General features: G+C 52.7%; 4 protein-coding genes and 1 long non-coding RNA gene across 10 annotated transcripts; 1 reads left to right on the forward strand and 4 right to left on the reverse strand.

The window, feature by feature from the left end:
• Positions 1-9,410: 9,410 nt before the first annotated feature.
• NCBP3 (nuclear cap binding subunit 3) lies at positions 9,411-40,246 on the reverse strand. 2 transcript variants are annotated; one of them, XM_045824169.1, is made up of 14 exons: positions 40,030-40,246; positions 37,927-37,992; positions 35,587-35,692; positions 26,711-26,836; positions 23,842-23,970; positions 23,538-23,614; positions 22,686-22,794; positions 19,825-19,924; positions 19,233-19,336; positions 17,178-17,469; positions 15,278-15,432; positions 11,468-11,623; positions 10,402-10,564; positions 9,411-9,940 (listed from the first exon to the last, which is right to left on the reverse strand). In XM_045824169.1, the coding sequence occupies exons 1-14, from the start codon at positions 40,210-40,212 to the stop codon at positions 9,832-9,834; spliced, it is 1,875 nt and encodes a 624-aa protein (XP_045680125.1). In that variant the 5' UTR covers positions 40,213-40,246; the 3' UTR covers positions 9,411-9,831. The 2 variants fall into 2 exon arrangements, with proteins under 2 accessions (XP_045680125.1, XP_045680123.1); XM_045824167.1 differs by having other exon boundaries at positions 9,411-10,564.
• Positions 40,247-46,980: 6,734 nt separating this feature from the next.
• LOC123809351 lies at positions 46,981-48,526 on the forward strand. The gene is made up of 3 exons (XR_006783991.1): positions 46,981-47,091; positions 48,069-48,245; positions 48,423-48,526. It is a non-coding gene; the product is annotated as an uncharacterized LOC123809351 (long non-coding RNA).
• Positions 48,527-49,647: 1,121 nt separating this feature from the next.
• Positions 49,648-77,345, reverse strand: CAMKK1 (calcium/calmodulin dependent protein kinase kinase 1). 4 transcript variants are annotated; one of them, XM_045824478.1, is made up of 17 exons: positions 77,212-77,340; positions 70,639-70,717; positions 69,963-70,365; positions 69,025-69,072; positions 68,494-68,547; positions 68,031-68,082; positions 67,640-67,773; positions 67,034-67,070; positions 66,221-66,242; positions 64,669-64,757; positions 61,296-61,495; positions 59,131-59,184; positions 58,349-58,422; positions 56,511-56,598; positions 56,202-56,330; positions 53,752-53,855; positions 49,648-51,674 (listed from the first exon to the last, which is right to left on the reverse strand). In XM_045824478.1, the coding sequence occupies exons 3-17, from the start codon at positions 70,326-70,328 to the stop codon at positions 51,602-51,604; spliced, it is 1,524 nt and encodes a 507-aa protein (XP_045680434.1). In that variant the 5' UTR covers positions 70,329-70,365; positions 70,639-70,717; positions 77,212-77,340; the 3' UTR covers positions 49,648-51,601. The 4 variants fall into 4 exon arrangements, with proteins under 4 accessions (XP_045680434.1, XP_045680432.1, XP_045680433.1 ...); XM_045824476.1 differs by having other exon boundaries at positions 70,630-70,717; XM_045824477.1 differs by lacking the exon at positions 70,639-70,717 and having other exon boundaries at positions 77,212-77,345.
• Positions 77,346-80,686: 3,341 nt separating this feature from the next.
• On the reverse strand, positions 80,687-97,239 carry P2RX1 (purinergic receptor P2X 1). The gene is made up of 13 exons (XM_045824671.1): positions 97,089-97,239; positions 96,370-96,751; positions 87,489-87,636; positions 87,133-87,204; positions 86,621-86,690; positions 86,292-86,388; positions 85,888-85,968; positions 85,510-85,651; positions 83,531-83,658; positions 82,996-83,086; positions 82,514-82,579; positions 82,046-82,147; positions 80,687-81,934 (listed from the first exon to the last, which is right to left on the reverse strand). The coding sequence occupies exons 2-13, from the start codon at positions 96,504-96,506 to the stop codon at positions 81,869-81,871; spliced, it is 1,200 nt and encodes a 399-aa protein (XP_045680627.1). The 5' UTR covers positions 96,507-96,751; positions 97,089-97,239; the 3' UTR covers positions 80,687-81,868.
• Positions 97,240-102,400: 5,161 nt separating this feature from the next.
• ATP2A3 (ATPase sarcoplasmic/endoplasmic reticulum Ca2+ transporting 3) lies at positions 102,401-136,754 on the reverse strand. Of its 2 annotated transcripts, none has more exons than XM_045824669.1 (21): positions 136,450-136,754; positions 126,663-126,680; positions 126,325-126,407; positions 124,824-124,928; positions 124,526-124,664; positions 124,171-124,251; positions 123,997-124,082; positions 122,022-122,486; positions 120,271-120,359; positions 119,976-120,078; positions 118,571-118,702; positions 118,064-118,189; positions 116,675-116,893; positions 116,228-116,563; positions 113,551-113,771; positions 112,441-112,643; positions 111,763-111,848; positions 108,054-108,187; positions 107,373-107,490; positions 106,751-106,868; positions 102,401-103,877 (listed from the first exon to the last, which is right to left on the reverse strand). In XM_045824669.1, the coding sequence occupies exons 1-21, from the start codon at positions 136,565-136,567 to the stop codon at positions 103,822-103,824; spliced, it is 3,036 nt and encodes a 1,011-aa protein (XP_045680625.1). In that variant the 5' UTR covers positions 136,568-136,754; the 3' UTR covers positions 102,401-103,821. The 2 variants fall into 2 exon arrangements, with proteins under 2 accessions (XP_045680625.1, XP_045680626.1); XM_045824670.1 differs by having other exon boundaries at positions 102,401-103,882; positions 136,450-136,753.
• Positions 136,755-139,764: the final 3,010 nt, after the last annotated feature.

Raw genomic sequence — 139,764 nt, forward strand, 5'->3', positions numbered from 1 at the left:
TGATGCCAGAACTGGTATGGAGCTCTGACCACCAGGACAATGGGAAGTACAATTCCCGTCATTCAGCACACTCCAACCCAGCCCAGTGTCCCAGAGGACACACCACAGCCTGCAGCCCCATTTCAGTGCTTGCCTCGCGATGTGCCAGATTTCCCCTGTGTGACCGAGCCTGTCACTGGAGGAGGTTTCTCTCGCCCCCGTGTCCCACAGAACTAGGCGATGCTCTCTCTCAGCTTGGTCCCACACGGCAGCCACCAGCCACAGGCGGCAACTGAGCCCTTGACATGTCACCAGTGCAACTGAAGAAGTGAAAGTTAAATTTTATTTAATTTTAAATAATTTACATTTAAAAAGGCAGGGAACTCTGTCTCTCTCATAGGAGTGTGCACACCTCCAGGGAGATACTCTGAAGTGTTAACATAAGTGTTAAGACGCAGGAGACCATGGCATTTACTTAAGTACTAGATGAAAATCAATTTTTTTTTCTCACATGAAAAGCTTGCTTGGCCAAAGTTTTGTAAAGACCGACGACACTTTTTTGCATTGGCTGCTTTGGTCTGATGAAATACCCACTAGTCAGACAGTTTCCTGATATTACAGGGCTGTTCATGGACACAGGTTACAGTTCACCATTTCCACACGACACACCACTGAACAGAGCAGCTCACTGAAAAGGCAAAGCTCCAGCCTGAGGATCTGCCTCAGAGATCACAGTGCAGCCGACCCCGAGCTGGCTCACCCTCATCACAGATGCAAGGCCCGGCCCGTCTCCCCCAACTCCAGTGCTCAGTGCCGCTTCCCGACCCTACACCTGTTCGGAGTGCCAGGGGCCCTTGGCAGAGCCACCGGGGGTTCCTTTCCCGCCACTGTCCCAGAGGGGGCAAGAGATTAGCCCTAAGCCACTGAGTAGATCAGCAGTAGGGTCAGGCTAGAACTCAGACTGTCACTTGCTCGACATTTCTGAGAAGCAGGACTTCACATGTGGAGTATGAACTTCAGGACACCCCAGGAGGCCAGGCACAGCTGACGGCTGGATGCTGGACCAGGCACCGGGCCATCTTCTGCATCTTTGGTGACATCTAGAATGAGGACTCGCCCTGCACCTATCTAAGAGGTATTTATCCACACTTGCTGGTGCCAGCATGGCAGACCCTGATCGTGAGCACACACAGGGGCCCTTGAACCCACCTGATAGAAACTGCTGTCCCCACAAACCCAAACTTAAGGTCCCAAGGGCTATGTACAGAGCTGGGCATTCAGCGAGTACATATGTATCCAAAAGGAATGTGAAAATGACTTCTTAACTAAATTTTACTTTAAACAACAGTTAAGGGGCCAACTCAGGGGACAGTCTATAGCAGGGGTGTCAAACTCATTTTCACCGGAGGCTGTATTGGCCTCGAGATTGCCTTCAAAGGGCCAAAATAATTTTAGAATTGTATAAAAGTAACTACTCCTTAACTGTTAAGGAGCTGAAATTACATTTGGCCCTTTAAAGGCAACCATGAGGCTGATGTGGCCCCCGGTGAAAATGAGTTTGACACCCTTGGCTACAGCAAAATGGACTGAGCTCTTCAAAAACATTAGTATCCTAAAAGACAAAGAAAAGCTAAAGAATTGTTACAGATTAAAGCAGAATAAATGCAGGGTGTGATACTGGATTGGATCTTAGACCAAAAAAATAAAAAAAATAAAATTGCTTTGAAAAACATTATTGGTTCAGCAAAATATAATGCCATTCCTGGGAATGACATCCCAGAAAGTCTCTGGTCATGGCCAGAAAGATGAGGTGAGTGGTACGATGTGGAAGTTCCACAAAGTGCATCAACTCTGGCTGGAATCATTTTCATTAAAGACAAGGGGGGCCCACATTAGTGGGACAGTTGTCAAAATTAAAACATGAACTACACATTAGAACCAACTACACTGATCAGATAAAACTAGGACAGTACTACTGTACTGATTAGATAAAACTATACATTTCTTGAATTTGATCATTATACTGTGGCCATTATGAGAAAATGCCCTTGTTCTTAGGAAATGCTCACTAAAATATTTAGGGAGTAAGGAACACGGCATACGTAAGTAACTCTCAAACAGTTTATGGTTCAGAGAGGGAGGGAAAGAATGAGTGATAAAATGTGGCAAAAAGTTCTCTATTTTACCCTTGAAACTGTTCTGTAATTTCAAAACAGAAGTGTTAAGTTACGGGCTGGAGGGGGCGTGCTCAGCACCCAGTGAGAGTGCAGCTGCCTGGCTCATCAGTGCGTGGGGCATCCTAGGCCCTGCCTCACAGCCTCGACTCAGGAGACGCCTCTAAGTACCCCTCGCCTTCTGGGTCCTGCGAGGGAATCGGGAAGAGTGAGGATGTTGCTGAGAGTAGAGACTAAAGAGGGAGCTTCAGCAGAGGTGGCGGAGGGGAGCTGAGGGAGGAGCACACTGGAGGGAGCACCAGGCTTGCGGCCAAGGGCCTTCCAGGCAAGCCCTCTCCTTGTCCTCACAGCCACCCCCAGGGTAATCCTGCTTTCATGAATGAGGATGATGGCTCCGAGAGAGGGGTTAAGTAATTTTTGCCCAGAGCTAGCAGGTGGCAGACTTGGGACTCGGGCAGGTCTATTTTCTCCAGAACCAGGACTCTGAACCACTCCAAACCCAGTGCCTTCAGACCCACAGATCTAAATCCCTCCCAGTTCATGAGCTATTAAAAAGCAGGGACCTCGGCCCCTGGCTGGCATAGCTCAGTGGATTGAGCATGGGCTGAGAACCAAAGTGTCGCAGGTTCGATTCCCAGCGAGGGTACATACCTGGGTTGCAGGCCATGACTCCCAGCAACCGCACATTGATGTTTCTCTCCCTATCTCCCTCCCTTCCCTCTCTAAAAAAAGAAATAAATAAAATCTTAAAAAAAAAAAAAGCAGGGACCTCATTCCACAAACATATACTGGGATCCTTGCATTACTGGGTGTCATGTATTGAATTGTGACCCCCAACCCCCAAATGAGTATGTTGAACCCACATGCCCCAATTTGACAATATTGGGGGTGGGCCTTAGGAGATATCTAAGGTCATAAAAGTAGGGCCCTAACCCAACAGGCTCAGAAGAGGAAGAAGAGGGAAGGCTATGTGAGGACCCAGTGAGAAGACAGCCATCTGCAAGCCAGGAAGAGGCCTAACCAGAACCCGACTAGGCTGACACCCTAATCTGGGCCTTCCAGCCTCTAGACTGTGAGAAAATAAATTTGCTGTTGAAGCCACCCAGTCTATGGTATTTTGCTATGATAGCTCAGGCTGACTAGTATAGTACATTGGGCTACCTCCTAAAAACTTTCCCAAATAAAACAATGAATGGTGCCTGTGCATGCTGGGGAAGGGGGCTTAGTGGGGAGGGAGCAAGGGAAAGGACCCTCCTGTCCTTTCGTGGTGAGGAGGCTGGGAGAGAGGCGGGGTATACTTGAGTCATGGAACCAGGGGTTCAAGGGTGTAGGCCTCTTGCTTGCCCTGCTTCCTTCCTGCCCAGCTTGCAATCCTGGGGCTCCTTGGGAAAGCACAGCACAGAGCCCAGAACTCACATTAACATAAAAGGACACCAGAGATCACCCCAGTGGGGCCCTTCACCTGAAAGACAGGGAAACTGATGTCCAGAGAAGTAAAGGGACTTGCTCCGTCTTTCCCATCTGTATGTGAGACAGAGTGAGCTCCCAGGGCTCCAGCCCCAGCCCCACCCTGTTTTGACCGTCCCCAAGAGGCACTCTCCCTGAGCTAAAAGTGCTGCACCCTGCTAACGGGCCCTCTGGGAACCCTTACCACCAACGAGAAGGGCTGCATCACAGGATTAAACATGACAACCCCAGGAAGGGACGGGAAGGCCATGTCTTCTTTCCTGCCAACGGTGTGGGCCTCTGGCCCTCACTAACCTGCACTGGTCTAGGGTGAGGGTGACTGTCTGAGGGAACACACGTCTTAGCGACTGAGGAATCTGGTCACCCAGGGAAGAACTCTAGAACTGCTTGAACAAAACCAAGTGAGAGCCCTGACCGGTGCGGCTGGGTTGGTGGGGTGTTGTCCCGCACAGCGAAGGTCACTGGTTCGGAGTCCTGTCAGGGGGTGTATGAGAGGCAGCCCACTGCGAGTTCTCTTTCACATGGATGTTCTCTCCCTCTCTTTCTGTCTCTAAAAATAAATAAAATCTTAAAAAAAAAAAAAAAAGAACCCCAGAGCAGGCTAGACTTTGGTGGATTGAGTATTACCCATACTCTGGAATTTTACTTCTATCACAGCAAAATCCCACTTCCATGTCTCACAACTATCTGAGACAGGCTTTGATCTGGCATTTCCCGAATTGCTTCTAGGAACGTCCAAGTTCTGTGAAATTTTCATAAATTTCATTTTTAAAAAATGCTACAAGTATTTTTCCTTCTAAGGTTTTATTTTATAAACGTGTAGGGACAGTTGCAGGTCACTGGTGGTTGGAGTACACAGCAACAATCTGCCCTGAAGCAAGTGCACTACGCTCAAGATTATAAAGAACATCCTGTCCTTTCAGTTGTTGCAAGAAAAAAAATGGCTTAACTTCTACTTCTTGTTCTACAAAGCTTAGAACTATATATTAAACTTATTTGTGCAGCAATTTATTAATCCGGGAGTCACGACTGCTGTTAACTTGCGTCCTAATCGCCTGCTAGCACTCCGCCAGTCTTAGGAACGCTCCAAGGGAGTGGGAATGCTGCTCCAGGCGGAGCCGCCGCCAGGAAGTGCTCCCTTTCTCTCCGCCCACTTGGGACAGCCGTGGCTTTCCTCACCAACAGGACCCCAACAGGACCAGAGGCTGAGAAGAGGCCCAGCAGTCTCTCTGTGGGCCTCCCGTCCACCTGCCCACTTCCTTTCCTGCTTTCCTGAGCAGATGCGTGCCTTCTCAGCTACATGATTCTCTGGCAAATTCTTTATAGAGCTGGGTAAGCTTCAGCTCAGATATGATCAGATCACGAAAACTTGGATTTTATCAAGGTCTAATAATTGAGATTTTTTCTTAGACAAGCAGAGTGCACGCACTTCTGAACAATCTTCCTCTTTCTGAATCTGGTGGTCTGACTAGAAGTAGACAGACCTGCAGATAAAGGGGCCAGAGCTGGGCCGGTTGCCACGGTTCATTCCTTTACCGAACACTCTGGCAGCACCACTTACCCTGGATGGGCGTGGTGGGAGGGCACAGACATAGGGGCATGAAGACACCTGCTCCTTAGGAGCTCACAGGCTAGCAGGGAAAACAGAAAAACAAGGGCTAGCCTGAAAGAGGACGGAGGGCACAGAGAATGGAGCTGCCCCTGCAGCTGGGGGCTTACACATCATCACTCATCTAGGGGGGACCTGTCAGGTGCCAGGCATGGTAGTAGGACTGGGGAAACCCAGGAGGGAGCCAGTCGTGGTCCCTGCTCTCACGGAGCTTACAGTCTAGCAAAAAGGCAAAAGAGGAACAGGGAATTATAATCCAATGTAAAGGTGTATTGGTTTGGGAGAGTACAGAGATTTGGTACCATGCACACACTTCACTTCAAGCATCATGGTATTGGTCTGGGAAAAAAGACAAGGAAAATGACTTTAAGTTGTCGGGCCCATTCCACCTGCCCCTGCACTCACTGAACAGACGGGCAGGGCCGAGGCCAGCTCAAGCCCCTGCTGCTCCTCTGGCCTGTCTCAGTTCTCAAGTGCCTCCTCTCACCTGTGTAGGGCTCTGACACCAAAAAAAAAAAAAGTATTACTTTTTTTAAAAGAATTTTTTAAAGATTTTATTTATTTATTTTTAGAGAGAAAGGAAGGAGGGAGAAAGGGAAAGAATTATCAATGTGTGGTTGCCTCTCACACACATCCTTCTGGGGACCTGGCCTGCAACCCAGGCATGTGCCTGACTGGGAATCAAACTGGCAACGCTTTGGCTCACAGGCCAGCACTCAATTCACGGGGCCACACCAGCCAGGGCAAAGTATTTCTTACAGAACATGGCCCTCACAACTGCAGACCAACCACTTTACCTGGTGCTCAACCAAAGAAACTGCGATCTGTTCCCACACAGGCAGGAAGGCGCTGCACTCCCGATGTTGGTCTCAATATGGCACCTGCCTCCGGGTGTCCAAGAGGAATTTTGATCACACTCAGTTTTTACCTTAGGCATGACTTTTTAACCGATCCCTGGAGTGAGCTGAGACTCCTACGTGCAGTACCGTGGGGCACAAACAGGGACCCATAACCTGGCTCTGGAAGTTGAAGACAACCTCATGGAGGGGTGTCTGAGTTCTTGAGGATGAGGGAAAAGAGAAGGCTAGGCAGGAGCCCGACAGGGCCGGGGGAGGGAACAGCGCTGCGCAGTCCAGAAGGCCGGGGAGATCGGATGAGCCGGGGGGAACAGTGAACAGAGGGCCAGGTGGAGGGTGTGGTGAACAGGAAAGGAGTACTGCCAGAGACTAGATCTTCACCAGCCTTGTGAGCTATCAAAGGAGTTTGAGATTTATTCCAAGGGCAATGGTGAAGCTTTTTTTAAAAAAATTTTTTCAATGTTTCCTGATTTGAGAAAGGGAAAGGGAGAGGAGGGAGAAAGAAACATTGCTATGAGAGAGAGGAACATCAATTGGTTGCCTCCCATATGTGCCCTGACCGGGGATCAGACCCACAGCCTTCCTGTATAGGAGACGACGCTCCAACAGAGCCGCACCAGCAAGGGTGGGCAATGGTGAACGAAACTCTGGAATGGTTTTAAGCAGAGAGATACAGGAATAATTTGCTTCAGAAAGTTCATCCCGAAGCACAAGAAAAAACAGCCAACATCATTAGTCACCAGGGAAATGCCAATCAAAACCACAGATAACAATTTACATCAGAAATTAGTCGTTCATGAGGATGCAGAAAAATTGGAACCCTTGTACATTGCTGGGGGAAATGAAAGATGATGCAACCACTTGGCAGAACAACCTGGTTCTTCAAAAAGTTAGAGAGAGAGTTACAACATGACCCAGCAATTCCACTCCTAGGTAAACAACCCAAGAGTGATGAAAACACATGTCCACGCAAAAACTGATACAGAAATGTTCACGGGAGCACTATTCATAACAGTCAAAAAGCAGAAACCACCCAAATGTGCATTACCAGGTAAATGGATAAACAAAATGTGGCACAGCCACACAACGGGAAGTTACTTAGCCAGGAAAGAAATGAAGTACTGATACACACTACAACACGGAGAGCCCTGAAACCATGTTCAGTGAAGGAGCCAGACACGAGTGGCCACCTTTTACATGGAGTGTGCAGGACAGGCAAATCCACAGACACAGAAATAGTGGCTGCCAGGGGGAAGAGGGAGTGAGGAATGACTACTAATGGGTGTAAGGTTTCTTTTTAGTGATGACAATGTTCTAAAGCTGATGGGGCGACGCTTGCTGTTTAAATGGGTGAACTGTATGTTATATAAATTGTATCTCAAGGAACTGCTAACAATAAGAGTTCATCCTGGCTACGGTGTGCAAAACAGGGAGGGAGAGATGAGGCAGAGACTAGTGAAGAGCCCACCCCAAGGATGGAGCAGGACAAGGCAGTGGCTGAACTAAGGGGAGGGGTTCGTGGGACTGGACTGGACTGGAGGAGGCCAGGGGAGGAGAGGTGACACCCTGTGGAGGGCTCCACAAGTTCCCATGGGTAGCTGACACCTCTCCCGAGGGGAAGAGTGGGAACCAGAAGTGAGGTATCTCATTATCATCAAGCAGCAAAAACATATTTAAACCCCTGTGTGTGCAAACACTAAGAGGAGTACAAAAAGTGCATGGCCCTGTTGCCCACACACACACACAGAGTGCCCAGTGTAAAGCCCACCGAGCTGCCTGCCTGGGGACAGTCCCAACTGCCCTGTCGTACTCCCAAACCCCAAAGAAAGGGCCTGAACATGCTGGGCATGCCTGAGATGCTGCAAAATCTGAGTGCCTGAGTGCAGACTGGACAGCAAGAGAGGTGAAGGCCAGCAACTTTCAAAAATCAACTTAAAGTCCTTAAAGAGACCTTTCTGGGCTCTGTGTGTTTATGAGAATTGCCAGGCTAGTAAAATGGGCATTTTTCTTGGTTAGATCAAAGACCCAGTTCTGACTACCACTGCCCTTCCAGAGTCTTCCCTGGTCTCCAGGAGGCGACTGCTGAGAGCTACAAGAGCATAGGACTGATGGGCCCCAATTACTACTGGGGAACCCAAAGGAGAGCCCAAGAGGGGACATTTTCTGAACTCTAAGGAGACGTTGTCAGTTGGGAACCTGACCACAAAGACTTCTGTCCTACCCAGAGACAGGTATAGGATGGGGTTAAGTCCCTGTCCACAGCCTCATGCACAGCCTCAGTTGTCTCCTTGACCTTTCCCCTACCTGCAACAGAAACCAGCGCTGGCCAGCTCACTGCAGCCATAACTGTGGCAAAGAGGCAAACACCACTAAACCCACAAACGCAGCCAGACGCTCTCGTACCAGCCCACTGATTTGCTAGCTGGAGAAACCAAGGCCCAGGCCCACACAGCAGAGCCAGGGACTGGCATGCAGGTCTCTGACTCTCAGGGCCTTAGAATTCTCACTCGACCAACTCCCCAAACCCACTCAAGAACTTGGCTCTCAGCGGCATGCTGCAAAGAGCAAGAGGAGCTGAGAAGACGCAGAAACCTTAGGTCTCAACTGTCGGAGACACCTAAACCATCTTTTTCCTAGAGTCTTATTAGGAAGCTAAAACATATCATGGTTATATGCTCTAATTTTTCTAAAAGAAGAGAAAAAAGTAGGTTAACCAACAAAATAGGGACAACAGAGTTTTTGCAGCTTTCAAGTCTCACAGCCCTTTACTTTATTAACATCGGTGTTCTGCGTTTAACCAACTACCCATGTGACCATTAGTTTAGCTCAGCCCCAGGTAAGGATCTCCAGAATCCAGGGCTGCACTGGAAACTGAAATGCTCCAGGCCTATGACAATTTATGACACCACCAAAGGGACAAAGGCTTTTCTATCTCTAACTCCCAAGTTCTAGTGAACTGAAGTGAAACACTATTTTTAAGTCTGCAGAGGAATGCAAATATTAAATGCTTCAAAATAAAAATCAGATAGGAAAACAAAATAATCTATTGCCTTTTTGTGGTTAAAATGATCCGAAAGGAGTTTAAAAATAAATGAACTAAAATTTCTGTAGCTATTATCTTATTTACCAGTTTTGAAGATGTCTTCAGGTGCCAGAACTTGGAGACAGAAAGAGGAACAATGCATTACTTCTAAAGTGATGATAAACAACAGAGCCCCATCTGGGATGGATGGATCTTTTCCTACAGTGGCCAAAAAGCAAGTTCAACTCTATGTACAACAGACTATACAAGTAGGATCATTTAAAAATAATGAGACTCCTCTCTTTGCCTTCTTCCAAAGTATATAATATATATTTAACAGCACATTAGACACCACTTGAGCTTCCCTTCTAGCCAACAGGAAGTATTTTCACATATAAAAATTAAAAATTATAACTTTTAAACCATTAATATTTTTAAACATAATACAAACTTAAAAATTGTTCAACATTACCCCATGACCCCACCCCTAGCACAAAAACAAAAACAAAAACAAAAAAACAACCCAAATCCAGAAGTCAATTTTTTGTTCCTAAAAATCCCACAGCACTGAACTTGATCTTCACTTCAAGCTGATTGCTAGCAAGCGGTCCCCAACAGAAATCCCCAGGGAGGAACGGAAGCACAATCAATGCGGAGTCTCTTATCTACCTGGGCAGCACTGGTGCACCTCTGAGGTCAGGTCCATGAGATTCGGCCCCCACACTAGGGTCCTGGAAGGGTGAACTGGCAGCTTCCCTCATCTTCCCCCTTGAAGGCTGTCCAATAAGCACCTGGGAATTGACTTTTCTTGGGAAAAGGGTGCTGGTAACAGCTGTCGGGGCCAAGGCAATAGTGAGAAGTTCAGTTCTCTGCTCTTTGGATGAACTGTGTAAAACATTTCTTTTAAAAGACACAATGTTAAAAATATTAAGAAAAACGTCTACAAAAATCTGGAGGGCTGCCTTCTTCTCAAAGGGTAAAGCTTGTGGGGTGGTAGGAAAAAAATTAAGGGCCCAGAACTATAACTCTGCAGCAAAAGACAGAGCCCTTCAGAACAGGTCACATTCTTAAGAAGTCCTGCTAAAGTAGCAAGAGCTGAGGGTGACTGCAGGAGTAAAAGCAGGAGGGGCACCGACTCCTGCAGGGGAGGTTCCTACTGTGCGCCCCACCCTGCACAATAATGTCAAGCTTTAGGGCAGCTGCCATCAGCCCCAAGGGCATCAGGATTCTGCCTCCGAACCAGAGCTGCTTTCCCGACTAACTTCAATCTGGAGAGATGGTAAATTATCTAGCCGACTCTTCTTTTGGCGAGATTGTTCTTTCTCCTTAATCAGAGCCCCCCACGCCCTCTGCAGCTCGGAGTCATCTTCCTCAGTGCCAGGAGCCCTATGATCCACTTTCTTCACATTCTTGTCTTTGGTCTTGGATGCAGATCCCAAGCGAGTCCATAAACTACCTGTTTGAATGAGAAGGCATTTCAGTTCTGGCAGTCAATGCTAAGAGCAGGGTAGTACTGAGGAAGCAGGGGTACTGTCAGCACCTGATGAGGAGAAAACCCTGGGCAGGGGAGGCCTGAGGCACCTGCAACCACATGTAGCCTTGGGCAGGTAATCTCATTTCCTGGCTGCAATCCCCTGCCTGCACACAGAGGGATCTGGACCCAAGGGGAGATCCTTACAGCTAGGGTACCCCACAACGCTAGGCACTTCGGAATCACTGGGGAGTCTGTTTATGCTACACCTGCCCCTCCCTGGTGAGACTCACCAGCCTTTGCACAGCTGCACTCTGCCAGGAGTGGGCTATCCCCAGATCATTCCCAGATATAACATTCTACAAACAGAGGGGCCTACAACACTGTAAACTCTTAGAGATTCTGCCCACCCTCCATTAATTTTAAAAATATACATTATCAATATCTAATAATAGATAAATATGTATTTAGAATTTCACAGTATGGTCACACTATAAGGCAATTAAGTTTTATTTATAAAGAATTTTTTTAAAAAGAAGAGTTTAACAATGTAGAAAAATGACAAAGATAAAATGCTATATGCAAAAGTAGGATATGTATATAAACAAAGACTAAGAACAGCATACATGAAACTAAAAACTATCTGTGCTAAACAGAAAGCACTAGGGTGAGTCTCTTGCTATTTTTTAAATTTTCCATACTATTATCATTAGTATCGTTGTCATCGTTGTTGTGGTTATTATTACAATGATTATATGGAAGAAGGAATGTAATTTATTTTTAGCATTTGCTATTTACTGCCTTCTGCTAACAAAGTATTTCCATGCTTTGCTCATTGTACCTGCCCTTACCCAGTTCCCATCACTGTCAGTTTTAAGTGTTACCAACCTGATTTCTTTTCCCGAGTATCAGAATAGAGGCCTTTAGTGTCTTGCCTGGGAACACCTAGCCTGCTATGTACATCAGAAAAGGGCTCTCTCCGAACGACAGGGTTACCAGCCTTTTCTGGAGAATGTGGTCTTTTTCCTAACCGCTGGCGTATATCTAGAAAAAGAAAAAAAATACTATTGTTACCAGGTGTGTGTGCTTTGCTAACTGTACTGTTACCCTGAGGTCACTATAGAACTTGGTCCAGATCTCCCCGAGTGAGGACAAAGGACATGACACATTCAAGCTTCTAAAAGCCTTCTCTCTCTGCAATCAGTCTGGATTTCTTAGGAAAATTCAGACATAGGGGCTCTCGGGGGGAGGTGGGGGGCAAGGGGAATCTCAGCTGACTGCTCCAGAAAGGAATTTCTGAGACAGAATCAACTGTCTTGTTTTTTTCTTTTTTAAGTAGAACCAAGCAGACCACGTAATTTACAAACATTTTAGCTAACAAGCAATATTGCAAATTGCTTGGTGGCAGAAGCCAGTCTTTGAACACACAAGAAGTTCTCAGCCCTGGCTGGCATAGCTCAGTGGATTGAGCACGGGCTGGGAACCAAAGTGTCCCAGGTTCGATTCACAGCCAGGGTACATTCCTGGGTTGCAGGCCATAACCCCCAGCAACCGCACATTGATTTCTCTCTGTCTCTCTCTCCCCCTCCCTTCCCTCCCTAAAAATAAATAAATAAAATCTTAAAAAAAAAAAAAAAAGAAGTTCTCAATAAACTTACTACACTTAACAACAAATGTAATGCACATGGTGAAAAACAAAGGCTCAAGGGAAGATACCCCAAATCCAATCTATTTTTCTTCTGACTGTGCACCCCCCACATCTGCTTGCCCTCCTGAGTTCCCTCTAACAACAACAACAATAAAACCACGTTTATCTACCAGCCAAGACATTGTACTGGAGCTCGTACCCATTTTGCTTACTCGCTCAGAGCTGCATCTCCAGCATCCCAGTCCCTCAGGCCCGGGCCCCCTGGCTTCTCTCCCTTTCCTCCCTCACATCTTGGTGCTGAGTCTTCTTCCTTCACAAGGTTTGACATTCTCATCCATTCTCGTCTCTGCAGTCCCTGACCTAGTTCAGGCCCTTGTTACTTGAACTCTATAAGCTCTTGAGCTCTATACCCCACCCCACTGTGCTCCCAAGTTATCTTTCTAAAATAGATATAGGGTCAGGTTACTTCCTCAAAAAACTACATTTGCCAACTGAGATCCTATTCTCTTCCCAAGGCCTCATTCTAAAGCCACTTTCTCTAAGACGCCTTCCACAATTCTGCTGGTAGATCTAGCCTCCCTCTGCTCCTACAGCACACTGCTTACAGAATGATCAGAGTACTCTGTCCACTCTGCTTTGGGTGGAATGATCTGAATGCGTGTACTTGTGTGTTTCTCCATCAGAGTTCTATGATGACTTTGCATTCCCTCCAAAGACTTCGAACATCCCTACCACCTAGCCCAGGGCCTGGCCCACAGCAGGCCTAATGGCCAAGTACTTGTTAGGTGGGCATCTAGTTCAAATTCTTAACCATTTCTACAACAGTTTAATTTCTATTATTTTTTAAAATATACTTTATTGATTATGCTATTATAGTTGAGCCAATTTTTCTCCTTTTGCTCTCCTCCATTCAGTTTCCCTATTCCCTCCAGCAACCCTCCCTCAGTTCAAGTCCATGGGTCACGCATGTAAGTTATTTGGCTTCTCCACTTCCTACACTATTCTTATCCTCTCTTGGTCTACTTTGTACTACCAATTTATGCTTAATCCCTGCACCATTTCCCCCATTCTCTCCCTTTCCCCTCCTGGCTGATAAAATGAAATCTGTATCTATGACTCTATTTCTGTTCTGATTGTTTGCTTAGTTTTTGTTTCTTTTTTTTTTTAAAGTTCAGTTGTTGATAGTTGTGAGTCTGTTGTCATTTTACTGTTCATAGTTTTGATCTTCTTTTTCTTAGATAAGTCCCTTTAACATTCCATATAATAAGGGCTTGGGGATGATGAACTCCTTTAACTTTACCTTATCTGGGTAGCATTTTATCTGCCCTTCCATTCTAAATGAAAGCTTTGCTGGATAGAGTAATATGGAATGTAGGTCCCTGCTTTTCATCACTTTGAATACTTCTTGCCAGCTCCTTCTAGCCTGCAAAGTTTCTTTTGAGAAATCAGCTGTCAGTCTTATGGGAAGTTCTTTGTAGGTAACTCTGCTTTTCTCTCGCTGCTTTTAAGATTCTCTCTTTATTTTTAACCTTTGGCATTTTAAATATGATGTGTCTTGGTGTATTCCTCTTTGGATCCAATTTGTTTGGAACTCTGCTTCTTGGACTTGTATGTCTATTTCCTTCACCAAATTAGGTAAGTTTTCTTTCATTATTTTTTCAAATGTTTTCAATCTTGTGATCTTTCTTTTCTCCTTCTGGCATCCCTATTATTCAGATGTTGGTATGTTTGGAGATATCCCAGAGGCTTCTTAGACTATCCTTATTTTTTAAAAAACTTTTTTTCTTCTTCCTGTTCTGATAGAACGCTTTTTTTCTTCCTTACATTCCAAATCTTTGATTTGATTGTCAGCTTCATCCCCTTCACTGTTGGTTCCCTGCAGATTTTTCTTTACTTCACTTAGTGCAACCTTCATTTCTGCCTGGGTCTTTTTTATGCTGTTACCATATTCAACACGTTCTTTGAGCATCCTGATAACCAGTCTTTTAAACTCTACATCTGATAGGAGCATTATCTCCATTTTGCTTAGTTCTTTTTCTGGAGTTTTGTTCTGTTCTTTCACTTGGGCCATATTTCTTTGTCTCCTTAATTTGGCAGCCTCCCTGTGTTTGTTTCTGTGTATTAGGTAGAGCAGCTTTGATTCTCTGTTTTAGTAACATGGCCTATTATAGAAAAGGCCCCTATAAATTGTGTGGGCCAGAGCCTTAAGTAATCACCAGAGTGAGGCAACCCGCTTTACCACTTCATGGCTCTGTGTGGAGGGAGGGCTTGGAGAGAGGACAATGCCAGTGCCTGGCTTCTGGAGGTTTGCCCAGGAGGAAGCTGTTTCCCGGCACTTGCCCTGTTTCCAGTCTCTTCACTTTCTCCCTGTATGTGACTGGTGCCCTTCCAGCTGTTACCCTGGTGCTGGACCCCAGAGTGGGTGGGTCTGAATAAGTCCTAAATCCGTGTGGGCCCTTTAAGAGGAGTCTCCTGAAAATCTGCCAGTTTCTTCCGCCAACCCAATCCCCACTGGTTTTTACAGCCAGAAGTTATGGGGATTTATCTTCCTGGCACTGGAACCCTGGGCTGTGTGGTCTGGCCTGGGGCTGGGATCACTTACTCCTGAGGTATCCCTCCCAATTTTTATCCACCCCTTGTGAATGTGGGACCACCCATTCCCCCACTTCCCCAGGCCACACCGCCCTTCCTACCTACCTGTCTGCACGAATGTGGCTTCTTTATATCCTTGGTTGTCAGATTTCTGATTTTCTGATGGTCCTGGGTGATATTCGTTTTGTGGTCTGGTTGTAATTTTTTTCTGTAGTTGTGCAAGGAGGTGAAGCATGTTTGCCTAGGCCACCATCTTGACTGGGAGTCTGTCTAATTTCTATTACTCTTACGGTTATTTTTCACGTCCTGAAGTCCAATGCTTAACTCAAAATTTAGAAGCAATGAACCAAAACAACTAAATAGGTCCACAAACAGCAACATTTTATCTAAAAACCTGTCCCTGCCCCAGTTTGCTTTGTGGAGCTCAAGGGAAGCCCAGAAACACAGCTGAACAATACCTGATTTAGTGCTGCTGCCCGATGGCCGTGGGCGTGTGTGCTGACGTTTTTCATCTAATAAATGCCGGACATCTGCAAATTTCTCAGGTGGTAATTTGTTACCGATTCGGTTTTTGATATTGCTTGTGGATACAGTATCTGCCCTCATGGAGTTCCTTAAAAAATAGGGCACAGTTAATCGACTTCAACTGTGGGACAATGCCCACATAATAATCTTATACTTTTGAGGAAACAATTTAAAAAACCCAATCTAAAATAGCCAATATTCATTCACACCATTAATTATTTGTTTACAAAAATCACGATCAGCCTATTGTAAAGAGAGCAGCCAGAGTGGGCAGGTTCCTGAGTTTTCCAGGGTGGCTTCTACACACGGTATCTGTAAAGCTATCACAGAGCACGTAACTGGGAGTCCCCTTACCCTGAGACACATGTTAAGGTAGAGGCCAGTAAAGGGCTTGAGGCCACTGCTCACCCAGGCTGTGATTTGGCTGGAGTGAAGACACAAGAGTCTACAACCCCATTCTTTAAAGAGTTGACTCCTCTGTCAGAGAGATCTGCTACCATTCTAGGGATCAGCATTATTTTGGCAGCATTTACCACTACAAAGTTCTGTGAAAACTGAAAATAAGTATGTCACAAAGCCATACAAACCAGCTTGAATGTTTTTTCCCCTTTCCCCAAATACACCGCCATGAACACTTAAAGAGAGCATCCCTAGATTCCCGTCCTTTGAGTTGTGCATATGCCAGCTGCCCTCAGGATTCTGCTCATCCCCACCAGTCATCACAAAAATGTACACTAACGTAACTATTTTTTTTGTCCATGAAATTAGCAAAAATTGGAAAGTGACAGTACCTAACACTGGTGAGTATATGAGTAATAGGTGGCAATGTGAGTGAATAAAATCTTTCTGGAGTGAAATTTAGCAATACCACATTAAAAAAAAATTTTTTTTAATCCTCACCCAAAGATATGTTCACTGATTTTAGAGAGAAAGAAAGGGGGAGAGAGGGAGGCATGGAGGGAAGAAGGAGGAGGGAAAGGGAGAGGAGGGGGTAGAGAGAGAGAAACTTTAAAGTGAGAGAAACATCAATTGGTTGCCTCCTATACATGCCCCAGTCAGGGATCAAACCTACAACCTAGGTATGTGCCCTGACCAGGGATGGAACCCACAACCTTTTGGTATACGAGACAATGTTCCAACCAACTGAGCCACTCGGCCAGGACAGCAATACCACATTTTAAAACATGTATATTTTTCATGTAGTCACTGGAATTCAAAGAATTTATCTATTAATGTAATAGTAAAAAAAGAGAAACCTAAATGTCTATAAATAAGAGATTAGGTTAAATCAGGGTTGTGAAACTCATTTTCACTGGGGGCCCCATCAGCCTCGCAGTTGCCTTCAAAGGGCTGAATGTAATTTTTAGAACTGTATAAATGTAACTACTCCTTAACAGTTAAGCGAGAGCTCAGTGCTGCCACCGGGTAGAATCGAGGAGGGCCAGATTCAGCCCTCGGACCTTGTGTTTGCCACCTGTGGGTTAAATAAACCATGATACTTTCAAATGATGGATTACATACAGTTGAAAAGATAGTAGATGTCTACAATATATTAAATGGAAAAAGCATACAGCAAAACGATATAAATAGCATAACTTCATTTTTGTACAAATATATCTATAACCTCTCCATGTGTTGTATATATGCATAAGACTAGCAGGAAGGTTATTCACTCAATTGCTAACAGTCCCTATCATAGAAGAGGATAATACAGGTGATTTTCACTTTTTACATTGTCTATAACAAGGATCTCTTCTTATATACTTTAAGGAAAAAATGAATAGTTTAACAAACTAAAAGCAAGCACTGATGAACATAAAAAAATAATTTTACCTTATATTTTTCAACTGAGATTCCACTTCATCAGCATACATAGTCATTTTCATGCTTTTCTTTGGTGAAGGAGTAGAAATCATTTTCAATTCTAGATCATAGTCCATTTCATCAGAGTCTGAGCTGCTGGCACTGGACCGCCTGGATGCGCTCCGCTCCCGGGTCTGCTTGAGAGCTGGGAGCTCCTCATGGTACTCCACCACCACCCTGTCATCTGCATCCATGTCCTGGTCTTCCTCTTCCTCCTCTTCCTCCTCCTCTTCAATGGGTTCCTCAGGGACATTCACTAGTCCTAAGGAATTTAACCAAAAAGACCATTAGGAAGAGTACTGACAAGTCTAATTTTCTATTCACTTCAATGACCTTTTTAAAAGAAGAGGTTCCCATGCCCAAAATTTTATTAAAGCATTATCTGTAACAGTGCCAATCTGGTTACCATTCTGATATCTACAACAGCAGAATGGCTAGGTAAAGTATGATCTAGCAGCCTATGGAAAATTATAAAATTATCTAAAATACAGTCAACTGTCATTCTTCATAGACTCTATATTCGCAAATCCACCCAACTTATTTCTAACTCGCAGTGCTTTCATGTGCAGAGTGGTAAAAAACCAGCCACCACACACGCACATTCCCAGCTGAGGTCACAGAAGGCCCTGCTCTGCCTCCTCGTTTCATCTCTCACACGGTATGTAAGTACCCTCTGTGCAGTCTACTGCATGCCATGTTTTCAACATTTCTGTGGCTTTTCTTGGCGAGTTCACTGTTCAGTAATGCCAAAGCCGTCCACTGTTCCTAAGTGCAAGGACAATGTGATGAACCTTAAGGGGAAAATGTGTGCATCAGGTAAGCTTTGTTCAGACATGAGTTAAAATGCTACTGACAGCCTGTGAATCCATGTTAGTAAATGTACTAAATATATGTGTTAAAATAAGGTGTCTTGAAACAGAAATAAACATCACATAAGGTTATATATTGGTCAGCTGACAAAAATGGTATGACTAGATCCTTCAATGATCCTGGTGACTTTACAGACCATAACCACCAGAAATAATGAAAACCAACTATAATTTTAAATTCATAAAAAACCGCTTAGAAATAGTTGAAGCAGATATAAAAGATATGTTCACAAAAATTATAATATTTATTATGAAAAGAAATGAATAGGAAAAACATAAAATGAAGTCAGTGTTACATTAGAGTCCTAGAATTAAGGGAAATCTTTCTAATTTTTTTAATATGAATATAAAGATTGCATGATAAAAGTATTTTAGTAACTGACACTGGAGAAGTGTAACCGTATAAGATGAAAATTTCAAATACACAATTTTTGATGTACACATTAACTAAAAAGGTATAGGCTTTACCTCTCCCTATTACAATGGTAAATGTATATGCATGTTATTCCATGTTTGTATGCTGACTTAACTAGTCCTATAAAGCATGTAGAAGATCCCACAGATTAGGTTCAAAATAAAAACAAATCTTTATAAAACATAATGAAAATAGTTCTTCTATAATAAGCATAGGAAAGAAGGAAGGGAGGAAAGGAGAGGGGAGGGGACGGGAGGGAAGAGAGGAGAAGAGAGGAGAAGAGAGGCGAAGACCCGAGTGATGACATCCCACTTTTTGGAGACATTTGTGTGCACAAGCCAATAAGCATAAAACACTATGCATAGCAGCCTATTTTCATTTTCAGATAAAGGAACAATAAAATCAGTTCATCTGATAAAATATTTTTTAAAGAACTTTTCATGCAGTTTTAGACATAAATAGTAGGAACAATTAGATTCTTAGTAATAGTTTTATTTTCATTTTCCCTATGTCACATTTGGACTTTTTTTGTTAGAACAGCTTTTATAAAATTGCTTGACCTCTTTGTATGGACAATTTAAAATTAACTGTGACTTGACTTACTTTCCTATATGTTGGCAGAGGGTGAGGGCAAGGAAGAGAGGATGATAAAGTTTGGAACCTTAAAAGACTGTATTAAGAATAAAAATATGATTTCGGGAGCCAAACATGTGTCTACCCAAGAGCTGAGCAGGCAACTACCGGAATGTCGGTGTTTATAGGACGTCAAGCCAACATCATCCCCAATCAGGGCTCTCTTCTTGATCACATCCCGCTGAATGCGACGGGAATGATATCTTCGCTTCCTGCAACATTGCCAAAATAAGCACAAAATCAAAGACCACCAGGAAGGACCTTGAAACCCACTGATTAATTTCAACTACACACTGACACAATGTCAGGTGTTGAGACAGAGACATCTGAAATAAAACTGAAACTCAGCATTCTCACACCATTTACCACAGTTAAGAATCTTACACTCGGCTCTCGCCAAGTAGTTCAGTTGGTTAAAGGGTTGTCCTGATATGCATACCAAGGTGGGTTTAATTCCCGGTCAGGGCACACACAAGAATCAACACACAAGAATGCATAAATAAGTAGAATAACAAATCGATGTTTCTCTCTCTCCCTTTCTCTCCCTCTCTAAAAAATCAGTACAAAAAGCAAAAGAATCTTGTACTCTTTCCTCTTGTCTTCCCTTTGAGTTCACACATGGTGTTGACATTGCACTGCAGAATACCCACTAAGGAATTAAGAAAAGTTTAACTATGTTATTTCACACTTCTGGACTCACCAAGAATTACTAAGAATTCCTTTCATGCCTCCGTAATTTGGATTCCCATATTTCATATAATATTGACTTCTTCTGGCTGCTCCAAGTTCCTTTTTGTCATCTAAAAATTAATTACAACAGTTACCTAGGATTTCTTGTGAGCGTGAAAACAATGAGGAATAGTTTAAAACAAACAAAAGACTTGTTTTCATAGCAGGGATCAGATCATCACATTCACTCCCTGTGCCCACTAAGTGCAAGGGGTGGAACAAAACAGATGAATGAGGTGAAGCTGCCGTTAAGGAGCTGACTTCATAGAGGAAATACTACTAGGAAAACCTAATAATACAATATACAAGGTTCTAAGAAGCATGAAAGAGCTTCGGTCATTACATGTGCTCAAGAATTAAAGAAGGCTTTTTAGGAGAGGAGGTATTTTCACTGCCACCTAAAAGGTGACCTTCATTTTGGAATGACAATACTCCAACAATACAGAATTGGATTTAAAGAAACAGACTATACATAATTCCATATATTTGATAAACCATTTTTTCCAGTTTATTATGATTTTCCCAAAATGTCTTAAAGAAAACAACATGATACCATATACCTAGAATATACTCAAATAACCACTCAAATGACTCAATGTAGAAAAGATCCCTGTGTTAAGTTAAAATACCAATTAGCCTTGGCTGAGTGGCTCAGCTGGTTGGAGCATCAACCTGCACAACAAAAGGCTTCGAGTTCAGTCCCCGGTCAGGACTCCTATGGGATGCAACCAATCAATGTTTCTTCTCACGTCAGTGTTTCTCTTTCTCCAAAACAAAATCAATAAGCATATCCTTGGGTGAGGACTTGTAAAAAAATGCCAATTAACAGGAAGGAAAGGCGGTCAGTGATGACACATACTTTTCATAATATAAAGGACTTTGACAGCTCCTTGGTCACTCACTGATGGCAGAGGAGGAGAAACCCCAATGTGAAGGTATCAGCGCTACGGGGAAACTTAGCAGCACAACTAGGATGTGCCCCTAGAAAAAGCATGCCCAAGGAGAAATGGCTGGTTCCAGAGCTGAGGAAGGGAAAACACAAATTGAGCCTGGAAAAACAAGATGTTTCGGCGTGCCATAAAGAAAGTGATCTAAGGATCATGGAGACGTGTCTAAAGCTCACCAGTGGAACAGGCTCCACTGGGCAAACCGAAGACAATTTGTGAGTCAAAACAATGATAGCAATGTATGATAACCCACTGAATAAACTCCACAACTCTAAACAGATATAAGTAAATAACTAAATGGATAAAAGGGAAAGGTATTCCTTACAGCAGACTGCCAACTAGTAAAGAAATGATGGAGTTAAAAAGTCAGTGGGTGCTTAAGCTACTGAGTGAAAGTTTGATGAGCAACAGACTACTTACATAATCAATCTCAAAGTATCTTCCCACAAATTTTGAAATTACAAATGAAAAAATATAAACTTTACAGTATAGAGAAACCTGGTAATCATCACCCAAAGCAAGTGATAAGTTAACCCCAGCAATGGGACAAATAAGTATCACGTGCCCCGATCTGGTGCACAGAAAACAACACAACATCACTTCTGTGGCAATGCCTAAATTGCCCAACCCAAATTTAATAAGGAAGAGACATGAGACGTGCCCACACTAAAGAGCACTCTATAAAATGATTAGCCTCACTGTTTAAAAAATGGTTCAGTCGAGGAAAACAAAGCAGAGGGGTGGTTCCAGATTCAGGGCGACTAAAGAGATATGGCATACTTCAATGCTGAGTCCTGAAGTGGATCCAGTTTAGTGGGGGAGAAGTATAAAGGAAAATCCAAATTTATTTGAAAACTATCATCATCATCAAGAAGTGCTACACACGCCACTCACAGTGTCAGATAGTTTTAATATACAGAGTAGGGGATTCTTGGAACAACTGATATAATCCTAATGTAGACTATAGATTGTGTAACAGTGTTGAATTACTGTTAAATTCCTGATTTTGATAACTTGTGCTGTGTATACGACAAGGTCCTCATTCTTCAGAAACACACTGAAGCATTCAAGAGTGAAGGACTGTCACCTCTAACCCACTCAAGAAACCATGTGTGTGTGTTTAACGTGCACCAAAAATCACCACGCATAAAAAGCCTTACAAATGATCAGAGACTTGATTTAATTCCTTAGAGAATGAGAGCTGGATGGTACTATGAGCAATGTCCAGGAGGATATTGCTGTGACACAGAAAAATATACAATTTTACTTTCCAGCAGTGATGACCTCCCGACAACAACACGCCTCTCACAAAGGATCTCCTTCATCCCTCTCCAGAGAGAAGAGGAAACACAAGAAGGGCCTGGTGCAGACGCCCATTCCTACTCCATGGGTGTGAAGTGCCCAGGATGCTGTAAAATCACCACCGTCTTTAGCCAGCACAAAGGGTAGTTTTGTGTGCTGGCTGCTCCGCCTACAGGACAAACCAGGCTGCAGAAGGAGGCAGCACTAAGAACGCCCTGAATCAAGTTGAGTAGGGAACCATCCCAATAAACACATTTTGGATACAAAATAAAATACACAATCTTAAAAGGTTTTCATAGTTCAGATGATAAATTGGCTCAAAAGCACACGGGTCAAACCAGCTTTAACAGGAACTAACTTACTTTAGCCAGAAATCAAAAAGGGTACAAATAGTTAATATTCATATTCAAAGTCAGAAATTACAACTCAGGCAGTCAGCCATCGTTTCATAAGCACAAAATATTATAGTCTGAAGGGACTTGGAGATTATTTGATCTAACTTCTGATTCAAAAGAGAAGGATGTCACTCAGTAATAAACCACTTTGAGTAAAAATAAAAATCAATACCAAATATTGTATTTACCTTTTGTAGCAAATCTCATGAATAACCTATTTCCTTTAGCAAGTTTGTTAGCTGGACGAAGATCGTTTCTTAGCAGAGACTCTTCTTCTACCTGAGATAATGTGTCCAACTTAAGAAAAAAAGAGTTATTTCAATATAAGCATTAAAGCCATTGTCGCCTTTACTCAGTAGCAAAGTTACCACAGGTTAAGAAAGCATTCTGCCTTTAACATTACTCATCGGCATCGTGGCACTAGTTCCTCTGTGGAATTTCTAAGTCAGAGGTGACCACCTTGTCAAAGAAACAATGGTCTCCACCATTCTCTATCCACTTACCCTTCTTAATTTTCTTCACCGCACTTATCACTTCCTGACATTACATATCTGTGTATCTGTGTACTGTCTGGCTCCCCCACTAGAATGTAGGCTCCAAGAGGGCAAAGACTTTGTTCTGCTTGACGCTATATCCCCAGCACCTAGAATTTGGTATATAGTAAGCACTCAATGCATATTTTTTAATTAATACACTTCAATTTTTCCAACAACAGTACATAATCCATCAGGAAACATGCCATCACTTGCTTTTTCTTAATTTTACTGACTAGATAACACTTCAAAATATTTCTCTATAAAACCATTTTATTTTATAGAAAGTGATTGCTGCTCTAAGTGAGTACTGTTCTAAGACCTCAAGATGAATCATTCATTCCAGTCACACAAACTTAAAGGCCAAGGCCTGGTGCACCCTCAAAAGGTCTAATGGTGAGAGCCAGAGGAAGAACACAACTTACTAAGTCGTTAAGCCTTAAATAAAAAGAGAGTGAGCAGTTTTTAACAGTAAAACCTTATATATATCTTTCCCTTCTGACTAACCTCTACATCGCTTGAGTTTTCATCTTCAACTTCCCCTTCTTCAGCCTCATCATCATCTGAACTGTCTTCCTGCTTGCCTAAAATGGAATGTGAGAGACGAGATGAACTTTAACGTAACTCCATCTCATACCACTTAAAAGTCCAGTTATTTTCTCCTTCTACTTACTGATGATCCAAAACATCACGGTCTATTTCAGAAATGACTGCTGAGGGGATGCTATGCAACTCTCTGCACAGAAACGCAAGCCGACTGAGTAAATAACAGGACTTTCAGCCCCAAAGTCCCTCCTTTGTGTTCAGTTACCTTTTTTGCTTTTCTCAGATGACTTATCCTCATTGGCATCCCTGCCTCTTATCTTATCCAGGTCTGGCAGAGAACTCATATTGATAAGGGCTCGTGTGGCTGTCATTTCATCCAGCCAAACCACATTGCCTAAAATAAAATGTAAAATAAAACACTGCATCACATCCGAATGGTTAAGTTTCTTGAGAACAGAAACTGCATCCTATTCATTGTTACAGCCTCGTCTAGGTACAAATTGATTATCAGTAAATGTACAGACCAACTAATGAAAAGAATAGAAAGTAGTAGTAAAAACTCTTTGATGAAATTAGTCTAGAGCTACATTCTGAAACTGAGTTCCACAAAATAATGGTCAAAGATTCCATGAAAAAACATTTGTATATTAAAAATGCCTGGCACACAGTGAGTGCTTTGTGTTAGTTCTTGATGAGGATGACAATGAAAATTATCAAATAAATTTGGATTATCCTCTATGCCACTGCCCCTACAGGGAAGCCCCATGATGCTGCTTATCATCCAGATGCGCTTCCGATGATGTCCCCACTGATGCTGGCATCATCATGGGACACACTACACAACGGGGGTGTAACAGACACTGGGCTCTGTAGCAACTAATCGAATCTTCTTCAAGGAAGAGAATTTAGCAAGAAAAAAGTTTTGAGAAGTCTTACATAAAAGAAACCCCTCGAACTATTTAAAATGGCATTTATATCTCAGTTTGGGAAATGAAGGTCTTAAGAATCTCACCTTTGTTACTGACATGCCATGTGGACTTGGGCAAACAATCTCCCTTCTGTTTCCCCGTTTCTGATGCACAATGTGAGATGGTTGGACTGGATATTTCTAAGGGTTGCTCTAATTATAATACCCCTTACCTAGTTTTAACGACTTAAACAAGCGGTTAACAAACTATGACCTGCAGGCTAAATCCAGCCCATCATCTGTCATTTATTTATTTGTTTATTTATATTTGCACCAGCTTTATTTAGGTTTAGTTACTGTACAATAAACCACATCCACTTCCTGTTTGTATAAATAAAGTTCTATGGAAAACAGGCTCATTCAATTACATATTGTCTACGGCTGCTTTCATGCAATTATGGCAGAGCTGAATAAATGTGACAGAGACTACATGACTTGCAAAGCCTAAAATATTTACCACCCAGTACTTTATTAAAAAAAGTTAGGTGACCCCTGGTTTGGATGATGTAAACTAAGGGAAAAGAAAAAAGGAGAGAAATCGTTCACTCAGTCATGTGTCTTCTTCTTTCAGTGAAAACACTGAATCAACATCTTCCAAAGAAAGCAGCCAGAAAAACCAGGCTGCTACATACAGAGCACAACCTAGTAGGTCAGCAAGCTGGCAGTAAGTAAAGCCAGACTAGAAGTGAGTCAAGGCAAAAAGCCAACCAACTGTGCTTCTGGATACAACTCCACATCAAGATGATGATGCTTCAGGGATTCCAGCCAGTTCCCCACACTGGAAGAATCACAGCACAGGCTCTCTGTTCCAGTCTCAGGCCCCATTCCCTTGTCTCTCTTAGATCAGAGACTTCCACACCCTATATAGGTAGGGACCACATCCTGGCCAGCAGGAAGCAGTTACTGAAGACCTACAGCCCTCCCTCATCCCTAAAAAATTTCAGAAGTGGAAGTCTCTGAAGGGGGAACAAGACAGGCTAGTAAGCCAGGACAACTGGAATAAAGAAACTGAAACAGGCAGTTAAATGGCCATGCAGTTTACAGCCATCTTCCCTAACCAAGGACACTTAAGTGTAAATGGTTTGCACTTCTCCTCCCCAATCAGAGGGTAAATAGCTTAAGTCACCCTCCTCAAGGAGATAGAGAGCAGAAAGCCAGTTAGTGTCATTCGTGCCAACCACATCCAAGGTCAGACATAGGCAGGAGAATAAATCTCATTTTGGCACATCAACATAAAGCTGACAAATATTCTATTGAAATCCTCCCATAAGACCTTTCCTAAACTCCTGTCCATTAATAAAACCCTCAAGACAAAGGGCCCAGAGCATACTCTCAATCTCCCTCTTCCTCTCAGGGAGCATGCTGCACCTTTCCCTCCCCTGCTTCTTCCCCACAGGGGCATCAGCTTTGCCTTTCCCTTTCCTAAGCTCCAAGGCCCTTCCTCTGTCTCTGTAGCTTGTTTCCTGAGCCCATACGGCCCAGCTGGCTCACTTGTACTACCCTTTGTAACTTTCTAAATAAACTCATAATTAAAAAAAAAAAAAGGCAAGAGGCCAGCAGAGTGGCCACCAGAGGTCAGGACAGACTTGCAGTGGAGAGGCAAGTTAAAAATTACAGTTGGTTCACAGGTTAAACAGCTCACAAGTTAGTGCAAGCAGGAGCAATTCCAGAAAACACAGTCCAAAACAAGCAGAGACGCGAGGTCTGGTACAGTGCCAGAGGGTTCTGACACATTTCCAGGTTAAAGACACTGAGGCAGAGCCAGCTCTCTGCATGACTGTATGGCAAGTTGCAATGACAAATCCTAAAGCCCTGAAAATGCAGTCCTCAGTCCAAGTCTATACGGCTGGATCCACCCCTTTGTTGGGGATTGTGGGGGTTAAAAGAGGCCTCAGTTGTGTACACCAGAATCAGATGCCAGCAACCAGCTTCCTAAGCCCTGGTCCCCACCCCTGAGCTGACTTGGAATACTCATGGGGTATAATCTGGTAAACTGATTAATGCATCTGGTTCTCATCAATGGGCATTTTTTTCCTCTCCTAAGCTAAGGCAGAGGTTAGGCATAAACAAGTAGTCTGGGCCATAACTGTTCACCATCTGAGATTGCAAGAACACTTTTAAATTAATAAACAAAAGTATATTCAACAGAAAAGTTGGCTGTACTTACAGGAGGTATCATCCAACCATTCGATGTGAGCCGGAGGATATTCTTTAAAATAGGAAAAGATATCCTGGGTACTCATTTCATCTACTCCGCAGATGTAGATGGTCTCCAGTCTCACTTTGGGGATTGCTAGGAAAGCAGGACACAGAAAAGATGACAAGATGTCCCCAACCACTACTGCACGTCTCACCAGTACCCCCTTGCACAGCTCAGATCACATGCACTTAGGAAAGGAATATGCCAAAATAGATGACATTTATTTCAAAAAAAAAAAAAGATACGACAGCAAGGTACGCACTATTTTAATTTTTATCACAGACCAAACAGCATTAAACAAATGACTTAATTCAGGGCAGGCACTTTGGCTGAGAATAAAATACACAATATCTCTCCCCCACTTAGCCTGCAGTAATTAAAGCAATACCAAATTCAGCAGTATGATTCATTAAACTTGACAAGCTGATTCTAAAACGTTTAAATGTGTATCAAAGAAAAATGTGCAACAGTTAAAAGACAACTTCTGAAAAAGAAGAGATGCTGCCCCTGCATATAAAGCAAAGAAGGAAACTAGAGTAAAATAATCCTACAAATAGCCCTGGCTGGTATAGCTCAGTGGATTGAGTGTGGATTGTAAACCAAAGGGTCGCCAGTTCAATTCCTAGTCAGAGCACTGTGGACCAGGTCCCCAGTGGGGGCCACGTGAAAGGCAACCACACACTGATGTTTCTCTCCCTCTTTTCCTCCCTCCCTTCCCCTTTCTCTAAAAATAAATAAGTAAAATCTTTAAAATAAAGATTATAGATTTTTTTTTAAATCCTACGAATAAGAAACTGACAGCTTGAAATAAAACTGGGCAAAAAACATAAGCAGGCAATTCACACAACAGGAAATACAATGAACATATGAAAAGATGGTTAATCTCACAATCAGGAAAATGCATATTAAAACAAGATACCCAGTTTTCAACTAGAATTTTAAAAAACTTATGTCTTTTATTATCAATTGTTGGTAGTGTGAAGGAAAAGAACCACTCCCTCTGCTGGTGGGAGTGTGAAATGGCACAGCCACTCTGAAGGACAAATTGGGAGTGTCTATTATAATATTACTTAGCACATGCCCTACGGGCATAAGTACTCCTCAGTACCTACTTTAAACACACATGGAAGCCTTGCTTGGTGTGGCCCAGTGAGGTGAGTGCCAACCTGTGAACTAAAGGGTCGCCGGTTTGATTCCCAGTCAGGGCACATGCCTGGGTTGTGGGCCACAGCTCCAGTTGGAGTTGTGTGAAAGGCAACTGATGATGGTGTTTCTCTCCCTCTCTTTCTCCCTCCCTTCTCCTCTCTCTAAATAAAATCTTTAAATACAAGTGGGTTCACACAGTAGCTCACACTAAGATGTTAGCTGCTATTACTGCTAATAACCCACTAGCTATCAGAATGATATGTTATAGTTTATCCATATTAAGTGAATTGTGGTTTATCCATATAATAGAATATTATTTAGTTAAATACCACGAAAAAATTCCAAGACAGAGTGAAAAAAAACTGTAAAAAAATACATACAATGTGATGACATTAAAGAAGTTACAACATAAATACCAACATGTATTTTCTCAGGGTATGTGTTTGGGTAAACAAATACCTAGAAAAAGGCCCAGTATGATTCGATCTACATCAAAGAGTCTTCCTCCCCAGAGTTTGCTACCTCTGGGGAGGAAGAAAGATTAAGGTTCTGGTCAAAAACAGAACCTTAGCCCTTCCACGGTTGTGTTAATTTCTTCTCAATACTCTAAGTATATTATCTCATCTAATTGTTTTAGTTATGAAATATGTAAACATATCAATACCAAAAATAAATTTAAAATACTTGTATATTCACCACTTAGCTTCATGCTTAATTTCTTTAAAAGATTCGAGGCAAATAAAACATTACATGTGAAGCTGGGGCCAGTGCAACCTCCCACATTCCTCTCTCCCTCCCTTCTCTGAAGTAACTCTGTCAAAAACTCAGTATCTGTTACATTATGTTTTCGTATCACGTATTAGTTTTATTTAAAAGAAATAAACTTAAAATGCATGTAAATACTTTCAGATGAAAAAAAATTTAAATAGTTGCTCTGTGATTTTGAAGAGTAAAAGGTTTAAGGGGAGCCCATGGGTGTGTCCAAAGTCAATCAGGTGATCCCTTCGTGCCTCCCAGGTTCCTGAGGATGGAGAGACCAAGACTTGTGACTCTCAGCAAGTCCTCAGGGACCAGCAGCGCTACAGGGAACAAAAGGCCCCATGAGATGGGTGTTCACAATGGACATCCAGAGTGGGAAACTGGGGTCAGACCAGTGGGCCTTCTCAGTTCTTCAAGCTCACAGCCACGAGCATGGATGAAAAAGATCCCAAGCAAAGAGATGGAACAAACAATGGGGAGAGCTCCTGGACATGATGGAGGGAAGAGAGCGAGGACCAGGGCAAAAATACCTTGTAGGAGACTTGTTGGCCTGATAACAAGGGTTTACTCAAAAAATGAGACAGGCAAAGAAAGGATAACACCAAAAGAAATGACAAAAATAAATATCAACAGCATCACAGCATTATTCTAACCTTACAACATTTTTTAAAATCCTCACCAGAGGACATGCTTATTGATTTTAGAGAGAGGGGAAGAGAGGGAGGAAGAGAAGGAAAGAAACACTAATCTGTTGCCTCTTGTACATGCCCTGACTGGGGACCAAACCCACAATTTAGGCATGTGCCCTGACCTGTGACCTTCTGATTTATTGAATGACACTCTAACCAACTGAGACACCCTGCCCAGGACTAACATTATAATATTTTTATTTAAAAAAAGAAAAAGATGCCCTGGCTAGTGTGGCTCAGTGGACTGAGCACTGGCCTGCAAACCAAAGAGGCGCTGGTTCAATTCCCAGTCAGGGCACATGCCTGGCCTGCAGGCCAGGTCCCCAGTAGGGGCATAAGAGAGGCAACCACATATTGATGTTTCTCTCTCCCTTTCTCTCTCCCTTCCCCTTTACCTAAAAATGGAAGGAAGGAAGGGAGGAAGGGAGGAAGAAAGGAAGGACACCCTAGAGTCAGGAAATAGCTTGAAAACAAAACAAAAAAAGAAGGTAAAACAAAACAAAAAAAAGAAGGTAAGTAATAAGACTTCTGGCCTCAGAGGTCTTTATTTAATGTAGAGAATGGTATATACATCTAGAAACAGGCCATGGAAAATCTTGTTCAAAGAGGTAGGTAGATACATAAGATTAAAGAAAAGAGCCACATCACTACAGAGATAAACTAGTCTCCATCAGCTGGAGGATAAGAAGCGTTCATTCTCAAAAGAGAACCAAACTGACAGTGGCGAGACACACATTAGTCAAGCTCAGAACCTCCACCAAAGGGGGAGGCTCAGTGCTTCCTCACCTTGCTGACAATGTCACTGCTTAAAATAAAACCCAGCAGGAGCCCACGTTTGTGCCCAATCAATGAGAAAGCACTAATTGCTGAGATGGCAGTACAGATGGATTAGAGAATGGGAACTGGACATTTACCGAGTGCTGACGACAAGTAATGTGGTGAGGGCATCATCTTGAATTTTTCTAACAGGAAAGAAGACAACGAATGACAGATAATAGGAAAACAGATTTCTAAAAATCCAGAGAAAAAGAAGCCAATGCTATGACCTCAAATTAGAATGATAAAAAAAATTGGAAGACACTAAATATAGTAACTCAGAGTATGAGAGGTGATCCCAAGGAAAGAAAAGGCAGCAAAGCTCGGGTGAGAACAGTCTGCCACAGAACATATATGGGAGACATATAAAGGGAAAACTGCTAGTGACAACGTAAAAGAAAGTAAGCAATGTAAGATTCTAACAGACTAATGCCCGGCTATATAAAGACATGGAAAATGCAGATGACAGACTGTCAAGTGAAAAGGAAAGGGAAAAACAAAAATCAAGTCCACACCCAGAAAAGGTTAGATGGAAATACAGAAAATGTTGACAATGACTAGATTTGGTGGTAGATTGTGGGCAACTTTTCTTCTTACTCTCCAAATTTTTTTGGTGGACATGAGTTGTTTATATAACATCTAATGAAGAAAAGGGTACAGTCCAGAGTACACAGGTTCATCAAAAATGCTGGTGGCTCGCCCTGGCCAGTGGCTCAGTGGGTTGAAGCACTGTCCCATGCACCAAAAAAGTTGCAGGTTCAATTCCTGGTCAGGGAACATACCTAGGTTATGGGTTTGATCCCTGGTTGGGGCATGTACAATCAATGTTTTTCTCACATCAATATTTCTCTTTTTCTCTCTCTCTGAAATCAGCAATAAAAAAAATGCTGATGGCATTTTAAAAAAAGTATTAGAACAACACTGCTTTGGGAAGATGATGCAGTAAAAAAGGCAGAACTGTTAATCTATTTCTATAATTGGCAGTAGAATAGCTATCATTAAGAAGAACTAAAATCTGCCCTGGCTGGTGTAGCTCAGTGGATTGAGTGCAGGCTGCTAACCAGCAGGTCACCAGTTTGATTCCCAGTCGGGGCATGTGCCTGGGTTGCAGGCCAGGTCCCTAGTGGGGGCCATGTGAGAGGTGGCCACACATTGATATTTCCCTCCCTTTCTTCCTCCCTCCCTTCCCCTCTCTCTAAAAATAAATAAATAAAACCTTAAAAAAAAAGAACTAAAATTCAAGACAAGTCACAAAAGCAAAAGAATTAGTTTTAATAAATTTAAGTCTACTAGTCCAGAATTACATCCCAATGCACTGACTGAATCATGCAGTTGTGGTTTCAGAATTAGGCAGTAATCTCCAAAGAGTCCCAGGAAAGGAGTGAAATACCTTAAAGCCTTGAGAAGGACTGATCCTGTACTGAATTTCATAAAAGAGGAAAAAAGAAATTCCCAAACAAGAGATTGAAAGATTAATGTCATTCTCAGAAATTTTTGAAAAGTAGGCTTATCAAATAATCTACGATGCCTTAAGAAACCAAGTTTTCCCAATAGAAAATGATGTGAGTTCTTCAAGAAGCAAGCCACACTAACCTCTTCTCTTTTTTCAACAGCACGACCAGGCCAAGAAACTCAAATAATACCATAGATGGAGTTCTGTCTTGAGGTCATTAAGACATGTAATCTAGCTCCTCATGACAATAAAATGAAATGTGGGCCTAATAATAAATTAAGACTTGTAACTCATACACCTATGTTTCATGGCATGAAACGGGATTACCCTGATCAATCTTTACCAACACCTGGGTGACAATGCAGAAGCCTGCCACACCACAGCACGGAACAGAGCTAAACTAGTGAAAGGTACAGTGAAGATGAAAATGAACATGACACACTGAAATGGAGTCCTGAAACTAACAAGATGTAGTCTGATGGGGTAAGCAGAAAAGTAATTTTTAAACAGGGCTTCAAGTACAGAACAAGAAAGGCTGCTTTGAGGGGTAGAATCCTTAGGGGGAAGACGTGCATGCTTTGGTTGACTAGAAGGTGAGTACAACACTGATGCGGCTAGGACAGAAACTGTGGTACAGCCCTGCCAAACTGTCCATGGATCCAACCACATCTGGAATCTACAACTCACTTTATGAAGGACATTTATGAAAAGAGTTTAGAAGAGAGATCAGAAAGTCAAGTCACATGAAGAAAGTCTAGGAAATGGGCTTACTGCCCAATCACCTGAGGAATTATTATGTGAATGAGGAAAGGACAACGTTGTTCTAAGGGTCACACAGTAACTAACAGAAATTACTAGAAAGCTATTTCTGTTCAACATGAGGAACATGTATTAACATGTATCCAAAACCAAAAACAACTGCTACGTAAACAGTTCTGCCATCACTAGGAAACGTTCAGGCAGAAGCCGAAAGACCACTGGGAACTTTGCCAAAAGGCCTGCAGGGCTGGGCAGGAGAATTCTGATGACCTTCAAGGTCCGTCCAACCATGAAAGCTTTGCTCTCGGGGATAAGGAAGCCAAAGCTGCTTGACACTGTGAGTGACTAAGGAGTAAGCAGCGAATCACTCTTGATGCTGAATGGTGAGTGCAGCATTTCCCACACTCTGTCCCTGAATGCTGGCAGAGAGATCAGGAGCACGGAGTTCAGTCAGACCAGCCTTCGAATCACAGCCTTGCTACTTACCTGGCTGTGGGACCTTGGACAAGTTTCTCGACCCCTCAGCCCCCTAGTTTCCCCATCAGCAAAACAGAAAAGATAATTACTTTCCCTTCATAGGACAGTTTCAAGAACCCTTCAAGGGTTCTTGAAAAGACAAGTTAACCACACAGCAGAGTGGAACGCAGTACCCATTATCAATGGCATCTTTTATTACTGCTGTTGATATTAGGAAGAAGAAATAACTTGACACCTAGCGTGGCTGAAGGAGTCAAGATGTTTATTCCAACGTCCCCATTCTCCCAAGAGGCTAGGCCACTTAGATAACCGCTTGGAAGATGGAAAATGCTATACAATGAAAATAAGTGACATCTATTGGGGCCTTACTGTGTACTAGACACCACTCTAAGAACCTAAGAACTGTAACACATTGTTAGACCCTTCCAACAACCCTGTGAGAACGACTGTTATCTGTCTCTCCACATGAGGAAACTGAGTTTCTTGAAGGCTAAATAACTTCCCCAAGCCACAAAGTAGAAAGAAACAGGTCAGGATTTGAACACAGGCAGTCAGGCTTCAGAACCCATGCTCTTCCCCACCACACCAGCAGTTCTTTTTCAGTCGTGACTGTACATTAGAACTACCTAGGGGCATATAAAATCACTATTTCTGGGGCCAAGCCAAACCCCTTGCCCACCTCCCATCCTAATTTAAACTGATCTGGTAGTGGCAGCAAGGTTCTCTAGAGTTCCAAAACACTATCATAGACCATCCTGGATGAAAAACAGCCTGTAACAAGCCACTGGTCCAGATGACATCTAGGCAGATCTATTGCTTTTTAGGAATATCTTTAGAACTATGAGATTAAGACTGCTTTTCAAAAAAAAATATTAAAATTTAGCCCCGACCGTTGTGGTTCAGTTGGTTGAGTACCATTCCACCAAGTGAAAAGTCACCGGTTTAGTCCCCAATCACAGCATGTATGAAAGGCAAGAAATCGATGTTTCTCACATCAATGTTTCTTTCCCCCTCCCTTCCCCTCTCTCTAAAAATAAATAAAATCTTTAAAAATAAAATAAAATAAATTAAAATTTAACCCCCAAAGCAATCCTATTCAGGTAGATATCATATTCCCATTGTACAGACAAGGAGACTGAGACCGAAAGTGGTTCAATAACTTGTCCACATTCACAAAGGAGCTGAGGCTAGATTCCAGGAGGACTTTAGCACCCAAAAGAGGTACAACAGAGGCAGGAAATTTGAGTGAGTGATTAGGGATGCTTCACGGAGGAAATGACATCTGAACAAGACAAAGCATGGGACAAGGAAAGACAAAATCGCAAACGAAAGGCATGCACTGCCACAACAAATGTTCACAGGACTAGAAGTAACCAGGTGTAGTGAAACCATGGTGCTTTCACGGTGAAGGTATGAGAGAGGCTTCAGAGCTCTGCTTGGGCCCAGAATGAGCAGGCACATGAATACTAAGAGGCATAGCTGTCCTTGGCCTTCACAGGGCTTTTCCTGAAACAAAAGCCCACTCAGGCAGATGCCTGGAAACCCAACCCGCAAGGGAAGCAAGGTCCTATTTCCAACTTGAACTCATGATGCAGGAAAAAGAGTAAAGCAGCATCCAGAGTTGAGCCCTGTATCCAAGCTACTCTATCCCCTGGGGTATCCTGAGGAGGTTTGGGCCTGTGCAATCGTATCACATATTGTTAGGCAATAGAGCAAAGTAGTTCAGAGCCAGGCTTGAGTCAGAAAAACCTAGGTTGAACTCCCAACTCCACATTTAGTAGCTATATAACCTTGGGCATTTATTAAACTTCTTTGAGCCTGTTTCTACTTCTTTGTAAAACAGGAATAAAAAATATATTCCTCATATGGTTGTTGTGAGAAATAAGAAACGAATATGCAATATGCCCATTAACACAGTGCCTACTAAGACAGCAAGTTCCCAAAAAAGAGTAGCTATTCTTTCATTCATTTAACATGTTTTTTTATCAATCAAGCAAGCCTATAGAAACTTACACAGCAGAACACAACCCTTTAATATGCATTCAGAGGTCTGCCTATTACACCCTTCACAAATACCAAAATTTGCAAACACAACAGAGGGAGGAGACCTTCTGTATTCACGAATTTAAATTAGTGTGGAATAATAAATATGGCTATGAACTCACTAAAAAGTACTAGTAATTTTCACTTTTATTCATAAATTCCTTCAGAACACTGGGGCGGATCACCCTGTATTATTCAGGGTGAGTTCTAGAATACAAAACACTTACCCTAACAAAACACAAAAATAAAAAAAAAATCATGAGCCTATATCAACAGAAGTATTGATGGCTTTCCCCCACCAATCCCAATATTGCTGAACTCCCCTGAAAGAAAGTCTCACTGTGATATACTTCCAATACATTTAAAGGCAAAGAAAAGTTAACCCTCCTATGAGAAAAGCAGAAAATAAGTAAGAGTCCATCGAAGCACAGGTTCTAATCTCAGCTCTGCCACTAACTGGGTGACTTTCTCTGGGCCTCCTCTAACAAGACAATCCCTTTTTTCCAGTTCTAACATCTGAGACACAGCTAATCCAACTTTAAATAGGCCACCTCAGAAATGGAGACTGCACAAATCCCTCCCCTTTGGGAGCATGTGGATGAAGACTGGACACACAAGGCAAGGCTGGAAGCGCAGGGCTATGGTTGGACAAAGTTACTGTCTGGGGAAATGTGAAAAAATTCCCCTCAGCCACCCTGTACCTTTCTTCATCATGTCTCGGTCCAAGGCTACATTTCTTTGGGCAAGATTCACTTCTGATCGAAAATGGAAGCGCTTGGCTCGCTGTTCTTTCTTTTCAATTGCTTCCTGGAAGGTACAGGAAAAGCCATTTTTCAATGAATACGGAAAGTTCAATCACAAACAACACAATGCATCAGTGACAACTCTAAAATAAATCAGAAGACATAAGCAACAATGTATCTAATAATTTTTGTAGAGACCTGGATTCAAAGTCAATGACTGGGAGGGTGTGCAACTGATGCTGCTCTAATTTGCAATGCTGCTCTAATTTGCAATAATCTCCATGATGATTCAATGCCTATCACTGTGTCTGGGGCAGAGCAGGAATTCAATGAGTATTAGTTGATTCAATGAGTAATAAATGATGCTTAATTCTCTGGCATTTCATTTATTATTAGCAGTCATGCTTCGAACAAATTACAACCAAACAATCTCAAATCCAAATTTTCCAGGTGCAGAAACTGAAGCACAAAAAAGTTAAAAGGCTTGCTGGAGGCACTTAAGCTAATAAGTGGGGGCAGAACTTCTGATCTCAGTGCTATTTCTAGGAGCCCCACTACCATCCCCATTCCATGCTGTCTGAGTGCATGGTAATCACACCTATCACACTCGTCCACATTACGTCTGCATGAGCAGTCCACTCCCTAAGGCTTTTTCCTGGTTTTAAAAATAACACTGAGGCAAAGAAACACTTTCCTCTATTCTAGGCTCGTGTCCATGGAATTGCCTGTTTTCATCTTTAAGTGACAAGAAGCACTGACGCTTCACTGAAAAACAAAATAATCAGCTTCACAAGTTTTTAACTAAGAGCTAAAATAAATGCAGATCCAACTGTGGGTTTCTGATAGCTCTTAGGAATCTTTCACTAATTACATATTGACTTTGCCACACTAATTGAAGGCCTGAGGACTACAGAAAACTTGTGGGGATCAGTAAAGCAGCAACTTGTCTGTTATTCCCCAATAGTGATGCTAATTTCACTGAAGTCTTCCCAGTGCAAACAACTAATCTACCTTCCCTTAGCAACAACTTAAGTACCAATTCTGAGACCACCACTCTTCCCCCACACATTTGTTTCATGTAATGGCAAGCTGTATAGGATTAAGAACAGGACAGTTTACTTCTTTTTAATTACAATAAGAAAACATCTTGTCCTGGCTGGTGTGGCTCAGTGGATGGACCACCCACCAGCTTGCAAACCAAAGGGCCACTAGTTCAATTCCTGATTCCCAGTCAAGGCACATGCCAGGGTTGTGGGCCAGGTCCCCAGCTGGGGGCGTGTGAGAGGCAAAGGATCAATGTTTCTCTCACACACTGATGTTTCTCTCCCTCTCTTTCTCCCTCCCTTCCCTTCTGTCTAAAAATAAATAAGTAGGGGAGTGGGCAGGGGAAGAATTAAAACCAATCAATCAATCAATAAAAATAAAAACTTAAAAAAATAAGACAGAAAGAAAACATCCTCACTTTATTTTCTTACCTGTCTAAAAGATCATTTCTTTCTTTTGGCCTTCAAGCCATCTATGACAGACTGAGACTTAGATAAAATGTAAATAGGTAAGCATGACATTTTTTATTTTTCCTTTTATACATCCAATATGGCAATATTATACTATTATTCAGAATTCATTCAAAATTCTGTTCCAGACTTAACTGTATACATTGAAGTCAGAAAGAATGCCTTTACTGGATATCACCAATTAAAGCGGCAAATACGCACTGACTGTAAGAAGGAAAATAATAGGTCTGGATCAGTGAGGAGGAGTTACAGTGAGGTTGGTAATCTAGTAACAGCAATCACTAGATAAAAGACAATACTCCCAGGTATTGAGAATAATTCCGCTGACTTGGTCTTCAAAGTTTAGGCGGCCACTCACAATCAGGAAATCCTATTTTTCTAAGCCTGCAACCAGTGAGGAATAAAGACATTTACTAAGGGCCTACTATGTGCCACGCACTTTTTATGTTTTGTTTCATTTAAAGTAGAAACAGCATATCATTTTTAAAGAACGGACACAGCATAAAAACAGCATTCCCAGTGCAGAGCCTTTCCTTGGATATGGTTTAAAAAAAGCACCTAGCTATAGGGATCTTACCTTGTGAACACAAGCACACACAAACACTGCCCGGATGTTTTCAGAATGCACAAAGGCATCATTGTATAAGATAAAATTTAAGTTAAATAAATTTTAATCCAACAATAAGAGAAAATAGAAGGAAAAGAATAATTACAGTTCTGCAAGTTCTAGGGACCAAGTTCACCCACTTATCAAAATGAATAAACAAATCATGGTCTATCTTACCTTGGAGGTGACATCAATTCCAGTGATGAAGCTGCCAGCCTTGTTTTCATATCTTCTGCTTGTGTCCTAACACAAGGGGGAAGGGTAAGAAATGCTGACAACCCCTGACAAAAAACTCATCCCGACCCTGACAACCCCTTATTATGAGAAAGCCCATCCCAGTGACACTGTGGTAGCAATCAGCCACTCTAAGGAGAAACTTTTCTAAATCAGAAAACCTTGTAATTCCATCTACCAAAGGTACCCATGTAAATGAAAATCTGAAGGCTTTTATCAAAAACATCCGAGATGAGCCCTGGCTGGTGTGGCTCAGTGGATTGAGTGCCAGCCTGCAAATCAAAGGGTTGCTGGTTCCATTCCCAGTCAGGGCACATGCCTGGGTTGCAGGCCAGGTCCCCCAGTGGGGGGCGTGGGAGAGGCAACCACACATTGATGTTTCTCTCCCTCTCTTTCTCCCTCTCTTCCCCACATCTTTAAAAAAAATAAATAAAAGAAAGAAAAACATCCAAGATGAGACACAGTCACTTATCTCCCCCACCCAAACTAGCCAAATGCATCATGCCAGGCCACCAGACTCACCTAGACCTACAGAAAACACAGCCCAGTGCACAGAAAAGAGGGTGGGATCCAGAAACCCAGGGCTGCAATGGCAGCTCTGACATTCACAGACGACACAACGCTTTACAGTTCCTTTGGCCTGTCTGGGCCTGGGTTTCCTCCATGGTGTCTGCCTCCTTCCCGACCTCTTTACTGCTCTCATATTTGGGCTATAGAACTTTGTTTCCCCAACCAACCAATCTTGTTGCATCTCAGAGCCTTTAGGCTTACTGCTGCCCCCTACTGGGAACACTGTACACGTTGGCTCCTTTTTGTCACCTAGGGTTTGGTTTAAATGTCACTATCTCAGAAGACTTCCCTGACCATCCTATCCCCTTCAGCTTCCAGCTCTGTACACCCTCCCCACCCTCTATCCCACTAACAGGCTTTATTCTCATCAGAGTACTTACCACTATCAGAAATTATTTGTTTACCTGTGTCCCCCACCTGGAACATAAACTTCAGGAGGAAGTTTAATCTTGATCAAGGAAGTGCCTAGGACTGTGCCTGGCACATAGTGGGAGATGCAGTAGATGTTAAAATGAATGGAGGGATGGTATATACTTCACAACTGCAGTGATATTTAAATGATATAATGTAGTAAATGGTAAAAAGACACTGTTAATTGTTGTTACCATTTGCTATCTTTAGTAATCCTACCTTCACCTTTTCCCCTCATTCCGGGTCAAAAGTAAGACTTGCTGACGTGATAAAAAGTAGTTCCTTCGTGTTGCGTGAGAAATTAAGTACATGAGAAGAGCTATGCAGGCCTGAGAGCAGCCTAAGACCCAGGACCCCCCGGGACCTAGGACCACCAAAGCACAAGCAGAACACCTCTCACCATCCCCACTGTGGTAAAATACGGACCAAGAACCACTGCCAGCTACTTCGTTGATGGTTTGCTGATGTTTTGGTTTCATGAAAGGTCAGATGTAGGGCCACGGTATGTACGGGTCACAGCAGTGGAATCGCGCGGGGACAAGATGACCCTCAAGCCAACAGGAACACTGAGTTCCTACTGCTGTCAAGTCTAGCCCTCCCAAGAGAAACCGCGAGTGCAACGTTTAACAGACACCGGAGCCGGACCCACAGGGAGACCTGGATGCCAGCGCCACCCGACAGTTCCTTGTGGGCCACTCCTGGTTCTGTTCCCGCCCCGTCTCATCCTTTATCTCAAGCCCCCAGACGATCCTGGGCCCCCCTCACTCACCCACCTGCACAGACTAGCTCAGAGGGGCAGCGAAGGGGGCAGCCTTAACTACCCTTCAGCTCTCCCCAACCACCCTCAGCCCCCTCACACCCATTTCCGGGCTCCCCTGCGTCCTTTCTCTCCCTCCGGGTCTTTCCTGCCCCGCGCCCCTGCCCCCCTGGCGCTCGGCTCCCTCCCTCCCTTTCCCTAGCCTTCCCCCGGCCAGGGAGCCGGCCACCTCCCCTTTCGGCCCGTTCTGGCGCGGGGCACTCGCTCGCTCGGCGACCTCCTCCTAGCCCCCCGCCTCCCTCCCGTACCGGGATCAGTTCCTTCAGCGAGCGCCGCACCGGCACTATCTCCAGCTCGCCCTCCTCCACCTCCATGGGCTCTGGCTCCCCGCGCTCCAAACCTGACCCTGCCTCAGGTGAAGGGACTCCCAAGGCCGGCCCCGCCGAGGCCTCAGCCTTCACGGACACCCGCAGGCCCCGTACGGCCGCCATAGCCGCCAGCCGGCCGCACCACTGAGAACCCGCCCCGCACACCCGCTAGCTAGAGCGCCGCCGCCACTGGCCAGAGAGCAGACGCCTCCGCTACCTAGAGCGTCGTCCGCTTCGGCTAGAAGGCCCCCCTTCAGCGCCTCCGCCCCCTGGTGGCGGGAGAAACCCAGGCGGGCTGGAGCCGGACCTGGTGAAAAGGAGGCGGGAACGAATGGGGACGGGGGCGGGGCCTGTTAGAGGGGGCGGGGCCTGGAGAAAATCGGGGTAGTCTGGGCTTAGTAAACAGCGATGCCTCTTGCAGTAAACCTGTAATAAAAGCTAACTTCGCAGAGGGGTCGGTATGTACCAGTGACTATCACAAGCGCTTGACTACTGCAATAACCCTATGAAGTAGTTCCTGGTGTTCCCATTTCACATACAAGGAAACTGAGGCATACAAATTTCCCAAGGTGACAGGCTATTTAAGGGGTAAAACCTGAATCAGCCTAGGCAATGTAGCTTTAAAGTCCAGTATGAGCTTTGATCTGTCACCTCTGGGCAGTCTGTAAGTTTACAATGTACTTGCCTTTCCAGCCTATGTCTCTTTCAAATCTCAACCCATTGACCCAATAATTGACCCATTTTACATACACAAAAATTGAGGCTCCGAGAGAGCAGTGAGTTGCCCAAAGGCCAGCGCTTTCCTTACTCCCCAGGGCTGGATCCTCTGGGAAGTGCCGGACACGGTTTCTTGCAGACGTTTCTAACAAGAGCCTGCTTGGGAGAGAAGGAGTGTCCTTTAGGCTTCCGGAGGGCTCCACTGGTCAGTTTTTTCCTTCCTCGGTGTGTTACCTTGGGCTAGTTCTGGCCCCTTTCTGGGCCTGTCTTCCCATCTCAGGAGGGCACACGTGGGACCCAGGTTCTCAGAAGCCCTACCAGCTCTGACCATGGAAGAACAAATACCTATAAACCAAGGGAAAACATGATCAGCATCAGACACACCTGGGTTTCAAGCTGGCTGGCTCTTACACCATGTATGACCTTGGGCAAACCACTTAACAGTCAGAATCTCAGTTCCTTCAGCAGTAATATGGGATGCCCCATATGGGGGTTACACACCCCCAAAGGAGATGGTGAGGGTTAAATGAGATAGCTTCATGTACCCAACAGAAGGGATACAGTACCTCCATGTTTCTTCAGTGTGGGACAAATAACAAAACAAACATGAGCTCTTTCGAGGGCTAGTTTTGATGAAAGGGACAAGTAGTTACACAATTGGGTTGGGATGCATCTACATGAATTTTTAAGAATATGTCGGAGGAGGTTTGTGTTGGGATGGCCTGCTTCGGGTGACAGTCACAGACCACACAGCACACTGAGAGGCCCGCAGGCTGCAGTGGGGCAGAGGGGAGGAGACACAGCCCGCCAGGCCACTGGGCAAATACCAGGGGCCTAGGCTCCTATCAGGAAAGCCCTTCATGCCTATCCCTTTTTAAGTCACCTAACTCACCCCCACGCCACCCTCCTATCCTCAGCACGGCCTGCTGAGGTGGGGACCACAGTATTCGGAGCAGTCAGGAAAAAAAATTTTTAAGTTAAAAAACATGACTCAAATAAAATGAACCCATGTCAAAGCTTTTATTTATTCATTAGTGAGTGAGGACAGCGATTAGATACTCAGACTAGCACAAAAGAATTTGAGAATGAATACAGGGTTGGTCAGTCAAAGGGATACAGACCTGAACTTAACAACGCAGGTTAGTGCCCCACAAGGCAGGGAACTGTGACCATGGGGGTTTCCTTTCTTCCTGGAGAGAAAACGCTCTCATTGTTATTGGACAAGAATTATTTGCTCATTATGAATTGTCTGTAGTGAAACCACTACTCTCACAGAGTTGTAAAATACCCTAATCAATGCTAAATAGGAAGGCAATCAAAGGGACACATCTCTAAGGAATCAGATGGTCCCCAGTGGAACAGGAGCGTTGGAGAAGACCCAGCCTGACACTGAGAAGATGTCGGTGTAGTTCTTTTTCCTGTTCCTTTTTTTCTGTTTCCAAAGTCTGGATAATTTTTTTTTACTTTTTCTTGAGATTTTTTAATTTATTTTTTTTTAGAGAGAGAGAAATGAAGGGAGAGAAACATCAGTCAGTTGCCTCTCACACTCACGCAACTGGGAACCTGGCCCACCACCCAGGCATGTGCCCTGACCAGGAATCAAACCAGCGATCCTTTGGTTCACAGGCCAGCACTCAATCCACTGAGCCACACCAGCCAGGGCTGGATAATTTTTATTCACATAAGAAACCAGGAGAGTGGGACAATGGAACAGACTGTAGGAAGAGTTTCACCAAGGAAATGGTTAGGTGTCAAAGACAGCCTCAAGTTCACAGGGGATCTTGACTTAGGTTTGTTGGCCATTGGTGACTTTGATGAGACAAATGTCCATGAAAGGGAAAGTAGCTTAGAGATGGAATTTCAGGAAATGTGGCCAACTATTTTGGGAAGTTTGTGAAGATGAAGGCTAAGGGACAAAGAGGATATTAAACATCTTCTAAAAGATTCCTTTTAAAAAAAACTTGACTGAAATTGGTCACTCTCTCTCCTTTCTCTCACCCTCTCCCTTCCAGGGAGGAGAATAATAATAATGGAATTTTACCTCTCCTGGAGAGGTGGAATAACAAAGGGAAACGCCATTAAAAGGTAATATAAGCTCCTACCCTAACTGGTGTGGTTCAGTTGCCTGGGCATCGTCCTGCAAACCGCAAAGTCGCTGGTTCTATTCTCAGTCAGGGCACATGCCTGGGTTGTGGGTTTGGTCCCTGGTTGGGGCACATTTAAGAGGCAACCGATTGATCTCTCTCTCACACATCGATGTTTCACTCCCTCTTTTTCTCCCTTTCCCACTCTCAAATAATAAATAAAGTCCTTTTTTGTTTATTTAAAGGGTAATATAAGTTTCTATGATGAAATCAAATTCTAGTTGAGGACTGGTAACATGGACCACTGGCCTCAGGTAATGTCTTACATATTCAAGTGCAGGCATTCTTTGATACAATTTTTATTTTATTTTAATCCTTATCAGAGGACATTTTTTTTTTCAGTGCTTTTAGAAAGCAAGGAAGAGGGGAGAGAGAGAAACATCAGCTAGTTGCCTCATGTAGGCTCCCAAACTGGGGACTGAACTCACAATCCAGGCATGTGCCCTGAGAGGGAATCAAACCTGAGACCTTCCAGTGTACTGGATAATGCTCCAACCAACTGAGCCACACTAGCCAGGGCTGATGCGATTTTAAACTGGACACCCATAACCCCACACCCTCTATTCACGTCCTTGGAATATTTGCAGGTCAGTAGTTAAGGAAAAGTTTCCACAGTTAAACAGTCTGAAGCAGCTGACCCTGATGTAAGAAGTGTATCTCTGCTCCCCACCCCTACGTGGCTAAATTCTTAAAAGCACTGTCTTCTCTCACTTTCTCCTTGTGACTTGACCACTAGGCATCACAGACACCAATGCGAATTCCCCAGTTCTTTTTTTTTTTGAATACTTTTAATTATTTACTTATTTTTAGATGGAGGAGAAGGGAGGAAGGAAGAGAGGGAGAGGAACATTGTATGGTTGCTTCTTCTGCTCCCCTCACTGGGGACATGGCCCCGAACCCAAGCATGTGCCCTGACTGGGGATCGAACTGCTGATCCTTTGGTTCACAAGCTGGCACTCAGTCCACTGAGCCATGCCAGCAGGTCCCACTCCCCAGTTCTTGAAACCCCACACACTATTCCATTATAGGGTCACACTGGGTTTTCCTTTCACCTCCCAGGCTGCCCTGCTCCAAGGCCTTTTCAGGTGCTTCTCCTCCCCTGACATTAATAGTCCCCGGGGCTCGGTCTTGGACCCTCTTCTTCTCACCCTGTGCACACCTCCTAGGCCATTTCAGCACACCCATGGCTTCCGTTCCACTGCCAGCCATATCCCAAGGACCTCCAGACCTCCATCTCCAGTTCTCCCCTCTCCTCTGAGCTCTTGTCCTGCATGTCCAACTGCCTGCTGGACACCTTCCCTTGAGTGTCTCCAGGCACCTCGGGCTCAACTTACCTGAGACTCAGAATCCTCCTTCCAAGCCAGGTCTGTTCCTGTTCCCTGCTTCCCTGATCAGCACCATGGGCAATCCAGGTATGCAAGCCTGGAAGCTAGAAGCCACCCTTGACACCTTCCTCTCCACCCCCATAGCGAGGCCACACAGCACCTTGTCACTCCGGTTCCCACACATTCCTCATGTCCAACTGTTTCTTTCCATCTTCTCAGCTGCCACGCCTCAGCTTCTTTCCATCCCAGCCACCATCATGTCACCTCTTGTCTGGACACTGCCATGGCCTCGTCCCTGGTTTTTCTGGGTTTTTTTCGTTCTTCCACTCTCTTCCCGCCCCAACACTGTGGCCAGAGCGACCTCTTCAGCACATTATGCAGCCCTGCCAACCTCTCCAGCTTCATTTTGCACTATTCTCCTCCTCACTCCCAGCATCACCACTTCAGTTCTTAGAAACCATTATGTCCCTCCTAACCACAGGGCCCTTGCACAAGCCAGTCTCTCTAGTTGAAATTTTCCCCCTCTCCTTGGCCTAGCTAGTTCTTCCTCAACCTTAGATCTCAGCTGGAGCTTCCCTTTCATTGGGGGAAGCCTCCCTAACTATCCTCGGAGAGCCACCACCATGAGCCTTTCCTATAGAGTTGCCCATGTCAGTTCAAAACCACCCCCACTCGTGCACGGTGACTGGGTTAACGTCTGACTCCTGAGATGGACTGAGGGCCCTGAGAGCAGGAACAGTGTCGATTCGGTTCTGTGTCTAACTCAGCACGGAACCAAGCTCTGGTTACAGAAGGCCCTGGATAAATATTGACAGGATGGATGGATGGATGGATGGATGGGCAAGTGGACATATCAAAAGGAAATCAGACCTTTTCCTTTCACCACATTAGATTTAGAAACATGAACTGATCCCCCCACCACCACCCTGACCAAATCCTAGACCAGGGCTATTCATGCCAACCGTCACTTTTCATGAAAATCACCTCAGTCAGGGCACACACTTGCAACTAGCAGATAAGTAAGTCCTGGAGATCTAATGCGCAGTACAGCGATTGTAAACAACAAAACTATTATAAACATTAAATTTGCTAAGGGACTAGATCTTATTTGTTCCCACCACCAGAAGAAATGTTGATTATGTGATAAGACAGAGGTAGTGGGTGTTAGCTAATGCTACAGTGGCAATCATATTGCAATACAAATGTATCAAATACACCTTAAGTTTATACAATATAATGTGTCAACTATATCTCAACTTAAAAATAAAAAATTTAGCCCGGCTAGCTCAGTCGGTAGAACATGAGACTCTTAAAAATAAAAAATTTTGCCCTGGCTGGCGTAGCTCAGTGGATTGAGTGCGGGCGGCGAACCAAAGTGTCGCAGGTTCGATTCCCAGTCAGGGTACATGCCTGGGTTGCAGGCCATGACCCCCAGCAACCACACATTGATGTTTCTCTCTCTCTCCTTCTCCTTCCTTTCCCTCTCTAAAAATAAATAAATAAAATCTTTAAAAAAAATAAAAATAAAAAATTTTAAAAATCACCTAGAAGCTGAAAGGATTACATACTGTATAATTCCCACTATATGACATCCTGGGAGAGGCAAAACTTCAGAGACAGTAAAAAGATCAGAGGGTGTGAGAGTTGGGGATGGGGTGGGGGGAAAGGGAGGGACAAACACACAGAGCGCAGGGCATTCTTAGGCAGTGACACTACTCTATGTGACTGTACTGGTGGGTACGTGGCATTACACATTTGTCACATCTAGAATGTACAGCACAAAGAGTGAACCCTAAAGTATACTGCGGACTTTAGTTGATAAGAATGTAGCAGTATCTGCTCATCAGTTGTAACCAATTATGCTAATGAGAAATTGGGGAGCAGGAGGGTGTTGAGAGAGTATATGGGCGCTCTCTGTAGTTTCCACTCAATTTTTCTTTAGTTTTAGAACTGTTTCAAAAAGAGTAAAATGTAACCCTGGCTGAGTAGCTCAGTTGGTTGGAGCAATATCGATATGCCAAGGTTGTGAGTTCAACCCCTGGTCAGAGCACATACAAGAATCAACCAATGAATGCATAAATGGATGGGAAAACAAGTTGATGTTTCTCTCTCCCTCCCTCCCCCTTTGTCTCTCTGTACAATGAATGAATAAAACTTTTTTTTTAAAGTCTATTAATTTAAAATAATTTTGACACCCAGATTACACCTCAGACCAATTAAATCGGGGTGGAGCCCAGGCATCAGGATTTTGTAAAAGCTCCCTGGCAATGCCAGTGTGTGGCCAGGTTGCTAACTACTGTTTCGACTGAACTGGGAGGGGCCAGACCACAGCTGGGAGCCCTCTCTGAGGCAGGTTTCTTGAGGGGGTGGGTGGATGTTGGTGCAGATTGCCTGAAAGAAGGAGAGGAGAGTACTTGAGAGCAAGGGGTCCTCTCCCAGGCTCTAGCACCTTAAGGACGGCCCCCTGGACTCTGGGGAGATCAAGTGGGGAGGAGCTTAACCAGCCCCTTCCTGTGTTGCAGTCCGCCATCGTCCTGGCTCCACTCCTTCAGTGCAGACCTGTGCCTGGGCCATGGGGGAGGGTCTTGGGGAGACCAAAGGACGGCTGGGGTCAAAGGGCACACAATGTAGGGAGCATTGGCAAGCTCATGGACTGCAGCTAGAACAAACAGTGGCCAGTCACTGGGGATGGGACAGAGCGAGCTGGGCAGTGACAGGGGCAAAGAGCCTGTGTGGAGAGCACCTGAGAGAGAAGGCGGGAGGGGCTGCCTCCTGCAGTCCCTGGAGTGAGAGGCAGTGGCATCTGGAAAACCAAGGTGGGGGACATCTGGGTTATAGCTACAGGGGAGGCCCGAGCTAGTTGCAGGCTAAGGAGCAGGAAGAGAGGACTGGAAAAGGCCACAGATACACAGGCCAGAGGAGCCACTTATAAGGGTCAGGTGGAGGGAATGGGGCTCCCGCAGGGAAGGCCCCATTCTTGTGCTTCAGCTGACAGCCGCTCTTCAGACGGCCTTTATCATGACGGAACAGCCAGTGGGCCGGTGAAGTTGTACAAGTGACTTGTGGGGGGGGCAAGTTGCAATTTCTGGTCCCTGATTCCTGTCTTGTAAGAGATGGACCAGACACCAGCCCACAGGCCAAGGATGCCTGTGGGGCTGTGGACCAGGAAAGACTACTTGGAGAAGGTGACTTGGAGACAGTGGGGGTCTAGGCAGCGGGGAGGGCAGGGAGCCTGACTGCAGAGCCAGATGGGCTAATGACAAACTGGTCGGTCCTGCCCCTGTGGGGACTGGCAGCCGCCCTGCAGGGTGAGACGACCAAGACTTTACTCCCCGGGTCATCCCATCTGGAGAAATGAATGTGTCCAAGACCCCAGGGGACACAGCCAGGACTGTGTGTGCCTGGGGGAGGGAACCAAGGGCACGAAATAGTCATGTGAGCTGCAGGTGCCCAGCCTGTGGCAGGAGGCTGGCTCCGGGAGTCCTTGCAGGCCAGGACTGCTTCGCAGGTGAAACGAAGGACAGGCCCCTTCACGGGCCCTCCTGCTCCCCTCCTGGGCCTCAGCTGACCCCTGGGGCCCAGTAGCAGACGCTCTCTGAGTGGCTCCCTGGCCTCCTTCCAAGAGTCCCAGGCCTGCTGGTTTGACGCAGGAGAAGCTGTGAGGGTGTGCCTGCCCATGTGTGTGTGGTGGTGGGGGGGGTCCTCTGTAACCTGTGGTGTGTTTATATGGGTCCCAGCATGTGTCTGAGTGTCCCCTTGCTGGCCCCTACCCTCCTTCCATCCTCTCCCCAAGGCTGAGACCTTACAGGATGCTAGTGGTTGGGGGAGCAGAGAGCAGGCAAAGTGCCTGTGGGAGCCAGAGCCCGAAGACTCTCTGGGAGGAACCAGGACCTCCAAGGACCAGCCCAGGGCTGCCCCCAGTCTTCAGCAGGACACCTGTGGCCTGGGCTCAGCTTGCCCGTGTGGTCAGGTTTGGAAGTCCTCCCCTGTGGGCTCTGGGTTTTCCTGGCCACTGGTGTGGAAAGACCTAGGTGGGTGGATGGGCAGGAGACCTGGGTCATAGCCTGGCTCTTCCCTGACTTGTTGTGTGCCTGAGTGAGTCACTGGTCCCCAGGCCTCAGTTTCCCTACCACACCGTGCCTCCTAGAGTGCCTGTCCTCGTCGGGAAGTGATGTCACGTGCCATGTTCCTATTCAAAGCTGTTCATTAGCATGATGCTCTGGCCTGTCAGACCACCACCACCACCACCCCCACCACCCCCCCGCTCAGGGTTTGGTGACCAACACCTGAGATGAACCAGGTGAGAGGGTGGGTTGGGGTGCTGAGGACTAAGGCCAGGAGACCAGTGAGGAAGTGAGCGATGGCAGGGTCCCAAGTTAAGGGGCTGCAGTGGCGGGGAAAAAATGCAAACAGGAAGCCGCTTATCAGTTTTGACATTTGGGGAACCTCGGCCTGGCCGCCAGGACCCCTTCTGGAGAGGGCTTGGCGCAGCCCCGCAAGGGCCTTTGCCGGGTGACCAGGAAGCAGGCTGAAGCAGCTCTGGGCCTCCTCTCCTCGGATGGAAACCCTGTCATCACGCCAGGCAGCCTCTGACTGGTCTCATCCATTCAGCCGGGGGCTGCACCGACGGGCAAATGCCATGCAGCATGTGCTGAACCTGAGGCCTCTGAGGCTGGTTTCAGGTAGTTCCGGAGGCAGAAAGTTCTTTGTTTTTCTTTTCAGGGTCTCACTTGCTGAGGACTCACTCTGTGCCAAGCACGTCAGAAGCCTAGCACAAGGACTTCATTTAACCTCAAAGAGCCCTGAGGAGGTGCTATTATCTGCACTCAACCAATAAGGAAACCGAGACTCCTCTAATGACTTGAGAGGTCACACGGCTATTAAATGGCCAAGCTTGGATTCAAGCTCAAGGCTGTCTGACCTCACCACTGACTCTTTATTATGGCCATGGCAGGCTCCAGTGTGAGCAGGGAACTACAGGGTCCAAGAACCCCGTGTCAGGGCCCAAGGCCAAGGGAGCGCGGAGAGGACATATGGCCCATGTCACAGAGACTCCTGTAAGGCTCCACTGGGACTTTTGCTCCACGAGAAGTGAACAGCTTCTCAGGACCAGACCCCAGCACCCCTGAGCCCCTGTGAATCAGGCAGGGCACCTTGTGGGCAGCCTGTCGGCTCCCAAACACCCTGTCCTTTCAAGCAGGGGCCATAGGACCTGCTCAGGAGCCTGGACCCACCCTCCTTGCCACCCCCAGCTCCTCCCACCACCGTCCTGCTCCGACTCAGCCAGGAGAGCAGCACAGCCAGCAGGTGAGAAAGCACACACTCCCAGAGGCACGGAATGTACACACAAAGTGTTTTTGTTTGTTTGTTTGTTTAATTCAAGAAAGGGCTTTTATTGTTTTTAACTCACTTCCTGAGAAGTTAATTTTTAAAACACTCTTATGGAGTTTGTTCATCACTTGTGCTACATTCAAAACAAGGATGCCAACCAAACCCTCAGTGATGGGGTAAGCCCCCCATCAGGGCTGTGAGCTGGGCAGTGGAGCCAGGCCCGCCTTCGAGCTCTGCAACGGCAAGTCCAATGGATGTCGTCCGCTGGAAACCCCACCGCCACGCCCCAGCACAGAGATGCTCAAAAGGAAAACCTGTGGATCCGTGACTGGCCTCCCATGAACTCTATAAAAGTGTTCTTAAAACAGTACCAAATTACGTTTCTAAGCCCTGGGTTATAATGCCTTAGTGGAGATGAGCCAGGGAAAAATGTGGACCCATTGACAACGGGCCACATCCAGCTCGTAGCTTAAATAGACATAGAAACTATGTTACAGATGCATGTGCCAGCGCAAGACATGCGAGTGTGCTGTGTGCAGCAGATGGGCACGCACATGCGTATGAGCGCGGAGGCGCGATGTACACCCACAGGCACAGAGATGCGCAGGACACGGGCACTCCTCCGGCCCAGCCTCCCGCTCCCTCTCTACACAAGTCCTCCTGTGATAGGAAACCCACACCGGCGACCCTGATCCCTCGTTCGGCCCACGTTTCCAGGGGAGGTATCTGAGGCCTGCTTTAGTCTCCTTTGAGGGTCAATTTCTTGAGCATTTGGCCAATGGACACCAAGCCATCGGGGGGTCCCAGAGAGGAGATGACATCTGCTCCAGCCCGGCCAACTCCACACACACACTGCGGCGCTCCAGCTCTGGGCTGGCAGAATGGTGGCTGTCCTGGGGGAGAGGTGGTGGTGGAAGGCCCCCCTCTCCATGGCCGCCGGCCAGCATGCACGCCCCACCAAGGCCCCACTTCCAGCGTGGCCTCCAGCTGGGGAAGCTTGTCCTTCATCGTAGGAATGTGAGGGCAGCTTCTGGGGCCAGATGGTGAGGCCAGTGTGGGATCGGAGATTGGATTCCAATTACTTCAGCCCTGCAAGGCCACAGCCCTGTGAGTCCAGGGAGTCAGCCCCTGGTGTCTCTCCTGCAGCATGGCTCTGAGGAGCCACAAAGGGAGGGAGGGATACAGGCAGGGAAGATGGGGTGTTCCTCGTTCAGGTCTCTGCTCAGAGCTTTAATTCAGCCCATTCTTTGGATAATGCTGAGTGTGAAACACAACCCAGGAAGGTCAATCCAGCTCACACGGCTGCAAGTCATGGTGGGGGGGCTCTAGGAACCACCCAAAGCCTTGGAGAGGTCATCTGATGCTCCCAAGCAGGTCTTTGTACCCCTCCCCCCATGTTAGAAACAAAAATAAAAGACAACGAAAGATGAATCTGAATTCTCCAGTACTGGCCCCCGCCCTGGTAAGGCCCAGAACACCCACCAGGGACTCAGAGACTCCACACCAGTGTCCTCAGCAGACATGAGCTCTGGCAGCTCCGACCCTGAGGTGGGCAGGGTGCCCCCTCCATGTGCATGTGGCAGGTGAGCCAGGCCTGCCCAGCCCCTGCAGGGGGGTCCGTTGTGGTGGTAAGCCAGGCCTCCCCTCCCATCTTGGTTTCTTGCCTCCTGCCTCTGGGCCTTGCCAACAAGCCAAGTGGGGTTTCTAAGGCACCACGCATGCCTACCTTCCCCATAGCATGGGTCCCGCCAGGGAGAGCCAAGATGAGGAGAAAGACCTCGAGGGAGCCCTGCCCGCCAAACCCCAGAGGCACACATTCTAATCCTGTCGCTGGACACGCGCAGAGGTCATGCAGCACAACAGGGGAAGGGGAGCCAGGAGGGGTCCACATTCCCCAGCCCCCACCTGCAGGGGCGACTGTTGGCATGAGTGCAGTGGGCCTTTGGAGGCGCAGGATGAGCGTGCTGCTGGGTGGCCCGGGATGCATGCAGGGGCTCAGGATGCAGCCTCATCTTCTTGGACACCGGGGAGCTCTGGGCTCTTGACCCCTTCACCACAGCTGTCTTCCCTGTTCAGGGGATTCAATGAGTGGAGGGACCTCAGGGGTCAGAACATGCACTCAGGAAAGACACTCTCATGCACACTCACAGGCATTTGGACCCACCAGCTCTCAAATCCCCCTCACCCACTTCCCCAGGCTTGCCACACGGACCGTGCCCCTTACCAGTCCTCCCAACCCCGAGTCTCAGCCTACGACTCTCCAGGGCTCCCTACCCAGCCTGGCTTCTGGAGCCTCTCACAGCCTGACTCCACTGACTTCCCCACATCCTGGAGCACCTCGCAGCCTTCCACATTGGCCTCCATCAGCCCCCACAGTCCTGAGCAGAGGGCCTTTGCATTTTCTTTGCCCTATGCACACCATCAAGTCTGCCTGTCAGTCCTGGGGTGATATCACAGATTCAACAGATTCTGGCATCTGTTTCCCCAAAGACCTTTCTTTTTAAAATGACCAGTGAATGGGTTTCAATGTCTTAAAAAAGAATCAGTCCCATTTAACTCCACTGTAGGGCTTCAACAATTATCCCAAAGCATAAAACACAACAGCTGACAAAGGACAAATTTGGGACTCTATTATGAAATAAAACCTACTTCTCAAAATTAAACTTAGGTCATAGAATTATAGAATTTTATAGCTGGGAAGTATTAAGCCCAGTACTTAACACAAAAAAGCTGGCCTATCTTCCCATGGCCATGCCTGTGAAAGGACAATGACTACTTTCCTCACTTGAAGTCCAGCCCTGTGCCAGACGTAAGGTAAGCTAGGTAGGCGCTGGATGCGTCTTTAACCTGTGATGGTCCTGTCCCACCACCAGGGGGCGCAGAGTCATAGGCACTGAGCAGTTGTGACCAGTTGTCCAGGTTGGTTTGTCATGGTTTTGGCTAGGCATGTAGTCCTTGCATAGTTAGTCATAGCTCCCTCTTTCCCTCTCAGAAGTGGCTCCATTTGGATGCTAAATACGTGATCCCCTCCACGAGGCCCAATCCCAGCACTGAGGCCTGAAGACACAGAGGAAACCAGGGGAGCCCCTCCCCCAGCCCTGGCCAACTTACAGAAGAGACAGGGACCAGGAAGTTCAGTGACATCAAGGCCACTCCCAGGCCTCAGCCCTCACTGACCAGAAAGTTTGTCCAGAGGAGGGTAAGAGGTTAGTATAGGGACAGCCCTACGGATAAGCAACCTCTAGAAGGGAGCAGACATCAGCTGGCACATGATAATGGGACCTGGCCCTGCTACGGAGCCCACTTAGAAGAGGGCAGCCTCACACAGCACCGGTGCACCAGTGTCTGGGCTGCTGGACAGTGCACATCAAAGTGCTCCTTCCAGAGAGGCTGAGGTACCTGGACTGTGTCTGGCGCACCCGCTCTGGAAAGCACACCATCTCCACACCCGGGCTGGAGACACTGCGCCACCTCCCTGCAGCTCCCTCCACAGGCCGGAGGAAGGCAGCCGACTGCCCGGGGCCACATGTGGGTCCAGGGCCCTCACAGCCTTCTATCTGCAGAGCCATGCACAAACTCCAGCAGACCTTGTGGGCATCCCAAACTGGCTCTTATGTTAGTGGGAGAAGATGGACACGCTGAAGACGAGGCTCCCAGAGGTTTGGGGAACTGCTTTTCTGACTTCCTCTAGCAGGTGCTGAGCGCACATGCCTGTTCACAGTAGGGAGCCTTCAGCAAATGCGGGTTCCTCTTCCCTGGCCCATTTGGCTGTCCTGTCCATGCTTACTTGCTGAGCAAGTGTTTGCAAGGCACTGATCAGGCTCAGCAATGGATGGAGGTAGCATGGGCCACTCAGGAAAACAGCTAGCACTGCCCCACGCAGGGAAGAGTCAGCAGAAGCACCTTCCCTCCAAGCTGAGCCATCCTTCCACGAGGAGCAGCCATGAGGCCTCACTGCAAACCTCTGCTAGCCTGCCACAGGCTGAGGGAGGAGATGTAGATGGGACGCCGCTCTGAGACCCAGCTGAGCTGAGTCCCCAGGCTCCGGGCTTAGCCTGCACAGCCCAATGACAGGGAGGGGGCTGTGCCACCACCCCTACCCCACCCTGGGGAGCACCCTGCAGCTCTCAGCCACCAGCACTTACAACAGTAAATTTCCTGGAGCAGACATGGATCGCTCTTCCTTCCGTGCTTGGGGCTCAAAGGGGTTCCCAAAAGAACGCTTTCTCAGCATAGACTTAACCAGGATCTAGGGAGGACATATCAGTCAGCACAAGGAACATGGCCCCCAGGCTCCCAAACACACTGGCAGCCTCTGCTCTGACTCCCTGGGGGCAGCTGTTCAGTGGGTTCTCTTTCTTTTTTCTAATTATTATTAGCTTTTAATCCTCACCTGAGGATATGTTTTTTGATTTTAGAGAGAGGAGGGGAGAGAAGGACAGAGAGATAGACAGACAGAGACATCAATCAGTTGCCTCCCATACATGCCCTGACTAGGAATCAAACACGTGACCTTTTGGTGTATGGGACGATGCTCCAACCAACAGAGCCCCAGGCCAGGGCTGAGGCTAACTGGCAGAGAAAGGAAGAGTATTCCAGCAGAGAAAATGACAGGACCATGGAAGGTGATGGTTGGGGGTGAATTCTGGGAATGGGGAGGAACCCAGTACAACTGGTACATGGGAGGCCAAGAGGGCAGAGGAGAAAATGAGGGGTTGGGGATGCCAGGCTGAAAGTGGGGGCTTTATCCTGAGGGCATGGGAAATGCCTTGTAGCTGAGGCTGGAAGACTTTGGAGAGGTGGGCTGTGCCAGGCAGTGCAGAGGAAGCTGCACGGTGGCCCGAGGAACACACCAAGAGGGGCTGCTGTGCCCTGGCTCTCTGACTTTGTCCCTCCTCCTGCAACAAGGACAGTTCCATGCCCCTGCCCACACGCACACCAACTCACACACGGATGCCAGCATCAGGGGTGCACTCACTCGTTCGTTCATTCATTCAGTCTGTCAATCAACGAATTGATTGGCATATGGTATTTATTGAGTGCCTACCATATGCCAGACACTATTCTAAGCACTGGTGATACTGCTGAGGCAAAAGTTCTTGCCCTCACAAAACTTATATTCTGATTGGTGGGACAGGCCGAATATAAGACATATCAGTACAACATATGGTAGTTGAAGCTAAGGGCTAAGGAGAAAACAATAAAACAAGGATGGGGATAAGGTATGACCAAGAGGAGGCTAGAATTTTAGGTAAGGCACCAGAAAAGGTTCGCCTCTCACTGAGAAGGTGACTGTGGAGTAAAGATCTGAAGGGAGTGAGGAGGCAAGCCCTGTGGATGGCTGGGCAGGAGCGCCCAGGCGGGGAACAGACGTTCAAAGGCCCTGGACTTTGTAGGCAGTCGCTTACATTGCATGTGGTTGGAGCCGAGGTCATTGGAGAATATGAGGTGGGCAGGACAGCCAGGCTGTGGCTCTTACTCTAAGTGACATGGAAGCCTGAGAGAGCAGGGTCTGAGCTGAGACGTGGCATGGTCAGGTCACCAGGACCACCCTGGCTAAGGGTGAAGGTGAGGGTGGAGGCCAGGGGACAATTTGGGAGGCTACTTCAGTGCTTTAGGAGAGGGGGGACGTGGCTAAGAGCAGGGAAGTGGCCATAGGGACCCTGTGGGAGCTGATTGGCTCCAGGAAACCCATGGAGCCTGGGAGCGCTACAGAGCACAGGACTGTAGCCAGATGGCCCAGCCAGGCGCAGACCCGGCAGGCTGACCCACCCGCAGTGCAGCCAAGCCCTCTCCTGACCCTGTGTTCCCCTGGACTTGCTGTGGTGCCACAGTGGAGGGCAGACCATGGCTCTTAGTTTTCCAAAACCCCCAAATGGCCATCAGGGCTGCATTAGAAACTTCCAACTGTCAACACGGAAGATGTCCAGAGGAAGATGAGAAAAACTACAAGCGAGGAGAAGGAGATGGGCATACATGTGGTGCCTAACTAACATCGGGGGACCCTGGGGCCACTTCTCCAATTCAAAGGCTTTCTTGGCCTTGGCACCTAATACAGTATCTGGAAAACAGCAGTGCAATAAAGGTTAGGAAGGAAGGAAGGCAGGCAGGCTGGCTGAGGAAGAAGGGGAGAAGGAAATGCTTCTTCTAGTCATGGTGAATGCTAGCACTTAACAAGGGCAGTCTGTTTCTTAAAATCATTCATTCTCACCCTGCCTGGTGTGGCTCAGTGAATTGAGTGCCGGCCTGTAAACCAAAGGGTCGCCAGTTCGATTCCCAGTCAGGGTGCATGCCTGGGTTGTGTGCCAGGTGCCCAGTAGGGGGCACACAAGAGGCAACCACATATTGATGTTTCTCTCCCTCTCTTTCTCCTTCCCTTCCCTCTCTCTACAGATAAATACAATCTTTCTTAAAAATTCATTCACTCTCCTGACCAAGCCTGCAGCAGAACGGTAGGCCTCCTTCAGTGGCCTGACACTGAGGCTGGCTGCCCAGGTGGCCTCCTAAACACAGGGCCCAGCACAGATCAAGTCTCAGGCAGTGGCCACACCCTCCTCAGGCCCTCCTAGGACAAGAAGGCCCCTCCCCCTCTTACCACCGTGGTCCAGCTGGGGATGAGCTTGACCGAGTTCTTCACCTCCTCCTCGGTCACCTCCACCATGCTACAGTGCTCCTCCTCTGAGGGAAGGGGCTCTTCCCCATTCTTGGTCACCCAGGGGTGCAACTGTGAAGTCGGGAGGGCAGAGAAAGGTCAGGGCCACAGGCAGACAGACACCCCATGAGCAAAGGCCCACAGGCATTCTACCAGCAATAGCCTCAAACCCAAGGCACGCATGCCCTGGGGTAGGGCTAGAAACTGAGGCCTGTTTGCTGCGTCCCAGCCTAAGACCTATGGTTCCCCCACCTTAATGTCTGGCACCCCGATTCTCGTTTCTGGATTCTTGTCTAGCATCTTCAGGATTAGGTCCTTGAGCTCCTCGCTGACCTCTGGCCTAAAGAGGAAGGGCGGAGATGAAGGGGAGATGGTTGATGATGATTCTTTCCTTCAAACCCCTCCCTCCCCACCCTGCTCCCGGGATCCCTTGATTGGCACCCCAGGGCAGAGATACACCCAGCCCTCATCACAGACAGCAGGCAGGACACCCCCAGCGTGCCAGGGTAGAAGGACAATTTCAGAATAAGTATGTGGATATCCTTCTTCCTTGAGAAGGAAGTAAGGCAATCTCCCTCAGGAGGCGGAGGCCACAAACACGAACAGAGCTCTAGGGGTACCAGACACCCCGCTGTGTGGCAGAGATGCTGAGGATAACATGAAAAGAGTCACTTTATGGAACACCAGGACACCTGCCACACACCATCTTATCCACTCCTCCACCTGGGAGGTGGCCAGGAAAGATTCTCACTTGACCAAGGAGTCCGAGGCCCAGAGAGGCGGGCACGTTCGCACACTGCTGCCCAGAGGGGCGAGGGCGGGGAGGAGAGACCACGGGGAGGGGACCACAACTCTCAGTCCCACATCTACTTGGACTGTCTCTGCCCAAGCTCCAAGCTTCTTCACTACCAACATTCTTGGGGAGCCTGTCCCTCCAAGCCAGCAGAGAAGAAACCCACTCTCGGGACCACAGGCCTTGGTTCCCTCTGCCATCCTAGATACTGAATCCCTTTCAAAACACCTGGGCTGGGAGAAAGACAGGCCTGGGCAGGGGTCCTGAGGGAAGAAAGGCCTGGGAGACAGGCCATTGCAGGAAGGGGTGGGCACCAAGCTGGCAGGCACTGCAGGGCAAGGAAGCAACATGGTAGCAGAAGCAGAGGTCCTGAATGCCAGGGGCAGGACACGGCCTCCTCCTGAGGCCTTTGGGAGGGCTTATAAACACTTAAAGCAGAAGATAAGGTGAGATTCATCGTGCTTTTCAGGGTCAGCCCGGCCTGACTGTGGTGCTGGACTGAATACAGGCTGACAGCAGGGCGAGCACAGAGACGGTGGCTGGACGAGGCTGAGGCCTGAACTAGGCAGGTGCCCAGGTGGCGATGCAGCCAAGAGACATATAAGAGGCAGACCTGAGAGGGCTTGGGGACCAGACAGGAAGTGGGCACAGAGGAAGTGGGCACGGGGAGCAGGGGTCATTGAGGATAGCTCCCAGGTCAGTTTGTGACCTGCCTTGGGCATTCTGAGTGAACGGCAGAAGGGCCCTGGAAAATGAGGAGCCATGGAAGCCAACGTCACTGTCAGAAGAGCCGTGGACGAGCAGGAAGGCCTCTCTGCCCTGCCCCTCTGGGCTCAGAGACCCCTGTCTCCAAGGAAGGGAAGAAGAAGGGACTGGCTTCAAATCTCAGACCCTCTCAGATCCTCCAGAGACTCCACTTCTCCATCTGTGAAGTGGGGCAGCACACTGGCATCTCGAAGCCCCTGCCCACCCCTTGTGGGGGAGCAGAGGCTCCTCCGGGCCCCAGGTCTGCAGGGGGATGATGCCACTGCCCCCCTGCAGGCCTTCAGTGAAGGAGCAGTGTGAGTGTGTGCCCGACTCCCAGCCTCAGAGCTCCGTCTGCACAAGGAGACCATCCACCCAGGTGTCTCAGAGACCCTGCTCCACAGTCTTACCCTCTGTCTGCTCAGTGGCCCCTCCCAGGGAACAGCAACCCCACCTCCAGACCTGGAGGCAGAGGTGGGACTCAAAGGGAAAGAGCTCTGCTAAAGGCATGCCTCCCTGGGGGTGGGTAGGAGCCCCGTGGTGGACAACTCACTCCTCGGGAAACACCACGTCCTCGTTCTTGATCTTCCTGTGCAGCGCCAGGATGTAATCGTCGATAAATGGGCACTGAGGGTAAGGAAGCAGACAAAGGATGTGGGCCCAGGGCCTTAACTCGTGCTGGAGACAGGCCCCATCTCTCTGGGGCTGGGGGGCAGCTCTGGGACCCCATTAGTGGGGAGGAACCTCATCAAACTTGTTAGGGGCCTGGTTCACTGTAGGTGCTGAACCAACACTGACCGAACAAAGAAATCCCTGAGGGGACCATGAGCCACCTGCAGAGAGGCCTCCACTTCTAGGGCCTGGAATTTGGGCGCATGTACACTGAGGCTCCCTCCTGCTCCTCAGTGCATCCCTAGAGTAGGAGCCCCTGAGGACAGGGGTCTCGGCCAAGTCAGTGTGGGGTGTCCCCGAGGCCCAGCCTGACCCAGAGCAGGAGTCAAAACACATTTGTTAAATGGATGAATGACTGAATGTGTGAGGGAATGAATGGATGGCATCGAGGGACAGAAGGAGAGGGGGCACTCTAGCTAGGAGGGGGTGATGCCACCACCTCCACCTACCGGTATGAGGGCTGCTGGCCCAGGACTCCTGCACATGAATCCCCTCCCAAGGGAATAAGAGAAAACCAGAAAAAGCCTCTTTTCTCTTGGTCTTCTCTGTGCAAATGGCCCCTTTCAGTGCCCCTCACTTTAGAACACAAAGGAAAGGCCTGCTCCTGTCATCCCTCCTGGTTCAGCTGGGTCCAGCCCAGGGTCCCACCCGCCCAGGACTCACCTTCCCATAGACAAAGCAGTACAGCGTGACCCCAGTGGCCCACACGTCCAAGGCCTAAAAAGGAGATAGCTCGCATCAGTCCCCCCCGAATGAACCACCACTCCTTGCCTAGCCAGTGCCCGTGGGTGTGGGGGAGGGTGGGGAGGGGAACCTCCTTCCTCAGCCGTGCATTCACTCAGCAAACACTTCCAGGCCCCCACTCTGTGCTGGCCCTGTGCTGAGCCCTGGGACACAGGGTTGACAGGAACAGGGCCCTTGCCCTTCAGGGGCTCCAAGTTCCTTTGGAGCAGGCCCAAACCAGAGACATTTTCAACTCAACAGGTGCAAAACTTCCTTCCTCTAGCTGGGGTGTCCGACCTTTTGGCATCTCTGGGCCACACTGGAAAAAGAGGAGTTGTCTTGGGCCACACAGAAAATACACAAACAGTAACAAAAACTGATGAGAAAAAAAAAAGGTTTTAAGTAAATTTATGGTTTTGTGTTGGGCCACGTTCATAGCCGTCCTGGGCCACATGCAGCCCAAGGGCCTTAGGTTGGACACCCCTGGTCCTACAGGGTCACATTTGCTGTGCCCACCACACAGATGCACCCCTGAAATGATGGTTTGTATGAAATGTATCCTCGCCAGACCAGCTCATCGTCCCTTATCCTGATGATCCTCTGGAGAAGCCAGCATGCGCCTTCTTTCTGACCCTGCCCATGCCAAGGCCCTCGCCCTTGGCTGCCTCTGTGACTCCTCCCAGACGCTCCATGCTCCACTTCTAACAGGTGCTCTCTCTCTATTTTCCCTCCTGGAACTCCACCCCCTCTCCTGGTAGCTGCTTTCTCTCTTATGCAAGTGATTCTCAACTCTCTACCTACACATTTTTGCCACAGATGCCTCATCTGAGTCCAATCAGGGAACACCAAACACAACTGACATCACTCTACAAAATAACAGGCCTGTTCTCTTCAAAATGTTAAGGTCAGGAAAGAGAGAGACGCCGAGGAAGTCTTCCAGATTAAAGGACACCAGGGATGTGACAAGTGAATTACGTGCTGGACTCTGGATCCGACCTTGGCCCAGAGAAAGACAAGGCTGCAAGGGCAGCAGTGGGACAACTGGCGAGATCTGAGTAAGGCTGATCAGAGAGCAGCCTTTTATCAACGACAAATGTCCTGATTCTGAGCGTTGTCCTGGGGCTATGTAAGACAATGCCCATGTTCTCAGAACTATTCTCTGGAGCATTTACTGGCCCAGGGGGGTGACGGCCCCAGCAACTCTCGAATGGTTAGAAAAGTGTCACATGCGCACACACATGCACGTACGGAGAGATGGAGAAAGGCAAACAGGCCAAAATGCCGATAATTGGTGGGTTTGGGTAAAAAGATATATGGGAAGCTTTTTAGTATTATTCTTGCAACTTTTTTAGTAAATTTGGAGTTATGTCAAAATTAAAAGTTTTAAAAAAAACTCTATTGACACTCCTGACCTCTCTCTTGAGCTCCACGCCACACGCACATCCAGATGCCTCTCCAGCACTGCCTCCTTGGCAGGGGGCAGGGGGGCAGCCAGTGTCCCACAGGCGAGAACAGCCATGTGCCGGGGGGCACATGGGACTGCAGCCCCCTGCAAGGAGGCTGTCCCCACTGCCTCTGTCACTGAGGAGAAAGCCCAAACTTCCAGGCCCTAATCCTGCCCGAGCCCCACCGTGCCCCAGCCCTGTGCCCCAACGTTCTCTTACATGCTCTCTGGGCCCCACCTCCTCCTCAAATCCTCCCCACTCTTCCAAGCCTAGTTCCAGCCCTCCATGTTCAGGACGTCTGAGGGGAGCCTCCAACTCCCAAACATGAGCCCTCCTGCCCTTCCTGCCAGGTCCAGGAGGGCAGAGAACTGGCCTGACTGGGCTTTCTCTGTTTCCCAGCCCAGTCCAGAACTCAGCACAGAGCAGCTGGTGGAAGTACCTACAGAGGAAACTTGGGGACGTTCTGCTGGGACGTGAGAGGAGACCAAAGCTGGGTGTTTGTCAGACTCTAGGAAGAGGGAAACATGCAGGAGGGTACTGTGTTTGGTGTTCACCCCCAAGGCACAAAGACCTGGCACCCCCAAGTTGGAAATCGGGCCTCGCTGTACGATATCCACCCCTTCACCTGAACCCCAACCCAGCTCAGGTTCTGGAAGCCACCTTTCCACTGAAGCTCTGGCCGGAATCAGAAATGGCCTCAGGGGCCATGAACGCCGGGGTCCCGGCTGTGCTGGACAGCCTGGCGTCGTTCCCCTCAAACTGGTTGCTGACGCCGAAGTCGGCAATCTTCACGTGGCCATCGTCCCCCAGGAGCAGGTTGGATGGCTTGATGTCCCTGTGGATGATCTTCTGATAGTGCACTGCAGAGAGAGCGGCTGGCTACAGCATCGGCCGGGGGGCTGCAGCCGGGTCCCCGCCTGCTGGGGAGCCTGTCTCGAGCCGCAGCTGGGAAGGAGCCCACACACACTCCTCACATGAGGACCTTGGGAGGGGACTTCAGAGCCCTCCGCTCATTCTGCAGTGAAGGCTGAGAGGTCAGCCCAGGAGGTCAGCAGCTGAGCCAGGGCTGGACTCTGGGGAGCCTTTGGACTCCAAGTCCAGCGCTCTCTCGACAGCAGTCAAGGCACCTGTTGCTGAGGGGGCAGGTCAGAAAAACCTGTGGGAGGGAAGGTCTTCACAGGCCTTCTCCGGCTCTCCCACAAGGCTGCGGTCTGCAGGCCCAAAGCCCATCAACTCCCATCATCCAGGCCCGCCCCCACCCAGCCTGGTCAGACACTGCTGCTCCTTGGACTCAGGGTGGGCTGAAGGAGATTCAGAGCAGGAGGGCATCCCAGGCCTTGGGACTGCTGGGATGGACATGGCTGGGCAAGGGCCAGCCTTCTCCAGCAGGCTGGGAGCTCAGCCTGCTTGCTGGGCTCAGCACTGCTGGGAAGACATGGGCAGCTCAGGCTGAGAGAAGGTGCTGACCCCACCCCACTGCCATCCACTAGAGGTTGCGCCCTCAGCAAATACTTTCCCCTGGACCGACAGACCCCAGGATGTTGGAGAGGAGGAAAGATGGAAAGGGAAGCGGGAGAGGGGAGGGGAGGAGGAGAGGAAGGCTGGGGCCAAGGGAATGAGTGTTAATAACAACAACAAAACTGATAGTCCTAGGGTGACTGCAAATGAACCTCAAGGGATTTGACACACACACCTATCAGAGCAGAGTTTCAAGGGCTGTGTACTTGACCATGGAAAGCAGTCTTATCTCCAATCCCAGCCTCCCCCCTGAACTCCAGGCTCTTTACCTACATGGGTATCCAGTAGACATTTCAACATACAGCTCAGTATTTCCTAAGAACACGGCTAATTCAGAACTCGACTTCTCAGTCAGTAGTCCCCTCCACTGCCACCACCAAACAAACAAGACCGGAGACCCCTGCTCCTCCACTAGTCTTCCGGCTCAGTCTCTCCGACCCCACACCCACCCAGTTCATCAGCCAGCCCTACGGACCCAGCCTCTGAGGTCCAACTCCGCCTCACACCTGCGCCACTGCACTGTCCCCATCTGTAAGAACCAGGCCTGGACTCTCGGGCTGGAGCCTTCCCCGGACTGCCCTGATTCCCCCTTCAAGGGGTCAGAATCACGAGGCAGGGGCTCAGCTCCCAGTGCCTCCATTCACCCACCTGTCCAGCCCCTGGTGCTCATCAGTCCCTCTCAGTGAGCTGGGTATTGATGAGGCTTTACCCAAAAGTCAGATGAGGTTAGCCTGTTTTTTTGTTTGGGGGTGGTATTTTTTTTTTGGTGGGGGGGATGGAGGATGGGAGATAGACCCTCAAATGAAAAGAAAGTCCCAGGATAGGAAGGGGGTGGAGGCCAAGCTGGCACAGGGCAGTGCCCACCACCGCCCACACCGAGGGTAGAGTACCCCCTTCCTGTACCTCAAGGCCCTTGCTAGGGACTTTCTGCAAAGCTTTCTTCTCTTTATGCCTCAGTTTCCCCACATAGACAAAGAGAATATTAATCTGAGGGCACTGGAGCAGCTCAAAAGAGACAGAGACGGTGCTGGCTTCTGCCACCTACCTGGGTCCCCACCCTCTTCCCCCAGGGCAGGAATGTGCTCCTGACAAACCAAGCTAAGATTTTTTAAAAAATTGTTTAAAGATTCTATTTATTTATCTTTAGAGAGAGGGGAAGGGAGGGAGAAAGAGAGGGAGAGAAACATCAATGTGTGGTTGCCTCTCACACACCCCCCAACTAGGGACCTGGCCCACAACCCAGGCACACGACCTGACTGGAAATCGAACCAGAGACCCTTTGGTTTGCAGACCAGCACTCAGTCTGCTGAGCCACACCAGCCAGGGCAAGCTAGGCTTTTGGAGAGATGGGTCCCACTCCTGCTCCCCAAACCAGGCCAGAGGCCTCAGTGTCTGGGGGCCCTCCCCATGACTAGTGCTGGCCACCCCACCTCCTTCATGTCTCCTCCCCACTGCCACTGTCCTAATCCAGGACTCACCATCTGTCACTTGGCTGTCCAAACAGCCTCCTCCCTAACCACCCGGCCCTTTATCCAGCCACCACACAGCTGCGAGACAGAGCTTTCTGAGGTGCAAATCCTATCACACCTCTCCCTGGCTCAAAGCCCCCAGGAGCTCACAACGCTGACATGAGCGTCCTCTGTGGAGGCATTCCCAGCCCTCCAGGTGTGGCCTGAACAGCATCCTTTCCCACCACCCTCCCACCCTGGCGCCTCAGCCAGACTAAACTTCTCTCCCCATTCTGAAATAGTACGTGCCCCTCCCCTCTGTGCCTCCTCCAGGCAGTTCTCTCAGCCTCTCTACTTTCTCCCACCCACCCCTCAAGCCCGGCCAATGAACTCCTACCCATGCTTCAGGACCCTGGTCACAAGTGGCATCCTCCAGGGACCCTCCCTCCGCCCCTCAGTGCTCTGGCAGCCACGGTGACTTCCCACCTCCGGCAGGCATCGCACTGCACCACCTGCCTGCTCAGACTGCTGCCCCTTCCACTAGGCTGTGAGACTCGCGAGGTCACATCTGGGTCCTTATCTGCCCCCAGCCATCACTTAGTAGGTACTCATAAGTGAATGAATAAAATGAATAAATGAGTGAATAAAGGAAATCCAGAGATAGAGACTAAGCTAACAGCTTGCCTCCTGAGCTCTCGTCCCCTTTGGGACCCTCGAAGTAAATCTACGCAGCCACCACGCACAGGCCCCAGGACAGGAGAGACTCTGGAGCAGCTGGACATAAGTCTCTTCCTTCCCACATCTCTCGAAGCCCTGTACAGTGGCTAAGCTACTCTAGGAACTCAGCAGAGAGCACATCTGGCCGCAGGTCCAGGACCCCGCCCCCAACTGAAGCTGATTGGCAGATCAGCGCTGACTGACAACTACCGCTCAGAACCTTCTGAGCCTGGGCTCCGCCCCGTCGTGTGTCTCCCCCCCGCCCCCCCCACCGCCGCCCCCCCACCCCCACCCCCCGCCCCGCCCCAGCCCCTGTCTCCAGTCCCAGGAGGAGGCAGCCCCTCACTCACGGTACTCAAGGCCCAGGATGATGTCCCTCAGGTAGAGGCGAGCTTGTTCTTCTGGGAAGGGCTCGTCACAGGGCACCTCCATGACCGGCCTATGGAGGGAGGGGAGAAGTGTGTTCCACTGAATGGGACTGAATAAAGGCAGGTAGCAGGTAAAGGGGAACAGAGGCTGAGACCTTCAGGCCACTGGGGACTTCCTGGGAGCCTTCTATGTTCAAAGGGATCCCCAGAACCCAAGACACTAGCTTTTCCCTCCCATATGTAATGAAAACTTAAAAATACACCTAGACACAAATATCCTATCACAACCACTACAATTTCAAATTAGCTTTATCTTAATTTCTGCTTGGCTTGATATTCCTTCTCCTAAGTACTTAATTACCTAAAATGAATCAGTTGTAAAGATGCTACATAGAGCCCTGGCCGGCGTAGCTCAGTGGATGGAGCGCAGGCTGCGAACCAAAGTGCCGCAGGTTCGATTCCCAATCAGGGTACATGCCTGGGTTGCAGGCCATGACCCCCAGAAACCGCATATTGATGTTTCTCTCTCTCTCTCTCTCTTTCTCCCTCCCTTCCCTCTCTAAAAATAAATAAATAAAATCTTTTAAAAAGATGCTACATAGAGCAATGTTTTTCAAATTGTCGGCCCAGACCCAGTGCAGGGTCACAAAATCAGCATAGTGGGTGACTGCCCCAGGCTGAACCCTGACCTTGATTTTCCCTAATGAAGTAAACCAAGGCAGAGTACATCATATATAATAAGGATGTGTGCTGTTGTGTAAAACTTTGGTTTAAGTTACAGGTATAGATGGCCATGTGAAACTCATATTTCTCCCTTAGAATGGAGGTCAAAAACATTGGAAAGCCCCTGAGTCTTAAAGGGACACCACTGCTGGCCCCCTCTCCACGCAGGTCCCTCAGCAGAGACACAAGCCAACGCCAGCATTCATGGCCTCGGCTGTTAGGGTCCCCGGTCCACCCCAGCCTATGCCCACTGTTCCATGTCTGCTGCTTTGCCAGTGCCCTGCGGAGGCTGAGTAAGGCAGACGTGGGTTAGAACCCTGGGTCTCGTCAGGGACTTGCCGGGTGATGCTGGGCAAGCCTCTTCTCCCCTCTGAACCTCCGCTTCCCCTCTTGTAAGTGGGAGTGAACGGAGTACCACCCAGCCGACTCACAAACCTGTGAAGCTGCAAGAACTCTTCATAATTTGAATACAAGTAAGAGTCGAGTCCCTTCTCTACACTTTGGCTCGAGAAACAATCCTTTCTTCTCCCTCTCTTCCACCAAAATCTTCCTTCCAGTTCTTCAAGGCCTGGTTCAAAACCCACCCCTCTTCCAGAGGCCTCCCTGACCACTCCTGCCCCACTGATCTCCACCAGCCTGCAAAGAATTGTCCTCTTGGTCTCTCATTTCCCCCCAGACCACAGCTTCTCCAGGGCAAGGTCTGGGCCTCTTTTTTTTTCTCCTAGAGCAGCCAGCCCTAGGACTCGGGTCACAGGAAGGAAAGCAAGGTCTGGATGAGACCTGACCTGCCTGATTGGAATGGGGAACTCACCCCTTTCTCAGGAGGTCAAACACTGAAAGAAAAGAAAAGAAGGTAAGGTGTAGCCAGGTGGGCAGAGCAGGTGACGCCAGGGCCCCTCCCTCTCCTGGAGGGTGGGAGAGGGGGCAGGCATGCAGCCATACTTGAGGGGTCCCACGGTATCAGCAGAGGTAAATGGATAAGAGTGGGGTCTACTAGGGACCTGCCTCATCTGACTTAGCATGAACACCTTTCATGCAGCAGAGGTGGGGCAAGTGAGGCTCAGAGGAGGGGCAGAAATTTCTCTAAAGGTCATAAGAGACAGGCAGGTAGAAGAGGGAGTGGAGACTACAGCCTTGACCTTTAATCTGTAAGCAAGTGTTCATTTCTTCTGCCCCATTTCCTGAGGGCCTCTGAAGCCCAGCTGTGAACCAGGCACTGTGAGCTTAAGTTAACAGCATTAGTATTAATAGCTGATACGTCTTGCATATATAGCTCATTTACTCTTCACATCAACCCTATGGGGTAGATGCCATTATTATCCCCATTTTACAGGTGAGGAAACTGAGGCACAGAGCTATTAGGCAGGGTCTGGGACCCCCCTTCATGAAGCCTGCTTCCTGTATCTACCTGACCTACTGTCTCTCTGGTCAGCAGAGTGGGGGCTTGGAAACACCTGTTGATTCTAACTGGCTATTCTGAGCCTGGTTCAGAGGGCTGGGCAAGGGAATCCAGGGCTAGAGGACATGTATCTCCTCCCTGCCCCCCTGAAGGCCATGTGTATCCCCAAGGAGCCCTTGGACTGACCCCAGGTAAGCTGCATTGGGAATGAGCTGCGTCACTCACCCAAGTAGAGATTGTCCTCAGCTGGGTCATCCAGGACCTGGTCAGAGGGAGCAGATACGGGGTAGGACTTGAGGAGGCCTCTCACGTGGGGTGAGAGTGCCAGGTCTCCTTGTCCTCACCTGCCCCAGGACCCCCGGTATACTTTGCAGCTACCCAGGACAATGGAGCAGGAACTACACAGGCACAGACAGATGAGGCCTCAGAAATCACTGATGCTCACCCTCAGCGAGACCTTGAAAACATCCCAGAGCAGCTTGAACTGACCCCTAAAACCCCTCTGCAGTCTCTGTCCCAAGTCCGGCTGTGTCCTTGGAGGTCTCAGCCACATCTGCTCTCGGTAGGATCCCTGGGTCTGTGCCCTACAGCAGGGGTCCCCAACCTCCAGGTCACGGACCACTACCAGGCCAGGCCTGTTAGGAACCAGGTGCACACACAGCAGGGGGTGAGCTTGAATGTAATGCACTCGAATCATCCCAAAACCACCCCCCACCCTGTCTGTGGAAAATGTGTTTTCCAGGAAACCAGTCCCTGGTGCCCAAAAGGTCGGGGACCGCTGGTCTACAGGACGTGGGCGCAGGCACACACCCACTCACCACCACCTCCTACCTCGATCAGCTTGACCACATTCACATGGTCCAGCTTCTTCAGGATGGCGATCTCCTGGTACACCCGTTCCAGAGGCAGCAGCTGCTTGCCTGGTCCTCCAGGGGCAGCCTGGGACCCTCTTGGGGGAGGGCGACCTATGGCCAGGAAGGGGAGTCAAGCCCCTGTTGAAGGAGCCTGGGCTTCACTGTAGACCTGCAACCATCCTCAAGCAAAAACCTCGCAAGACCATGGTCTTGTCCCCAGCCCACCACGCACCTGCCCAGCACCAGGCCTCTGCTCAAGTTGTCTCGCCCACCCCCAGCCCTAACAAAGGCTACCTAGGGACTGAGGTTTCCTCCTCCTCTGCCCCCTGGCTGGGGGCCCCCAAGCACAGGACCCAGTAGATACCTACGTGGAAAGCCATACTGCTTCAGTAACTTCTTTTTGGAAAGAACTTTCATTGCCTGAGGAGGGAGGGGCAGAAATGTCACTTGTGTGCAGCCAGGGGCTAGAACAGGCTGGATACATGTGCACTGAGTCCAGAAAGGGAACCTGGGTAGGCCTCTCCATGGGCACTAAGAGGATGGCTGGATGTGGTTAAGCTGGGTGAGGAGGCAGCCACTTCTGAGTCTAGGCCTTATCCTTATTCTTCAAAAAGCCTTTTTGGAGCTCCTCCCTCAGAGGTATCAGTCTCCAATTGCATATTCCTAGGGTCAAGAAGCTCACTTCCTTTTCATACCCCCAGGGACAGGGACCTCACTCCCTTAGGAGGCAGTGCTGCCTTCTGTCTTGCCAGCACAGCTTCTGCCCATCCCCATCCCCCAGGGTCCTAGGGCCCAGCTTGGGCAATACCTCCCTCCTCTCCCCAGACTCACATAGTGCCTGTCTTCACTTTCGTTATAGGCCAGCCTCACCACTCCGTAGGCACCCTGCGAATAGGCACTGGTCAGGCCTGCCTGGACAGAGCAGCCTCCCCCAGGGCTAGTTCAGGAAAGTAGGAGCCTGAACAGCTCTGGGCCCCTCCTGCTGCATCCCCCCTCCACCCCCACCACCAATGGGCATAAATTTCAGGCGGCCAGAGAGGCAGGTCCTGTGCCCTAGTAACTGCCCCACCTGGCTCAATGCGGCCCCATGCGCCTCCCCCCCCACCCCTCCCTGTCTTCCATTGAAAACTCCGGGGAGTCAGGAATCAAGATTCATCTCCCACCCACCCCGCCCATACCAGTTATTTCCAACTTTCCTACGGAAGAGAAAATTTTCCTCCCTCCCAGGCCTGGGCCTTCCTGCCTCTGCTTCATATTCCCAGAGGGGAAGAAGGGACTGCACGAAGCAGAGGATCCTGACAGGCTGCCTACACGAAGCCCCAAACGAAGTCCACACTGTGTCTGGCCTGCCCCCAGTCCTACCTTGCCAATCTCGCTCTGCAGCTTGTACTGGTTCAGTTGCACACAGTCCTATGCAGGGACGGGGGGGGGGGGGGGGTAGGTGGGGGAGGAGAAGCATCAGGTAAAGCTTGATCCAGAGGCAGTCTTGCTTCCACCTCAGGAACCTGTTCAGGGATCAGTCCTGGCCCCAGGCCCCTTGATCCCAGACCCCAGCTTTCATCAACCTTCCAGTTTGGGACAGGGAAACATGGTGGCACCAACACAACCAACAGTGACAGAAGCTTCATGAAGTGGGAGCCGTGGCTCTGCTTTGCTCCCACAGAAGCAGTAAAGGAAAACTGCACTGATTCCTGCCTGGATGCTGGAGTCTGGGAGACCCAAGTCTGTAAGAAGCCCAGAAGCAAGTGTTTCCAGAAGCACCCAAATGTGAGGTCTAGCGCACATGGACAAAAAGGAAAAGGGACAAGAGACCAGAGCCCTGGCTCGGCCGTAAAAAGCTCAGCCTCTGAAGGCTATAAACTGCTCAGTACTCAGGTTTATATTCAGATCTAAGAGCCAGCGGGAGCCCAGAGGTTGGAAGCATGCTGGCAGCTTCTGAGCCAGAGCAGACTCAAGGAGGCAGGATTAGAGCTGGGGGTTCAGGCCGGGGAAGTCTTGGAGTGGGAGGACACTATGTCTATCTTTGAATCTCTAAGACTTCTTGGGGGATGAAGGAGGGGTTTATTTCCAAAGCCTGGACTGGGTGAGGGTAGGAATGGTGGGACTTATAGGACCCACAGGTTGGCTCAATGAGTTCCCCTGGGTGGGAAGATGCCTTATTGTAAGGTAGTGAGCTTCTCAACTCTGGGGTTATGCAAACCAAAGGCTAGACAGCTATGTGGCAGGGATAGGAATAGAATGGGTCTTCACTGAGAACTACTAAAAAGCTCATGAATGCCCCATAGCTCTGCCCCACCAACCTCTGCGTCTGAGATGGCCACGTGGTGGGACTCAATGGTGGGCCTCCGCCAGGCCCGTGGGGAGATTTGGCTGGAAGGCCCTGTGGTGTAAGGCCCAGCCCGGGCCTCCAGGCAGCTTCCTGCTGGCCGCTCCTGCAGGGAGAACTTCCTCGTTGAGAGGCCGGGCCGGGCTACGGGGAGTCTTGAAGCACTGCCAGGGATCATAGAGGCAGCTCTGGCCCGTGGCGGGGGTTCCACACCGTTCCTGGCAGGCCCTGGGCTGCCATCTGCCTCCTCCAAGTGGGCCACATTGATGGCTGCAACTCGCTCCACCAGCTCTGCCCGAGGGTCCTGGCAGCAGACCGCTGGGCCCCCCTCCATTGCCATGGTCAAGGCGGTTCCTCTGTGCAGCCTTACTGGGAACCTGAGAAATGAGGGCAGAAGAGGCTTCGATTCTGGCCATGGAACAAGGTCAGGTTTCCAGGCCCTCTCCTGTTATAGTCACAACCCTATGAGTCCCACCTCCATGCTTTTGCCCTGACTATTCCCTCTGCTTGGGTTGCCAATATCCAAACTTGGGCCTGTCCCTACTAACTGGAGGAATTCCAGGAACTCATCTGGCTCTACTGCCCATCAGCCCTCTAGACCTCAGTATTCACATCTGTAAAACAGGCACATTCACGTCTACCTTGCTGACCTCACAGAGAAACGGCAGAATCTGACTCTGAAGTCAGAACAGACAGACAACACAGGCAGAACGCTGGACGCCTGGCAGCCTAGGGAGAAACAGAGTCTAGGGTCAGCTCAGGCCGGGATCCAGCAGACAGCCCAGTGACTCACCAGCCCCACCCCTTGACAGCAGAGCATTCCAACGCTGCTGCCTGGAAGCTGAGCTGGGCACAGGGGATGCAGAGGCCTCCCTGATGCTCCAGGCCCACACACCTCCTCCAGGGAGGCCTCTCTGACATTCCAGCCCCCTACCCCTAGCCCTCTCACTGCTTCCTGGAAGATTTCCCTCAGGCTCCAGCCTCTCTCACTTCTTCCAGGGAGGTCTCTGCAGGGCCACAGAGCAAGTCTCCCATGACTCCCTTCTCTGCCCCAACAGAGCCTGCAGCCCAGCACAGGGTCCATTAGAAGAGGGGGCTGCTAAACTGGTGACTGTCAAGAGAGATTTCACTGTACTAAAAGGTCATTCTTTATTTTTCCTTTCAGTTTGTATGGCCAAAATGTTTGCCACATCTGTTCAGGTTGAGCTGCTCCCCTGGCCTGGCTTTGCACCATCCCTGGTCCTACTGTGGGCTGAGCCCCAGACCAGGCCAGAAGCCAAGAACTTGAACCCCACATCAACCTCCAATCTCCAGCCCACTGTCCTGGGCTGATCTCTGACCCCAAGGTGAATCCTGACACACAGGCTGGGACTCCATTTCTGCCCCAGGCCAAGCACTGGCCCCACCCCAGCTCAATGCCCCTCCCCCTTCTTGGGCCAAAGCAGGCATTTTCTCAAGAATAGGAAGTGAGTGGACTCCTGACCCTCTGCTCTTCCTGTATGGTGGCAACTTCCTCTGTCCCCACACAGTGACTTTGAGAACACGGAACACAGGTCTCTGTTTTACCCCTCATTCCCCCATCATCTTGCTTTGACAGATGTCAAGAAGGCAGGGCTGGCTGGTCCACTGGCCGCTACACAGCCTGGCCTGGATTCTGGTCCTGCCTGCCAAACCACTGTGGGACCCTGGGCAGGCAGGCTCCTTCCTGACCCTGAGCCTCAGTCTCTCCATCTGTACTATGGATTCAAAACCATCCCTTCCCAGATTCCCCAGGGCCACAGCAAGGCTTGGAGATGGATCATGGGTACAGCTGTGTTCCAGACCCCCATGCCTGGCACACAGGTATTGAATGAGTGGAAGCCTGGAAGTGGTGGAGCTGATATGGACATGCAGAAAGGAAGAGGGAAGGGCATCCAGATTGGTAACAGGAAAAAGTGTGGAGGATGCACCTAGAGGAGCATGTGTGTTGTTGTTGCGGGAGTGGGTAGGTGTTGGTGAGGTTAGAGCATCAAGGAGACCTCCCTGGAGGAGGTGAGAGAGGAGTGAGTAGGGCTGGGACATCAGGGACGTCTCCCTAAAAGGGCTGAGGAAGGAGTGAACAGGGTGGAAACATCAGAGAGGCCTCCGCGAAGTGGGTAAAAGGGGGCAGTGAATGGGGTTAGAGTACTGGGGAGGGTTTGGAAACCAGGCCCCTGGCAGGGAAGAAACCAAAGTTGAAGGGAGCCCTCCAAGCCTGGCCCACCCGTCCCACTCCTCCTTGTAGGTGACCCTGTTGCTACCTCACTCTGCAGGCCCTCTTTCTCCCACCAGAATATAAACTCCATACATTAGGGCTCTTGGCTGCCTGTCTCTGTAGGATCATTGGTGTCTGCAGCAGTGACTGGCACAGAGTAGGAGCTTGATATGTATTTGTTGAATGAATGAGTGGTTGCCATAGTGATCATTACAGCCCTGTCCCTATTAGACACTGGGAAAGCAGACTCAGAGAAGGCACCCCAAGAAACCTAAGGACCCAGCCCACAATAGGAAATGAATCAGTGTTGGGAGCTCCTATCCTGTGGTTCAGGGCAGGCACCAAGGGACAGAGCCACTACCCGCAGAGGGCAAAGGCTGCCCTAGCCCACCAAATTTGCATGATTTTCCTGAGGCTGTTAACCCAACCCGAGGCCATCCTGCTTTATCTCCCTTCCCCTTTTCTCAGAGGAGTAAGAGGCTCAGCAAGGGGCAGGGATGACACACAGAGAGTGAGGGCAAAGCCTTCTCGCTCCAGCCTGGGGCCCTGTTACCTGGTTTAGGCTCTGAACCTGCCTGGCTGCAAGCCTGTGAGCAGGTGACTGCACTGTGCAAATGGGTTTTCCTCACCTGCGGAGTGGGGCTGCTGGCCGGCTCAGCTCCCTGAGCCGGGGGCTGTGGGGAGTAAAGCAGTGGAGGCCCACGCGGGACCCAGGACTGGCCGCCCAGAGGAGACTCGGGGAAAGCAAGCTGTTGTGCTGCTGTTGTTGTGATCGCCTGGCACGCGCTGTGGCCCAGATGGATGCGCGGGCGGCACCGGGCGGCCGTGAGGGCTGACGTCAGGCCCTCCACCCTCCCTCCTGCCTGGATCAAATTCAGGTGACTAAGCACGTCTGTGCGGGAGGTCCCAGGTTCCTGCCTCGGGTCCAGGCGACAGGGCCTGGTGCCCAAGGCTGCGCATGTGAGGGCACGTGTCCGCACGTGAGAGGATGTATACGAGCAGGGCTGTGGGCCTGGGGTGATGGCGTGTGTCTGCATATGTGTGTGCGGGAGGGGGTCCACCCGGAGCCCTGTGTCTGTGTGGAGACAGAAATCTGTCAGCATGATCTATGCGGGTATATAAGTGTGATTGTGTGCACTCAGACCCTGAACATGAGTCGAGTTTGAACCTCCCACACCACCGCCTGTCCACTAGCCTTCTGTACCAGGCTGGGCTGTGTGTCTTGGGCAGAACCCAGGCCTCTCTGTGGGCTCCCCCAGGGACATCTCTCAAGGTCCTCCCGAAGCCTAGGCCCCAGTAGAAGCTTTGTAGAAACTGATTCAGCAGATAGCTAGGGCCACAGGGGGGAAGAGAAAGATGGACAGGCTGAGACCCAGGCTCAGGGCAGGGCAAGGTCTCCTCTGGGCATGGTGCACCTCCCAGAGTTCAGCCTAGTCCTACAGCTGAGCATGGTCAGACTCCGGCCTTTCCTCACTGGGCACAGCTACCCAGGTCCTGTCTTCACAGTCTGGGGCTATGTTGTCTTGAACAAGTCAGAGTCTCTTGGAGCCTCAGTCTCCTCATATGTGTATCTGATACGTGGCTACTGTCCTGCCACCTCCCAGGGCTACAAGGTGAATAAAACTGTGGACAATGAAGCAGTCTGTGCCTGAGCAATGTGGGACTGGGATGTGTCCATGTCAGGAAGCCACCAACCAGAGCCTCAATGTACAAATTACAACCCCAAATCTGCCCCCCTGGCTCTGGGAGGCCTGGCACATTACTCCCCACAGGCTCCTCCTCCCAGGCCATGGCCCCATCCCCAAGTGTCTGGCTGCTCCCAAGGGATACAGACTGGCTCCAGATCCTGCCTGGCCAGGCCTTCCCCTTAGGATGTGTCCCATCCACCTGGGTCCCTCAGAGCAGGACAGAGCAGAGATCCTGCTCTCATCCCTGCTGGTCCAAGCAGCCCTGGCTAGGGGGACTTCAAACACCAGCCACACCTCCTTCGGAGTTCTGGAAGGCGGCTGTGAACCTCAGGGCCAGGCTGAGCAGGAGACCAGCTATGATCCAGGCAGAGAGGACATGGCCCTGACCAGCAGAGCACTAGCAGAAGGGAGGCTGTAAGGAGGTGAGTCTAGTCATCTGTGCCAGACACAGACGGTGGCCTGACATTGCTGAGCCATGTTTATGCTCCTGACAAGTGTCTGGATGGCCCAGGCAACGGGTGCCCTTGGCGGCTCCCGCCTCTGCTTGGGATGACTCAGTCCCCTTGAGGGAGGCCCGGGAGGCTGGTGCCAAGTCATGCTTGAGGATGCCTGCTGGCAGGACACCCCCTTCCACTGCCCCTAGGGAGGCCCCAGGCACAAAGATGGGCTCCGCCTGATTCTGCACGGCAGCCCTCAGCACACCCTCAGGGCACCTTGGCTGCTGGTCTCCGGGACTCACCCTCTACCTCTGCACCTCATCTCCACACCGGGTCTGCACCTCCAGTCCAACTCTTTCCAGCCAGCTGTCTCCTCCCCTCCACGTTCCTGGGCAGCTCAGACTCAACAGGCCCCGATTTAACTCAGCATGTCCCCCCAAGTCTGCTCTTTCTCCTCTGCCCCCTTCGAAAAGATGGCACCCCCATCCTCCTAGTTCTCCCAGGCCAAAAACTGAGGAGCCCTCCTCATCACCCATCTTCTCCCTTTCTCCCAGCTTTGCTCCCCCACCCGGTACTTACTCTGCACTCTGGCCACACCACACTACTCACAGCTTCCTGACTGGGTTCTGCTGCCAGGCCTTTGTACAAGCTGTGCCTTCTGCCAGGAACACACCTCCCTCTCCTTTGTTGCCAGAGGACAGCTCAGACATCTCCTCTGGGGGCCCTCCCAGATCTCCCCACTGCCGGGGGAAGGTCACCAAGTGGACGGCCTCTCAAAGTCCAGATTCAGGCCTCTGTTTTCCCTTCCAACTGCTTCTGCCACACAGGTCTCCCTACTTCCAGGCTCACTCCCAACCACACCCCATCCCATCCTCCAAACCAATTACTAGAGGGAACATTTCTATCATGCAAATACAGTCACAGTTCTCCCAGACCAGGAACTTGGAATCTGGAAGAGAGAAGGGCAAGAGACCTAGCCTCAGACTGGGGGCTCACAGGCTGGGGAGTAGCCAGGGACACAGACTCCTGGGATGCAAATCCAGAGTCATTCATTCATGCAACAAATACACACCGAACACCTGCTACATGTGCTGGGTGCTGGGAAATAAAGCTGTGAACCAAAAAGATCAAGTTCCTGCTTTCTTGCAGTTTAACTTCTACTGGGGGCAAGAAGAAACAAACAAGAAAGCCTGTAATTAACAGATGATATGTCAAGTGCTATGTGCTGTGGAGAAAAAGATAACCATGCAGGGGGACCAAGAGTGAAGGGCTAGGGGGGTGCTATTTATACCGTGTGGTAAGAAAGGTCTTTCTGATGCATTATTTGAGCAGAATCTGATGGAAGTGAAGGAGCAAGCAGTGTGGACATCTGCAAAGGGCATTTCAAGCAGAGGAACCAGCACCTATACAGGCTGTGATGTGAAACAGTGCTCACTCTGAGGAAGAGCAAGGAGGTCAATGTGGCTGGAGGAGGGTGATCAGCAGAAGAGGTCCTGATAGTGACCAGAGTTACACCTGGATGAGAAAGCCCTGTCATTCACTGTGCCTGGCCTCAAGGATGGCTTCCTGGAGGAGATGTCATTTAAGCTCTTTCATGACAGCTAAGTAAGGATTTCAGAGGGGGTGAGGACAGTTCACACTGTGCTTGACAGAGAACCATTTCCTGGCTGGGACTCAGGGACTGGCTTTGGGGGTGGGGGGGTGCGGGTGTGGATTGTAGACAGAAACCAGAAGAGACTGAAAAGCCAGAGAAGGATTCTGAGCAAGGGAATGACTCATAATGATGTGTTTTAAAAGGATACCTCTGCCTGTTGTGGGGATTGAGGGTAAGAGACCAAAGAGGAGGTAGGTGTCACCAGAGTCTATGGGCCTAGGACACATCCTGGTACATAGTGGGTGTTCAATCCACAATGGAGCACACAGTGGGTGCTGTATGTGCTGAATGGAGTGAGGGTTGTGGGGGAAGTTAGTGCATCTTCCCTGGGATCTTCAAGGACACAAGCTGTGCCCTCCTCCTGGCCTCCTGGGCCCACTTGGCAGGTATATAAGTCAATGGCCAGGTGCAATCCTGTAACCTGGGACATAACCTTCTTCACACATCCCTGTATCCTCAACACACACACACACACACACACACACACACACTCCTCCAGGACAGGTGCGTGCCAGTGTCCGTGTGACTTACCCTCACACACCACTCTATCCCGGTAATGCACCCACACACACACAGAACCACACTCCGGTGTCCACGTGACACACGCACACCCGCCTCCAAACACCACACACACAGGTCCCCGCGCACGTGTGCACCCTCCCAGCTACCAGTTCTGTGCCTGTCTAGCCCCAGAAGCCGCAGCGCCCGCCTCCGCCGCCCCCCTCCTTCCCCTTCCACCCGGCCCCAGCCAGGGGAGGACCGCGCAGTTAACGCCACACGCCTCATCAGTCCCATTCTGCCCCTGCCCCCTACCCCAGCTCTTGAAGGAAGACTCAAAAGAGGGCCGTATGGGAGGAGCGCTCCTCGCAGATTTACACGTGGGTGCACCCGTCTGGGCCCACTCTGCAAAGACACAGCCTCTCACCAAGAGCTAGGGCGGGGGTGGGTAGTGCGTCGGATATGAACGCAGTCCCACGGACCTGGGCTGGGGGAAGGACACAGATGGCGGGGCGCCCGCAAAGACTGTCCCGGCTGCCAGCGCAGACAGAAGCAGGTTCCGAGAGGCACCGCGTAGATCCGGCCCCGCAGATATAAAGGGGAGGTTCCTGGAACTGTAGAGGTCCTGGTCTCCGCTGCAGGCTCCCAGTAGACGCTCAGGCGTTTGTCCCCTCCCGCTCCCTGATCCAGGTGCCCTCCCCGCAGACCCCTACCTCTTCGCTGTGTGACAGTCTCCGTGGCCCGCCGGGCGGCCAGGCACGCTCCCGCGGCGCGCACACCACCCCGCCCGCTGCGTCCGGGCGGGGATCGCCTAGCTCAGACCGCCGGCGCCGAGGCTCCAGGCTGCGCTCGCTCCCCCTCCCGGTGCCGCGCCGGGCCCGCGCTGATTGGTTAGACCGAGCTCCCTCCCTGACACTGCCCAATCAGAATCCGGAATTCCCGCCCGGCTCCTAGAGGGGTGGGGTGGCGTCGGGCCCGCGCCCCCGAGGGGCGTCTCCCACTGTTGTGGGGCCAGGCCTTCCACGCCCCCGTGCCCCGAAGCAGGCTGCCTGAAGTACCCCAAATTCCTCCAGGCCGCGGCCTAGGCTTCCTAGCAGAACCTGGAAGGCACGGTGCTTCCCCCAGAAAATGCTTTGTCCCCTTCAGTTTCGGCCTGGCAAGCGCAAGACCGCCCCTCCCGGGGACGGGGGTTGAGGCGCGGTGCGTACGAGCTCAGGGATAAGGCGAGATTGGCGATGGTGCGCGGGGTCCACGTTGAGCGACCGGGAGAACGGCCTTGAATGGCAGTCAGGAGTTTAGCCATATGCTGGGTAGGGGTAAGGGAGACGGAAGAGGTTTTATATTTAGGGAAGGGCTCCGTGATCAGGCTGCAGGATGGCATAGCTGAGGGAATGGAGGGGACCCTCAGGGCGGCCTGACCTTCACAGCAGCTATTTCTGGGGTCTCTTTCCCCGCCACTCTCCCCTGGTGAACTCACCAACTCTTGGTTCAGCAATGCTAAGTTCTCCACCTGCGAACCCTCTAGCACCTCACCCCACTACTTGCCCAAGACAGAGCCCCACACTCCCCCAAACCTGGCCTCCTGTGTTTCTGTCATAGTCTGGAGCCAGAAACCTGGAAGTCACCATACGCTACCCCTTTCCTGCCCCAACCAGTCTGTCGCCAAGCCCTACCCATGCTGCCTCTTAAATAGCCCTGGAATCCAGCCACTTCTCTCTCTCTGAACCCCATTAGCTCAGGCCACCGTCTTCTTGCACCTGGATTGCTGCAGCAGCCTCCTTATTAGCCTCCCACCCCTATCCGATCTTACCACCCCACCCCAATAGCCTTTCTCCACCTGGCAGCCAGAGCAATCTTTCGGAAACACAAATCCAGCTAGTCAGCCTTGCTTAGGAATCTTCCATGGCCCACCAATATCCATCACCTCAGTCCTGACCACCTGCCTGTCAGGGCTTGGTTCAATACCCCTCTGCCAAAACCCTTCCCTCTGACCTCCTCACTGTCCAGTGTGGGTCACCAGCCCCTCCTAGGGACTTCCTTGTAATGGGCCTCTGTTTATCTGCCCGATTTCCCTCTGGAGTGGGAGCTCCTTGAGGGCAGGGACTGTGACTGATTCATCCAGCACTCAAAAGATGTTTGTCAAATGAATAACTAATTGGGTGAAGTAATTAGGGGGTGGGATGTGTGGGATTGGAGTTCTGGAAAGAGGGCTGGGCTAGTGAGACAGTTTTGGAAGTTGTCAGAAAGGACCCACAGTTGTAAGTAGAGCTATGGGAGAGGGTTTGATAACAGAGCAAATAAAGCAGGGGCCAAGGACAGAACATTCACTTTTAAGGGGAAAAGATTTCTGTACCAGTTTTGACTTAGGTAACAGAAATTCTAGGTAAGAGCCTCAGGGAAGACAGTCCTGGGCTGATGTGTCAGTTACACTCCACAAAGACTTTCCAGATGTGGCTTTTTCTACCCACTGCTCCAGTGACCTCTGGGTATATTACTTGTCTTTCAGGATGGTGGCAAGAGCTCCAGCCATCACACATAGGTTCCAGGCAGTGGGATGAAGACAACAATGAAGAAGAAGAGGGCAAAGGATCTGTGCCAGCTGTCTTTTAAAGAAAGTCCCCAGAAGGCATCACATGACATTTTCACATATATTGCATTAACTAAAACTTAGTCACATGACCAGACCCAGCTGCAAGAGGAGGTTGGGAAATGCAGCTTTCATTCTAGGCAGCCACACATCAGCCAAGAACTTAGGGTTGAATCACTGTAGAGAGAACAGATGTCTGGGGGCAACTAGGTGACTCCACTATGAAAGAGGATAGAACACAGTGCACCAGGCTCTGTGCTGGGCCCTTTCGTATTTTATCTTATCCCAACCTGAGTAGAGACTATTATTATCCTTGTCTCACACAAGAGGCTTGGAGCATTAAGCAATTTGCCCAAGGACACACAGTGACCTGTGGCAGCCTGCACAGCAGGTTGGCTGGAAAATCAGGAGAGGGTGGGTCCCAGAAGCTGCTGGAAGGAAATCTTTCAACGAGGGAGGGCTTGGTCAACAGTGTCAGAGGCTGACAGGCCAAGCAGGATACAGCTGAAGTGTCTACTTGGATTTGGCAACAAGGATGCTGCTGGTAACTTGGCAAGGACATCTAGGAGAAGTGGGGGCAGGGGCTGGAGGCCAGCTGCAGAGGGTGGGACACAGAGGGAAGTGGAGACTGGTCTTACTGGAATGGTAGCAAGGAAGGGGGAGCAGGCAGAGCTGCAGGGGAATTGGGCCAGGAGGAGGCACAAGAAGGGAGCAAATACAGGAGTGGGAGAGAGGAGAGGCCACTCTGCTGTGAGGTCTCTGGGTTGGGTAGAAGGGTTGGATACAGAGGGGGAACCTGCTACTCATTCAGGAGGAAAGGGGGCAGGAGGTGCAAAAGCGGGTAGGTCTGGATAAGGCAGAGAGGGAATAAGAGGGAGCTTCTGTCTGGTAAAATCTGAAGTATGATTTTTGGCTGGGGAAGAAGGCAGAAGGCCAAGGGCCTGCTAGCCTGTGCTGTTCAATATGGTAGCCACTAGCCATGTGTGGTGATTTAAATTCATTAAAAGTGAATAAAATAAAACATTCCATCCCTTGGTTGCACCCACCACATTTTAAGTCCTCAGTGGCCACATGTGGTTAGTGGCCACGATATCGGGCAGCACAGACGGAAAACATTTTGTCACTGCTGCTGGGCGGCGCTGACCTAAACAGAAAATGGTGAGGGGGGTGTCCTGAGACCCTGCCTGACCGGAAGTCCAGACCAGCAGTCATGCCCATGACAGGGCAACTGAGAACCCTTCCACCCTGTCTTCATCCAAGACCTTCCTCACCTCTGCTTTCACGAGGCCGCTGCTGAGGGTGGTTCTCTGTTGTCCCAGGCCCGGGCCTTCTACAGCACGGGCGGGGCTCGTGGGGGAGTGGGAAGAGCTCCAGCGTTCAGGGCTATGCCAGGACGTGGCCCATGGATAGATGGGCCCTATCCATGGGCCACGCACTGACCCAGCACTGACCCTGCTGGACTCAACACAAAGCGTCAGCTCACCACCACCCACCAACATATCCAGAAGGACCTCAAAGATCACTCAGCTCAACCCCACGGTTCACAGATGGGGACACTGAGTTTCAAAGAAGGCTGAGAAGAAAGTGCAGAAGGCGGAGGCTCGTCCTCATTCCTTTTATTGTACTCCACCCCTCGCTTTCCCCAGACCTTGTGTTCGGACACAGCAGGGCAGGCCTGGGGGGCTGGGGCTGGGCCACAGGCAGTAAGCCCAGGGTTTGGCTAAGGCCCCCACCTGACCAGAGGTAGCTGAGTAAGGATTCATGGCTGTGGGGGCTGGATAAGGAAGAGGGAGGGAATAAGAGGGAGTTGGGGACTTGGGGGGAAGTACTTTCCATGGAGGTGACATGGTATGGACCAGGTAGGTGTCTGTGCTTGCGGGTGTAGGTGTGTTCAGATGGTTGTGTTGGCAGGGCCCAAGCTGTTCAAATACATCGCGTGGATAGAAGGGTGATGTGCATTCAGGTGAGTGTGCACATGGGGGTGTGTGCACCAAACGCTGTGTGGCTTGTGTGCACAACACATACCTGCTCACTACTGGCACCTGCCAGGTGATGCGGGCCCAGGCTAAGTCTGATTCCTGATCAGAAACATTTTAAACACAGGTCCTAATACTGGCCTGGGGAGTTTGCTGCCCTTGCAAATCATGTGGCCCGCCTTGGAGATCCTGGTTCAGGAGGTCTGGTGTGGGCCCGGGGCCTGCATGGTTGACAGCTCCCCACGGAAACTGAAGCCCGTAGGAAACAGGGCTCAAGTAGAGCTTTCCCATAGAACTTTCTGTGGCCCTAGAAATGTTCTGTGCTGGCTAATACGGCAGCCCCCAGCCACATGTGTTTACTTAGCAGTGAAATATGGCTAGTTTGAGGAACTGAAGTCTTTATTTTCTTCCCTTTTGATTAATTTAAATTTAGTTACCCGTGGCTGGTGGCTGTTGTATGGGACAGCACAGGTCTAGAGACATGAGGCAGTGGGAGGGCTGAGGGCCCAGAGGGACAAACACAAAGCTCCAGTTCAGGAGCCGGAGAGGGGCCCCGCCCAGCACCAGCACCTCCGCACCAGGAGAGGCCAAGGCTGGCATGAGGCTTCCTTGGCGGGGTGCAGGGTTGGAGCCAAAGTTCAGAATTGCGCAGGTCTCTCCCAGTGTCCACCCTGAGCTGCCAGCAAACTGGTCTCTGCCTGGCTGAGAGGGTGGGAGAGCTGCCGAGGAGACCCCTCCACCCTGGCTGGGGCCCCACCAGGGCCCCGCCTGAAGCTGAGTCCAGTCAGGAGTCCTCGGGGCTATGGGTCAGGACGTCTTCATGTTCTCCTGCAGGACCAGGGTGGAGCTGGTGGCTGCGGGGTCACGCTCACCCTGTGAGAGCATGAGGGGGAGAAAAGTCAGCCTGAGGGGAGCAGCAGACTCCCCACCATGGGCATAGGGGCCTGAGGCCTCTGAAGGGCCTGACTCCGGGACTTCTCCTACCGCCTGTGGTCCCATGTCCTCCGCGTACTTAAACTTCTTCTGCTTGTAGTAGTGTCTCTTGGGCAGGATGTGGAGCAGCAGCAGGTCACAGAGAACTGTGGCCTGGGGGCAGAAAGGTGGTGGCTGGAGCAGGGAATCCCTACTGAATGTGGTGCCCTGGCTGAATCCTACACTCTCCAGACCTCAGGGTGGGGGTGGGGGCGGGGTGGGGTGGGGTGGCCAGATGAGACCCTGCAGGCCCCTGGGGACTGAGACTGCCCCACCATACCCCACCTCACCTCTGTCCCACCCCAGCTTTGGGCCTCAGCTCCCTCAGACACACTGTGGGTGGGTCCAGGGTGCTGGGGTGGGCTCAGTGAGGGTAAAGACAACTATAGCCAAGTTATAGGCTAAAAGACCTAAAGCTGCTACCGAGATGGAAGAGGAGGGACTGACCCAGCACAGTGACTCCCTGTCCCCAGCACTTACCACCCCAAAGATGCCGATCCCAGAGCCGATGGTAGTCATTGTAGGGATGATGTCAAACTTCCCAGCCTGGAGAGGGACCCCAGGGAGAAATGGGTTAACAGTCAGGAGTGGCCCAGTTGGAAAGGGCTTCCTCAGAAGTCCTAAGGCCAGGCCTGGGGCTTGGGGGCATCTCCTCCACTATCAGCTGGCCCCACAGCCTGCTGCACAGGTTCTGGCTCTACAGGTGACGCAGCTGCTGGTCGGGAGCCCTGGGTTTTGACCTTGGCTCTGCCTGCCTGGACTGGGGGAGACGGTGGGGGAGGTGTGGTCACAGACTGGAAGGCCTGCCCTCAACAGCACTCAAGCCCACCCATGTGTCATTAGGAAAACTGCTGAATGCAGCCCACCCAATCTCCTGTCATCTGTAACCAAAGACCCCCCCGCCAAGGCACTCACAGGACCTGAGGACCTGAGAGCGTGCTGCCCCTCACACTGACCCTCACCTTTCCATCCACGAGGATGTCAAAGCGAATCCCAAACACTTTAAAGAGGTGCCGGCGGTTGGTCCCATTCTCCACGAAATGCTTGGCAAACCTTGGGGAATGGGGTGAGCAGGGGAGGTGACAGAGAAGCATCTCAGGGCAGGAATTCCCAGAGCATCAGAGATGCAGGGGCCCCTACAAGTCCATGAGGACAGCCCCATGCCCCTGAATGTTGTATGGAGGTGCACAGGCAGCACCCCAGGCCTCATCTCAGGAATGCTGTACTCAGCCCTCACCCTGGATGCTGATGTCAGTAATTTCCCCAGCCAGCCCTGGCTGGTTGGGCCTCAGGAGGACCAAGAACCAGGGGCAGGGGCTCAGGCCTCCCAAGCCCTACTCCCTACTGGCCCCCTGCTTGGTCGACCCCAGGAGAACAGGAGCTGCCCAGGTTCCTCTGCTCCCCTCCCAGAGACACTTGCTTGGCCCCGAGGGTTCTGGGAATGGAAAAACCCACAGGACCACAAGGAAAGGGGTGCTAGAGGGGCCTGGCAGGCACCTGAAGTTGAAGCCTTGAGACAGATTTTTGTCCTGATACAGCCCGTGGAAGTCATAGATGGGTTTACAGTGTCGTACGTGCCAGTCCAGGTCGCAATTCCAGTCGATGGTGATGCCTATCACCCCACCCTGCCGGGGACACAGGCATATAAGATCTGGGGGTTCAGGAGCTTAGTCCTCACCCGAGGGTACATTTTAAAAATTGATTTTAGGAAAGGAGAGAGAGAGAGAGAGGGAGATCAATGTGAGAGAAACATTGATCAGTTGTCTCCCATATGTGCCCCGACCGGAGATAGAACCCACAACTTAAGTTTGTGCCCTGACCTGGGATCGAACCAGCAACCTTTGGTGCACGGGACAATGCTCCAACCGAGTCACCGGCCAGGGCAAGAAACTGCTGTCTCACAGCAGGTGCCGGCAATCTCTTGAAGAGGGAACATTTTTCGGCTTGAGAAAGATACTGAGAAATGGCTTCAGTGTCAGGTCCTGTTACCCTCTCTGGCCCTACCTCCCACACATCCCTCATACTCCAGCATTTGGGCACTTTCTAGACTACACCAGGTTTTCCTCCTTTGGGGCCTTTGCACATGCAGTTCCCCAGTTCCCCACAAGGCTGGCTCTTTCTCAGTCTTTGGTCATTCTCCCCTACGAGGCTTTCCCTGACCACCACCCCAGCCTAAAACACGTCTCTGTTACTCCATCTCTGTTTTCTTCTGGAACATTTGTCACTTTTAATCATATATTTATTTTGTATGATTACTTACTAACACATTTCTTCTAAGACTGTAAGCTCCGGGAGGAGGGTGGTCTTGTCTGTCTCACTCACTGACTCCTGAGTTCCTAGCACAAGTCACAGTGTGGGAGGCAAGTGAGTCGTCGTTGAATTAAAGAGTGAGTCTGTAAAGACTTGGACTAGGAAGAGAAAACTTGAGAAAGCGAACCTCTTCCGGGCCAGGCAAGGACCAGGGACAGGTGGGGGTGCACTGAGCAGCAGGAGAGGTGGGAGGTGGTCAGAGCGAGGAGGGAGGCTGACACCTGCAGGTGATGGTGGTGGGTGAGAAGTCCCTGGTGGGGGCGGCATGGAGACGCCAGGGATGAGCAGCTCTGATGTTCAGCTCCCTGGTCCTGCGTGTTGCTCAGTGCAAACCCCTCCAGGGGTGGGCAAACTTGGCCAAGGGCTGAATTTGTTTACTTACTGTCTGTGGCTGCTTTTGCTCCCTACCAGCTGACTTAGGTAGTAGGAACAGAGACCGTGTGGCCTGCAAAGCTCAAAACACTCTCTGGCCCTTTAAAGAAAAAAGTTAACTGACTCCTATTCTAGACAAATGTGCTGTTTGTGTGTGTGCGATGGAAAAGGGACGGATTTCCACCCTGAATAGGTGAGTCAGGAGCAGGATGTGAACAACCACGCGAGGACACAGACGCAGGGCTGCTGCGCGCCAGGCGGTCCTGAAGTACCGTCGCACCCGCGAACTCACTCGGTCCTGGAGACAATGCCATGAGCCTGGTACTCTTATTGCCTCCACATTGCAGGTGCAAAAGTTCAGACGCACTGGAGGTAAAGAACTTGTCTGAGGCCCCGCTGCTCTTAAGGACCAGAGCTGGGGTTTGAACTCAGTCGGACAAGGCTGTGTTCTTTATGAGACCCTGCTTCTCGTGGATCCCCAGGTGACTGTGGGGATCTTGGCCTCTGGAATTCCCAGGATTTCTCAGGGCCATGGGCCATGGGGTTCGAGCTGCTTTTTTTCTAATATTTTAAAAACAGTGGGACCTCAGCAGACGTCCAGGGGACAATACCTGCCCACATCCATTCATTTTGGGCACCTCCTCTGTGCCTGACCCTGTCTCCCCAATATCAGAGGATAAATCCATTATACTCAACCCACGCCAGGGAGGCTGGAGGTGGGATTAACCAAACCTGAAAAGCGTGTTGGCTAACAGTCCTGGACCCCAGCCCTCCCCACTCGCCTGGCACAATACCTTCTCGGCCAGGGTGCTGAAACTCTGTCCTGACTCTCGTGCCACATAGCCAAGATTGAAGACGGGGCACAGCGGGTGTAAGATCTTGTGATAGAGACATCTCTTCATGTAGGTGGCATTCACCTCTTCCACCAGGTTGCGCCTGGGGAGCAGAGGGCATTGGTGGCAGCAGTGTGCCAGCTGGGAGGGTGCCCATCCTGCCCCGAAGCTCCACGGATCCCTCATGGGCCCCAGAAATGCCCCGTCCACAGCCCTTAGACACTGAGGGCAGCCCACCCCAGGGGCCTGGCCTCCAGAGTGAATCAGCAAGGGGCAGCTGAGACCAGCGGGCACAGCCTCAGGGAGCCACCTGAAGATTTGCCCACTTTTCCCACGAACCTCTTGACCTCGAAGCGTGGAAAGCTGATGCTGTTCTTGATGAAGAGAGTGAAGTTCTCGGCCTCTCGGAGAAGGGCAGGGCTGAAGGAGACCACACTCACTCATTGCCCCCTCCCCAGGAGACTCCTACGCCCACCAGAGCTTGGCATGGTGTGGGGGGGTGGAGAGGATGGGAGCGCCTACAGGATCCCCCTGCAGACTTGGATGGGTGGAGGGTAGGTGTGCTCTAATGGAGGGTTCTCAGGGCCCTTGACCAAGGGCCAGGGGAATCTTTGGCCAGGGCTGAACAGATAGAGAGAGGGTGAGGTCGGAAGAAGGGGGGCCTGTTCCTTTCTAGGGGACACATCCCCTCTATCTGGGCTTGGGGATTCTGCTCCCACCTCCCTGGAAGGACCAGGTGTTACCGTGGGATGTAATCATCCACTTCCACAGGGCACCAGCCGAAGATCTCACACGTCCGCACAGTGTCATTGAAGGCCACACACTTGCCTGTGCGGATGCCTGCAGCGAGGGAGAAACCCCTGGGTGTCCGCCCAAAGCTGAGGGTGCAGAGGAGGCCTCCCACGCCCCTCCCCTAGAAAGCCCCATTGAGGCACCCCAGAAAAGAAGCCTGAAGACAGAAATGTGGCTGACTCTGGGACGGGGCAGGCCAAGGTCAGGGGAGAGGGCAGAAAGGACTTCCTGCAGAAAGAGGCCTGGGGCTGAAAGGGGCTGTGGAGGGGGCCGGCCTTACCTTGGGCCTTCCTTTCTGCCTTCCCTGGAGTGCAGCCACTGTCATCCTTGCACGTGCCCCCTTCTGGATGCTGGAGGAGGGGAGAGACTCTGGCCCCAGGCCCGTTGGCTGGGGTGCTGAGGAGAGCCCCTCCCACCCCCAGGGCCCTAGGGAGGGCCTGAGGCAGAGTCTCAGATGTCCTTGGGGTGGCCATTACTCAAGGCCTCCTTCCCCCAGTGCACTCCCAAGACCCTTCTGGGCTGAGGCCCAGCTGTCCCATTGCTGATGTCCGCTGGCAGGGTGTGGGGCTTGTAGGTGGGGTGGCCATGGAGGCTCAGCATCCTGCTTGGCATACAGCTGGAAGGGCAGCCTCAGTACACTGTGGACGGTGGCCTGTTACTTTGTGCAAATCCATGCCTGAAATCCCACCCCTGTGGACCCCCAGGAAGCCTATCCAGCTGCTCAAGGGGAACTCCTCTGCCATGTCATTTTCCCTTTGGGTCGAAGGAGGAGGGATGGGCAGCAGTGCTCACCTCTGCACAGTAGCCTTGGGCCTGGTGGGGGGTGATGATGAAATTGGTCATGACCACGAAGGAGCTGTCCCCCTGTAAGTGAGGGGCAGGGCCGTGAGCTGGAAGAATAGCCCCACAACCCAAGCACTGCCCAGCAGCTTGTAGAACCCATTTGATAGGCAGCATGACACTCCATACCCCATGGTGTCAAAGTGGGGTGACGTTAGCAGGCTGCTTCTGCCCTTCTTTCACAGTCAGGGAAACTGAAGCCCAGGGAGGGGCTGGAGCTGACTGGTCCCACAGGGAGGTGGGACAGAGCCCATCCCAGGTCTGAGCCAGGACTTGTGGGTAGAAGGGGTAGCCCTGAGTCAGCTCACCTGGGCCGGGAAGACATAGTCAGCCACATCCCAGACCTGGGGGCCCACTCCTGGGAGATGCGTCACAGTCAGACCCTTGAGTTTCACAGACACGCTGCTGATGAGGCCACTGGAGGTCTGGTAGCCCTTCTCATAGACAAAGACCCACCTGCAGAGAGTGGGGGAAGGGGTCATCCGAGGCACATGGGTACACAGCCCACTGCCCTTTCTGTCACCAGCTGGACCGGTCAAGTCCTTTCACTTTCCCTCCCCACATGCATTTCTGAGTCACTCTCAGCTCCTGACTCTACATCCGGTCTCCCCCCACCAGCTGACCACTGCTTGAAGCTCCTCCATTCTTTTTCCAAAATGCTCACTCCCGGGAAGGAGACCCACCAAAGGACTCTTTCAGATCCTTTTCTAAGAGCAGAATGTGTTGGTGCCTGAAGGCCAAGCTTCTTGAACCCCAATCCTGTTTTGGAGAGGACTCCTTCCTGAGGTCGTGCCACCGAGAAGCGGCAGAGCACGATGGCGGGAAGCCTGGGAGCATCTGGCCCCCAGCTGAGGCCCTTGGGGGAGTGGCTCTAGCTGGAGGCCTCCCAGCTTTCTTGGAGAATTCTTGCCTTCTCTCCCAAGCATGGAGAACCCCTATTCTTTGGGTTCTCCACTTTCAATCTGGGAGGTTCAGCAGGGCCCACCTCTCTCCTAGCCCCAGGGGTAGGCACATGATCAAGGCCTGCCAATCAATGTCCCATCACTCTAGCAACAGTGATAGGTCTCAGCATGGACATGCAACCCTGGAGTTTCAGCAGTGAGACCAGGATTTTCCTTGGAATTAATGGAAAAGAGACATGCTCCCTGGTGGGTGGCTAGCGAGGTGGTTGCAAGACCAGAACTATGGTTAATTATCTTTGCTACCTTATGGAGCAAGCTTGAGAATGAAGCCAACCTGGAGGAAAGCCAGGCCAGGAAACCGGGAGGGACAGGCCCTACAATGTTGGTTTTGCACCTGGAACCAGTCATAGCTAGAGCACGAAACATCTGCTTCTGGACTTCCTACATTAGCTAATGAAGCCCCTTTCTTTATTTAAGCCAGTTTGGCTTTGCTTTCTGTTGCTTACAGCTGAGAGTCCTGGAAACACTTCCCTCCAGAGTGCGGTTCTCCTTGCACAGCTCTGTGAGCCTGTGTGTCCGTGGTGCCCGTCAGGGTGAGCAGCTGTGTATCTCCAGGGCAAACCTGTGGGCGCCCCTACGCGCACATCTGACTGCACACAGGTGTGTTTGCCCCCCCTTCGCCCCTCTCTCCACCCTCAGTCCACCTGTCCAAGCAGAGCTTGAAGTCCCTCCCCTGTGCCTGAGAGCTCAAGCCTGCACCAGAATTCTCCAGGCTGCTTAGTCTGTCCCGCTCTCTAGCGGCTGTCTCCCGGATCCAGGTCCCAAGAAGGCAGCCCACCAATGTCCTCCTCTCACCTGGCATAGTCCACTCCTCTTTCTTCAAGCTGCTCCTCCACCCTCACCCGGCCACCGCCACTGCCACCCACAAGTCTAAGCGTGGTCACTGCCGCCCCCTGCAGGTCCCAGATGGCAACAGGTGAGACAGGACAAAGGCCACCAGTTGTGTGTCCTGACCCTGTCTCGCTCCTCCAGCCCTATGAGGGAGAGTGGGCATCACCTATCCCCCCACCTGGCTTGGGTTCCTTCCTCCAGGATGGCCTGTGGCTTCAGGCCCAAATTCAAAGGAGCTGTTGGGATGGATGTGGGAGCTGCTTCATATTCTGAAGCCCCTGCAGGGGAGGTAACTGGCCCCTCTCTCTTGGCACCCCTGACCCCCAGTGTCCTGCAGCACTTCTCTCTCTGCCCAATGCCAGCTCCTCACAAGACAGATGAGAAAACTGGGGCCTGGGAAGCATCTCTCCAGAGTCAGAGGTCAACCCCAGGCTTAGGGCACCCCGCCCAGGACTCTGCCCCCCTCCATTGAGCATTAGTGTGGCTGCCAGGTGCCAGAATTGGAGGGCAGTAGTTGCGGGGGGGCAGGGAGCAGAGGCTGCATGCTGGGCCTGGTGCAGCCGCTCTTGGTTTCCTGCCCTGGGGGGCCTGTCAGTCCTGGGGGATTGAGGAGAAAAATCAAACCTGGCATCGATGTCCTTAGTTCTGATGACAGTAGAATGACCGTGTGCCATCCCCCTCCTCCAAAGCCTTGACCCAGCTTTGCTGATGCCACTCTGGGAGGCCACCATGGGGACTGACCTGATGCCAAACACATTTTTGGAAGTCCTTCCCCTTCCAGAAATTCTCTTCCCAATTCTTTCTTTTCCAGCAGAGCCCTCTCCTGAGTCTCCCTTCTCCAGCGGCCCCTCATGGAAGGGCCGACTGTCGGCCTCCAGGGGCATGGAAGCCGAGGCTTCGGGAGCAGGCCTGCCACTCACCAGCGGTCTGGCTTCCAGCTGAAGACTGACCTCTCTGCACCCTGGCTTCCTCAGCAAAGCCGAGGTGCTGACGTCTGTCACGGAGACACTGTTCATTCAACAGATGTAAGTGAGGCCCCGCCAGGTGCTGGCAGCGGGCCTGGGGACAAGCATCTAGGTGGTCGTTGGGGCGGGGGGGTGTTCCCATGAGTTCTCTTTAAAGAAGTCAGCACGCATAGGCACATAAAGACAGTGCTCCTGTTTCCACGGTCTCTGCTCTTCCTTCACAGCTTCTGTTCGCGCCATCTGCCCCCACCACCCTGGCCTCGCTCCTCGGCCCGGGCAGAAACCCCTCCCTGGAGTTATTGCAGACACAGTGTGTCCCTGGGCTCCTGTCTCCAGTTCTTACTCTCTCCCAAAATTCAGTTCCACACATTCATTTCATCAGTCAACAAATACTTAACAAGCCCCTATTATGTGTCAAGCATTGTTCTAGGCATTAAGAATACATAAGTAGTCCTGGCTGGTGTGGCTCAATGGACTGAGTGACGGCCGGTGAACTGTAAGGTCACTGGTTGGATTCCCAGTCAGGCCACATGCCTGGGTTGTGGGTCCGGTCCCTGGATGAGGGTGAGTGAGAGGCATCCAATCGATGTATCTCTCTCACATTGATGTTTCTCTCCCACTCTTTCTCCCTCTCTCTCTAAAAATAAATAAATAACATCTTTAAGAAAATTAAATTAAAATACAGAAGTAAACAAGGCAAGCCAAAGGTCTGCACTCAAGGAACTTACAGTTTGCAAATGTCCTGCTGCTTGGTGCCACACATTCCTGCCCCCTGCCCCGGCCCCTCCCCCACTGGCACCTCGAACCTAAGTCAACCCTTTGGAAAAAGTCTGGCAGCTCCTCAAAAAGTTAAACACGGAACTGCCACTTGATGCGGCAATTCCACTCACAGCTATGTACCCAAGAGACCTGAAACCGTGTCCACGCAAAAATTTGTTCATGAATGTCCACAGAAACGTTATTCATCAGAATGAAACTGCAAACAGCCCGACGCCTGTCATCCCGAGTGTGGATACACAAACATCATGTGTCCATCCGCACAGGGGATGTTCTTCCACCAGGAAAAGGAAGAAAGCACTGACACGCTACCACACGGGTGAACCTGACAAACAGCAGGCCAAGTGCAGAACACCAGACACAAAGGACAGCGCACTGTATGATTTTACTTACATGAAACACCCAGAATAGACAGAGTGCAGAGTGGGAGGGGGTGGAGAGGGATTGCATGGGGCACGAGGCTTCATTTGGATTATGTCTGGAATTAGTGGTGATGGTTGGACAAATCTGTGATTATACTAAAACTCACCAAACTGTATATTTTAAAAGGGTGAATGTTACGGTAGATGAATTATATCTCAAACCAGAAATTCAGTGGAACCAACCTAATGCCTCCTCTGCCCACAGAACTTGCCCCTTTGGGGCCCTCACCATGGAAGATGGCGCCCAGCCTACCCATCCCCAGGCTCAAACCCTGGCACCACTCTCACTCCCTCCACGTGCTTCGTGTCCGTAGTCTTTGGGCTCCTCCATCTTTCCTCTCCTCCCTGGCCTTCCTCCGCAGACCCTGAGGGGCTGGCTGTGGGAGGCTGAGAGGAGCTGGGGCACATGCTGGGGCAGCTCCGGCATGGGGCTGGTACAAGGTGTAACACGGGCCACGGGAGGGAGGTGGCCAGACCTGGCCCGTGCTATGGGGCACAGCAGACTTGGGGAGGGGCAAAGCCAGACTCCGAGCCAGGAAAGGACTGAGTTAAGAGCTGGGGGCACAGAGGCTAATCATCATGCAGTCTACAGACAAGTTAGGATGACGATTTGTGTCTACATTTTTTAGTAAGTTGCCAACCTCTAAAAACCAAGACATTTCTCTCACCCATAAATTCCAATTTCCTACTTCTCTTAAGAAGTCAGCAACCCTGGCCATGCTGGGCACGTGCCCCTGCAGCCGTGACGGGCGGAAGTCGAGCAGTGGCCACCCCGGTACAGGCCTGCTGGGATGAAAGCCTCTGTCTTCCCTGCCCACCGCTCCTACCTTGGCCTCATCCTCTCCTCTTATTGCTGTTGCCTCTTCATAGCTGTCCTCTGGCCTCTACCCTCACAAGCACCTACTTGCCCCAGGCTTTCCCCTGCCAGACACCCTTCTGTGGCTCCCACCGCCTGCGGGAGGAAGCCCACGTTCCTCGGGCCAGGCTCAGAGGCCCGTGCCAGTGGGCCCTGCTCAGCCCTCCCCCTCCTCTCCCTTCCCTCCCTTCATGACTCTTTTATTGTCCCTTTCCCGCCCCAGGACCTCCTTTTTTTAATTAAAATATTGTATTTATTTATTTTATTAGATTTTATTAATTTATTTTTACAGAGAGAAAGGGAAGGAGAAAGTGCGGGAGAGAAACATCAATGTGTGGTTGCCTCTTGCCCACCCCCACTAGGGCCCTGGCCCACAACCCAGGCATGTGCCCTGACTGGGAATCGAACCGGCAACCCTTTGGTTCACAGGCCAGCACTCAACCACTGAGCTACACCAGCCAGAGCTAAAAATGTTTTTTTTATCCTCACCCAAGAATATATTTTTTTCATTGCCTTTAGAGAGAGAGAAAGGACAACAGGAAGAGAGAGAGAATTATTGTCTACTGTACATACCCTGACTGGGAATTGAACCTGCAATCTTTTGGTTACAGGATGACGTTCCAACCAATGGAGCCACACTGGCCAGGTCCTGCTCCAGGACTTTTGATCACACACTGCTTTCCAGCAGGACTGTTTGGACCAAGTGGGCATACAACCAGGCTCCACCAATCAGAGTGTTCATTTCCTTGGCCACAATGATTGGGTACATGACCCAACCTGGGCCAGTAAGAGCTGGACTCGGGACATTTATATATTTATTTATTTATTTATTTATTTATTTTTAGAAAGACGTGAAAGGAAGGAGAAAGAGAGGGAGAGAAACATTGATGTGTGACAGAAACATCAATCAGTTGCCTCCCAAACATACCCCAACCTGGGATTGAACCCACGACCCAGGCATGTGCCCTGACTGGGAAAAGAACCGGTGACCTTTCAGTTTGTGGGATGACATCCAACCAACTGAGCCACACCGGTCCAGGCTGGACCCAGGACTTTCGCTGGAACTCTGGAGAAGGAGATGCTCTTGTGCCCCAGGGGAGGCTAAGCTGGTGGGATGTCAGCTTCGAGTTGCTGGGGGCCCTTCTGCCACGATGAGGACAGAGAGCCTGCCTGAGAATGAACCCCGCCGGAGGAGAGCAGAGCGTAGGAGAGCTTCACTGGAGAACCCACACGGGACCAGCCATGCTCCTTATCTCCTAGATGAGGGAGCTGGAACTCGCTCTTCCTGTGGCCTCCTCATGGAGGGTCCAGCCAGGCCTGAAGCCCACACTGACTTTTCAGTTACGTAAATCAATCAGTATCCCCACTCTTCCTTTTAAACACAGTTTGACCAGGTTTCTATCTCTAGGAACCAAAGGAGTTCGGGCTAATTCACCCTCGCCTCTCTGCCTACCCTGCCCCCACCTCTGCGCTGCGAAGCCCGCACAGCACTAGGCCCGGAAAAGATGCCATAGAAGAAATGTCTCCAGATATGTTTCTCCCAGCCCTAATTTGCATCAGTTCTTATCCCTGGTTGGCATGCTCCAGGGTCCATCTGGAGGTCTCAGAAACACATGACTTCAAGAGCTCCCAGGCCTCTGTTCAAGGTTGGTCCCACCACTGCCACCTCCTCCAGGAGCCTTCCCAGACTCCCCTCTCCAAGCAGCACTCACAAATGTGAGTGTCCATTAGGACTCTCCTGTGTGCCAAAAAAGATCTTTGTCCCCCCCTAACCAGACCAGCCCCATGCAGGGACATGTCTCAGCACACCCTCTCTAGGCCTGCCAGATCACGGAGGAGACCCCTGCTGCCTGCACACCTCCAGTTACGGAGAGCTCATTACTGCCCAGGAGACAGCTCTAACTACAAATTAACCCCCATAATTTGAGCCAAAAACAGCCTTTGCTCAGCCTGCCAGGGCCTCAGACCCACCTGCTCCCTCCTCTTGCCCTGGACTTCTGGGACAGTGTGATGGGTAGAGAGCACAGCCTCAGTTCCCCTCTTTGGAACCTGTTCGGGTTCTTGGTGTCTCAGCCTCTCTGCCTCTGTCTCAGTAACTCTCTCTCCATTTCTAAGTCTCAAAGTCTCTCTTTTCATCCGAGTGGTTGTGCTCCAATGTCTGTCCCTCTGTCCAGTTCTGTCTCTGTGGCTGCCCACCCCCCCACCCTTGGCTGTGCCCCTGTGCCTGGTGTCCGTGAGTCTGGCATTTCTCCTATGCTTCCCTCTGCCCACTGCAAAACCAGACGTTCTGACAGACGGGGGCCTTGGAAAGAGATGTGTGTGGGGGGTGTGGTAATTAAAGAAAGGTGCCCTTCCTCAGAAAAGAGAAACTGTTGAGCTTCCATGCAATGTCTTCAGAAGGTTTTCCCCCATCCCTACTCCGTGGAACAGCTGGGAAATTGAGGACTGAGAAAGCAAGTTCAAATCCAGGCTGGTTTCTCTCCGAGGCTGTGGGCTCCTAGCCGAACACTCAGTGCAGCTGTGGGCAGTGGCCAGACGAGGGCGCCAGAGACAGAAACAGTCATAGCCCAAGCGAGAGCTGAGGGCTGGACTTGAGGGTGGATTGAGGGGTGTTGGAGGGACCTGGCCTTCCTCGCTTTGCTAAATGACTTGGGGTGTCAGTCCCCCTCCCTGAGTAGGTTTCCGTTCCAGGATATCAAGGCCGACTTTGGAGCCACGCAGTTGGATTCAAACCTGGTTAAGCCTCTCCCTAGCTACGAGATGCTGGCAGGATCACTCAGTGTCTTTGGGCCTCACTCGTGCTGAGAAAGCCACATCGATTTGGAAACTGAGTAGGCTGTTTGGGTTGGAGGAAGGGGAATGGGAAGGGGAAGAGGAAGGTGATGAGGTTCCTGTCACTGGAGGTATGTGTTCAGGGCTGAATGGCGGCTGGGGCATGTGCTGCAACAGGGGTGGAGAGGGAGGCTGTCCCTTTCCCTCTGACAGTCTCTGACCAACACACAGGAGGGCCCTGGAGCTGCTCCCAGGGCAGACCGGAAAGCCAACACAGGGAGCCCTCAGGGCCACAGTGAGGACAACATTTGCCCAGCCTCTCTGGGAGAGGGGTGGGCCGGCAACTGCTTTCTTCCCCAGATGGTCAAAGGTGTGGCTAATGGTGGATTGTCAGGCCTGTCCTGTGCCCCGTTGGAAAGGGGCCCGGGGAGGTGAGAAAGGAGAAGGCAGAGCTGAACCCCAGGGGTCAGGAGGCCTCTGCTCTAACCAGGACTTCTGGCCGACTTGCCGTGTGAGCTGGAAACCCCCACCCCGATCCTCAGTGTCCCTCACAAGCTCAAATGACGTTGCAGACGTCAGACCGGCCTGTGCACAAGAGGGAGGCAGAGGCCGTTCGCCTGGCCCTGGCTCCACTCACCCGGCTCTCCGGCAAGTCGGGGGCCGCTGCTTCAAGGGGAGAGCAGGCTGCTTTGGATGCCGAGGCCCTGGGGGACCCAGGAATCTGCCAAGCCTGCCCGGGGTCCAGTCCGCTGTCCTGGTTTGGTCCCACAGAGGGGTCCACACCCACTGGGCACACACCCAGACACATGGGGGCACATGTACCTGCACAGAGCTCTGGGTACGACTCACGTGCATCCTCACACCACACACACTTGTGTGCTCACACAAGCACATGTGTGCAAACCCCCGCCAGTCTGGCCTTGGCTCCCAGGACTGCCAGACTGACTTGAGGAGGATGGCTTTGGCATGGTCCTTAGGACATGCAGACCACAGAAGAGTGCCACCTTCCTTCTGTCCCTGTACTCCCGGGACAATGGGACTGGCCCTGAGATGCCCAGAAAGGAGCTGTCATTACTGAGACCAGAATGACCTCCAGCCTTTGCCTATGGTCCCCATTAGGGCACCAGGTGTTTCAAATTCAAGGGTCTCTCTGCTCTGGGGACCTTAGTTACGCAAAGGCCTTTCATGCTGGCAGGGCTGGTGGGAGCCGGCTGTCAGATGGGGTGTGGCCTCTGTCTCTTAGTTTGGGCCTGGCTTAGCTGGGAGGTCAGAGGTGAAGGGACTCTGGCTGTGGCTCACGGGGGGGCCCTGGCCTCCAAAACCACTCACCACTTGAGGGAACTGTTACTAGTGAGGCCGTTGCTGAGAACCCAGCAGCTTTGCTTCTTGTTCCCCAGAGGACCCAGGACATGGTTGCTGCTCTGTGCCTCAGTATCCCCATCTCGACAGTGAGTTAGCAGGCTTCCACTCCTTCTTAGGAAGGAGGGTCAGGAAGGATGACAACCAAGAGAGAGAAAGAGGGGCTCCTGGGAGTCCTGGGGGCACCCCAGAGCCCGGAGGACAGCCCAGGTGCACGAGGGCAGCAGGGAGGGGCCCGGACTCACCCAACAACGTAGACCAGAACCACCAGCTGGATCAGGCGGAAGATGACGCCCACCTTCTTGTTGCGCACGAGCACCATTCGGGGAGTGTCGTACTCGAAGAAGAAGGCGGCCAGCTCATCTTGCAGCCGCCGTGCCATGCTGGGCTCAGGGCGGTGCTGAGGTCCAAGCCCCTGCACAGCCTTTGCACTCTGGGTGAGCAGACACCCACTCCCACGGCAGAGTTTCTAGGGGCTCCCCAGCCCCTTACAAAGGGCAGGACAGGACAGATGGGGCCAGAGGTCAGGAGTCAGAGGTCAGTTGGAGGTGTTTGGTTTGGGAGGGAGAATCCCTGGGTGATCAGTGCAGCTCTTGGTCCCTGGCAGGGACTGTGGGACGGCTGCGCCTGTGGACAAATAAATTCCCAAAGATGGAGGGGGCGGGGCTGGTAGGGCCACCCAGGCCCAGCCCCACTGCCCCTCCTGGCTCTGCCTGGGCCCTACTGGGCCTCCGGAAACAGGAGCTGTTGGCAGGAAACCACAGGCCACTCGTCACAAGGCAAAGATAAAGCTGTCAGCCCCCCGCAAACCTGACAGGACAGGACTGGAGGCTCGGGCCAGGGCTTGGGTGGAGTGGCTGCAGGCCGGAGCCCTCCCCAAGCCAGGGACCCCTCCCCATGTCCAAACATCCTCCCACCCTGCCTCTTCCCCTAGGTGGGGAGTTCAGCCCCCTGGGGCCCATACCTATGAGGGCAGAAGAGGAAGCAGGGCGTCTTCCGGCCCAGCTGCCTGACACCCCCAGCGCCCGGGGCAGGATCTCCCACCCAGTCCTTGCAGGCCACCTTCCACCCGCCGTCCTCCGAGGCCACGCCTGGCTTGTGTCCAGCCAAAGGAGGAGCGTCAGGCTGACGTTCCCATTCCCCCACCTCTCCTACCGCCTGCCCGGCCCCAGCCACACCTCCACCTCCTGAAAGGAGCAGAGGCAGGCAGGTGCCCAGACAAGGCAAGGGCCATATCTGTCACACACAGCACCCGCGGGCTTCCTGAGACCCAGCCCAGGAAGCCTGACGTCAAGTGGGTTCAGTCACCATCCCTGGCTCTGCCCCTTGCTGCCCGTGAGGGGTATCTGTCCTCTCTGAGCTTGCTCCCTTGTCATGAAATGAGCATGATAATGGGATTTCCCTGGGGGGGGGGGTGTCCTTTCAGGGAACCTGAGACCACTATATAGCTTGGGGTACGGCCCCTCTATCTAGCTCCTGCCCTCAACCCCAACCCAATCCCTGAAGTCAGGGACCCCCCGGGATTGGGATCGGGATGGGGTGGGAGTGCCTTAGAGCTGGAGACCCCCCTCAACCCCCACCTCTTTCTGCAAGTAAAGGAAGTGGAGCTCAGAGAAGAGAAATGAGTCGCCCAAGCCTACCCTGGGCTGTGCTGAAGGACTCAGCTTAAAGCCTTCCTGGCTGGCCCTCAACCCAGGCTGAGTGTTCTCAGGGCTCCCTCTGAAGACAGGAGGTGCGGCTGGGCGTCCTCAGAGCTCCCACCTGCCCCAAGTTTAAGCTGTCCCACCCTGAATGCTGACAAGAGTCTTCCTCCTGGCCAGCCTTTACCGGGGAAATCACTGCAGGCAGGGAGCCAGGCCTGAGCTGGAAACCCCAGCTGCCTGTCTGAGCGAAGTCCCTTTCTGGACAGCAAGGGGCCCCACAAGAGGCAGGTTGTGGCCCCAACCAGCACCCCAGGTCAGCGTCCCCATCAGATCATCTTCATCCCTAGAGTTCCCGTTAATCTCACACTCAGCAGTCTGTCCGACGCCACTTCAAGGGGACCAGTGAGAGCCACATCCTGGGCTTTTCTAAGGAAAAGTCCAGAGCTGCTGGAAGCCAGAGCTGTGGTAGTCACATCCCCTTGGCCAAGTCCTGACCCCAGGCAAAAGGGCCTGTCCTCTTCCCAGCTGACCGTATGGCACTTGGAATAGCGGGCTTCAGGGCATGACTTGCTTGTGATGGGGAGTGGGGTGGATGCTGACACTGCCTCTGAGCCATCTCTGTGTCCCACCCCACTCACACATCCCCACAGGCACACTGCCCTCAGAAGGGCAGCAGGTGCTGAACGAGGTGGGGGAGAGGGAGAGGGGGGAGGGGGAGGGGCAGGAGAGGGAGCTAAGGAAGTCAGGCAGTTATTCTCCAGTTGTGTCTGTTCCTTTCATACCATTACCATGACCTACTCCTCCTCCTCCTCCTTCTCCAAGGATCCAGGCTTGCTGACCGGCAGATGGACCAATGGACAGATGGCCTCCCCTGCCTGACTAAGTTTAGCAGCTCTGTGGAGGGTGGAGGGGCCTGTGCCCTTCCTGGAGGCCAGCCAGGCCCTCCAGGGGGTGTGCACAGGCTCCAGTGAGTCCCCTTAGCCACTCAGACAGACTTGCTTAGGGTGCAGGCAGGTACGGCTGTTGTGGCCTTGGTGCTGGCCCTGACCCTGGGAAAACAGATTGGCAAGGAGGACTGTCTCGCTTGGGGTTGTTGTCAGCTCCAAAACATGCCCAAAAGGAAAAGAAATAAAAGCAATTACTTTTCTCTCCCCAGATGTCTTTGCAACTGATAAGGTCAACGTCTCTTTTACTGGTTCTTTTTTTTTTTTAATAAACGGATAAATTCTTATTTATTTATGTATTTATTTATTATCTTCACCCAAGGACATTTTTCTCATTGCTTTTAGAGAGACAGGGAGGGAGAGAGAGAAACATTGATTGGTTTCCTTGACATACCTGCCTGGACTGGAGATATATACACCCGACCTTTGATCGAACCCACAGCCTAAGTATGTGCCCTGACTGGGAACTGAACCTGCAACCTTTTGGCTACAGGATGATGCTGCATCCCACTGAACCACACTGGCCAGGGCTGTCTCACTGGTTCTAAGACATATCTTTCCATCCGAGGCCTATCCTTTCCTGCCCCTGGCCCCAACTCCGGCATCCCAGGAGCAGACACCTGTGTCTATTCTAGGCATTGTGGGGGACAGAGGTGGCCAGGGCAGGGGTTACAGTTCAAAGGGACCGTGATGCCTTCACATTCAGTAGGTTTTTTAAAAACAGCCCTGTGAGGTAGGTCCTAGAATCCTCATTTTACAGATAGGGAAACTGAGGCTCTGCTCATTTTACAGATAGGGAAACTGAGGCTCTGCAAGTTGAATGCCTTGCCCATGGTCACACAGCAAGTAGCTCTATGTCTGCTGGTGGCCAGGAGGAAGGCTCCCCCAAAGTCTGAGAGCTTGGCCCAGAGCCCACCCCAAGACTCCAGCATTTGGGAGTGTCCAGACCAGCCTTATAAGCCCAAAGGCCGGGTGGCCAGCTTGGGCACTGGCCAGGCCTTGTAGGGAGAGAAGGCTGCACTGCCAAGCGCTCGGCCCCAGGACAGCCTCCCCTGCCGGGCTAAATTTAGCGGCTCTGTGGAGGGTGGGGGCCCATGCCCCTCCTGGAGGCTAGCCCAGGCCCTCAGTGGGGTCGCCACAGGCTCCAGGGGGTCTCCTTAGCCACTGAGAGTTCCAAGGTTGCAGGGCCACATCTCTGCCCGCCAAGTTCAGCCCAACCCCCCACACCATCTGGGACTCCTTTGGCAACCAAGGGGCTCACCCAATGCCACGGGCCCCTCAGGTGCTGCTGGAATAGGGCCCTGGGCCAGTTTAGCAGACTGTCTGGGGGAGGTTGGGGGGCAGGCATCTGGGGCCTCCAGGTTGACAGGTTGACATCTCCCTCCCGCCCAGACCTTGGACTGCTCCTCTGGCTTCCTTTTCCACCATCTAGGAGCCAGGGTGGGCTGGAGCCTCTCCTCCTGAGCGCCCAAGGCCGCCCCCCATGCCCCGCTCTGCCTCTCCTTCTGGGCTACTTCCTCTGGGTCTCCAGCCTCTTCCCACCCCTGGAATGTGGGGAATTCCTCCTCTCTGCCCCTCAAACCCCTTGGGAGGTTGGTGTCCTAGTCCTCCCTGTGTGCTGAGGATGCCAAGCCCTCTGCACCCATGGGGCAGCTGCGTTTCCCCGCCACCTCCTTTGGCACCTTGTTTTTTTCCTAAATTGAACTGTTTTGAGGTACACCTTACACACAACACATACAAGTTAGACACAGTTTGATGAGCTTTGACAAATGCATGTAACGCCCCATCGTGGCCCTAGAATGCCCCCTCCTGCCTCTCTGTTACTGTTCTTCCTGCAGCCCCAGCCCCCACAACCTGCTTCCTCGCTGCAGATTTGTTTTGCCTTTTCTAGAAATTCACAGAGGTGGAATCGCACAGTATTTGCTGTGTCTGGCTTCTTTTACTCGGCACCAGGGATTTAAGCGCCATCCAGGCTGCTGCATATATGGGCATGTTCCTTCTTACTGCCCGGAACTGCTCCTCTGGGTGGACGCACCACTCTTTGTCTGTCCTTCCGCTGCCGATGGACATTCGGGGTGTTCCCAGTGTGGGCTACGGTGAAGAGAGCTGTGGACACCTGAGTTCAGGCCTTGGACATGTGGACAAACATCTTCCTTTCCCTTTTTGACCCCCGGTGTCTCCCAGTGCAGCCCCCGCTGGGTCGGTCCCTCCCACCCCGCTGAGGGGTACAGTGTGGGGGCACGAGGAGCACCAAGTCCTGGCCGCCCAAGGGGTAAGGGAGGTTGTGAGCATTTTGGCAGCTGCCAGCCCTGAGCCAGTGGGGAGCGTGCCGAGCGTGCCGGGGCTCGCCCTGGAATTCCCTCCTGCCCCTGGCAAGCGGTGGTGAGGTGGGAAACCTCTGTTTACCTTGGCTGCTCCATCTTGCCCTGTCAGGCTCCATGCCGTGGGCTGGACAAGGCCAGACTCAGGCAGGCCTGGCCGTGAGCCCCAGCGGTGGCTGGGAATGCTGGAGCCACCTCCTACGAAAGCCCCCCAAGCTCATTTTAGCCCACACCCTGCCTGTCCACCATAATGTGGCCAGCCTCGTAGGGGGCCTCAGGCTCCTTGTCTGTAGGATGAGCTCTAATGCCTGCCTGGCCCACCTCAGGAGCTGGTCGAGGACCCTGGAGATGAGGATGAGAAGGTTTCTGTGGTCTGGGAGGTCTTCTAGATGGACCTTGTGGAAGGGAGAATGCTTCTGCCCACCCCTGGCTCTGCGCACCAAATCCTGTCCCCCACCCCCACCCCACCAAACCCTGGGAGCGCCCAAGGGGTGGGCCTGGTCTCCTGCGGTCACTGTTGGTTTTGTGGACATGTGACCTACATAGTAGCATGGGGCCCTGAGCTCAGAAAGACCTTACACTTGGTTTAATGCTCTGCTCTCACTGCTATGAAGTTCATTTTTGACAAGGGGCTGCACATTTTAATTTTGCTTCGAGCCCCACACTTTATGTGAATGGACCTGCGTCTAGCCCTATGGGCAGTACCTGCATCCCCTTCCCACGGCAGCTGAAAAGACGGAACCTTCACAGTAAGTCTTCCCTCCAGAAGGTTGCAAGGGGGTGGAGGAACATGGGTATTCCCTTCCCAGACTCCTTGCTCCCAGGGGCAGGGCCACCTAGGTGAGTCTGTTCACCCCAAACGTCCTGGCAAGGCCTCCAGACGGTCTGAGCTGAGCTCGGCCTTGGGGAGGAACATCTGAGCTGGGCTCAGAAGGGCAAGAAGTGGATGGCCTTCCAGGGTTCAAGGAGGGGAAGGGAACAAAGTGAGTGAAAACTGGGGGAGACACAGAACCACAAGGGGCCCCTGATATGCAGAGAGCAGGCCCAGCCAGGCCCCAGGCCAAGGTTTGAGCCCCTCCCAGCCTCAGTTTCCTCAGTGGTGACCTGTGAATTGTGATTTGTGCAACGGGCTTTGAACACGTGACACGCTGTTGAGCACTGTCCCTGGGAGGGGTAGGCCGCGGCGCCTCTTCCGCTCGGTGAGCTCAGGAAGTCAGCGCCCCTCCCTCGCCTGGTTGTGGAGGAAGACAGGGGCCCCAGGCGTCTGCTCAGGCGTCCTGGGCTGGGGTGGGTGCTGGTGTTGGGCCCCAGGGGGACAATGAGTGGGAAGATGCGGCAGAGGTCACTCTCCAGGAACACAGACGCTGCTGGTCCTCCAGTGCCCCAGGCACTCAACCTTTATTTCTCTACCAGATTGCATGTCAGCATGTGGGTTCAGGGTCCCGCCCCCACCCCCTCCTGCTAAGGTCTCCCTTCCTCCCAGCAGGAAAGAGGCAGAGAATGCTGACACCAGGGGGACCCCCCAACTCTGCTTCCCCCCACCCCTCCAAAGCCTGTGAGGGAGGGGTGGGGAAAAGGGCCACAGAACCTGGAGCCCACTTGTCTGCAAGGCAGGCCAAGGGGGCTTTGATTCTGGGGACCAGGACAGAAACGTGAGCCTTGATTTATGTATAAAATGATCACTTTGTACTCTGAAGGAGGGAGAGGACACACAGCCATTTACTCACTGCTTCCTTCTATAACTGATTTTTGCCAAAGGGGCAAAAGCTGAGTTCAGAGAACATTTCTGCCCAACAAATGCTTCTCCTATCACCTGACATGATCTGCACGGAGCTGCTCCTCCAGCCAGAAGGGAGGGGGAGGAAGCACACTCGAGTAACTGGCCATTCTGGGCGACACTCTTTCCGCTCACGGGTGTGTGCGATTGGGGCGAAGAGTGAGGCCGAGAGCCCAGAGACTCGGAGACACCCAGCGGTGCCGACCATGAGCCGGTCGAGCACGGGTTGGGGTGGAAGGGCACAGCTGTCAGGGACCCGAGGGCGTCTGGGGTTCAGCTGCCAGGTGCACTGAGGGCAAAGCCAGCCCCTGCTTGGCAGACCAGACGGCACTGAGAGGGCAGGCACCGTGTGCTTAGGACAGAGAGCCCGAGGCCAGGAGCGAGCCAAGCAGAGGCAGGCAGGCCAGCTGGCTCCCAGGACAGGGGCTCCTTGCCTAGCCTCCTTCCCTTACTCCTGTCTCTCTCTGACCCTTCAATTCCCGCACATATAAACAGAAACAGGCTTAAGCCCTCATGAGCCGACTCTGTGGAAGCAGAGCAGAACGGGGGGGTGGGGGAGCTGCCTGCACTGGCTGTGCACAGCTGGGCCCAGATGTTCCCCTGTCCACCCCAGCTGACCAGGTCCCAGACACGGCACTAAGCGAGGGGTCACAGCTGGAGTAAGTGACCTCCAGGAGTCCTCTTTCAAGTACAGAGATGCCTGTCACCAAGGAAATGCCCAGTCTCAAAGCAAAGGGGAGCAGGCTTCAGAACGTGCTGGTGGATTTGGGGGTGCAAGGCTTTGCGTCTCTGGATGGGCTCCCAGCTCTGGCTCCTTGGCAGGCCCCTCCCAGGCAAACTTCCCAGGAGAGTGCCAGAGACATGAAGTACAGACCCCCCCAGGCAGATGGAAGAGGGGAAAACGACCCTGGGGACAGGACTGGGGGTGGCCATTCCGACCGCAGTAGGGCTCAGCGAGCAAGCGGGCCAGCACGGTGGCAGGGTGGGGGGCAGGGCGAACGCTTGGGCACCATCAGTCTGAGGTACACGCTGGTGACCGCACTCCACTCCCGGCTCTCACTTCCGGTCCTTTTCTTCGGGAACAGAAACCGGAGAATGCGTTAAGATGTATGATGAGAACGCACACCCAGGCTGGCCCCTCCTGGCCTTCCCCCCCTCCACCTCCCCGGGACAGCCCCACTCTCCCACAGCCCAGCCCCACTCAGTCGCCCCCAGCCCCTCTGCCTCTCCGGGGCTGCGGCCCCACGCATCCCTCCGGCAGCTGCCCGAACACATTCCCCTGGGTGTCCCCCGGCCTCCTGCCCTCCGTGAGTTCCACCCACCCCCCAGCCCACCCCAAGGCATCGAGGCATCGTCTCTTCTTCTTTTTAGTTTTAAGGACCACAACTCAGCACGGCGAAATCTGGACACCATGACATCCTTGACTCCTCCCCTGCCCCGAGCACCTGCTCCCTTCACGACCCACTTCTCTCCAGCTCATCTCTCTCTGCAGTTCCAAGGCCTCAAAGGCTCTCGGGCCTGCCCTCGGCCTCCGTCCGGCCTCACCATCACCCTCCTGCCCCTGGCATCACGCTACAAAGCCAGCCCATCAGCCCCTGTGATCCACCGCCCTCAGAATAGAGCACAAACCTGCCTCGGGTCCTGGACCCTTCCAAATCTGTCCCCACTCAGCTTCCCCAGGCCTCCCCTGCCCCCAGCCCAGTCCACAGGCCTCTGCCTGACAGCTGCTCAGCCACACCTGGGGAGAGCCAGGGGGTGGGGCAAGAGGATCCCTCCAACCCCTTGGGGTTGACCCAGGATCCACAATTCTCCCCAGGACACATCCCTCATAAATCACAGGGAAGCCATGAGCATTGGGCCTCAGCCAAACTTCCCTAAAAGGCCACCAGACTGGCTTGGGAACGTAACAGGGTCCCCTCTCTCACCCCTGCCCCGCCCTGCTTTAGGAGGCCCCAGGGACTGCAGCTGCACAGGGCAGAGCTGTCTGGGCTTCCAGAGACGGCAGGGCAGCACCTTTTAAAGCCAAACCTCTCTGGGACCATGGGCAGCATCTCAGGTTAACGGTGGAGGTGATGCTGTTGCCTAGGACCAGCTCAACCTGGGCTGGGACTCAGTGTCTCCTCCCCTGACCTGCTCAGCTCAGCTCACCAGCCTCCCTGCCATTAGACTCACCCCACCCCGCTCATCCTCCACGGTCACCCCAGTCCGCCCACGCTTCCACCCTTGGTGGCTCCCACTGGCCAGGGAATAACGTCCAGGGTCGTTACCTTGGCATTTGAGGCCTCGCCTCTCCTCTGGTCTCATCTCTCCACCCTGCACTCCAAGCTCCAGGCAAGAGCTGCCAAGCCATGCTTGCCTGGCCCCCCACGCCCAGGCTCCATTCTCCCTTCTCCAACCTCCTCCGCTTGGTCCCCACCTCTTTTGGAAACTGCCCCAACCCTGCCCCAGCCCTTCCAACCTGCCCCATCTTGCTCGGGGCCATGATCCCTCCGCCAGGGCCCAGAATCCACACTGCCCAACAGACAGTGCTGGACAGTGCCCAGGACACAGACTGTCCCTATGGGCTGAGAAATTTTCTCACTTTTAAGTTTTCTCAAGAAAATGTGCTGAACCCCTTGGCAGCTGTGGCCACTTGGGGCAGGCTTTTGAGGAAAACAGAGAGGCTGCCCGAGCCAGACACACAGCCCCGGGAGGCCTGGCTCCACAGGTGCATCACTGCAGCCGAGACTGGCCAGAGGGCTTCCTGGAAGACCACCCTTGGACTCCGGCCAGAGCTGGGGAAGCCCTGGCTTCCGGTGGATGGGATTTCAGGCCACAGTTCTGATTCCATCTTTACCTCCCCAGGAGTGTCCAGAGAGGGTGGGCCAGAAGGAACCACGCAAAGGGCAGAATGCCTTGTCCGGCCCCCGAGACCTCACCAGTGGCTGGGAACCCACCCCCAACACGCCAGGTCACACTCTGGACAGACCTGTGGCGGGCCAGCTTCTCCAGAGAGAGAAAAGGACAACTGGTTTTGGCCTTTTGAATAAAACAAGACATTTGAGGCACCCAGGAGGGCTGGCCAGCGTGGGAGACGGGGCCCGACCGGAAGTCGTGGCCCCTGTGGAATGACAGGCACAGCGTCTATTTATAGCCCTCCCAGGCACCCTCCCTGGGGGCTGGAACACATTCCTACTGGAGGTGGCTCTCAGGGGCCTAGCTGCCCCAACACAGGCCTCAGCCACTGCTGGGTCTCACCCAGGCCTCTGCAGCAGCCTGCCCAAGGGGCTACTTCCTCAGCTCCACCTCCCAGGAACCAGCTTCCTCTGCTTCCTCCCTCTGAGTGTGCTGACAGTGAGTCGATGCTGCACGGCAGCACCACCCATCCTCTGAGACCCTCTGGCAGGAGCAGGCAGGCGGACATGCGCCCCAGGCTGCTCCTCTACACGCTGTCCCTGCCAAAACCCCTGCCCTGCTCTCCATCCCTGGGTTGAGGCAGACTTAAAGCTGTGAATTCAAAACCAGAGACCCCGCCCCCTTCCCCACCCACAAGGTGACACCAGAGAGTGTGGTCTGGGGATCAGGAGGTCAGAGGTTGCCCATTCCATGCCTGGGACACTGTCCTGAGAATGCCTGCATGAAGACAGGTCAAGTGCAGAAAAATCGGAAGCCAGGTCCCAGGGGAGGGCACAGCGAGCCTGGCCATACAGGGTTGGTAGCAGTGAGGAGAGCGAGGCAGCATGGCCCTGAGCAAGTGACCAGTGCTCCCACCTGCTGCCCAGTGGGCCCAGGGCCCCAACCCTTGCAGACACCTTGGGTCACAGCCATCAGAGCCCCTTCACGTCCTCCACTGAGGACCCAGGAACACCCCCACATACAGAGGGTAGGCCGATGCTGGCACCAGCCCACTGCAGCCTGGCTGTAGAGGAGGGCGGGGAGGGAGGGACCGGCCTCCCACTCACCATCCATGTGGTTCCTTGACAGGAACTTGAGGGCCTCGTCAAGCAGGATGACTGGCAGGGATATCTGGAGCACCACCACCCACTGGCGCCCGCTCAGTGGGGTCACCTGGAAAATGAGCTGCGGGGGGAGGTTTGGTTAAAGGAAAGCCTGCCCGGTGCCCCACAATCCACCTGCCTCACCCACCCAGGCCACAGTGGACTCTCCATGGGTACGTCCAGGACGCCCTTTGAGGTCCCACCTCTAGATCTGTGTTCACCTGAAGTGCACCCCCCACCCCCACCCCTGCAGCTGTCACCCATAGGGCCAAATCCCATTGGTCCTGTTGGGAAGTGGGAGGGACTCTGTGCCCAGAGAGAGCCTGGTCTTTCCTCCTGCCCCAGCCTTGGGAGTCTGGGGGTTCCTGAAGTGGGGACACATAAGGACGACGGTGGCTGGCCGGGGTCCGAGCACAGGCCCTAGGCAGTGAACATTTCAGACCTCCCCCTTTCCAGTCCTCTAGGGGTTCCCATGGCAAAGGGGCCCACAGAGGTCCAGCCTCCAGCCCTGGGCTGTATATCAGAGGACTTGGACTCTGTTCCCCCAGGAGCTGGGGAAGGGGAGTGAGGCGGGGCCCCGACTCACGGGCAGGGGCGGCACGAGCAGGATGAGGAAATGCAAGGCCATGGACATGGTCACAGCTGCCAGCAGCCAAGGGTTCAGCCAGGGCGGCATCCGCAACAGCGACTGGTTCTCTGAGACACTGCCAAGGGCACAGGGCGCTCACCTTGGGCCAGGATGTGGGCAGCCCCGCTGTGAGCACCCATCCGCCCCCTGTGTGGGAGTGCAGAACCTCAGCATGTCCCTAATTGGGCCCAAGGAATGGAGCACTTCTGAGAAGTCAGTGAAGCGGGAGGGGTGTGTCACTGCTGCCCGATCAGTCTCCAGAGGCCTGGACCCCCTTTCTCTGTCCCACAAATCCAATCCTGGCCTCTCCACTTCTTCAGGCCCAAATCTTGGTCTCCTTTGTCCCCTGGATCCCAATTCTGGCCCTCTGACTCTTAGAACTCTCTTCCAGACCCCTCTGACCCCAATCCTGGGCACCTCTGACCCTCAGACCCCAATCCTGGGCACCTCTGACCCTCAGACCCCAATCCTGGATATCTCTGACCCTCAGACTCCAATCTGTGACCTCCTAGTTCTCATACTGTGATACCGGACACCTCTGACCCCAATTCTGGGTTCCACCTGACCCACAGCCCCCTACTCTTAAGCCTCAGCCCCCACGCCCTCACCCTCAGCTCCAGGCCCCTCTGCCCAGCTCACCTGTTGAGGGCGTTGCACATTTCAATGGTCACCAGCACAGACAAGGCCATGGTCGTGGGGAAGCGCGACTCAAAAACCTCGCAGTCAATGCCAGCAAAGAGCGGGTTGTCCTCAGAGCACTTCAGGAAGTTCCTCTGTGGGTAGGGTGGTGGGGTCAGGGGGGGTCGGGGCGGGGTCAGGTGGGGTCAGGGAGAACAGCAGTCGGGGAGGTGCTGGTGTGTGGGAAGAAGGAAGCCTCAGTCCACCCTTAGCCCACAGCTGAGGACTCAATAGAACCAGGGAGCAAAGTGCTGCCTGGGGTGGGTAGAGGGAAGGGTGCTCACCCAGGATGGGGGAAGGTGGCCAACACTGTGCCAGGGAGAAAGGCAGACCGTTCTGGAGCAGGGAACAGTGGGAGAGAGCAGCTGGCATTAGGCTGGGGAGGAGGGCAGGGGGCTCTGGGGTCAGGGGGACGGTCCATGCTTTACCCTGAAGGTGCACAGGGCCCCTGAGTATCGGAGATGCAAGAGTGGGCAGGGGGGGGGTGGTGTTTAACTGAGAACACTGAATAAGTAAACACCTGGGAACACCAATCAGTGAAATTAAACTTGAATAGAATTCGCCTTTGGTGAGCAGCAGACAAGAGCTACACGTGGCCTACTCGGCACTATTAGATTCCATTCACACCTCCCTCCATCGGTGCCACTGAAACTGGCCTCCGCCAGGCCTGCCTTTTGCTTCTGACAGGAACTCATGAATTGCCAGGCACAGTCTTACTGCACAGCTTCCTCATAATCAGCTACGAGTTCTCAGGGTCGCCAGTAAGGAAGTGGTTCTCGCCCTGCGGCCCCGGGGGAGCTTTCCTCCCGCCCGAAAACCTCGCTCACAGAACCCGCTGTGATAAGATGCTGAACCGAGGCCCGGCGTGGGAACGTGGCTGGTTCTCTGCCGCATCACCGGACCAGTGTGAACAGGCCTGGCGGTTCAGCGGCGCCGTCGTCCCGTAACCTAAATTTGTCCTCTGGAGTCTCATTTGAACTCAGGGATCTTTAGCGCTAAGGGTTTAGAAACTGGGGCCATGTGCTGTGAAAATGAGCCTCGAGGAGAAACCTGTGGAATGACTGGCTGTCTGACTCCGCGCTCCCACGCTGCCGAACTGCGGGTGGGGCGACGCCGTCCGCCAGGAAGGGCGGCTGGCCCTCTCCTCTTCTCTTTCGTGCCGGATAAGAAATTATAGAAGACTCTGGCTTGGCTGGATTTATTTTAACAAAAAGATGGAGAGTCTTACTTAAACCAACAGTGGGGTTTTCTCCAAAAATCGGGCTCCAGGATTTGGGACAAGAGCGTGTTTTTATTTGGTGCTGATCGTAAACTTCGAACCCACCCAGTGGCCAATGGGACCAACTGTTCGGGCCAGCTGGGCCCCGCCTCCCGGACTGGACCGGCCACGCCCACACGCCCCTGCCCAGAGGGGCACACTTCCCGCTTGGGCGTGTGCGCAGGGAGGAGATTGGAGCGGGATCACAGCAAGGTGTTTCAACAGATCTGTTGCTCCTCTGTAAATACCCTGCCTGGTTCAGACCTTCTGGGCTGCACCCGTGAGCACCTGCCACACACGTATCATTCCCGGGCCATGGGTCACAGTGAGGCCTCCCGAACTGTTTATTAGAAGGTGCCCAGGGCTGGAAGCCTGTCTCAGGGGGTCACTGGGACCCTCTGTGGAAGTGGGGCCAGTTTGTTTGGGTGAAGCCACTGCTCTGCCTCCTCCTTCCCTTTGCCTCCCTGGCTATCACCTTAGCCTGCAAGGCCCTTCCGGGTGCAAGAACTTAATCGACACTTCCATAGCTCTTGCTCTCTGCCGTTTTGGTCTACACACTTTACAAGTATTGCCTCATTCATCCTTCCGACAGCTGTATGAGGTAGGGACTAGTGCCCGTTTTACGGAGGAGGAACTCACACAGAGGCTAAGTAGCCTGTCCAAAGTCACACAGCTAGTCAGTGGAGGACTAGTGTGTGAGCCTGCGCTGGGCCCAGGCTCCATCCTCTGAACCGCTATGCTGCCTTTTGGCAGCTTATTCCAGGAACCGTGGGGCTCTGGGCTCCTTTCCCAAAATGCCAACTAGAGTGGAAAGTTCTCTCCTAGGTCTAACCCTTGACCTTTCCCTGCTGATGCCTGCCTTACCTTGAAATGTGACTGCCCACATGCAGGGCTCTCCCCCACCAGACTGCAGCCCTTCGCAGAGACCCTGCCTGCTGAGTGGTGGCCATGGCCCCAGTAATCGGTGCCCGGCACGCCATCTGTGCCTGACAGCTATTGCCTGACCGACGGGATGAGAGACAGGGTGACCTGAGAGCTGTTGGGGACTGTTGGCACCAAGGGGACTGGGGATGGATTGGTGGTGTGTGCCTGACATGATACCCAGATGTGTGGCTTGGGTGATGGGCAGGCAGTGAACCTGGGATGGGTTGGAGGAGAGAGTATCTGGGAGAAAGGTAGCCAACTGGATTTGGGACTTGGTGAGGGTACAGATCTGTGGGGTGTTCCAGAGGAGAGCCAGCTGGACACATGGGCTGGGGTCAGAAGGTGGGCGGTAGGGTGGGTGCTCGGAGAGTCAGGATCTGCAGGATGAAGGATGAGGAATAAAGATGGGGCTAGAAGAAGGCAGCGTGGGACGGTCGGCAGGGCCCCATCTCCACGCTGCTGCTCCCACTGGCGTGAGATTAGCAGAGGTGCCTGAGGCTGGCCTGTGCAGCTGCCAGGCACCGAGGGCACCAACCTCTGGGGTGACAGCTGGGCCCGTGCTCTGCACTGCTGCCAGGAGGGAGAGCCCCACGTGCTTGAGGGCTGGTGGGGGCCAAGAAAGCATCCCCAGATGGCCTGAACCCAAATGTGAGTCCTGCAGATCCCCAAGCTCACAAGCCCCCAGGGAGGCAGCCAAGGATGGCAACCCAGCCCTCGTTCTGCCACCCTCAGATGGTCCCCTGACACTCCCAGGGACGGGGTGGGGAGTCAGGGCCCTTCCCTCGAGTCCTCCTGTCTGTGAGAAAGGGGCAACGGCCGACGCTCTCTGAAGAAGAACACTCTGTGTCCCTGCAGCTGCTGGCTTGAAACAAGAAAAACCCACGCCTGGCTTTGCTGGAACCGCCAGAGAGGCTCTTGTAAGCCAAGGAGATACACCAGCTGCTCAGGTAGAGGGATGGATGGACAGACCGTGGCTGAGGGGTCTCCTTGCTTGCTTCCAGAGTGGTGCTGCACTAAGACAGCCCCGTGGAGGCACCTGTCAGCCAGGTGACTTCAAGAGGTCAGTGAGGCCCTTCCCTGAGGAGCATGCTGGTCACGGTGGCTAGAAGAAGCCTGGCAGATCCCTGGCTTCCTCCATGTGACCCTCTACCTAAAGTTCCAGCATGTAGGGGTTCAATGTTTGGGAGGTTCCTTGATAAAGGTAAAACACTTGTGGGCAGTTATGCCCCTTGGTCCCCGCTAACAAAATGACTGGGAGAGGATATAGCCTCTTGTCTGGCTTGGGGGTTGGGCAGCTCTCTCTAGGTGTCCTGTGGCTTCTGAGCTTGGCTCCCTCAGGGGGTGAATATCTGTAGGTGTGAATGGGGGTGGGGAGGGATAGCCGTGGGCCAACCATGGGGCTCTGGACCCTTTCCCCTGATATGCCAAGTCGGCTGAGTTATACCTCAGAAACAACCCCACCGGGTTCCCTGGGCAGTCCATGCTTACCAGCTGGTAGAAGGTGATGCGCGGTCCCTCGGCATCATACAGGAACCACCAGGTGGCAGCAGCCACCGTGGCCAGGCCCACATACACTGCAGGGAGGGCAGGAGGAAACCAGCTACCATGGGCAGCTGTGGTTCTCTGGCATCCACTTCCCTTGCCTAACAGTTCCCTGAGTTTCTGTAGGGAAACCACCCTCTTCCTCTCTAGGCCATATGTGCCAGTGGTGGGCCCTGACTGGCAATTAGCATATCACATTCTGGCCACAGTGACTGGCTAAGAGATAAGCAGGTAACCCAATGTGGGCCAATGAGAACAGGCCTGCCACTTTCATCACACGATGAGGGACTGGTATGATAATAGGCCCTTTCTTCTGCTGAATTTGGGGCTACAATGGAGTGAGCAGGAGGACTGGAGCTGCAACAGCCATTCTGCCACCACAGGAGGCACCTGCCTGAGCATGGAGCTGAGGCAGAGCCAAAATATGCCAGTGCTGCAGTCTGAGGCCCAGATCCAGCCATGCCTGAGGCATGCTCCAGTCTTCTCAGTTGATAAGCCCACACCATTTCTTTTGGCATAAGCCAAACTGAATCATACTCTCCGCAGTTTGCAAGCCTAACTGATACAGGGTCTTAGGAAACTCCACTGAGGGTTGCCCAGCTGCCCTGCCCACCCCCAGCTTACCTCCAATAGCCAGATAGCGAAAGAAGAGCCAACCACTAATGAGGGCCTCACGAGGGTTGCGGGGCAGCTTCTCCATGATGTCCAGGTCCGGTGGGTTGAAGCCCAGTGCTGTGGCAGGCAGGCCATCTGTCACCAGGTTGACCCAAAGCAGCTGCACAGGGATCAGGGCTTCGGGCAGGCCCAGAATTGCCGTGAGGAAGATGCTGGAACCAGAGTCATAGGCTCCAGCCCCCGCAAATGGAGGGTCCAGCTCCTGCTCTGCTCAGCAGCCCTGCCTTACTCTGCTGGTTCTGATGTGTGTGCACGAGCTGGAGGGCTGTGTGCGCAGCTCTGCCTCACCCTGGGCCACCCCTGCCTCCCCAGCCTCAGCTCTGGAGCCTGGATGTACCTGCTCCCTAGGCCTCTCCTGTTTAGGACACAGTCCTCTCTAGGGCACAGTCCTATCTAGGGTTTGTGGGTGGTGCATGCCCAAGCACATACATACTTGTCCATAGACACGAGCAAAAACCTTGCACAGGCCACACAATCCCACAAACACAGGCCGGCACCTGTACACTTGCCCCAATGTACAGAGATGCAGAATTCACACGTGTCCAGGCAAACACATGCTCACCATCCCCCACAGCCATCTCTTACATGTGAACCTAAGTGTGTATACAATTACACACCTGCACGAATCCCCTGTGTTTGTACTCAAGCCCAAGGATGCAACAGAACACACACTCACACACACACACCCCTCACTTGGGTACACACAGCATGTACACATACAGTTGTGTGCATACCACACAGACACACACACACATACTACCCACCCAAAAGTGGGGTTAGTTCTCCCACCATGTGTGACTCTGAAAGTGGGAAGTTAGGGCTGGAGGGATGACAAAGGGCTTTTCAGGCATCTCCTTGGGGACTGACGTTCACCAGGCCCTCGAGAAACAAGGCACGCCTGTCCTGGCCCACCAGAGGTGAGGCTCTGTAAGGCCCCAGCCAGGGCAAGTCACATGTCCCTCCATCCCCGCAGCCCCACCCCAGGAACAGGCATTTCCTTGCTCTCAGAGATGCAGAACTGGTCCAGAGGGCTGTGTGGGGAGGGACGCAGGGCCTCACCAGACGACCTCGCCGACATTCGAGGAGATGAGGTAGCGGATGAATTGCTTCATGTTACTGTAGATGGCTCGGCCTTCTTCCACCGCAGCCACAATGGAGGCGAAGTTGTCATCTGACAGTACCATCTCCGCTGCCGACTTGGCCACAGCTGTGCCGGAGCCCATGGCGATACCAATCTCGGCTTTCTTTAGGGCTGGGGCATCATTCACCCCATCTCCAGTCTGCAGGCCAGGTTAGGTGGGTTCACACCTCAGAAAGCTCCCTTCAACCTCCCCAGTACCCCTCAACCCAGCCTATCACCAAGCTTGGGGATGTGCCAAAGGAAGCAGACAGCTGGACAGAACAAATGGTGAGGTCAAGAGCTTAGAAACTGGGTTGGGGATGAGGCTAAAGGGAAGGCAAGGGGTGTAGGCAAGGACAAAGTTGGGGAGCAGATCAGAGAAGATGCAGAGGTGGGAACGGGCACGAGGGTGGGTAAACAATGAGGGTGGGATAGAATTTAGTTTGGATGTAGAGTTAACATAAAATTCATGTAAAGTACAAAGTTAAGGTCAAGTCAGGAATAAGATCAAGGTTGTGGCCTAGGTCAAGGACTAGGTAAGTATTGCACTCAAGGCAAACTTGGAGCCAAGGTGAAGGTCAGGGTCAAGACTAGACTTGGACCCTGGCTGGTATGGCTCTGTGGATTGAATACTGGCCTGAAAACCAAAGAGTTGTCAGTTCGATTCCCCGTCAGGGCACATGCCTGGGTTGAGGGCCAGGTCCCCAGTATGGGGCGTGCGAGAGGCAACCACACATTGATCTCTTTCTCCCTCCCTTCCTCTCTCTCTAAAAATAAATAAATAGAATCTTAAAAAAAAAAAGACTAGACTCAGGTTCACAAGTAAAAATTAGATTAAGGTAGATGTCAAGTCAAAGTCACAGGCCAAATCAAGGCTCTGGTCAATATAAGGAGTGATGTCATGGGCAAAGTTGGGGTGCAGTCCCAGTCATGATTAGAAGCCAGATTCGAGGTTGAGGTCAACATAAAGTGTTAGGTTGGGGGAATGAAGGCCAATGTCAGGGATCAGGTAATGGTCCAAATCAAAACTAAAATCCATATCAAGGTTGAGCTAAAAGTAAAGAATCATATCAAGATGATCAAGGTCAAGGTCAAGGACCTTCTTTGAGAAGGTCAAACATAAGATCAAGAACAAGGTGTCAAGGTTGGTACCCGGTTCATTATCCAGGTTCAGGCTGAGCCAGAGGTTAGGATTAAAGTGCAGGTAGCCCTGGCTGGTGTGGCTCAGTGGACTGGGCACCAGCCTGCAAACTAAAGGGTCACCAGTTCGATTCCCAGTCAGGGCACATGCCTGGGTTGTGGGTCATGTCCCCAGTAGGGGGCGTGAGAGAGGCAACCACACATTGATGTTTCTCTCCTCTTTTTCCCCTTTCTTCCCCTCTGTCTAAAAATAGACAGAATCTTAAAAAAAAAATTAAAAAACAAGGTAAAGGACTAGGTTAGACTGAAGGTTAAAATTAGTAACAGAGGCCAGGTCACGCGTGAGGTCTAGAAAAAGTGAGATCAGTGTTGACGAATAGATCAGCAATTAAGAATGAGATGTAAATGAGCCCTGGCTGGCATAGCTCAGTGAATTGAGCTCGGGCTGAGAACCAAAGTGTCGCAGGTTCGATTCCCATTAAGGGCACATGCCTGGGTTGCAGGCCACGGCCCCCAGCAACCGCACATTGATGTTTCTCTCTCTCTTTCTCCCTCCCTTCCCTCTCTAAAAATAAAATAAAATAAAATCTTTAATAAAAAAGAATGAGATGTAAATAAACAACAATAAAATAATTAAAAAAAATAAAAATAATAAGACTAAAAAAAACTTAAAAAAAAAAAAAAGGAATGAGACGGAACAAAAACGACCCAAACCAAACGTCCATCCTCAGGTGACTGAGTGCACCGTGGCATACTCACACAATAGCACACTGCCCAACAATTTAAAAAGCCATCACCTACTGGTACCTGGAGCAGCACCGATAACTCTCAGAAAGAAACCAGGCACCAAAGAGTGCATACTGTATGATTCCATTCACTGATAATCTAGGACAGGCAAACTACTTTTGGTGGAAAAAATCAGAACAGCAGCTACCCTGTGGAGAGGGCCTGAGGGGCAGGAGCATGAGGGAGATTCTCGGCTGATGGGACTGCTCCTGACCCTGATAAGGGTTTGAGTGACACAGGGATGTCGTTGGTCAGAAGTCTTCAAATGAATGGCATGCTAAAAATGTGTGCCTTTCATTGCATGTAAACTTTACCTCAAAAAAGAGAAAAACAGAACCGCAAACACTGCTCTGTACAGTCTGCATTCTAAAGTACTCGAGGAGGAGTGTCCTGATGTCTACAACTTCAAAATGTATTTGAGAAAAGACGAATTCAGGATGGACAGACAAATAGGAATATGATGGAGGATTCATGACAAAATGTTATTTGTAGAATCTAGATGGTGGGTATATAGGCACTCACTATACAATTATTTCAATTTCTCTCTTTGTGTTTGAGAGGTTTTGTAACAAAATGTTGGAAACATAAAGACGAAGAGAGGCAGGTGCCCACAGGCAGCCCTTTCCAAGCCCGTGGCAAGTGCTCCCGGCGCCTCCCCACAGCCCCCGGGCTCCCACCTCGAGGCCTCACCATGGCGGTGATCTCGTTGAAGGACTGCAGGTTCTCCACGATGCGGGACTTGTGCGCGGGTTCCACACGAGCAAAGCAGCGGGCCGTGCGACAGGCGTGGCGCTGCTGCTCGGGGCTGAGGTCATCGAATTCTCGGCCTGTGTAGGCCATGCCCGTCACGTCCTCCGTGTCCTTGAAGATGCCCAGCCGACGGCAGATAGCCACAGCCGTGCCTTTGTTGTCCCCCGTGATCATGACTACACGGATGCCTGCCTGGCGGCAGCGCGCAATGCAGGCAGCCACCTCAGGCCTCGGAGGGTCCAGCATGCCCACGCAGCCCACGAAAGTCAGGTTGGTCTGCAGGGAGGGGCAGGTGCAAGTAGGGCTCGAGGCCTCCTCAACTCGCTGCCTCCCCAGCAGCTGCAGGGGACCCGTGCTCCCAGCCTTGGGGCCCCGCCTGGCACCCACCTCGTACTGTACAAACTTGCTGCAGTCATCCAGCTGCATGTCTTCCTTCCTTGGGGGCGTATCCCGGGTGGCCAGTGCCAGGCAGCGCAGCGTGTCCGAGCCTGAGCCCCAGTCTCGGATCTTGGCTAGGATCTGCTCCCTGGAGGTGGCGTTCAGGGACACTGTGCGGCTCCCCACTCGGACTGAGCTACAGCGTTCGATCACACTCTCAGGAGCTCCCTGCAGCATGGGGGCGGGGGCCAACTCTGTCAGTCAGGACTTCTCCTCTACCTCCTGTCCAGTTGAGGAAACAGGCCCAGATATGGGGAAAGGCCACCCAAGGGGACACACACCAAGGCATGGACCAGATCCATTGTTTGAAAGCTCGGAGTGGTAACCAAGTGGGTCTCACTGTGAGAAAACCCAAAGGGAATGCGGAGGCAGGTTATGGTTAGCCAAGGGGTGGCACCCTCCCCCCACCAGCCTGCACTGAGCCTGCACTGAGAAGATTGCTGCAGCATTTTAGGGGTGGGAGTGGAGGTGGCAGCCCTTCCGCAGGTCCTGCCTGCCTGCCAGCCTGGTGCTACCAGGAACCCAGTTCTGTACAAGCCTCAGCAGCAGGGGGCAGGCTGGGCCCTGTCTGGGCACCACAGAGCCAGGCTCAGGGTGAGGTGGGTGTGGCTCTGGGAAGGTGATCTTGGGGGTGGCAGGCTTCTCAGGGACCTTGAAGTATCACCCCAGCCTTCACCCCATGCCTGGGCATAGTCTTTGCACATTCCATCAGTGCCTGCTCTCTCTCCCCAGAAGGCACTGATGAGTTTTCAAAGCAGCCTAAGCTCCTCATACAGGAGCCTCTCAATCCACTGCAGGGTGGAGTGAGGGCCATGATTCCTACTCCAAGCAGCAACAGGGGGTGCTGTGGGCAGAGGTCTGTTGTTGCTCCAAAGCAGCAACAGGGGGTGCTGTGGGGCTGGTCCCTTCCCTCTCTGGGAAGGAACACAAAGCAATGAAGATGGCAACAACCACCTCAGCACCCACAGCCGGAGGCAAAGGACTTTTGACACCTTTCAGCCTACCCCTGCTCTTCAGATGGGAGACCGAGACCCACAGAGGAGCATGGGTGACCCCGAGATCATGCGGCGAGGCAGGGCCTCTCAGCCCAGAGCCGGAACGATGGCAAGGGGCAGGCCTCAGCTCCTGTCCCCAGCTTCACCTCCGCCAAGTCTGGACCCTGCTCCTGGTCCCTGGGGCAGGCTGACCTCCCTTGTTCTGGGCTTGTTGCTTTCACAGTGGGCCTTAGTCCCCCACAGCTGCAGTCTCTGGCTCTTCTGAGGGCTGGGGACCAGGGACCCTGGGGACCCCAGAGACCCCAGCTGTGCAGAGGCCCCAGGTCAGTCAGGCAGGCCCCACCTTCACAAACATCTTGCTGCCCTGGGCAGCCAGGCCCGGGCGGGTCGGCGTGCAGTACACTGACATCGACTTCCGGTCTCGGGAGAACTCCAGGGTGAACTCCTTCCGCATCAGCTGGTTGATGACCTGCGGGGCCCAGTGGGTCAGGGCAGAGCCAGGGACTCTCACTGCTTTCTCCCCAGCCGCTCAGCCCCATAAATAGCCTCTTGCTCCCTGTGGGATGGTGTCTCTCTTCCTCTAACCCTGGCTTTGAGGCCTCCATCTCCCTCTGTAGCCTCAGAGATGCCCAAAAGTTGCTAATTCCCGACCACACTGTGCACGTCCCAACTCCAAGTCTTTGACTGCACTCAGTCTTTTCCTCTTTTCCTCCTAGCCAAGCACCACCAGGGTCTGAGGTCCTTCCTTCTCCCAGAAGCCTCCCAAGACTTCGTTCTCCTCTCTCCCTTCTCCAGGTGCCCCTGAAAGCCCAGCCATGTGACCTGGGCTTAAGCCCCCCGCCCTGCTCACTGCGTTGCAGGCGCCAGCTCGCTCCACCCGGGACAGGGTCTGCAGGTTGGTGTCGAACACGTTCATCTTCTCCACCAGGCAAATCAGGGCAGTCTCCGTGGCCTCTCCCACCTTCTCATACACACCCTTGGCCTGGTGGGGCCCAGGGTACAGGGAGTGAGGGGCAGGGTGGCTCCCAGAGGGGTCCCCAGCCTCACCTCCCACCCACTTCCTGACCTCTGGAGCTCCCTCTGCCAGTTACCTGCAACCCCTTTTGCACCAGCCCTGTGGGCCCTTCCCAGCGCAGCCAACCTGAGGTCTGGGTGGTGTCTGGCACTGATGCGCCCCTTCCATTCCCCCCTCCCTCCCCTGGACACCAACGACCACGCACCCTCCCTGCCTTCTGCCTTGCCCTTTGCTACTTCTCAGCCCCCGTCCCCAGATTCCTTCCTCGCTCTACACCCTGCTGTCTGGATTCTGCTCCTTCCCTCCCACCTTCTCTCCCTGAGGTCTCAAGTGCCCCCTGCCTCCACCACCTTTCACGTGCTCACGACTGCCAGTGCCCAGCCGGCAGGGCCCTCTCTCCTGAGCTCCCAGCCCACCTGTCCGATTGCTGCCTGTGGGACTTTGCTCTCTGGGAACCTGCAGGCCACCTTCCTCTCCTTATATTTGCCGCTTTAGTGACAGACCCAGCCAGCAGAGCAACCAGAGGCTACCCTGCTTTCCACCCTCCTTTTCATCTGACCAGTTACCGAGCCTCAGAATTTTGGCTCCTTAAGTCTCTCTCCAACCCATGCCTTCTCCCGCCTTCCTGAGGCCCCAGCCAGCACCTCTGGCCTGGGTGACCACATACAGCTCCCTGGCTCCTGTCTCGGCCTGTCCGTTCCATTCTCCACACAGGAGCCCAGGTGATACTTGTCAGTGTAAATCTGACCATGTCACTCCCTTGCTTAAAACCCTTCAGTGGCTATCTGCCGGCCTCGGCTGGGCACTGGGCCTGACCTGGTGTGGCTACGTCCTTCCCCTCAGACAGGAGCATCCTCCTGCATGCCCCACTCCATTGCTCCCGCCACAGGGAAGGGCATTCCCCACCTAAATCACACCAGGCTGGTAACGGCTGTTGGCCTGCTCTGGGCTGTGAGCATTCTCCCTAGTCTGGCCCCCCGAGGCACCCCTGGCCCTTCAGCCCCTTACATTTCAATCCCCCACAGTCCAAGAGCCCCAGGGCAGGGTTCCAAATTCAGTCGAGAAAGCGGGAGGGTGGAAATGGGGGAAAGGGTTGCAGTGGGGGGAGGGGGGAGGGGTGGTAGTGCTCCTGGGGTGTGTCACTCGGAAAGGGCAGGTACCACCCACCCTGGGAGCTTTGAGACTGGGAGGAGGGTCTGCCCTGGGAGCTTGGATACTAGGAGATCATAAAGGGGCCCACCTCGTTGTAGTCCAGCGTGGAGTCGTTGCACAGGGCACAGATGGTCGCCAGCTCCACCAGCCCATCAAACTGCCCACAGCGCACCGGCTGCTCTCCCTGCAGCCTGAAGAGCCAGGCGGTCAGTACAGGGGCCTTGGCCTTGCCCCTGGGATGTACCCAGCCTTATGGCCCCGCCCCCAGGAGCCCTGGTCAATTGACAACTCTCAGAGCCATCCTAGGTAGCCCTGCCCACCAAGAAGCCCTGCCCACCAAGAAACCCCGCCCACCGGCACCCCTCACCCAGTCCCCTACTCACACTTGGCCCTCTGGGGTGTAGGTGGTGCCAGAGATGGTGAACTCATGCAAACGGCAGGCACCAGCTTCTGCCTCAGCTACCACGAACATCTGGGGATGGGGAGCACAGGGGCATGCTGAGGGGGACCCTCACCTCCCTCTTCCCTGGACAGCAAGTCTGAATAAAGCCGGACCCCAGGCTGGGGTCCTGTGGGCCTCATTGGAGCCACTGGCCTTCCTTCTCAGGGGGTCACGAAGGTGCAGTGTAAGAGTACAGAGTCGAGGCTGAGGCAGGCCCGCTCTGCTCTGCCCAGGCCTGTCCAGTTCGGACTTGTCTGTTTGCTCTAGACCCCTGAGGGGTCTATAGCAGACTCTTCAACATTCCAGGGACAGCTTTGAGCTTGATAGGGTCCTGAGCTGCGGCGGAAAGCCTGGGTCCTTGCCTATCTTGCAGGGTGACCCTTGGCTGAGCACCTGAGCCTGTTTCTCCACTGGTAACTCGGGGAGAAAGTGGGATCTGCATCCAGCTGCCCCTCCTTTCCCTTCCAGGGGATGAGTTCCTGGCCTCCAAGGGAGGAAATCACACCCTATTCTGGGGCGCAGACCCCTCATGCCCAAAGGTGTTTGCCAACAGTGAGCTCTGGTCTGCAGGGCCTGCTGGATCACCCAGCCCCCACCTGTGCATCACACAGGTGGAGGTCCTCCCCTCCCAGGGCAGCCCATTTCCTGCCTGTCAGCCAGCTCTGCCAGGGAGACAGTTCTTACTTCCTGGCAACTGCCTCTCTGCACATTCCCAAACCACTGGCGATTCCAGCATCCTGCAGGTGCTCGATAAATGTCCCTTCCTTCACACTCTCCTCCCTGCTTCGGGGGCCAGCCCTCCAGCTGCACAGGCCGAGAAGTCAGGTGTCTTAGCCCATTATCCAGCATGTAAGACTTCTATGACTTCCCTATACTGTGCTTTCCCAGTCTTTATTCCAGTCAAGAGCCACTCTGCTCAGACGAAGCCCTACTAGGGATTTTAGCAGGTCGGGGGCTGCAGAGCCGTCAAGCTGCCGGTGCCCCCTCCCCTGTGGCAGCCTCTGATGGGCTTCGGTGGGCTCAGATACAGAGCCTGGGTTTCCAAGGCCCAGTGGGCAGATTGTGGGAGCGGGGGTGGAACAGGATCGAGGTGGTGAATCTCAATGAGTGGGAAATACACAACCTTCACCAATACCCTGCCCGCCCCTCTGCCCTGGGGCCTTTTGGAGTCTCAGCCAGAATTCCTGAAGCATGTGGGCAGCGGGCCCAGGATCTGGGATCCAGTACAGGGAATAAATAATTCCTGCCCTGGCTCCTCCTAGGTCACTGGAGCTGGCATATCTGATGACAGGCATTGACCAGAGAGTCATGGTAGAGCAGGACAAAACCTGGGTCCAGGCCCAACTGGCTCAGATGCCTCAAAGCTGTACTTGAACCCTCTCCTGTATCCTTTAAGGTTACCTGGCAGGGCTTACACATCCAAACTTCAGATGAGGAAACTGAGGTTCACAGATGGGCAATGGCTGCCAGGACCCTCCAGTGACCCGCGAGTCTTAGTGACACATGTCCAACCAGGCTTTGCTGCTCTGCCCCACGAACACTGGAATCTGTTCCCCAGCACAGGGCAGTCTACAGGTTCCCTCCTCCCTCCTCAGCCAAGGAGTCAGGGCGAGACCCAGAGGAGGGAGCCCAGCCTGCTGGGCATCACATGGCAACGCTGTGGGACCCCAGCCACCCGCTGCAGGCACTCACCCGGCAGACAGACATCTGATTGGTGGTGAGTGTGCCTGTCTTGTCGGAGCAGATGACCGAGGTGCAGCCCAGGGTCTCCACGGAGGGCAGGCTGCGCACGATGGCGTTCTTGCGCGCCATGCGCCGCGTGCCCAGCGCCAGGCATGTAGTGATGACCGCGGGGAGGCCCTCGGGGATGGCGGCCACAGCCAGCGCCACGGCGATCTTGAAGTAGTACACTGCACCTCGGAGCCAGGAGCCGCCGTGTGCGGGGTCGGCGAAGTGACCGATGTTGATGACCCACACGGCCACGCAGACCACAGAGATGGCGCGGGACAGCTGCCGCCCAAACTCATCCAGTTTCTGCTGCAGCGGCGTCCGCTCTGGCTCCACAGCCGCCATCTGGCTCCGGATCTTGCCCAGCTCCGTGTGCAGGCCTGTGGCCACCGCCACACCCACTGCCTTGCCCGACGCAATGTTGGTGCCCTGGCCGAGGGGAAGGGCTGTTACCACCTGGGCAAAGGCCCGCACCCCTGGCTCCTTCAGGCCGGGGTAGGGCTCTTGTCCCCCTGCCTGGTTCTCTTTTCCTCCGTGTCACTTAGTGCTCCTGGACTCTGAGCTATTGCTCTCATCCCCATGACAGAACCAGCTCTGTGAAGGCAGGGACCTGGGCCAGCACCACGTCCCCAGGGCCCAGCACCAGGCCAGTATTGACAGTATCACCAACCAGCACAGCGTAGCACCAACCCAGCAAAACACGCTCTATAAACAAAGCAGCCATGCAGGAATGTGGCTGACTGCAATCCCAAGTCACTGTAAACCACCCGTAAATATTTACTGAAGAATCCAGGAAACTTGACCTTAAGTCCATCCACTCCCAAGGTCCCAGTAAAGTCCCAGGCAGCCAGGATTTAAGGGCCCGTGTGAGGGCCGACCAGCCTTGAGCCTCCCTGTCCTCTTCTGAAAAACGGTCCAACAGAGGCCCGAGACACAGCTGCTCCTCGGAGGCTAATTACTCAGTGCCCCCTCGGAAGGGCGCACTGTGCTGAGGTGGGGGAGGGAGTGGGTGCTGGCGGCAGCCTCGGCTTCTCTTCCGCCCCTGATGGTGCAGCTCCTGCCCCTCAGCTACTGAGACGGCCTGCAGTTAGCCAGAGCCTCCTCCTTAAAAAGCTCCCTAGTGACAGTTGCTGATTCCTGAACATGCCCCCTAGAGCCCCCTTCCTGCCCTCCCCAAGGCCTCCCTGTGTCTAGGCAGGGCGCTGTCCTCAGGAGGAGCTCTGGGTGAATACCGTTTTCTCCATTCCTTTCATTTCTGGGGAGGCTCTCCAGCCTGTTACAACTCAGTGCCCTGGGCCACTGCCAAGGACCTGAGCCATCCTGTGCGTGGCTTCCATGCTCGGCTTCAGGCTGCTTCCCGGACGCCTGTGAGCATCCCTAGTTAAGCCCCTCTGAGGCCCTGGGGCACTCCCACTGGGCTGTTCCCATCACTCTCCCTGAAAACAGCCAGGGGAGCCTGGAAGAGTAACTTGGGGTGGTTTTCCCATTGGAGAAATGGACTATTCCTGCCACCCTTCACCACTTTGGCAACCCTCTTCCCTCTAGAGGATTCTCCATTCAGTGACTACAGGGAACCTCCACCCCTCTCCGGATTAAGGTAGGATAAGCAGGTGAGAGGAAAAGCTCTGGAGTCAGAATGTCTAAATGCACATCCCAGCTCTGCCACTCAGTGGCTGTGTGACCTTGGGCCACTTACGTAACGTCTCTGTGCCTGTTTCCTTGCTGGAAAATGTAGTTAACAAGAGCACTTATTTCAAAGGCGTTGTGAGGATTGAATCAGTCAGGACAGGCACAGCCTTTCCTAAACACAAGCTATCATTTTACTCAAGTTTGTATGTATTGTCGATAATTGACGAGGTCCTTCCCTGCAGGGCTTTAACCGACTCATCTGTGTTTTTCTTTTTATTACCATTGTCCAGGCCAAGGCCCAAGGACTTACAGAAAACAGCATGTTCTTCTTGTCCTGGTTCACAGCTCTGGGGTCTGGGATGGCGTCTGTGTGCTTGGTCACGGACACCGATTCGCCTGGTCGTGGATTCAGAAATAAGAAGCCCATGTGAGGACACCCCCATGCCCTGACCCAGCCCCCACCTGGCGCAGCTCTGGGCCTCACCTGTCAGGATGGACTGGTCCACTCTCAGTGTGGTGGACTTGATCTCAATGAGGCGGAGGTCGGCGGGCACTTTGTCTCCCACTGCGGAGAAAGGACGGCCTGGCTGAGTGTGGCTCTGAGCACCGCCCTCTGGGAAAGCCCAAAGGAACCGAGGCTGGGGCTGGGAGGCGGGGCCCTGGGCTGTGATCCCTCAGGTGGACCCTGTCCCCGTCCCCTGGCACGTGGTCTCACCTGTCCAACAGGGTTTGGGCCAAAGAGCTTTGGAGAGATCACATACACAGCCAGAAAGATGGGGGTACAGAGAGGGATATGCTTGCCAGCATCACATGACAAAAGAAAGAAGCCCCCAACACACCCGCCACTTCCACGATGTCTCCAGGGACGATGTCCCGTGCGCGGACCCTCTGCACACCGGTTCGGTCTGAGCGGATCACCTTGCCCATCTCGGGCTCGTACTCCTTCAGGGCCTCGATGGCACTCTCGGCGTTGCGTTCCTGCAGGACCCAAGGCAAGCAGAGGGCTGTCCCTGCTGGCCCCAGCGGGCCACCCTCCTGGAGTGACACCGATGGAGCTGGAAGCAGAAGGACCTGCGGCATTCTAGGACCAAGTAGAAATCACACCCAGCAGCCTGGCCCCACCCCCTTGTCTCCCACCTGCCACACGCCCACGACTGCATTGGCCACAAGGATCAGCATGATGACCAGGGGCTCCACGAAGGCCGTTGTAGTCTCCTCGCCCTCCTCAAACCAGGCCAGGACCTGCCGGGATGGGAGCTGGTGAATTTGGGCTGTGCTGTGGGCTAGAGTCTCCTGTCTGCTCCTCTGCTTTGGGGAGGATACCCTGGGAAGCCCTGGGCTTGGAGAGGGCTGCTCTGAGAAGGCCTTGGCTTAAGACATGCAGTCTCTGCAGCCAGTGACCACCACAGCCCACGTCCCACCCGCCAACTTCCAGGGCCTCAGGCTGGGAACACAGCCGACACAGCTGCAGGCCTCACTGTCTGCCTGGCTGCAGTTTTCCAAGTGTGGTGCCCATACCGCCAGCTGCAGCAGCAGCACCTGGGGACTTATTAGAAACCCAATTCTCAGGGGCCACCCCAGACCTCCAGCAGTGTTTCCACAAGCCCAGGGAACCCTGCTACAGGCTCACACTTGAAGTCTGATGGCCAGAGAAACATGATTCCAGCCAGAGCCCAGGCCTGATGACAGGAGACCCAGTTCAAGTCTCGTTCCCTCCTCTTGGCCTAACTGGGTCCTTGTCACTGCCCCCCACCCCCACCCCACAGCCTCAGTGTGTCCATCTGTACCAGCACCCTTTGGGCTCGCCCATTTTAGGACAGACTTTTTCTCTGTAAGAGTCCTCATTTTCCACCAGGACAGCAAGTGACCAGGGGGCCGGACACCTGGCTGGAGGGGAAGGGTCAGTCCCACCAAGGGCTCCTGCTGTCCCTCCGCTGCAAGTCACCAAGACAAGGTCTGACCCCCAGCCCTGCAGGTGCCAGGTGGGAGCAAGAATCCTGCCCACCCTCAGGCTCTTTGCTGCTCAGTCACCGATGACAACCATGGTCCCCTCCCCACCACCCCATGCTGGCCCCTTGTCCTTTGGGCTGGGAGGGGCCCAGGCAAGGGGAATGGGCCAGAGCAAAGGGGCACAGCAGCCCCGAGGAGGCTGCACGGGGCCCAAAGTCTTCTGTGGGGCACAGGGGGTCACAGAACGGGCTCTCAGCCAGGGTGGTTTTGTTTCCTGGGGGCACCTGGCAACCTCTGGAGACTTGCAGTGACACAGCTGGGGGCACCACTGGCACCCAGTGGCTGGAGGCCAGGGATGCTGCTAAATACCCTGCAGTGCACAAGACGGCCCCAGATGAAGAGCCAGCTGGTCCAACGTGCAGCAGGGCCGAGGCTGAGAGACTCAGCGCTGAAACAGGGAGGGGCAGGGGCAGGTGCTTCGACCGCCAGGGTGGGACAGATGGGAGTGGGCTCCCGTGGGCATGGGGGGCTGCGAGGAGGGTCCACGAGGGAAGCTGACATCTGAGCGGGGCGGGGCCAGGGATGCCAACAGCCGAGGGACAGCCCTGCATCCAGAGCCTGCGCACTGCCCCGGCCTGGCTCCCTCTCCCACCGGCTGCCTGATGCCTGGGACCAGAGCCCTACTTACAAAGGAGACCAGGGCGGCCAGCAGCAGGATGCGCACCAGAAGGTCCTTGAACTGCTCCAGCACCAGCTCCCACAGGGACTTGCCTGGGAACGGGGACACGGGGTGAGGCCTGGCCCTGGGCGGGCTGGCCTGCCTTCACTGAGAGCTGGGTCAGCGGGGAGCCCACCGGGCCTACTCCCTCCCTGCCATTCAAAGAGGGAGAGCCCAAGGCCTCAGGAGGCCTGGGCAGGTGCCCTCAGTGGGGCCTCACTCTGTCGGGGAGGGGGGACACAAGGCGGCAGTGAATGGCCCATGGGTGTCGCCCAGCGGTCTTGCAGCCCGCCCTGCACAAGCCTCACCTTCCTCCGTCGGGAGCTCTGCAGGGTCCAGCAGCCACGGGCACGAGAGGAGACAAGAGACAGCTAAGTCACACAGTGGGGCCTCGGGGGCCTCCAGGCAGCCCCTCCCACTGTGCCCACCTGGACCTGTAGGGGTCCGGGTGCGCCCCACAGCCCTCTGAAGTCGCACACTGGATGGTCTGCGCCCAGAGGCTCCCACTCCCTCCACCAGGCACCCCCAAACCCCACTCTGGTTGGGGAAGGCCTGGTGTGGCCTGGCCCACCTGAGGACAAGACCAGAGCCAGGACAGCGCTCCCAGACCCTCCAGTCCAGCCCCTCCCCTTAGCACGGAGGGGAAACTGGGCAAACTGGATAAGGGCCCCTGAGGTCACACAGCGAGGCAGTAGCCGTCCTGCATGGCTCTTTCTCAGGTGGCTGCCCAGTCCTGTTCAATGCCCCCACCTCCACCCCTCAAGTTTCAAACACTGGCCTGGGCTGCCTCTGACACATCGGCTCTTCCAGGACCCCCAGGACCTCTGCAGCACAACCAGCCCTCTGAGCCCCACCCCACCCAGGTGCTTCTCAGACACGGCCACAGCAGCCAGCATTGCAGGCAGTGAGGAGGCTTGCACGCTCCGGCTCCTGGGGCCCGGCCTGAATAAGCCCTGCCTCCTCGAGCTCCCACAGGCACGGACCGGGCGGCAGCACTGGCATCACCCAGGAGCTGGTTCAGACTCTGAGGCCCCATTCCAGGCTGCCTCTCTCTTCCTCCTCCTCCTCCTCGACACAGGTCCTTGCACTGTCTACCTGTTTTTGGCTTGAGTACCCACCAATCATTTTTTCCCGTGGGAGCCCTCTCCCAGACCACCTGTTGGGAAGGTCTGGGGTCTGCACCCGGCCACTGACCCGTGGGGAGTGTCGAGCAGCCCACTGGACTGCAGGAATCCAGGAGGGAAACATATAACCTAAAAATACACTTTCTAGCATTTTCGCCAAAGTCCTATTTTAGGCGACGGCTGACATTTTCCGTGGAAAATGTAATCTCCAGTGTCCTGCGTTGAGATTAAAATCAAACAGACTTTTTCCTTCTGATCTATTTAGCTGCAGAGAACAGGAAAGGTGGGGGGGAGGCCAGGCCTGGTTCCTGGGCCAGCTCTGCAATGGGGCAGGGTCCTTAGAGGTCGTGCCAGCCACACCCCGGCCGGGCCCAGAGCAGGGGCGGCTTCAGGGCGCACATCGGCCTGCTCCTGCCCGCGCCTCGGCGGGTTTCTCCAGGGCTCCTGACCAAAGGGAGGTGACCTGTAAGTCTCACCTGAACTCCTCCTGCTGTCTCCCACACCCCTCCCTCCGGCAGGCACCTAGTGCCCAGGCCACCACCTCCCTTAAGGCATTTTCTATAAATATTTTATTTATTTATTTTTAGAGAGAGGGTAAGGGAGAGAGAAAGAGAGGGAGAGAAACATCAGCGTGTGGTTGCCTCTCATGTGCGTCCCCCACTGGGGACCCTGCCTGCAACCCAGGCACATGCCCTGACTGGGAATCGAACCGGCAATCCCTTGCTTTGCAGGCCAGCACTCAACCCACTGAGCCACACCAGCCAGGGCCCTCCTTAGGGCATTTTTTTCTGGGCAGGGGCAATGCCTGAGGTTGGGAAGCATGTCATGGGGCAACATACCAGCTCCAGTGCCCCTCAGGCCACCCCCTCCCTGACTCTCAAGTTCTTTCTCTACCCTCCCACGTGGGTCTCCCTTTCTGTGCTCTGACCCTTGAGCTGACCCAGGGCCCACACTTTGGTGGCCAGTAAGCTGTTTCCCAAATGCAGCAGGCCCCTGAGTAACACATCATTTCATTATAACGTTAAGGAGATGCCGTGGGAACTTAGATCTTGTTTCTATCAACAAGCCCAGGGTAAAAGTGGTCTCGTTATACGTCATTTCCCCAGTGTCTAGACCCTACGGACGTCAGGTGAGAACTAAAGTACTTCGGATTCTCCCACCGTGTAGGCACATAGCAGGACGGCAGCCCCCGACCCCATGCAGCTGGGGAGGAGAAGGGCCTGTGCCAGCTCCGGGCTGCCGCGCTGCTGAGCTGCGGGGTGACGACGGACGTGTCCCACAGCCGCGCTGCCCCACACAGCAGCCACAGGCCACACGTAGCGACTGAGCACTGGGAAGGTGGCTAGTGTGAATGAGCAGCTAAATTTTTGTTTTTAATTTTAAATCTTGCTTAATTTTCATTCATTTGCATTTAAACAGCCACACGAGTCTAGTGGCTGCTGTGTTGGACAGCACAGGTTAGGAGCTTTTTGTCCTTCTGTGAGAGGCTTCTGCTCTGTGAATCGAGTCGCAGAGGGTGGGAGACACGGAGCCCCGAGACGGCCTGCTGTGGACACACACACACACACACACACACAGAGCGAGCACTGACCTCTGCTGTTTTAGGCCTTTGAGATTCGGGGGTTGTTACAGCAGCATAGCCTGGTTGATCCTGACTGATACCCCTTTCTCTCCAAACCTGGCTTCTACCACAAAGGCTCCCCCACTGCCCCCACCCACTGTCCCTGGGGGTGCTCAGGCAGCCATAGGCCTCACGGATAGCCTGCCCTTCCCACGCCTACGTGTGCTCCTGACCCGCCGGAGTGGCTGGGCCCCCGGGGGCTCTGAGCCTCATTGGGGACGACGGAGGCCCACCCTACCCTGGAGTGCTGCTGTGAAGATTATCCTTAATATTAGTAAGAGCCCCATTGACTGAGTACCTGTTGTGTACCAGGCAGCATGCCGGGTGCTCCATCTCCATCACCTCCAAAGGTGAGGGGGAGGCACTGTGTGTGCGCATGGGCAGAGGCGCTCTGTGACAAAGCGCGGCAGAGCTGGTGGGGCTCTGTGTGCGGGTGCCACCCTGGCTCCTTGTGTGCGGGGCTCCCTTGTGACTTGCAAACAGCCTGAGGAGGAGGGCTCTATCACTATTCCCACGTCACAGAGCAGATGGCCAAAGCCCGGGGAGGCTGGGCGAGTCGCTCATGGTCACACAGCTGTGACATGGGCGTGGCAAGGAGGTCCGAGCTCAGGCGGTCTGGCGCTCAAATGCCTGCTCCAGACCTCCTGCACTAACCCCTGGACTGCCTTCTCACCCTGGGCCCTCTCAGCGGAGACGACCCGAAAAACGTGGTGTCCCCTGTCCCAACAACCGTTGGACAGAACACTCTCATCCCATCAACTGGCTCATCCCCAATTGTGGCCCCAGAGCCACCAGCCAAAACCATCCCTGTCCCAGGGCTATGCAGTCCTCACAGGGGGCGTTTTGGGGGTTACCAGGCCCTGGCAGCTCAGTCCTGGTCTGCTTCAAACCCCAATCCTGCCAACACCCTAGCCGACCAATTCTCCTCTCACATGACCAAGTCCCGGGGCTGTGGAGCGCCGTCCCAGCCCCTCCTCAGGCATCCCTGCAGGAAGCTGGTTCCCCTCTGCTATCCGACCAGGCTGCATGTAGGAGGGTGGAAGGGTTGAGCCAGTTCCCCTTGAAATGGTGGCATTGCACCCTCAGCAGTGCCAGATGCCCCTTTGTTAAACAGGGAGGAGGCCCCACCCTGCCCACCTCTGGGTGCTGTCCACCAGGCTGCATAGGCAAAGGCAGTAACAAGAGGTGCTGCTCCCTCCCGGGTCAGCTCAGGGGCCAGCTCAGGGGCATGCGACCCCCACCGTCCTTCTGGGATAGCAGACCTCTGGACCTCTCACTAAGGGCCTCTCCCAGCCCACCTCTGCTCTGGGTCACTGATGCCAGACAGCGGGCCCACGCCCACAGATGCCTGATGTGGGGCTGGCCTGGGCGCGGGGCCTGGGAGTTAGCCTGGGTGGCCAAAGAGGATGTGATCAGAGAAGACCCCTGGCTTAAAGCAAGGAGTCTGGTCCAGAGGGCTTGAGTTCAAATCTTGTTCTATGTCTTGGTAGTTCTATGACCCCTCTCTGTGCAAAATGGGGATACTCACTATCTCATAAGGGTGGTGTGAAGATTAAATGGCATGCTATGCAATAAAATACTTAGAATATGCACAGCACACAGTGCACCCTCAATAAACAGAATAGTAGTTATTACAATGTAAACTCCGTACAGTAGGACTTTATTAAGTGCAATGTCCCTCAAACCTGGAACAATCCATAGGTGCTCAATAAACATCTAAAAATGGTCCTAAGCCAGGTGGCTCAGTTGGTTGCAGTGTCATCTCGTGCACCAAAAGGTTTCAGGTTTTGTTCCTGGTCAGAGCACATGCCTAGGTTGCAGGTTAGATCCCAGTTGGGGCTGATCGATGCTTCTGTCTCACATCTCTCTCTCTCCCTCCCTCCCTTCCTCTCTCTCTAAAATCTATAAACACATCCTGGGTGAGAATCAGTAAAAAACAAAATCTGTGAATGAATGACCTTGTCTCTGCTCGGCTTATAAGCCTCGAGTGGCTCTCCCTTGCCTGCTGAATACACACCAAACTTAGCGTGGCCTTCAAGGCCTTCCTACATCGGCCCCAGCCTGCCCATCCAGAACCGCTCCCCTATCTTAGACATATGTCCATCCATCTGCCAGCCAAGCATGGCACCTCAGGGTTGCCACCACCTCCCCTGGTTTTCCCTTCCAAAGCTTTGCTGGGGCCATTCCTCCCGTGCAGGACACGCTTCCCCATCTCCTCATCTAAGCCCCAGCCTCCAGGAAGGCTTCCAGGGCAAAAGGCCCTTCCCCTGACCACCCCGCCCTGCTCTCACCAGTCCTCAGTATGGGGATTGCCCCACCTGACTGGGGAGCCTCCAGGGCAGGGAGGAGCTGAGTCACCACTGCCTCCACACGGGAGCTTTGCAGAGTTGTTTACTCAGTCGCCCAGAGCCCAGGAGAAGGTGGGTATGGGGCCAGGGCCGCCCCCAGGCTCCACCACCACCTGCTCCCCTAATTCCCCCTCTTGACTTCTTCCTTCTCACAACATTGGAAACTGGTATTGCAGCTTTTAAATGTCAGTCCCAGCCGGGAGAGGCAAGTGCTCACCAAGGTCTTCCTCAAAGGTAAATTTACAAAGCAATTAAATTGTCACTTGCAGAATAAGGAAGAGGCCCTAGCTGGGCAGCCCCGCCCAGCCCACCTGGCCCTGCCCAGGTCTCCAGGGCCCACCTAGAGTGGACAGCCTGGCCCCGCGCTGTAGGGGGCCTTGGGAAGTGTGTGGGCTCCACAGGGCCTATAGCCTGCCTGGTCCATCTGGTACTAAAAGCACCCCTGCAAAGGCGCTGCTCAGTATCAGTGTGCCAGCTGAGCTGCAGACAGACCTGGCTCTGCCTCAGGGAGCTCCTGGTGCAAGGGGCTGGGGGAGGGGGTGGGGTTCCGAGGACACAGGCCTCGTGTGATCCCTGGGGAGGGCGCTAAGTTTGCCCAACAAAGGCATGAAAACCAGAGTGAAGCCTGAAACTCCTGGAGCTTCCAAATCCCTGCAGACAAGTCACGGCCTCTCAGGTCCAAGAGTCCTGTCGCATCTGCAAGGCCCCGAAGGGGTCTCAGGGTCCCATCTGTGCCCTACAGAGGATGAGGAGGCCACAGAAAGGCAAGTCCGCCTGAGGCTGGCAACTCAGACCGCTCTCCCTCCCCCTTCCTGCCTGGCCCCACTCCACTTGGCCTGGTTTCTGTGGTCTTCCCAAGAGTTCCAGCGGCCACGTGGGGCCATGCTAAGGGCAGGAGATAAGACCACAGCTGACACTGCTGGCGGGAATCTAGATCATCCCTCCCACCCGCCACCCTGGGCCCCAAGCATCCACTGAACAAATGGGCTGCATGAAGCCCATGACGTTGGCTCCAGCCCCCATCACAGCTCCTCCCCCAGAACCCCTGAAAAGAGACCACCCCAGGAGACCTCCCAGGATCTCTCCTGACTCCCACCTCACTGGGCTTGCCAGGGCCCTTGGGTGTTGGCCCACTTAGCAGGACGTGCCCTACCCAGTCCTGCCTCCTGCCCTGCCTCGCGCCCAGCCAAGGTGATGGGCAGCCCGCGCACGGACACAGGAAATCGAATGGCTCCTAAACACATGAAAAACTGCCCAGCCTGACTGGGAAGCAGAGGAATGCAGAGTAAAGCCGTGGAGGACTCTTCGGTCAGACTGGCACGGGTTGGAACGCTCAATAACGCACTGCCATGGTGAGGCAGCGAGAGACAGGCCAGCCAGTGGGGGCAACGTTGCAGGGAACAATCTAGTAACAGCTGTCAAAAGTGAAAACACACATGCCCTTTGACCCAGCAACTCCGCTTCTAGGAATTTATCCTTGGACGATATTCACAAGTGAGTGAAAGAACATGGGGTCAAGGATACGCCATGCAGCACATGGGACGGTGGCAGCGAGCAAGCCGGGGTGATGAGATGCTGGGACAGCCACACAGTGAAACCCTGCAAGCTACTGGGAAGCCCAAGGAAGCTCCACATGGCACCACCTCCAAGAGTGACTGTCACATGGGAAGCAGGGGTGAAACAGCTCTAGCAATCCACTCCTCTTGTGTAAAAAATTCCTGGATCATAGATCCAGACCTGTACCTGCGCAGAGGATCTTGGGAAGGGGCGGGTGCTGGACACCGGGTGGGGTGTGGTTGGGGACAGGGCTGGGAAACTGTACTGTGTATCTTTGTTCCCTTTTGAACGTTGTCCTGAACGCACCTTTTTATTCAGAAAATCAATTTAAAGGCTGTGGAAAGGCCCCCGTCCCTTGGGGGCTCTGGGACCTGCAGAGGAGGGCGGGCCCACACGAGGGGCGGGACATCTGGCTCACAGCCATGTCGGGGACCTCGGAGGACACATCTCTAGACCGGGTTTGGGACAGCTGGTGTTTTGTGTGGGGGAGACTGCTGGCTGGCCTACTCGCTGATGGCACAGCGGAGGCCCCCACTCCCAGCTCTGAGGTTGGTGGGGGTGGGGGGGGGGAAGGGATGGGGGGGAAGGCTGGGGCCAGGCAGGATCCCCAGCCCCGGCCTCCTGCTGGCAGAATTTGCAAACTTCAGGACTTAAGCAAATGACTGCCTTGTGGTTTCCAGTGCTAACGACCTCACAGGTGCATAGATTCCTGGGGTTGGGGTGGCGGACACCAGTCCCTGGGGTGTTCCCCTCCACCTGCAGTCCCCGCCCACCCCACCACTCAGCTTCTGGCCCAAAGCCACACTGATCCTCTTCAGCTGCAAAGAGGGATGGTCTGGTGCATAGGAACACTCACTATGACGTGGGTCCTACTGTAGCCTCGCTTATGATGAAGAAACCGAGGCACAGAGAGGCAAAGTCTTATCCAGGATCACACCACTGTGAAGGGGCAGAGCTACAGTCCAACCCCCATCAGCCCCACCCTAGAGGCTGCGCTGGTAGAGCCGGCAGGACACCATGCCTCCCCCTCAGGCTGGAGTGGGGCAGGGAAAGCATGAAGCCGGCAGGGGCTGCTGACTCCCCTCCCCTCCCCTGACCATTTCCAGAGCCCTGGAATGCTTCCTGAGGAGGGGCCATCAGCAACCAGGGAGGAGAGCCCTCCAGGGCTCCACAGGGGCCAGGAGCAAAGCTGGAGTAGCTCCTGCTTCTCAGACCCCAAGTGCTAGCATGTGCACCAACACCAGGGCCCCAGAGACTGTGACTCCCTTGAACAAACAGGGAAAGTGAGGCCCAGAGAGGGACGGGGGCCCAGTAGTAGCTCCCCCACTTGCTCTGTGACCTTGGGCAAGTTGTCTAACCTCCGGGTGCTTCAGTTATCTCCTCTGTAAAATGCAGATGACAACAGTGGTTTTCAGGAAGAAATAAGAGATGAAAAGTGCTGAGAACAGTGCCTGGAACATAGTAAGTGCTCAATGAACATCAACTTTTATTATTACTACTATGAAAGCACAGAGAGCCCTGGCTGGTGTGGATTGAGTGCTGGCCTGTGAACCGCAAGGTCACTGGTTCGATTCCCAGTCAGGACACATGCCTGGGTTGCAGGCCAGGTCCTCAGTTGGGGGTGTGTGAAAGGCAACCGATTGAGTTTCTCTCCCTCTCTTTCTCCCTCCCTTCCCCTCTCTCTAAAAATAAGTTAAAAAAATTTAAAAGAAAGCTCAGAGAAACCAGGGGAGCCATCACTGGCCCTCCCAATTTTCCCAATGCTCATACCATCCCCCACACACACATCCAGCTCTGCAGACCTGCACCACACCCACATCCTTATCCCACCTCACACAGAGGCTCAGTGCCCAGGGCACCTGGACCAGACAAAAGAACGTGGGGAGAGCGAGGGACTCCCTCCTTCCCAGTCAGTCCCTCTTCTGCTAGACCAACAAGGACATGGGGGCCAGAAAAAAAAGTGGGGTTGGCCAGTGTCGCACAGGACAGAATGTGTGTGATCCTGGAGGCAGAACCAAGGGCTGGGTCTCCAGTTTCCCTTGGAAATCAGGACTCCCAAGCCAGAGGCCACTGCGGCACAAAAGGGGCTGTGGGCCCCCAGACCTGCTGCCCAGACCCCCACCTCCAACCCAGGGCTGGGGACAGGCCCCGCTGTCCGCCTGGCCCGCAGGGACGGCGCCCTCCCTGCCAAGTCACTAATGGGGGAGATTAAATAATATTTATCTCCCGAGTTCCTCCCACAGCGCAACTAAATATAGCAACTAATTTTTTTGAAAAGGGATTTCTGCTCCAGAAAGATAATATTTATATAAGAGGTGGTTTTTATAAACCAATACAAGACCCAAAGCTCCCTTTCTGACAGCTTTTCCTAATTTTCAGCCAGTTCGGAGCCCTGAGACTTCAGGCCAGCGCACCTTGCCCTCTGGCTGGCTGGGAAACCAAGTCTGCAAGTACCAGCTGCACTTGGCCATGGAGGGGACCTTTCTGGCTGGACCCCTCCCACTCTGGGGGTGGACGAAGGGAGTGAAAAGTCCTGCCTGGAAGCCACTTGGGGTGGGGACCTCCACACCTTCCACCCTCACAGGGCCTCCAAATGGGCTAGGGACACTTCTGGACAGTACCTGCCTTTTGGCAGATGGAGAATCCCACACCCCTTTGAAGATGAGTGAGAAACGATCTTCTCCCACCCAGACAGCAACAGCGTGGGGGCGCCCTCCCGCCCAGACACCGGCAGGCACGCTCCGGGTCATCCAGGAGTGAAAGGCCTCCCCAGGCAACTCCCTGAGTGAGGCTTTGAATCTGCCACCCGCCCCAACCCGGGGGGCGGGTCTCTCGCCACGGCAGTTCAAAGCCCCCACCGGCACCGACTCCCGCCAGCCACATCCGCCTCGGGTTGCAGAAAGAGGAAGACCTGGGGGTGGGGGTGGGGGCACCAAGGCTGCCAGCTGACAAGCTGCACCTTCTGGGCGTTTTATTGAGCCCTCGGGGGAGACCCTGAAGACAGCTGCGGGGATTGAGCCTCAGAGTCCTCCGCTGGTCTCTCGCCAGCCGCCCTCTGGGTGTGCACCTGCACGACCGGGCTCCGTCGCTGACCGCGGATGGGGTGGGCTAAGGCTTGCAGCAGTGGATCGGGCCGGGCTGGAGGTGGGACGTTTGGAAGGGCTCTGCAGGTCCCTAGGACTGGAGGGAACGGGGAAGGAGAGCCTGGCGTCCCGCCTCCGAACCCGGAACCCGCCCACCCCACCGCCCGCCGCGAAGGTGACCGCGCGGCCTCGTTGGGTGTCCCAGGAGCATCTGCAGAGGTTTCCGGAGCCCTTGCTTCCTGCCCGCCCGCGGGGGCCCCGAGAGCTGGGGTGGGTTGCCGCTCCGCGGCCGCGATGCAGGGGGGAAACGAAGACTGCGGTGCGCCCGGCCCCCGATGCCCCTGCCCGGCCCGCGCTCTCACCGTTGGGGCCGTAGCGCTCCCGCGCGCTGGTCACCTGCGCTGGGCTCAGGCCGCCCTCGGCGGTCACCGAGAAGTGGCGCAGCACGTCGGCGGCAGGGAGCAGGTGCGCCGCCTCCATGCCGCCCTCCCGGCCGTCTGCGCCGTCGGCACTGTTGAGGCCGCCTCTTTGCGGGGCTACTACGCGAGGCGCTAGGGGCGAGGGCCCGGGAGGGCGCCGCGCGAGGCCATGTCCGCGCTGGGACCTTCCCCGACGGCAGTGACAGCAGCAGCCAAGGCCTGCACCAGGATGCTGCGCTCCGGGCGCCCTCCCCGGGGCGGGGCGGCGCGGGGCCCGCCCCCGCACTCACAGCCCTTCCGGCCGCCCTCGGAGCCCGCCGCCCCGCCTCCGCAGAGTCCTAGGGAGCGGAGGCCGGGCCACCCGCCCATTCTGCAGAAGAGGGAACTGAGGCCTCCGGCGGGGAGCGCACGGAGCTTGGGGAAGCCAAGGGCCGGTAGCCCGGAGGGGCCTTGGCCCCTGTCCACAGAGCTCCGGGTGCCTCCAGGGGCCAAGAGCCGGACGAACTTCGGAGCACGGGGTCTCTGATTTGCCTTCCTAAACTGCAAATGGAGTTGTCCAAAGAGGCGTTTGCCACCCAACTCGAATTCCGCAGACCCTAAGCTTAGAGGGAATCCAGAAGGCCTGTGAATAAGCCTGTCTCCTCCAGAGGAGATGGCTTGGTGTTTTTTTCTCTTGATGTTTGTGCTTTCTTACTTCTTTTCCAAATGTCCGGTGATTAGTGCTTACTCCTCATACAAGCAGAACTTCTGAACAATGAACCAGTATATAAGAAAGCAAACCAGTGTGTTACCTTAGATGCACGCCCTCACTCTAGCAGGAAATGTAACTGCCGCGTGGGGGTGGGGCTCCCTAGAGATGCTTGAAGGGTAGAGTGGAGGCCTCTGGCCAGGGTCCCCAGGGAGAGAGGCCCTGGCCCGAGGAGGGGAGGGCCAGAGGAACCCCCTCCAGTTCCCCATGAGCTCGAGCCACTTCGGGGGTGCCAGAGATGGGGCTGCAGTTCAGGGAAGCAAGCTGCGGGGAGGCAGAATCACTTGCCGTGCGATCCGGAAGAGCAAAGAAAATAGTCTGCTTGCACCCCCTCCAGCCTGAGAAACCGAGCCAGTCTCACCCCACTGGCCATCTTACCCCCCATCAAGTTGACCTCTTCTGTCCAGAGCTTCAGCTTCTGGGATCCACCTTGGCTGCACAGGGTCATAGATTCCAGGACTGAGCCCACCCAGACAGGTGTTCAAATCCCAAAGCCTACAGGGCCTCTGCAGCCAGAAAGCACCCCCAGGTCCCGCAGCCACACACACACACACACACACACACACACACCCCCCTGACACACACAGACCTCAGCTTCCAGCCTGGCCGTGGGCTGCTGAGCCTTACCCAGACCATGTGTACCCCCAGCTTCTGTCCTCCTCCTTCCAGGACAGCGCAGGGGTGCTCATCCTCTGTGTCCCCTTCGCTGTGCCTCCTGGAGCACAGACATTCAGTGACGACCCCGTGGACCAAATGATCCAGCCTCTTGCTGCCTGGATGGGTCATCCACACCGACTCCCAGGGCCTCAGAGGGGCCTCGGCCTGCACCTGCCTGTGGAGGCATGGGATCGCTGGTGTTTGGCAGTGGCTCCTCCTAGCCTGACATTTCAGATCTCAAGTCCAATACCCCCAGTATTTCCTCCCATCCCTTTCTTCTCTCGCCACCGTAGTCCATAAACATAGCCCCATCTGTATTCCTAAACTGCCAGGGAAAATGTCAGCCAGGGCTGGGTGGGGACAGAGCCCTATTGCTCCCTACTAGAGACCTCTCTCCCAGAAACATGGAGCCCTAGGCATTCAAGTAGCTGGGAACCCCTTCCCCTCCCCCACATATACATCCCAGGGGACTGACTCCTCTTGGCCAGGCTCAGGGACCTTAACTCTAAGCCTCTCCCACTCCACCCTACCTCAGGTGTCAGGGTGTTTGTTAGAAGGCAGGGCCAGAAAGCCTGCCTGTTTGCTCTGGCAGGCTAGCCTATGTCCTCTTTCTCCAGCCCAGCCAGCCCGCCCCACCCGAGTCTGCCTCCAAACGCCCACAGGCAGGGCTGCCAGCCACAGGCCCCCCAACCCCTGGCAGGCTTACACACCTGTCAGCGTACCCACCTGCCTGGCTGCCCCCATGATGACTTCTGAGCATGGCTCCAGTTCCCACAGAATCACACAGTCATTTTACACTCAAACTACCTGTTCGGTTGGGGGTGTGCCCTCCATGATGCCCTGTATCTGTGCCTGGACCAACAGCTGGTGGCCAGGGTGGCATGGTCACAGGCACACTGTCCAAAGGACAAGTCTATCCTCCCTACCTCCCATCTGTCATGTACACAGAGCTCCAGCCTTGGCAATCTGGCTCTCCATTGAGAGTATAAGCACTGAGTCAGAGATTATATTGGGAGGGCCGGGGGAGCTAAGACCAGAGTTAGAGCGCAGAGCTAACATCATCTGAAACACAGCAGTGGGAGAGCAGAGGGAAGAACCACGGCCAACGGGAAACAAGAAATTGCGGCAAGGTGCCATATGGTGTCAGAGAGAAAGAGGGAGAGAGAGACAGAGACTGTTAATGGCACCCAAGTTCCTCAAGAACCTCTACTGTACCTCTGCTCTCAGCCCCCCAGGTCCCACAGGGCATGATTCTGTGCCTTTCCCAGGGATCTGCCTGTGTTACAGTTTGACATGGTCTCTGTCCTTTCCAGTCAAAGGGTGGTGACTAGAGTCAGACAGACCTAGCTTTGAATCTGGGCTCAGCCTCTTACAGGTTCTGTGGCCTTGGGCAAGGCATGTCACTCCTCTGAACCTCACCTTGCTCGCCTGTAACTATTAGTTAGGGTAAGCCAACTGCTGCAGCAAAGTCACCCCAACATATGTAAGGAGTTGAGTAACATAGAAGTTATTTGTCAGTCACAAAAGGTCCAAAGCAGGTGTTCTGCTTGGAGGGCCAGTGATACTGAGACCCACACTCCTTCCCATTTGTGGCTCAGCCATCTGCGGTGCAGTTCCGAGGTCACCAGACCCATCCGCATCAAGCCAGCGGAAGGACAAAGAGTGTGGTGGGTAGCAATAGCTATATGAAGCAGTCCAGGAGGTTGTGACATCATGTCCTTTCATATTCCATTGATTAGAATTTAGTCACAGGGCCACATCTAACTGAATAGGAAGCTGGGCGAGATAGTCTAGGTATGCTGGAAAAGAAGAGGAAACGGATCTGGTGAACAGGTAGTCTTAGGCCAGGGTTG

The sequence above is a fragment of the Phyllostomus hastatus genome, unplaced genomic scaffold, assembly GCF_019186645.2.
Source record: "Phyllostomus hastatus isolate PE091 unplaced genomic scaffold, TTU_PhHast_1.1 phas_scaffold_55, whole genome shotgun sequence".
Taxonomy (NCBI): domain Eukaryota; kingdom Metazoa; phylum Chordata; class Mammalia; order Chiroptera; family Phyllostomidae; genus Phyllostomus; species Phyllostomus hastatus.

Coding starts and splice junctions, on each gene's coding strand:
- NCBP3 (XM_045824169.1), bottom strand. CDS start 40,212: ATGGCGGCCGTACGGGGCCTGCGGGTGTCCGTGAAGGCTGAGGCCTCG. Junction 23,615..23,841: donor ATCTGAGAAAAGCAAAAAAG/GTAACTGAACAC, acceptor ATTCCATTTTAG/GCAAGCAGGAAGACAGTTCA. Junction 19,925..22,685: donor CATGAGATTTGCTACAAAAG/GTAAATACAATA, acceptor ATTAATTTTTAG/ATGACAAAAAGGAACTTGGA.
- P2RX1 (XM_045824671.1), bottom strand. CDS start 96,506: ATGGCACGGCGGCTGCAAGATGAGCTGGCCGCCTTCTTCTTCGAGTAC. Junction 87,637..96,369: donor GTTCTGGTCTACGTTGTTGG/GTGAGTCCGGGC, acceptor CACTCTCTGCAG/GTGGGTCTTTGTCTATGAGA. Junction 85,652..85,887: donor CCACGCTTCGAGGTCAAGAG/GTTCGTGGGAAA, acceptor TCTGCTCCCCAG/GCGCAACCTGGTGGAAGAGG.
- ATP2A3 (XM_045824669.1), bottom strand. CDS start 136,567: ATGGAGGCGGCGCACCTGCTCCCTGCCGCCGACGTGCTGCGCCACTTC. Junction 124,252..124,525: donor AGACATCGTGGAAGTGGCGG/GTGTGTTGGGGG, acceptor CTTTCTCCGCAG/TGGGAGACAAAGTGCCCGCC. Junction 106,869..107,372: donor TGCTCGTGCCGCCCCTGCCC/GTGAGTCGGGGC, acceptor CTCCCCCCGCAG/CTCATTTTCCAGGTGACCCC.
- CAMKK1 (XM_045824477.1), bottom strand. CDS start 70,328: ATGGCAATGGAGGGGGGCCCAGCGGTCTGCTGCCAGGACCCTCGGGCA. Junction 59,185..61,295: donor GCCAGAGCTTCAGTGGAAAG/GTGGCTTCCAGA, acceptor TCTCCTTTTTAG/GCCTTGGACGTGTGGGCCAC. Junction 56,599..58,348: donor GACGTGGTGTTTCCCGAGGA/GTGAGTTGTCCA, acceptor CTTCCTCTTTAG/GCCAGAGGTCAGCGAGGAGC.